The sequence below is a fragment of the Tiliqua scincoides genome, chromosome 3, assembly GCF_035046505.1.
Source record: "Tiliqua scincoides isolate rTilSci1 chromosome 3, rTilSci1.hap2, whole genome shotgun sequence".
Lineage (NCBI taxonomy): Eukaryota > Metazoa > Chordata > Lepidosauria > Squamata > Scincidae > Tiliqua > Tiliqua scincoides.
In genome coordinates, this window is record NC_089823.1 from 211,767,420 (window position 1) to 211,881,084 (window position 113,665).

Genomic DNA, 113,665 nt, shown 5'->3' on the forward strand with positions numbered 1-113,665 from the left:
ATGTCTAAGGGCACAATCTTAACTTGCTCTGGAACAGGCAGGCCAGCTGGCCTGCACTGCATCCAGTACAGGTTTGGTGCAGGCTGGGGCATAGGTTGGAGTAAGGGGAATCATTCCCCCTTACCCTGAGCAACATACCAGGCAGCCCTATGGGGATATTCGGATCTGCGCCAACTAAATTGGTGGCATAGATTGAGCAGCTCATGTAATGCCAGGCTGCTTGGGAGCAGGGTTAGGATCCAGCCCAAGTGCCAGATCCTGGTCCCACCCCCTGCCTGGGCCTGGTCCGCCCTCTGACCCACCCACTGTCTGCCTTCCCCCACCCTAGAACACCCCCGGAACACCCTCTTCATACCCTCCCCAAACTTCTGCACTGGTGGTACATTGCCAGGCAAATATACCCCACCCCAGCACAACTCCGGTGCACGTCCATGTGCCAGCCTTGCCTCCTCCCAAGTTGGCACAAAAGTCCTTTATGGAGCAAACGTGCTTATGGCTGGGGGGAGGGTGTTAGGATTGCACTGTAAGTGAATACTCTGCATTGCTTTTTATTTTTAATTTCCTCTCCTTGTTATTGTATTATTATCCCCATAATAAAAGTTTTTTGTTGCACCTTTGTCTTCACTTTCTACTTTTTTTTTTTTTGCCTAATGATTGAGTTATGTCATTGGCCACTGCACTTGATCACTGCACATGTAACTAATTTCCCCCATGTGCACATTACACGTGTTCTAAAAAGCATCCCTGATAACAGGCCACAATGACCAAACATCCCTTACTTGGACCACAGTCCCAAGCAAATTGCTGAAATGAGCCAATGAAATGAATCAAGCCACAAAATGAACCAAATCAGTGAAATCTACAGTGATTTTTAAAAACACCCCTACAAACAACCTATAAAGGGTTCTACACAGAAGTGTGTGTGTGTGGGGGGGGGGGGTTGTTTCTGTTTTTGCTCCAGAGTCCTCCTCACACTTTCTTCCTTTAAGACTCCCAACTGCTGTGGAGTGTTAGATCTGGTTTGTCTGTTCAAGGTGTCTCAGAAACAGAGCAAAGCCAGAAGGAACAAATCTGACTTGGACATGAAAAAAGGATGAAGGATGAAATATGCAGTTTGACAAGCAAAGATGAGCAGGAGAAGGAACAGAGAGAATTCAGAGAGATCAGAGGAGGAAAGATCAGTCGAGGCTGGAGAATAAGTAACCGAATCTTAAACTGAATGTGAAGGTGAAAAGGGTGAAGCAGATTATATCAGTATGCAGGGGAAAAATACAGGCAAAAGAGAAACAAGAGCTTTTAGTGGGCATAACTAAGACTCACTAAAACATGTCCAGCTGGGACAAAATAAAAGAATGAAGCAACATATGGGTAGAATCCAATGAATGAATGAAGAATTTTAGTGACATTTGTGAGCTGCCAAAGGTAGGACTTGATGATGAAATCTGAGATGAAAAATAAAAATGACACAAAGAACTGAAGCAGGAGAAGAAATATGTTTCAAATTTGTTGCTGCTAATTATTTTACAACATATACCTAGATCAAGGGCCTAAAATCACTACACAAAATGAAGAGTTAAAAAGTGAAATGGGTCTTTGATCGTTTCAGTCAAAATTCCAAATGAAGTGATTCATTACACTTGCTTTTGGCCAGACCGTATCATTTTTAAAATGAATGGAAAAGAAAATGAATGCCTCCATTCATTTTCGTTCATTTTAATTTTCCAGTGATTTCAGTGACAGACTTAACCAGTCTTCCACAGACTCCGCTCTTTTCCAATCAAATATCATAAAATTCACTGACACCTCCTTCAAGGCATTACACCAGCTTTCAGAAAAATTCCCTTAGGCATGCAGAAGTCTAAGAATTCCATTGTTTTCAGTGGGAGAACTGGCAGCTTTTCTGTTGCTTGTAGCTTCTATGCATTCCATCTTATCAGCATGAACTCAGCTCTCCCAGCATTCCTACCTCTGGTGACGCCAATAGATTCTTCATCCAAAGAAGTCTGAATGTCTGTATTGCAAAATGGTTTGAAGAGCACATGGCAGGATTATTTTCTGCAAATCTCTAAACTCTTGAGCTTGCAAACAACATAGGAACCAAAACTTAATTTGTCACTGGATAAGTCATATGGAAAATCTTTGCTTTATATAAATTCTTTTATTAACTATAATATATGTTTATGATATGTTATAATATAACATACCATTATAATGTATGGTATGTTAATATAATATATGTTTATCACATAGTAAGAAAACTATTTAATATATAACAAATAGATTTGGTGTCAGAACAAGCTGGTCTCATCTACTAACTTTCCAACCCTATGCAATTGGTCTACTGCCAGAACTGGCATATCCACATGCATCCAGGCCACTACTGCAGATGGTGGGGAGGACCTTGCCTGCAGTGATGGTGGGGGAGAGGCTCTACTGGCATTGGTAAGTTGACATAGTGGGTAGAGGGTGGGTGGATAAGGGGATGGAATGGGGTATTTTGGAGGTGGGAGGGGTTGTCACCCAGCACAAGTGACTTGCACCGGATACTATTCCTCCTGGAGCTCTTTCCCAACCTCTCCCCTTTGTCTCATTGGACTTGCCCCAGCAAAAGAGCTGGCACGGGTCCAAGGAAACTCATTGGCAATGAAGGGGCTTATGAAAGGGTTCCCTTGCCTCTCCCAGACTTCCCAATCAACCCCCCATAGAATACAGTGCCACCTGTTTTGACATAGCTACATGCTATGGAGGGGGAAAGGGTAGGAAAAGGGTAGGATAATTTACAGAAATAACTGTACAATTGGCACCTAACTATAAAAATGCTTATGATACTATGATGAAAGACATTAAGTTTTTCCTTTGCACACTAAAGTGTACATCTATGGATACTCAAATCCGCAGGTGCCAAGCCCACAAATAAGGAGGGCCCACTGTATAGACAAACTTCATACGCTCAGAGATCTTGCTAGATCCATTAAGGGACCCCAGTTCTAGAGAGCCTGGAGCTGATTCTCTGGACTTTCAGCTATATCAGTTGAAAAATAGATATACAGACTATTTCTGCAACTTTCAATTAGCAGCCTAATCCAGAGAGTCTCAAACAGGAGCATCGTGACTCCCCAATCTGATTATCTCTGGCCTTGCCCATTTGGGGGGGGGGGGAGGGAGGAATACAGCAACATGATCCCCAGGATTGTGCCACTGTCAGGGGCTTACTTTTACTTACCGGAAGCAGCGGTTTATGATCACGAAACCAGAAGTGAGTCACAATAATTATTTTTACATTCTCCACAGCTTGGGGAACCCTGCAGAGGCTTCCGCAGGGCTCCCCACACCACCAGGAGGCTGCGGCTGCTTCCAGTAAGTAAAAGAAAACTGGTGGAGCCCCTGGCAGCAATATGATCCTGGGGATCGCGTTGCTGCATGTCCCCCTCCCCTGCAAAGACTTACAGCCCAATCCTGAGATGCCCAGAGCTGCAGGACCCGGTGGCTCCACAGAGGGCTCCCGCCGGATCCAGCGCCTCCTGCGCTACCATGGGACGCTTCTCAGGAGAAGGGGACGTTCATTCCCTTCCCCCGAGTAAGGGAAGCAGCTCCGCAATGGGGCTAGTCACTTTAGCGTCGACTGTTTGGTTGCCACTAAAGTGAAGGCACTTGTGTAGGGCGAGCAGCCCTGCCCGAGCGCCCTGGATCCTGCGGAGGAGGATCCGCCTGTCCGCGGATCTGCCTCTCCCACGCCCCTGACACACCTCCCCCATGCCCCCGACCATGCCTCCCCCTGCCCAGAACGCCTCCCCTACACCCCCAACCACGCCCCATTTCCCGTTCCACAGCCCAGTGGTCACAGAGACTGCCGAGCCGCAGAACCCGGGTGCTCGCCATGTGCTGGCTCAGTGCCAGCTGGAGCTCAGCCAGCTCTGGCAGAAGCCTAGCGGTAAGCCCCGCAAACGTGCCTTACAGCACGTTTGTGACTTGGTCTGCACCGTGGAGGCGCGAGGCAGACCACAGGATCAGGCTCTTACTGTGGATCCCGAACTCCGCGAGAGCAAAACTATATATCCTTTACGCTTACTGCTAAACAGGAACTTTTGCATACATACCAATAGCTCAATTTAAAGGCTGGAAAATTTTTCCATTGCTGGAGCTTCTGCACCAGCAGAAGAGGTGCACTCTGTGTGTGTGCGCGTGTGCGTGTGTGTGTGTAAAACTTCTAAAAGAAAAAATTTTTTCCAGTGATTGATGTGACAAAGGAATGAGATGGTTCCTTGTCCCAAAGAGACTCATCATCTTAAAAAGAGCCACTAGGAGAGCACAGGAGAATGGGAAAAGAGTGGAAGCAAGGATGACAGAGAATATGGCATGCAGTTATTCCATCTTCATGAATTTAAGTTTGGTCATAGTATGATGTGAGGACTTTCTGAACAGTCATTTGTCTCACAGGAAAGGACTAGCTGGAGCTGACCTTCTTCTTCTCCAATGTCACTAGCTGCTCCTGCCTCACAATAGCAGATTTTCCCCAGCACAGCTGGCTCGATTGGATTTTGAACTTTCCCACCCCTGATAAGAATGTCACTGGTTTGTTAACAGTAGGATTTGTATTACAGCAGCAGCTGCTCGATTCACTGATTGACCTGTCAAATTTCACTTAAGGAAATGGAATTTTATTCTTTGCTTTTGAACAAAAAGGATTTCAACACGATGTGACATGCACTGTGGGTGCAGATAACATTCTGTGCTCTGGGTGTAATAACTGATAGTATTTGCAGTTGAAATTATCATCATTCCCACAAACACAGACAGATTGCAATCTCATTCTTTACATTTGTCCCAGTAACAGCAAAACCAGTGCTGTTGGTGTGGCCAGCAGCTATGCCTCCAGGGCCTTGTCCCAGGGCGAAATGACCAATGCAGTGAACACAGGAGAACTGGCCATATCAAAATGGTCCTATTCCTTTAACAACTCCTGCTCAACCATTGCTAAGACAGTAGGCATGTGCAGGGAAGAGGAGAGTAAGCAGGCAGAGCAAGTGCTGGGAAGGATAAATGTCTGTGGTGTCTGTGGTGGCACAGGTGAGGACGGATGAGGGCTCCGACTGAGAGTTCAGGCATATCCTGATGCCCAGGGATATCTAGGGAAGCTATCCTGAGGAAAAGGAGGACTTGGCTGCCGTTTCACTCCCTTCTATTTTCACTTGGAGAGCCTTTCTGCAGAACCAATGGTTGAGCAGCATGAGTGAAGGCCCTGTGTGGCGAAAAGGGCAGCATGGAACTCTCATAATTATTCACAAATCCCCTCTTTCCTCTAATGTAGTAAACCAGTCTGGGAAAAATTGAATTCACAAAAACATTCATTTTAAGGAATTTTAGGCTAAAACAATTTTTTTTTCAAAGCTCTATAAAATAGAGCTATGTTTGACAAACAGTTATGTTTGTCTAATTTAGTAATCCAAGCTGGGAAAAATTTTCACAAACATTTATTTTAAGGAATTTTAGGCTAAAACAGATTTTTAAAATAGAAGAAAAAGAAAAAGAAACTCTGTAAAATAGGATCGGTCATGCTTGTCCAACTTAATCCATTTTTGCCCAGCCTACCATATTTGGTCTCTGTTGCATATATGCATTGCTGGGCAGAAATGGCTTATTAATTTTTTTTTAATCATTTTGGATACATAGATTTTCAGACCTTGAAAAACCTCGTGCTTTTGTAACAACCAATAAATGTTTAGGGTGCAGCATGTTGAGAGCTTCACAGAAGAATATCACCAACTATGACATCATACTGGCATTGCCCAGATTCGATATCAAATTACAGGAAGTTGTTTGAGAAATAAATGCTTGGAAGTGGGGTGTTAGGTATAAATAAAGGACCACTGAGCTCATTTGACAGAGAGAAAGACCAACACAAGAGTGCAGTGGAATGAAAACTGTTTGCCCACATCAAGACGGTTTATAACAATTGCCTGTTTTGTATATCCTTTGCCAAGTCATGTTTCCCAGAAGACAGCTGATACAAGGTATGCCAACTCTTAGTACAAAGGTTCAACACAGGTATCATTACCGGTCTTAAGGCACAGTGTTGTATCACAAGACAAATTGAGTTTTGTTTAATTAAAGGTCTGCCTTCAGTATAAGCCAAGGAAAAGGTTAGCAGTGACTCAACATGATTACCCACCTTCTTGAACTCGATTACCCACCGTCTAATTATTATACTGTGAATGCAGTAAGTCAAAGAGGCCCTTATTGAGGAAAAGGACCCATTATTGACGATTCCATTGGGCAAATCACTGGCATCACATCATACGGTTTGCACCAAACCAGGCTTAGGAGCTGCAGGGCCCAACGGGAAACATCTTTTGCGGGGCACCAGAATCTGTTGCCTTGAACCCACAGTGGCAGCAGTGAGGTTCGTTACTCAGAGTACTACATCCCAGTTTAACACTCTGAGGGAAGGTATAGCAGCTTGTTTATTGCTAGTATCAAAGCAAGGCAGCAAAGAGGCCAGTTGCCTCACATGCACGAGGGTCAGCTGGACGCAGCCAGCCTTTTATACTCAGTTCCAAGCAATATGTTCAACAGGCAAAAAGTCCAGTAAATTTCCATTCCTGCCACACTCAAACACCCCCTTTACCCCTCCTATTGGTTGCTGCTTTAGCAAGATAACACAGACCAGCTCTGTCTGGTCTTCAAGGACTAGGTCACTAGAGAGCCAGGCACTGGGTCAGGGGTGGCTCACAGCTTCTTGCTAACAATCACTTTAGGACCAGAGTCAGGATTGATGTTAAAATGACATTGCTTTGGCCAGAGTTTAGTAAGAGCTCTTTGCTCACAGCATCACTACCAAGGTCTGTGGAAAGAGATATAAATGTAATTTATTGTAGACTATATATCTCCAGGGTAAAATGAAAAGCAATCAAAATGTGCACTTAAAGTTTTCAAGTTAAGAACATAAGAACAGCCCCACTGGATCAGGTCATAGGCCTATCTAGTCCAGCTTCCTGTATCTCACAGTGGCCCACCAAATGCCCCAGGGAGCACACCAGGTAACAAGAGACCTGCATCCTGGTGCCCTAGCTTGCATCTGGCATTCTGACATAGCCCATTTCTAAAATCAGGAGGTTGCGCATACACATCATGGCTTGTACCCCGTAATGGATTTTTCCTCCAGAAACTTGTCCAATCCCCTTTTAAAGGTATGTCTCAATCATGTCCCCCCTCAGGCGTCTCTTTTCTAGGCTGAAGAGGCCCAAACGCCATAGCCTTTCCTCAGCATAAGCAAACACTGTCTTTTTAAGAATTTAGAAGAAAATCTTAAAGTCGGCCCTGGGCTTGCATCTAAGTTTTTGTAAAAACAAAACACAGTCCAGTCAATAAAATACAGAGATTAGTGCCTTACATAGTTTATACAGAACCAGTGGCATACTGTTTATACGTATCTTACTGGCATACTGTAACTAACATATGTTAGTGGCATACTGTTTATTTGTTAAACAGTATGCGTTTTAGAGTTTTAGAAACTCTAGAAACATGGAACTAATTGGAATAAATCCAGTATGTTTTAGAAGTTGGTGTAAATGACTGACAGCCCAGTCCTGACTATCTAGCACCAATGCAGGAATGCAAACAGGTTGAGAGTTGCACACTGCAATGGGGGGGGGCAGTTGCAAAGGCCTCCTCAAAGAAAGAGTTGTTCCCTTTCCCAGAGCTGCACTGCGGCCGCATTGACACTGGAAAGTTGGTTAGGTTTGAGCTGAGAAGATGTCCCAAAAACTTTTAGGCTGTTGAAAGTGCACAGAAGCTTCTAGGGTGGGGAGATAGAAATGTCCACAAATAAAGGCAAAGCAAGGAGGGGGAGGAATTCATCACAACAACTTACATGGCTCGGAATTTAAGGTGACCATCTTAAATTCCACTTGCTACACTTTTACTGCAGCATATTGCACCATGGATTTCAGTTAGCTTATGCTTCATTAAATGTCATCTATACTTTCCTGCTTTTTCCTACAGCTATACTGCAAATGGACATAGTAGGGGGGAAAAGGATAAAAGTAACTAGCTTCAGAGGAGTCAGAAAGGTGCTCAGAAGGTGTTTGTTTTTGCTTGATGCATTTTGGCAAAGCCTTCCTCAAGGGCACTGAAAAATGTACATTGAAAGGTAGATTATGTGAAACCTGAACTAATCTCAATTCATGCAAACACTGTCTTGCTGAAATAGAAGGCTAGAAACACTGACATGATAAATCATCATCATACTGACTTTTAAACTGCTCCAGTAACTGACTAAAATAATCTTGCTTATGTGTGTGTACATAAAGTATCTCAGAATCTGATGTAAGAAGCAGTCTATGCTCACCCACACCCAAACTGTCAAAATATGTTTGGCTGTGTCAGATTTTAAGACAGCAGAGTTAAAACCCAGAGAAACATCAGTAGTCCTGTCCACAAAACAGCACTTTTTTTCCCTGGGCTCTTCCAGATTCGGTCCTGCAGGCCAGATCTGGCACCCTACCATTTCCCTCCCCTGTGTGAAAGGTGCTTACCGTTCCATGGGGGAGCCATCATTCCCTGCTGCCAAACTCCCCCAAACTGAGTTCCAGCACATCACTTCCAGGTTCTGTTGCCCCTGCAGCCACTGTGCCTGGATTCCTGGGCAGGTGCAGCAGGCTGGAGCTCGGTTTGGGGGAAAAAGGCAGTTGGGAAGGACGGCTCCCTGGTAGAACTGTAAGCACTGATTATGCCAGGGATGCCTTTCCCATTGCGCAACAGTCTCCAGTTTGGAGACAACTGTTCTAAAGGAAAAATACTGCTTTAAGAAATGAGACGCAAAATCATGTCATTAAAATGGAATGTTCTCATACAGTTTCATCTGTATGTCATCTCATACAGATGTATGTCAAAATAATGTGCACAGAGAAGACAATTTAGACCTGAACTACTCTACCCCTGCTAAGAATCTCATCAATTTCTTTTAACATTAATATTTGTTTTATAGCAACAGCTAACTGAGAGCCCAATCCTGAGCTCAGCGCTCTGGCTTTCCGCCAGAGCGCACTGTCACAAACGTGCCGTAAGTCACGTCTGGCCAGCGCTGGGCTAGCGCCGGGCAGGTGCCCATCCTCTGCTGCTTGGCAGTTTCACGGAATGCCGAGCCACGGCATGGTAAGCAGGGGCGGGGAGGAGGCGTTCTGGGGAGGGGGGAGGCAGGCAGAGGGTGGAGAGAGGGCAAGTGGGAGGCATGCTAGGGGGAGGGAGCAGGGAGGCAGGTCCAGTGGAGCTTGGTTCCACTGGATCCTGACCGTTCGTGCAGGGTTTTGCGCCCTACACGAACGCCTTTACTTTACCACCGACCTTTTGGTTGGTGGTAAAGTGACTAACCCCATTGCGGCGCTGCTTCCCTTACCCAGGGGAAGGGGACAAAGTCCCCTTCTCCCGAGACGCTGCCTGCGGCAGGCTGACGCACACAGGTTGTGGTGGCAGCCGTTCTCAGCGCCACTGTAGCCTTGCACCCAGGGCAGCTCAGGATTGGGTTGTGATTCATTTATTGACATGATGAGTTGTACTTAAGGAAAATGAATCTTTTTCTTTACTTTTCTAGGGCAAAAGAAAGACCCTTAACAGCATGGGAAAGTGAGGATCATATCCCATGGTCTTCTGTGGTCATAACAACGTTCCGGTTTGGATTATACTTACCCCCTCTGATTGTGTCCATGGATTTAATGATGTGCACACACACCCTTCCTTTGCTTCCTCTGCTTACCTTACATTTTCCTGATTTCAGGGATCGCTGAATCGCTCTCCTACACATGCTGCTAAACCTAGTCTGAATCATCCCCTGCATATGATTGAGGAGATTTAAGGGCAGAGTGGAGGAAATGAAAGGAGTGGTCAGGACATGCACACACTGTGAGTGCTGACATCATAGGCAGCCCAGTGCTATCCAGTTTTTCAGCAGCTGTGTCAGTATGTGCTACATCCAGAAGTGGTGGAACAGTCACAGAGGCCCCTCACGGTAAGATAATATTTGTTTCCTTACCTTGGGACTGCATTACAGCTATATCAGAACTAGAAAGTTGGATAGGATTGGGCCCGGAGTGTGTGAGGATAATCAGAAGGTATAATTCCCATCTGAACTGACCTGATAATAAATAGAGTCATGGAATGATTAGAATCTCATTATAATCTCATTATAAAAAATAATAGAATCATTATAGAATCTAATTATAAAAATATTTTTTTAATCATTCTTTCCCCCAATTTAGTAACTCAAGATGAGAAAAACAGTGATTAAGAAATTCTAACTTAAGAATGATTTAGGAGAACACGTCAGTTTTCAATGGATACATATTGAAAAGTATGCTTCGTTAGTATGCTTCGTTATCCTACAATAAGTAGGACCATTTTTATTTGTTCATCTTAAAAAGAAATACAAACCTAATTGCATGGCCTAATTGCAACCATGAATAAATATACAGGGGAGGGTTTATTGAGTGCTTCCTAAGAGGATATCACAAACCATGACATCATTACACTGGCATTGCTAAAACTTGATATCAAATTAAAGGAAGATATTTGAGGAGTAAATGCTTGGGCATGGCGCATGTACTGAGCACTTTGAAAGGAAGAAAGACCCAACAGAAAAGTGCAATGGAGTAAAAACCGATCTGCCTGAGTTAAGAGTTTATAACAATTGTGTGTTTTGTGTTGCCCTTGCAACTCACATTTCCCAGAAGAAAGCCAATACCGTACACTGGCTGGGTGTGCCAACATTCAGTACAAAGGATTATTGCAGGTGTTACTGCAGGTCTTAAGGCACAGTGCTGCATCACAAGATATTTGCTGGTGTTTTGTAAAGAAGAGTTACTTGCCTTATAAGGCAAGAAAAAAGGCTAGCAATAAATCATCATGATTACCAGTGTTCAGACTATTGCATTGTGAATGCAGTAGGCCTTACTTAGGGACTGGGAGCAATTATTGACCCAATTCAATTTAGGCATCACATCACTGTTTGCATCTGACAATTACCTTTCTGCAAATACAAAGTGCTGTCAGTTTTGTAAGATACAGAGGCTACATGCCTTTCTTAAACTTGTGGTTGCCCATTACTTGCAAGACTGCTGGACCCCATCTATTAGGGTCCTATGCTGATGGAATGCATGCTCTGTCAGTGAAAGCCTCTCTGACAGCGCATGGCCAGGGCCACCAATAGAAAGGACTGGTGGCCCCAACATACACCCACAACCTCTGGAGCCCCTATCAGACCAGGTATGTCAGTGGAGAGGGCATTCTAGGGAAGGATTGGGACAGGGATTGAAAGGTCCTGCACTTCTGAGTTTGGGCAGAACATACAACTGCGCATAGTAAAGAACCAGATGATTTGCTTTCCACTTGCTCTATGCTTGAGACCTAATTAGGTGTGCATGGTCCACTTGTTTGCTTTGCTTCCAAGACTTAATGGGTGCCTTGTGTCTGGATAAAAACCTGAAAGCATCTTAACCCAGTCAAGCTGCCTCTGTTGAAGAGCTACTGCTCTTTTGCTCTCTAAACCAATACCCTAGTCTTGCTTAACAAGCAACAAAGCTCTGGAAACATGGCTCCACCTCAGTCAAGTTCTTTGTGCCCAGAAAAACAAAACCAATAATTCAGCAGCAGCTATTCCAGCCTGAGTACACTTCTGTACTGCAGCGAGTCATGGACTCTTCACTCACAACAGGAGAAGAAACTGAGCGCTTTCCACATGCACTGCCTCCGACGCATCCTTGGTATCACCTGGCAGGACAAAGTTCCAAACAACACAGTCCTGGAACGTGCTGGAATCCCTAGCATGTATGCACTGCTGAAACAGAGACACCTGCATTGGCTCGGTCATGTTGTGAGAATGGATGATGGCCGGATCCCAAAGGATCTCCTCTATTGAGAACTTGTGCAAGGAAAGTGCCCTACAGGTAGACCACAGCTGTGATACAAGGACATCTGCAAGAGGGATCTGAAGGCCTTAGGAGTGGACCTCAACAGATGGGAAAACTTGACCACTTAATGACAGGGATACATTCATGAGATTAGGTCATAAAGGGTGCAATCCTAACCCCTTATGTCAGTACTTTCCAGCACTGGCATAGTGGTGCCAATGGGACATATGCTGCACCCTGCAGTTGGGTGTCACTCATGGAGACCTCCTCAAAGTAAGGGAATATTTGTTCCCTTACCTCAGAATTGCATTGCCCTTATGTCAGTGCTAGAAAGCACTGTGCTAGAAAGCACTGACATAAGGGGCTAGGATTGTGCCCTAAGAGAACATTCAACCCAGTCTATTGCCTTTGTTGTGTAAACAGACACTCCCTGCCAGACACTTGCTGGCTGCACAGGTTACTGGAGACTGATTGCCTCTTCTTTACATTGAGAGCCTTTTTGTTGTGTAAATAGACACTGTGTTGCAGGTTATGGGAGACCTGACTGGCTCATTAAGAGCCTCTTTGTTGTGCCTTGACCACCGTCATATATTTGGTCCATTGTTAAGTAAATGGTTGTTAAGCGGCACACGCCATTATATTGCCTGTGGGGGAAGGGGCACAAAACAGGTTCATTCTTTTCAGGCCAAAGAAATAAAGCATAATAACAGAAAACGGCCCTGTCAGAGAAGATAGTGCAGAAAACATTTGAAGAGTTAGCCCGTTTCAATGAGAAACAAACCACCAGAAGCAACTTGTGAGCCATGACAGAAGCCACATAGGCCTGGCAAGGTTTCACTGCTAAAGGAATGTCTTATTCCAAAGTTATTCTCCGACTTGGCTTTGTACTTTCCAGCCTGTCCCTTAAAAACAAATATTCCTTAGCAGGTAGCATGAGAAGGACACACAGCATGCAAAACAACCGTGACATGCTGAGCAGAATGAAAACGTGTTGCATCGGTTCAGGCCTGTGGCAAAGTATGCCCCCCCTCAGGTCAGACCTTTTTCTGGGTACCCCCATTGTATTTGCATGCACATGTGAGTACATGCATGTGGGCACACACACACTCCCCTCCCCCTGGAATGATAAATCCCCTGGAGGTGCTGAGGGAATGGCAATCTCTAAGATCACTCCGCTTTCTTTCCTGATCCATCTAGGTCCAGGAAAGGAAGTGCAGCAATTGGAGGATGGTCCCTCCTAAGTGTCACCATGGCACTGGCATAGGGGCTTCAAAGCAGCCTTTCACCTTCCTGATTGAGATGATGGCTTGTGGTAGATGGAGAAGACCAGAGAAGAGGAGACAGAGGAAGAAGATCCAGTTGCTCTAGTTTCTCTCTGAAGCCTACTCTGGTAACTATTCATCACTCTGCCATTTTTCTATGTCCCCAGTGGTCTACGCCATCCTCTTTTCACATTCCTGCTGAGTTTGCACTATCCACACAACTTCATATTCATCAGGCTATATGATGTGCATAGATTTTGGTGCTCATTCACAGTACAATTAGATCTTACTATTGTGCTCATGTTAAGCAGCCTGGGATTCCCTGGAACTGTCCACAGGGGCACTACTGGATCCATTGTGAGGGAGTCCTTGGGTGGGGCAGCTATTCCAAGAAGTGAAGCCATCGCTGGACCCTTCTGACTTTTCCAAAGCACTGTTGGTTTGGTCCTTTTCTCCCAATTGATGTTGCATTTTGTTGTCATTTTTCCACAGGGAGAAAGCATTTTAAAGACTTTTAAAATATAGAGATGTGGGTCAAAGTGACCAGGAATAGGATGTGGTTTTAGCTGCTGCTAAGCAAGCGTACCATGCCTGCAACCCACAGATACCTCCATTGGTACTCCACCCATTTTAGAACAATTGCATCATCCTTTCATGCATATTGGCCAAGGCATGTCATAAAAGATAAATGGAGTTCCCGAAAAGCAAGTGGAGTTAATAACAGACAGTCTAGCAGTGTACAAGGAAAAAGAAAATCATGTCTCCCCTGCAAAGATGTCCAACCATACTCTTCTGCTCTGAAAATACAGGGAGTGGCCCTTGGCCAGCTGTTAACCATGTAGCCTGTCCCTGAATGTGATGTGATATGTTCCTTATAGGTCTCCTTCTTGTTTATCCCTTCACTTCTGGGTTGCTTTTTGAGGAATCTAGTACAGTATCTCTATAACAATAGTAAAACAAAAGAACAGCAATTAAAATGATGTTAAGATCACATACAAATGGAAAGGAAGTTTTGAAACAACATTAAAAACAGTGGTCAGATAATTCAATCACTTTCCCAAGTGAAAAGGGGTAGGCAAATAAAACGAGGGTAACAAATCCTCCTAAATAACACATAGAGCTTGGCACCAGATAGGCAACCCCGGGGAGGGCTGTTTTGCCAGATTCCCAATCCAAGCTTAATTTAGAGAATTTATGCCCACTCTAAGCTAATCAGTTCCCCTTCAATCCCCAACAATGGCCCTAGTTCTGCCCTGCAGCACTGCTGGACCCCACCACCAGGGTAGCTCGGCTGTTCAACATGCAGAGGTCCTCCTTCCTCCCCTCTCCAGCCAGCAGCTTCTCCAGCCACTAAAGCAACACCTTGGTCTTCAGCAGGTCTACTACCCACATCCCTTTTCCTTCCTGCAGGTGCTGCTTTTAACCCTGAAGCCATTTTTTGCCTCCAAGTGGCTGCAGCTGTGCAGCACACTCACAGCAATCTAAGGCCCTGGTGTTAACCCCATGCTTGCCTGTGAGAGCAAGGGGCAACTGTTGACACCACACCCTATCTCCTCAAGGGATCTTGCACATTTCCATTACAAGAGCTCTCTAAAGTCAATGCCCACAACAGAGGAGAGTCACTCAGGATCCAATCCTATCATCAAAAACATGCCATAAGGCACGTTTATGGCCCTCAGCACTGGCGGAGCAGTGGAGCTCCGCTGCTTGGTGGTCACATGGACTGCTGGGCAGCAGCGAGGTAGGTGGGGGCATGGAGGGAAGCACAGAAGAGGCATCTGGGGCAGGGGGGAGGGCAGTGAGGAGGCATGACGGGGAAAGGAGTGGGGTAGAATGGAGGTGGAATGTCCACCAGATCCTGAGCCTCCATGTTGAGCCACCCACCTGACACGGAGACTCTAAATTCTACACAGACTCTTGGGTTGCTGTAGAATTGAGTAGCCCTGTTGCAGGACTACTCACATTACCTGGGGGGAGGGGGCAAAAGTCCCCTTCTCCTGAGGAGGCAGCAGCATCTGCCTGGAGCACGCTGGATGCATCGGCAGTCATTTTTGGTGCCACTGTGGCCTCGCGTGCTGGGCAACTCAGGATTGGGCTGCCTGTCACCAGCTGCTTCACCTCGGTATGCAGTAGTAACTGATCTTCCCAGGTGATCTTAAGAGAATGAACAAGTTCATACAAGAGCAGGTGGTCCTATTGATACCCTGGTCTTAACCTGTAAAGGGCTTTATAGAGTAATGACTTGTTTCCAAGTCAGTGATGTAGCATTAAATTGATGGGCTGTATTCCAAAATATTCAATTTTAGTCTAGTTACTGTTATCTGAACCAGCTGAAGATTCTGGGGCATCTTCAAAGATCAAAGCATCTTCAAACATGGCTCCACCTGCCACACATTAAAATCAAGACTGGGTGCATGGCTGCCCAAGGCCAGGCTCCTCCCTGGGCTCAAAGAGACTGGCCACTTGGGAAACCGGCAGAGATGGAAATAGAAAAGGAAAAATAGGGGAGGAAAAGGATGGAGTAAACCAAAAGGTGAACACTTAAAGTATATAATTGTAAATGACACATGGGCATGGACATTTGGATTTCTGATTTATTGTTACTGACAAGTTATATCTGCATCACTGTAATTGGGGGGGATTACCACCGTTTATTTCTGCACAAAGACCATAATGGATTTTCAAGCTGAATTCTGGTTTTCTCATGGTTCTAATTGTAACTTTGATCTTAGCAGCAATATATAATAAATGCACTATGGACTGCATTTGGTTTGGTTTGATGAGTTTTCCATCATGTTATACTTTTAAAGGTTTCTGATTTCTTTTTCAACAGGGCTTCAGAGCCCAATCCTATCCAACTTTCCAGGGCTAATGTAGCCACAACACAGCCCAAGGTAAGGAGACAAGCATTCTCTTACTATGAGGAGGCCTCTACGACGGTTCCTCCTCCACAAGATGCATGCCTCCCTGTTGGCATGGCTGCATTAGTGCTGGAAAGTTGGATAGGACTGGACTCCAAGTTGCTACCTTGATTTTTATAGTGAGATCTGCATATACTCTTATGGACTGTTTTCTTCATGTTTGACAATGAGATGAAGGCCTTAGGAGTGGACCTCAACAGGTGGGAAACCCTGGCCTCTGAGCAGCACGCTTGGAGGCAGGCTGTGCGGCATGGCCTTTCCCAGTTTGAAGAGACACTTGGCCAACAGGAAGGCCCATAGCCAGGGAGACAGACCAGGGACAGACTGCACTTGCTCCCAGTGTGGAAGGGATTGTCACTTCTGAATTGGCCTTTTCAGCCACACTAGACGCTGTTCCAGAACCACCATTCAGAGGGCGATATAGTCTTTCGAGACTGAAGGTTGCCAACTACCTATTGTTCACAGAGCTGTGGGGAAAAAAATTTTTCGCAATAAAGCTGAGCTACACAATGCTTTTTTATGTACTACAAAACAAGTGAAATACGAGCTCGTAACTTGTTGTGGCTGCTCAGAAAGATACGTAAGACTGCCATCAGCACAGGAAAATAAATTAATGAAAAGTCTATTCAAAATAGGAGAGAGCAACCCACAAGTCTTGAAACTAGGGTGGGAACAGCTCCCCCCACCATTAGGGACAAACATATATACCCATGACCACTACTATTGTACAGCTTGCATGCTGTCACTCTTCCAACACTTTTAAGGAGTGTTTTATTAATTGGCATCTTTCTGGGAAAAGGAGTTCACTTGCTCAGCTGCTGCTCCAATGCTTAAACAGTATCTCAGCTCAATCCTGACTAAGTAGCGCACCAATGGAATGCATGCTCTGCTGGTGCACCAGACTTTCACACTGGTGCAAAAGTGCCATAAAGCACTTTGTAACAGCTCAAAGGGCAGGTGCATCAGCAGGAAGACCAGAGCCTTCCCACTGGCACCAGCGGCCACACAGATGCCTGCCAGAGCAGTTAAGTCTGGTACAGGGGTGGGGGAAGGTGGGGAGGGGTGGAATGGGACAGGTGTGGGCAGCTTGAGCCTGAGTGGGGGACAGGAATGGCTGCAGCAGTGAGACCATATTCTATCCCCCATCCCTGACAGGATTCAAATTGACCCATTGTGGGTCCTGTGGCTTACTCAGGGCAAGGGGTCAAATTGACCCCAAACAGACCTTACCCTGAGCAGCTGAAATTCCCCTACTGGATGCAGCAAAACCCATGCTGGGGCTTCTGGGAATTTAGTTAGGATTGGGCTGTCTATCTACCAGAACATGGTGAGAGTTTATATTTTTGTTAAGAGGGGTTGAGGGAATGGATGGATGTTGAAGTATTTGATGGGATACACTATTTATTTATTTATTTTTATTTATTTTTATTTTCCACATTTTTATACCCTTGGTGTACACAGCTGCTCCCCTCCATTTGTCCTCACAACAACCCTGTGAGGTAGGTGAGGTTGAGTGAAAGTGTCTGGCCCAAGGTCACCCAGGAAGCTTCGTGTCTGAGGGGGGATTTGAACCTGGATCCTCCAGATCTAAGACCACCTCCCAAACCACTCCACCACCCTGGCTCTCAATATTCATCACATGACCCCTTTAGAAGTGAATGGACTAGTTACCATTTCTCTCTCTCTCTCTCTCTCTCTCTCTCTCTCTCTCTCTCTCTCTGATGCTGGCTGCCATGGATTTAGCACAGATAGATGTGTGCTAAATGAAGAGAATGTGATCTGACAAGTGAAGTGAGAAATAAAGATGAGAAAGGGGAAAAGTGGAGGAAGAACTTGTCTAGAAGTCTCTGTGTCATTACAGGGTGCAGGAAGGGAAGGTCTGTCTATAGCTCCAAACAGAATGACAGGTACTAGGAACTTAGGGGGACAGGAAACCTATTAAATAATATGTATAAAGTTCCCCATAGGTTTATGAAGACTCCTGCTGTTTTGCTTTCCAGATGGTTTGGCAGAAGGATGGATTTGAGAAGCATGTCTTGGAGCTTCTCCAGCTTTTGGTTGGCGTATGCTACGGACAAACCTTCCTCTCAAGCTGGCAAACTTCAGATCCAAGACAGAGCAAAACAAGGACAGTCTAACAGGAGCAGGAGACAGTGGGGCTGAATCGCTGTGCTTTCCCTTCTTTGCAAAGGCTCTGCTGCTGCATCAGGTTGTGGCCAGTGATGCAAACCAGATGTACTCCAGAGCACAGCTTCCCAGGCAACATTTTTCCACCACAAGGCAGAATGACCTAATCTTATTCCTTGCCTTGATCCCTCCCAGAATGGTAGAATATTATGAAGGCATTCAGGCTGCTTTTGAAGTGGTCACAGTGGTAGCAATATGAAAAGGGAGAGAAGACTTCAGCATGTAAGATTTATTTACAAATCCAGACTGCAGCGTTGTTATCTGTCATAATATGGCTGGGTGTTTCAGCCTCTTTGACATGCAGCCTGTCACATTCACTTGAAGCCAGAACTTCCTAATTCTTTTGCTTTGTATCAGTAGCTTAACAAGGGGGTGGGGTGGGGTGGTCTGCCCTGCATGCCAGCCATAATGGGGTGCTAACACAGGCAGCCCCTCAAGAAGAAGGTTGCCCGTGTCAATTTCCTGTTGGTCCATCCTTTTACAGATGCATATTTTACTGCAATGAAGGAAGAACCAACAGGCAAGTGACATGAACAGTCCCCTCCCAGTAAACTATACAGATACAGGTAAATCTGTAGATGCAGGGGATATGCCCACAGTCCCCCCCCCCCAGCAGATACCAAAACTATGGATTTAAGAAAACCAAATACCTACTCTGATTCATTGTTTCTCATGTCTCTTCCTTTGTAGCCCTTCCTGTTACAGCATGCAAGAGAAGCAGAATGCAAGAAGCAGTCAGAATGCTACTGGAGGGAGACTAAGGCCTATCCAATTTTCCAGGGCCAGTGCAACTATATCAATGGGGTGTGCACTGTATCCTGTGGTGGGGGGACAGTCACATAGCCCTCCTCAAGGCATGGGAGCATTTGTTCTTTTACTTCAGGGCTGCATTGCGGCTGCACCGGAGCTGGAAAGTTGGATAGGATTGGGCCCTAAGGGTGCAATCTTATGCACATGTGCCTGGGATCAAACCTCATTGGTCACAGTGAAACTTACTTCTGAGTAGACATGCTGTAAGAGAATGCTAACAGGAAGCAGGAAATTTCCTGCTTCCTTTTAGTGTTCTGGTTGTCTCCTTCCTCTGGCATTGTGGCTTATTGCTTCTCTGTGTTCCTCCTCTAGCATTATGTCACAGAAAGGACTATGGAGTGGAGCTTGCCAGTGCAATCCAGAACAAGCTGTGAACACAGAGTAGCTTCTAGGCTTACAGTAACCATACAATGGAGCACAGCATGCAGGTATCAAATCAACACCATAGCCCTTTGTAGATATTATTTTAGTGTTTTTTCTTTGTTCTGTTTTCCAAAGGGGTGGTTTTTTAATAAAGATAGTTCTTCTGCATTAATTCAGTCCTAGCAATACTCAATGCTGTGCTATTCCAGTAGATCACAGGCTAATGTTTGGAATAGCCTCATTAAACAAGGAGTACTTTCAACATGTAGAACTGGGAAGGTAACCTAAGTTTCATAATTTGCATAGGTGCAGCACAAATCTCATCAAAAGAGCCCAGTCATTCAGTAGTATTTGCATTTATGGAACCTGCCCAGAGTGGCAAACCCACCATGGCTATGGTGCTTTGCAATTTGTAAACACTAAAATGGAAAATATGAAAATGACTGAAATGAAGGAAAAATTTGTTCAAGATCTATTCATTGCTGCTGAATTGGATAATATGGTTAGGCAAGGGCTAGGATTCATAAAGCCAAGAGGTTGTTTCTGCATGTCACCAGAATTTCTTGCTCTTCCTCAATAAAGGAGCCTCTCATCCAGGCTATAAGAACATAAGAACAACAGGATCAGGCCATAGGCCCATCTAGTTCAGCTTCCTGTATCTCACATTGGCCCACCAAATGCCCCAGGGAGCACACCAGATAACAGGAGACCTGCATCCTGGTGCCCTCCCTTGCATCTGACATAGCCCATTTCTAAAACCAGGAGGTTGCACATACACATCATGGCTTGTAACCTATAATTGATTTTTCCTCCAGAAACTTGTCCAAACCCTTTTAAAGGCATCTAGGCCAGATACTGTCACCACATCCTGCGGTAAGGAGTTCCACAGACCCACTGAAAAGGTACTCATGATGCTTGAGGACTATGTGGAGAAGTAGCTAGAAGTCAAAACCAGAAAAGTTATATGCACCTATGAAACAGATTTAGGGCCCAATCCTGAGCTCAGCCAGCGCTGGCGCTGAGCCCTTATGATGGCACTGGCTGCTGTAAACATGCCGTAATGCTCTGCTCTGCCATATACTGAATTATGTGTCAGGCTGGATGGTTCAACACAGTGTCTCTCAAGTCTGCACCAGCAAAATAGGTGGCGTAGACTAGAGAAGCCCCATTGCAGGGCATGGGGCTTTCCTTGGAAGGATGGGGCCTTTCATCCCCTTCCCCTGAGGAGACCTCCAACTGCTTCCTGGTGCCCGCTGGATATAGCGGTAGCTGCTTTGGCACTGCTGCTCCAGTGGGCACCAGGAAGTTCAGGATTGAGCTGCGTGGCACGCTCACAGGTTTCTTTGCATTCCAGCCATGATACTAACATTTCTCAGATGAAGCTATAACAGAGATACAGAGGCAGAACAGGGATATAAAAATGGCTGCTCAATATTTTCCAGACTTGTTGCTTCTGCAATACAAATATTAATAATCAACTTGTGCATAACTGAATTGTAAAAATTCATCAGTACTCTATTACAATCATTTATAGCTTACCCTTGAACAATGCTTCTCTTGAAAAGATGGGTTTTGTTCAGTCATCATACTGGCAATTAATGTCATGTTCCCCACCTACTGTCATATCACATTTCTCCTATAGATTACATGATTCGCCACTGAGAGACAATATAATGGCCAGTGCTTTCCCCCCCATTGTATGACGACTCTCACAGTCATCAGGAAGCAGGATTATCTGATACTAGCTTATCTGGAACCCCAAAAATCCCATGCCTCCAGCTGTCAGCAAATTAAATTTTTTCAGCTTTTGCAAAATGGTGGCTGCAAAATGCAACCACCCAACCAACCAAACAAAAAATCTGCCCCCAAGTATGAATAAAGAATGCAAAACATTTAACTGACAAACACACAATTCTCATTCTTTAAAAGCTAGTACTCTGCTTCCAAAACAGAGACCAAACACTATATACTGTATATTTAAAAGCAGACACAATAAAATCCCTTCTTAATTTAAGACTTTTTTATTTTTCATAAGACTTAAAAAATATGTGCATCTTAGCACCTCAGGTTCCATGGTTTCAGCATTTTTTCAAGTGTCACCTTTAAATTATAAACAGTAGGCACAGCAGGAATTAAACTGATCCCTTTTTTTTAAAAAAAAGACAAGTCAAAACCTGCAAATTTTAGAAGAGAAAAGAACTTCCACTTTTTGATTTCCTGATAAAAAATTCAAGTAAATAAGAGTAGGAGATTTGATTTCCAAGGTTCTCAAGGACTTGAATTGCCAGCACTGAACTGGTGCAAAAAAGTATTTTCAGAATAGCTCAGTTTGACAAAAGGACACTTGGGAATAGTTGCTTGGAATAGTTCTTTTTAAAGGCATTTTATACTTCCTGAATACACCATACACATTTTTTTGCTTTATCCATTAATTTGCTTTATCCATAATGCATTTCTTTCTTAGAAGAATATGCACAGATATTGGTAGAGGTGTTTGAAAGAGGTGTTATTTATTTTACTCAGAAGTAAGCCCATTGTGTTCAGTAAAACTTCAGCTGTAATCCTATCTTACTCACTGGAGACAAACACTTCTAGATGTTGGATATGATTTTCTTTAACCAAGATACATGCAAAGCGCACCTTGGTATTTCACAATGTTATGGATAGAATACCCATACAGAACGCTTTATTGATTGTCTGAATCAAAGAATCCTCCCCCCTTAAGATGGCAAGGGAAAGAAATTGGAAACATTTTGTATGTTGTGACTGAAGGCTCAGAGCAGATGCTTGAAGATTTTCATCCCCCCTTCCCCCCCTTTTTTGCAGCTGTGTAGGAGAAGCTTCTTTTGTCACCATCTTCTGGGAGAAGAATTATAAATAAGAGTTTCTCATCAAATGCCAAATGTTGTCTTTGAGAGGTCACAAAATAAGATTAGGGGTCAATAAATGATACTGCAATGTATCTTGTTCCTTTCAAAATAGGAAGTCCTTCATGTAGATGAGTAAGTCTTCCTGGATGCATGAAACTCCATCCTTTCCTGGGTGATTCAATTGAGCAGTTGTACCTCAGGAATTTACATCCACCTCCCTATGAGAGAACCAGAAATAAATTTTTATATTTCAGTCTTCTTCAAGTTGTACCAAGGAACTTGGGTGAGTTTTCCAGCAGAAGGAAGATCATAACAGTAATTCGGAAACAAGTGTTGTCATACTGGAGTTGGACAACATCCCACGATATCAAGCCTACCTTTCCTGTTCAGATACTGGCTCTTCTTCTGGTGTGCAATGTCTCTTTCAAGTTCATCTAGCCTAGCCATCAGCAACTGTTCACCCTTGGGCCAAACTCAGCCACTTACCCTCAGTTGCCAGCCTAAATATAAAAGAAGTTTGTACTCAAAGTGGTTTAAGTGGCAACAAGGCTTATGAGAAAGCCACTTTGAGAGACAGAGGCTGGGAGCTTTACAGCCCAATCCTGAGCTGCCCAGGTTGCGGGCTGCAGTGGCGCTGAAAATGGCTGCCCCCACATCCTGCATGCTCTGGGCAGCCACTGGCAGTTCCTCGGGAGAACGGAACTTTCGTCCCCTTCCCCCAGGTAAAGCAAGTAGCCCCACAATAAGGCTACTCGATTCACCAGCAACAAAAAGGTCAGCTGTGAACCAAAAGCCTCTGTGTATGGCAGCAAGCCCAACACAGAGGCTTTGGATCAGGTGGAGCTTTGCTCCACGGGTCCCACATCCTTCCCACCCTGCTCCCTCCCCCTGGAATGTCTCCTCCCTGCCTCCCCCCTCCCCACCTTCTCCCCATCCTCTGCCCGCCTCTCCCCTCCCTGGAACACTTCCTCCCCACCTCCCCCCACACCTCAACTTACCTCTCCACTGCTTGGCGGTCCGTGCGACCGCCAAGCGAGAGAGCTTTGATAGTCACCCGGCAGTAGCCAGCGCTGGGTTACCACCTACCCACCTGGTGCTACCTACCACCTGGTGCTAGGGCCCACAAACAGGCCCACAAGTGCACAGCAGCGGTAAGCCAGTACGTACTGTTCAGGATTGGGCCCTAAGTTATCTATCCTGTATGCGAAGTGACTCTTCAAGAAATCAGGGGTGTCAAGCATAAGGCCTGAAGGCTGGGTGCAGCCAGTGGAAGTTCTTTATCCAGCACATGTGATAACTGGGCTCTCCCATTTCTTGAAAACAATCAAGATTTGTGTATTTTCTCTCATGTCATTTGAGGCTAATGAGTCCCTAGGTTAAAATGAAGTGTTTATTTCTGGACATCACTGGTTTAATGATGTCACTTCCTGCTTAATGACATTTCCAGCCCTCAGCATGTGCCAGGAATACTTAACAAACAAGTTTGACATCCCTGATCTAGATGCAGGCAAGGGTCCTCATCTCCTTTCCCATTAATCCACTCTTTAGTGGACACAATAACAAATCAGGAAGGGGAAAAGCTTTTTATTAAGCAGCATGTTTTCGTCAACATATCTTGGAGGATTCCTTTTGTTTTGTTCCAACATTGATATTTTCTTGTCTTTTCTCCTCCCATTAGCCTACCAGTCTTGCAGCCTAATATTATAACTTGTTTCCACACTAAATAGAGCTTTCAGTGTTTATAGCACCACTGCAGCATCATATGAGTTATACCAGCCCTGCAAATAATACAATTCTAATGCTTGTACTGCGTTCTATTATTGTGAAATATTCACATTACGGTGCCAATTTCATGTTCTAAGAATACATGTGAGAAATATTTTAGAGGAAACAGATTCAAGAGATGGAAACAAGTGCAATGTTAATCAACTGGATATGTTCCAAACTTACTTGAAAATCTTCTCCAACTTTGTTGAGAGCAATGTTGATAGTAAATGTAGATGAATCATGATGAGGTCTGAGGGAACGTTGTCTGTCAGGAGAGTATTTCACTACAAAATTTAGCAAAGCATAGCCCTGGAAAGAAATAATGTGAGAAGACATGGATTAATTCATCAAGTATCTTAAAGGAGTAAAATATGCATGCTTCAGACTCATGGATCCATTCCCCCATGTCCTATTCAAGTAAAGCATGAGAAGCTTGCAGAAGCTGGATGGAAATAGGGGATACATACAAAGACTGTCTGACCTTTTCAGTATCCTCATGTGCTGCCTATACATGTGCCCATTCACTTGTATTGACAAGGGTAACACACAGAGAACTGTGGGTCTCTTGTGCATGGGTGCTACATTCCTGCTAGATCGAATCAAGATTTTGAAGTTTTACATTTTAACAGCAGTTGTAAGTTACCTTTGTATAGTAGCCAGCAAACACTTTTAGTGTTACGGGTGCTATGAATTCTCTGATGAAATGCAGCCACACACTGTCCAGCCCAACTTGTTTCATGTGAATATCATCAGTCGGAACATTTTCATATCCTCCAGAAATGCGGCTGTCCTAAGGTGGAGAGGGGGGAAGAGCGTATTTTATGTCTGAAGTGTCTTTTATGTTTCATTACACTGGTTAGGTATAAGAGTATGCTTTAAAATCTCACAGAACACTTTGAAAAGTAGTCTGGGCCTGTGTAACTCTTAGATTTCTATATTGTATCTTCCAGCAGGTCATCACAGACCAAAAGATCATTCCTTATTTCTTATAAAGTCTGGAAGCAAATGACAATCACTACTTATACAAACCTATTTTATTTATAATTCCTTATTATGGTAATGCACAAGAATGAAAATAGTTTTAAAAATAAGGGAATGCAATCCAAGTCTTAGAACAGCTGATTAAAATTAACTCTCAGAATGGTATCCAGTGGCCCATGCTGAGTGAGCTGGAGAAGGATGGTGTCTACAATTTTGTCAATCAATGAACATCAATATACACCTAATGAGATATTAAAGGAAAAAAAAAACCCAGATTGTTTTAAAAATAACCATTATCAAAATATGCTTACATGGTGTTTTCCACCTGACCATTGTCCAAAATGTTCCATTTCCTGCACCAGTTCATCACAGGCTGTTTCAGAAAAGATGGGGAACCAAAATACATCTGGGCATGGCTGAAAGTAAGAAACAAACACACACCAGTGCATTAGGCTGCACAGAACTTTTGCTTCCAACCTCAGAATGCAGACAAATCTACAGAGAAGGAATTCTGATCCATAACTAGGAACCAGGCTCAGTCCTATAACTTTTTAAAAAAATACAACTTGCTGCCTTTCAGCATGTGAACTTCCTCTAATAAAAAAAAGAATTGATTATTCTGGAGAATGCATTTGGCCAACTATATAAAAGGAAGTCATGTGAACTCTAATTATCTGAAAGAAAAAGACTTTTCAGTGGCTGCTTGGGTCAGTTGCTGTGAAGTAGTTTCCTCTCATATGCCTGTAATTGCCCTCGCTAGCTTGCCTATGTACTGCTGGTACTGAAATTTCCAGTATTTTCATGTCTGTGAAAAACCACATTTACTTTTCCAGAATTCTGGTTTCTCCAAGCAGGACTGGCACTGTGATTTGGGCAACTCAAGCAGTAATTAAATGTCCCAGAAGCTTGACAAACCTGGGACAGATCCCCAGTTTTCTGTTTTCTGACTAAGATATCAGAGCTTAGCTGCTGTTCATTACTGTACCCTACAGTCTCTTACAATAGGGGCAGGAGGTCTGGACTAGAGGGTAGAGCCTCCATTAGCCTGAAGATAACATCAGAAGGTCACCAGTTTGAGGCCACTGACAGCTCCCTGAACAGCGAGACCTTGAAGCAGCTGACAAGTCGAGCGGAGTTATTCCACCTGCTCTTTGCTGTGAGCGAAGAAGCATCCTGACTGCCCTCTATGTGAGAGATGAAGGAGCTGCTTGTCAGCCTGCGTGGGAGGCAACTGGAGGCCAGAAGGTGAGATCAGACCAGGAAGATCCATCTGAAATGTTGTGTGGTTCTTGAAAGAGAGAACCTTCTATGATTTAGGGCGCAATCCTAACCTGCACTGGAACATGCAAGCCAAGAGGCTTGCGCTGCATCCAACGCGGGATTGCAGTGAGCAGCAGCTCAGCCAGGGGCAAGGGGAAGCTCTTCCCCTTACCCCTGGGTAAGGGCTGCGCGCCCCTATGGGTCTCCTCAGATTCGCACCACCTCCGGAGGTGGCGCAAGTCTGAGGAGAGCGGAGCGGCTTGAAGCCGCTCTGCTCGCCCCAGGGACGGGGGTTGGGATTTGGCATAACTGCTGGCTCCCAGCCCTCCCCCCGGCTCCCTGCACAGCTGCCCTCCCCCTCCCCAGTAACACCCCCTTCTGCCCCCCTCCCCATGCCTACCTTTGCCGCTTGTGCTGGCGTGCTTGCGCCAGCACAAGCGACGGTGTAGGAGTCGCGGCGGGGGCTTTTGCCTCTGTCCACGTGTCGGCGCATCTGGATGCGCCAATGCAGCTCCTGTCTAAGGAGGTGCAAACATGCTTTACGGCACGTTTGCGACTCCTCCGGAGCACCTATACCGGCATAAGTGCTGGTTAGGATTGCTCCCTTAGAAACGCATGCCTATGTAAACCACCTTGAAGAAAGGTGGTAGAGTAATACCTAGTTATTATTATTAATATGGAGATATCTTGGACTAGCATGGCACCAGAAGCCATCTTAGGAAGCCAATTTAGTAAATAAATCTGGTCTGTGGAAGAAAGGAATGACTTTTTCAGAGTCAAAGAAGGTTACAGAAGAGACATACTGGGTCACTTCTGGTAGGCTTCTATAATTAGTAGTGATGCTTCAAAATTATTTATTTCTTTTTCCAGAAACTACAACTCTCTCCAGTTCAGAAAACCAGACTGGAAATGGGTTCATAAATAAGCCTGGTTCCCCACTTTTTCCCACTCCCCCAAAACTTCCATTGCACCAGCAATATGCATGGGAGGGTACCAGGATGCAGGTCTTTTGTCTTGTGCGCTCCCTGCAGCATCTGTTGGGCCACAGTGAGATACAGGAAGCCAAACCAGATAGGCCTTTGGCCTGATCCAGTGGGGTTCTTCTTATGTTCTTAATATGGGACTTTATCAAGAACTTTCATTAGGTCTAAAAATTTTAGCAACAGGAAGCTGGTAACCTCACATAACTGAGGCCTAAGGAAAGCCTGAGAAGCAGGCTTCATCTTCATTCCTTCCCCCATCATTAATGTTGGAAGAGAATATCAGAGAAAGGAGATGAGGCTGGAAGGACAATGGGAAGCAATACAAGGGAGCAAGCAAGGTTTTCCTCCTCCTTTTCTCTTGCAAAGTTGGTTTGTGAAATAGTGGACAGAGAAGAACTAACTTAAGGAAAGGCTGGGGACAACAGAGGACGAGCAGAAAAATATGTTGAAGAATCCCATAACAAAATGTTGGAGTATGTGCTTCTCCTTATGATTGTTGAGAATTAAAGAGCACGGAACCGCTAACTTTTACACACTTTCTCTCTCAAATCCTTTGAAGATCCGATGGGAGCAAAAATTTAACATTTCTAATGACTAATTCCTTATTATTCTGTCTCTGTGAACTTACTAGCATTGGGTCCTTCCCACATAAGTACCAGGTATGGAGAGGATTGAGCATGCTCAGGTAAAGGCATGGGTGGTATCAGGGTCAGCCAAGTTGGGTAAAGACTGAGGGGTCATCCCTCCCTGCCTGACCCCTGCCTGATCACTCCATACCAGTGGTGAATGTAGCACCCAAAGCGCCATCAGCAGGCAGGCAGTACAGGGTTTTGCCACATGGCTCACAGAAACCTAGTACTGGGTGAAGAAGAAAGAAAGCACAGCTGCAGAACTTCACAGAAGGGGAGTCAGAGGTGGCAGAAGTAGTAGCTTTAAGGTTATCAGGATCATTAGGGGTAACACTGAAGCAGTTATACTCAGTGCAGTAGTTACAACAAAACCAGAGGTCAGGAATTGGACTAAAGGATCACATGTTCTCCCAAACCCACAGTCTTGCACATGAATTTCCTTCACCTCCTCTACTCTGTTTGGTATTACTTTCAGCCATTACTAACCTGTATTAAAATAAGCCTCAACACGATCCTAAACACCCCTAGAAAATAGTATTATAATATCTTAGATACTGAAGACAACCTCCACGTACCTGTTCTACTATACTTTCAGTGAAGATTTTTGAATAGTTGGGGTTTATGTAGGTTTCTTTCCAGTCCTAAGAAGAATAATTTGAAGAAAAATGTTCTTAGATTTCAAAAACACACTGAATTGCTTAGACTAGCACAGAATATTCTTTCGAGTCAGCAGGGAAATGATGACAGGGAAATTAATTTTGGAAAATAAACGGTGGATTCCTAACATTTAAGAACATTTTTTTGTGAACTGCTTGCATACAAGCGAAAGTTTATTTTTTCTAATATATCTCCTGTCAATTTTATTTCATACTTGAATACATACCACAGGATTTTCAAAGATCTGCCAGAGGTCATTGTTGTAGTGGGAAGTATTGTAGTTGGCAGTCGATAAAAGTCGGCCAAATTCATGTCTGTTTGTGATGTAGAGAAAGACACCCTACCACCAGACAAAAATAACCATGTGTTATTACATTTTACATTTAGAAATACAGGAGAAATTGCATTATTCATTGTTGAGTCATTCAAGGTTCACTGTTATACAAATTCACTTTTGAACATTCCTATTACCCAGAAGCCATGTTATTGGACACACTGCATTACTGTGACATCATGGATATGTCAGTTTCTTTAGGGGATTTGGGGAAAGGTAACTTTCCTATGTAGCTTGTTCATGCACTAGAAGAGCCCGACTGCATATAGGACATTCTCAACTCATGGAAGAGAGGGGAGGGGACACATTGCTTTCCAAACTCCTACAAGCGAATTGGGAGCACAGGAAGTATGTGCCAAGGGAGGGGGAAGGGAACAGCATGATCCCCAGGATTGTGCTGCTGCGAGAGGTGGGAGGGGGGGTTTTCATTTTCCTGCTGCCAGCGCTGCAGTCCTGGGGGATTTGGGGAGCCGTCTGCAGGGCTCCCCTTGTCTGCAAAAGTCTTTCAAAAAGAAAAAAAAGGCACTTCCTGTTTCATCGTGAAACCAGAAATGCCTTTTTTTTTTCTTTAGACTTACAGAGGCTTGGGGAGCCCTGCAGAGGACTACCTAGACCCCCCAGGACCGCAGTGGTGGCTGCAGGTAAGTGAAAACTCCCCTCCCATTTCTGGCAGTAGCACGATCCTGGGGATCATGTTGCTGCTTTCCCCTCCTCCCCGCCCCTTAAAGGGGTAGGGACAAGTGCTTTCCTGGCTGCTGAGTCACAACCCACCAGTTGGGAACCACCGCTCTAGCATGTTAAGTTCCATGTTTGTATGAGACCTGCATACAGAGTTCTCAATTCTATAAAATAATGAGGTTAATTAATGCAAAACAAATTCCAGAATGCACATAGGGAAAACTTTACTATATTTTGTCCAGGATTTTTGTACATGTCTCCTAACCTAAACCTCCTAGAAATACTTTTTAAAAAAATTTCATATTATAACACAGAAAGAAAAAGAGATCTGAATACCATAGACTGATTCCACCTATTTTCTATAAGACCCTTTGGCGTGTGATCAAACGTTTAGCTCAGAATGGTAATTTTTATGAATAAGATGACCACAATCCTCAGTGTAACACTTGAACAGGATGAAGACAAAAATGATTAGCACTATCGCAAAAACTACACCATCTCAGTGAGGCTCTCTTGCTTCACATTACTAAATATTTGAAAAAGAAACGTATTTTCTTTTAGTTTAACATTTTCCACACCCATAGAATGCAAATATTTCTAAATGTCCCAGGATTAATTTCCATCATGACTCAATCCTATGGCTTCCTGTACAATGAAAAAGGGGTTTCAAGAAATCTACTCTCTCTAGCATCACAGTGGTTTTCTGGGTGACTGGAACACTGATATGTCAGCATACTGTCTCCCCAGAAGCCAGATTACCTCGAGTTCAAGCATACTGGTATGGCTGAAGTCACTCAGAAAGCAGATGCTTGAAAGTGCCCCAAGAGCTTACAACAGGATATGCCAATTGCTGTTTCAGAATATGTCCCATGACCATTGAAAGCAAATACGTTAGGTCAACTACTTAAAGATAGAGTGTGCACCTTCATTTTTGGTCTAGAAAAGCATTACGGTGTAATCTTTCTAATATATATGTTAAACATGTACTCAATCCATGACTCTTTATATATATATATATATATGTAAAGATATATATAAAGCTCAGATTTTAAAAGCGCTGTAAAAAAATTGCAACAGAAGTTTACACAATACTTCTTCTCTTTGCAACAAAAAAATACATAATACCACTATCTAGTTCTATGCTTCATTACTCCTAAGTTGCATCAATATAGCAGTGGTAAAATTCAGTGATAAGTCATGCTTCCAACAGTGAGCGTATTTAAAATGGTCACTGCTGTAGAGATGGGTAGCCCAATACTAAGAGCTCAATCTTATGCCTGTCTACTCAGAAGCAAGTCCCATTGTAGTGAGCGTGGCTTACTTCCAGGAAAGTGTGAACAGTAAATCCTTACGCAGTGATGTCGTGGCGCCAGAATGGGCATCCCACAGGGTATTTTCAGAAACTGGAAGTCTCCTCAGAATAAGGGGACATTTGTCCCTGTACCCAGCGGTAAGCCCCAGCAGCAACTATGGGTCAACTCAGACATGCGCCAGCACTATTGCTGGTGCAACTCTGAGATGATCTGTGCAAATGGATCAGACCCAGGAAGGGGGATTTGGCATACACCACTGCTGCCAAACCCACCTCCTTCCCGAGCCTGATCCACCCATCCTGCCCCATCTTTTCCCCGTTCTGCTCTCTCCACCCCACCAGCTCCACTTTTGTTCCCCTCTCCCCCAATAGAGATAGAATAACTTCTGTAGTGCCAGGAGAGCATTAAGCATGCTCAGTATGCATTAGGTTGTTTTAGGAGGGGGAAGGGGTGGTTCTTTCACCTAGCATACCTTTGCATATCTTTTTTTCACTACCTTCTCTGAGTGTCATCCCATTTTGCATACAGACCAACACACACACAGTCCCCTGACTTCACTATTACTACAGAGATATTATTCACTTTGGCGATAAATTACAGTACTTTTTAATCACTTTTGCATATACAGAGACACAGAACATTGTTTCTTTTAGGTTTCTCACTGGGGAGCAAGGAGTCATATTACAAGAACAATTCATTTTAAGAAGGATGGGGAAAGTCAGCCTGCAGTAATGATAACACCACAAATATGGTTGTACATTCTGGGTCTCATCTACGCAAATGAAACAGAATTTGTATGCTGTACTTTTCTGCATTTTTATACTCTTTTCTGTATGTTGACGTTGAGGTCTACATTTTCAACAATTCTTGAAACGTTTACTTTGGGTTGGAACGTTCGTTACAGGTTGGATGCAAAGGTGTCCTTCCTGCATGGAATGTGTCTTCCACTCAAAGAAGGACATGCTCGCATGACAGTGTTGCACGACAAAATGAACCTAAGAGCCAAGTCAGACATAACATGAACTGTGTCGCTTGGCCTGGTGGTTTGGTTTTGTTTGCTTAAAGAGCTGGTGGGGGTGTCCAAAAGGAACCTGAACCAACACAGGGGGGTGGGGGGAGCTTAAGGATATTCCCCTTGCCCCAGGTTCTCTCATACTTTACTCTCACTATTTGAAAGAGGAAAAAAATTTCCACTGAAAGCACAAGCATTTGTAGAATAACAGATGCAGCTATTTTCCTTCTGCTCATGACCTTTTGAGTCTAACCCTATATTTTCACATGGCTGCTGAAAAGCAACTCAGAGCCCAATCCTATCCTTCCTCCTCTTTGATGGTACAACTGTGCCAAAAATGAGTGTGCTGTATCCAGTGGGGATGGGGGGGGGGAGATTGGGAGGCTTGGCAGGAAAAGGGGATTTAAATCCCTTACTCCTTCATAAGCCTTCTGATCTGCAATGGGTCTCCTTGGACCTGAGCTAGCGATTTCTCAGTCCAAGGAGAGAAAGAAGGAAGGGAGGCTACTGCTGGAAGAGGTAGGTTCCAGTGGGCCTTTGGCGCCAGATCCACCCCTCCACAGCCTTCCTATCCTAGTCACATCCCCTCCCTGTCCTGTTTTGCCCCCACCACTGCCTTACCTGCTCTATGAGGGGTATAGGCAGCTCTGGTAATGGACACAGAGTGCTACTGCCTTGTACAGCAGCACTTCCAAAATGGACACCGATGGAGCACTATGCGCTCTGTTGGCAGCCATTTTGCAACAGCGGAAATGTGTTCTGCTATCACAAAGGGTTCAATGCACTGGATCAATCCTCAATAGGATTGGGCTGTCAATTTTGTTAAAGCCATGTACATGGGACTAAAGTCCAAGACAGAAGTTAACAATCAGTTTTTACTAGCATAAAGGAAGAAGACGGGAGAATCTACTTCAGAGAAAAGAGTACCAATTTGTGATAAATGAATAACTAATGAATAATAAAAAGAGAGAGTAACACCTTTGGGGGTCTGAGCATATGGAATGCTTCCGCAGAAGGGGAGTCTTTTTCCCTTTGTAAAGTCTAAAAATGAATGAAAAGCACCACATCAGTTGAGCTTTCCTTGCTCTCTTTCACAGTTAGAGTTTAGTTTTTGCTGCCATGTTAGATAAACAGCATCCTTTAATCAAAAGCTGGTATTCTGACAAACAGCATGCAGCTCCAAGCAAAGCTTCTTACATATTGGTTAAAATCATGAGCTGACAGCCCCTTAATTGCTGCCAAAAAAAAAACAAAAAAAAAAAAACACCAAGCTTGTACCAGACTGCTTCACAGCATGAAAATGAGAAATTTTTTTTCCTGATGAGCCATGAGGTCAGATTAGTTGAGCACAAGGTAAGCACAATTTGCAGTCATGGATGCCATTGATGAAGGTGGAGAACAAGAGAGTGTGGATTGAGACATTCTTTAGGAATGAGTACAAACAGAATGAATCATGCCTTGTTAAAGGAGGGAATAAACTTAATACTTGCCAACTTTTCTTGTTCAATTCAGCAAAATTATTTTTCAATGCTACATTGTCTGGAAATAGCTGTCATTTGTTTCTGCTCTGAAACTAATGTAAATATCAGTACAAATACAGATTTACACTTGTATTGCAATGATATTCATATATGTTCTCATAATGCTAACATTCATAAAACAATGTTTTATGACATAAGGGTTGACATAAACAAAGATTAACACTGTTTATGTAATGACAAGGAGCATCACTCCTGTTTATAGCACATTTAATCTGCTTTGAAATAATAAAATCAATTAACCATACCCTTGAAATAGACAAATTCTAAAATGAAATACAAAAGTGACAGCAATACTACTTCACCTTTCATACAATAACCAGCATTTCCAATCTTTTACTAACTCAAGGTAACACCAAAATTTAGAAAAAACTGAAAAATTGGTGTGGAGTTTATAATTACTATATTAAATTAAAATCAGTACATTCACATAATAAAAAGAAACTTTGCACTTAGAACAAGGCAGTGTGATACATTTCTGAATTTTTATTATAAAGTCTAGAATTTGAACTGTGAACTAGTTACACTTCTGCCATTGTAACCGTGCAGATAGAAATGTCAAACACAAAAATAATGACTAACTCATAAAAATTGGCTAGTACTTTTAATTTTTAAAAAGCGATAATTGACGTGTAGCAAGACATTTTCAAAGCAGCTGCAACACATGCATCTTACCATTTCCCTGGCATTCCTGCAGAGGGCCATATCAGGATCCAATCTATCACGTGAAAAATAGTTTCTCTCTTTCATCTCAGATCTGAGGGTCTCTCCTTTGATCAAGTATATATTAGCCACATATGGGACATTCCACACACCTCTGTGAAAGAAGTACTGGTAAAGTTGGACTGATGTTTATAGTGTCATTCAAGTGTCATATATTTTGCAAATTTGCAAAGCATAAACAAGGTTTCAGATGTTAAATCAGCTAACTCTGCAGTTGGACCTTACAAAAGTAAATAGCTCACATTTCCTTGCTACAGTATTGTTCCACCTGTGGACAGGGTTAAAAGTAATATGGGAGCAGAATCATTTTTATAATTTGCACTCTGTTACAGCAATACAAAACCAAAAAGTAACCAAGCAATTGATTATGAAATATTTGGTATTGCAACCACATGAATAAAGGCAAATTGTGGCTTTTTTTTTTTTTTAGGGCAGTACCAAAGATGGTTTGGTGTTAACATGCCTAGCCTTGGCTTGTACACATTCACTTCCTCCAACAGCATGTGTCAATTTCCTCTTTCCTGTCCTGGTTTGAGGCAAACCATAGTTTGCTGTTTTATCTAAAGCAGCAAACTAGGGTTTGTGCTTGCCTTGCAAACCTGAACTGGAAACTGTGACCAAAAGGAGGGTGGAACACAAGAACCTAATTAGGTTCCTTGAAAATTGTTCACACAGTGCCAAACCAAACCATGGTATGTCTGAAGCAGCCATTAAACACTCAAAAAAATGACTTTTGGAAACCCAGCTGTGGCTTCTTGCATGGCCCAGACCTTTTTAAACCGCTACACATGGATGCAACAGAGGTTTATGATACTGGGCAAACCAAATGACAAGCCAAAACACACACACACACACACACACACACACACACACACCACAGTAGGTAATTCTTAACTTCCTGTTTCTTAGGGACCGGACATAAAAGATGTTTAAATGACATTCACTCCTAACTGAACATCAGATATCTATACCAGGATATAATGATTCACTAGTAGAACGTTTTTGGAAGGTTTTTATTTAGTTGAAACCATACCGGTGGAATGAAAAAATACCATCTTGAATATATTGCAAGTCCAAAGTTCCACAGCGAGAATTTATTTATTTAGAAGATTTCTACACTGCCTTTCCCCAGGCTACAATCCAGGGACATAATTAAAATAAAAATTAAATCAATTACAAACAAACCATGCCAGGAACTATTAATAAAGCATGCATTGCATTTACTTGCTGACAAGGATGCTTCAAATGAAGCACTTGAGAAGAACTGGGAGAGTGGAGCAAATTATTTTATTTAATTAATTTAATTGAAAGTTTTATATACTTTTTTTTTCCTGAAGCCCAATGCTTCAGAATTCCCTTACTTTGAGGAGGTTTCCGTGAGTGCCGCGCAACTGCAGGATGCAGCACACGCCCTACTGGCACAACTATGCCAGTACTGGAAAGTTGGTTAGGATTTAGGCTACAGACAGTGCTAGCAGTTCAGAAATGAGGGACATATCATCAAGAACTTCACACCTAACAAGCTCTTCCAGTATGATCATCTTAACTGAAGGAAAGCTTAATACATGTAAACCAATTCAACGAATGCTTAGCAGGTTGATTCTGTAAAAAAAGAAACAACTCTAATGACTGATACCTTGATTATTCATCTATGTTGGTTAAGAAAAAAAAAAAGAATTATCAGCTCATATTGATCTGCACATTCACAAAACAGCTAAGATTAACTCACATTCTGTTTCCTTGAACGATATCCACATAGTCTTCAGACCGAGCATAATATCCATCAGCACTCAGTGCACCCCAAAAATTAGACCACAGCTTGCCATGACGTGTTACAAGAGGAGCAATCATCTTTCTGTTAACAGACATGGTTAAGTGAGAGCTTAATAGCAAGCATGAATATATTTGATTTTTAAGGGAGTGAAATGGAAAGTTAAACTTAGCAAATAAAGACAAGCAGCTCCACAGCTGGAGAATAACAGGGAAAGGAAGAAAATCTAAACAGTACTTTTTAGATCTCTAACACTGCTTCTGCTCAGTGCCTTGTGAAATGCCCAGTGTAAATTAACAGCCCATCCTATGCAGGATTGGGTTGTACTACAAAACATTTTGCCACAGTGAAAGATACTTCCACTGTCAAAAAAATGCCTGCTGCAAGAGGTGGCAGAATGCCCCAGACATCGCTGGACCACGTCATACCCAATGGAGCAGCTAATGCAATGGTGAAATAGGGCAGGGAGGGGGCAAAATGGGGCACGGGGTGGGGAGGAATGGGGCAGAGAGACTTCAGGAGAGAGTGGATCTGGCTGTGATAGCATGCAGCCTCCCTGCCCCCCCTCTCTCCTTGGATTTGTGCCAGCTACAAAGCTGTTCTGATGAGAGCCACTGTGAAGCGGGAGGCTTACAGAGGGGTAAGGGGATTTAAATCTTCTTTCCCCTCCAAAGCCTCCTGACCCCCACCACTGAATACAGTACACTCTTTTTTGGTCCAGCTGCACCAGTAGAGGGTGGGGGGAGGGAGGATAGGACTCGGCTCCAATAATCCTGGATTTTACCCAGGCATGTGCAAAAGTTTTGTTTGTGTTTCTGCAGTCATTGATAACATTTTCAGGTTTATAACTTTCACTTAGCTAGTAAGTAAAAGGAGATATTTCCAGCTGCAACCACACTGCGAAATGCAGGAGCCATAGCTCAGTGGTGGTGCGCATGCTTTTGTACGTATAAGGTCTCAGACGCCATCCTTGACTGTTCCACTTAAAATTCTCTGCTCAGAGCTCTTCCCAAGTTCTTGGAGAACATCTGCCAATCAAAAGAGATAGTACTTGGCAAGAGGGATCAACTGTGTGACTTGAAAGGGAATTCCTTTTCACATAGTGAAACTAATCCCTTCACTTGCAGACACATTGTCTTCAAACACAGAAAAATATCTTAACTTGTAAGGAAAGATTTAAAAAGAACTAGTTATGCCAAGATGCACAAACAATGTAGACATTGTCATACTACACGTTCATAATAGTGGCACAAATGAGGTAGAGTATAGCACATGGTAACAGAAGCACTCGAAGTCACTGTGACAGCATTCACAAACAGAAGTGCATCAATATACTGTATTGCCAATGTCTTTTTTTCTATTGCCCTTTCCAGTCATTTGCAAGGGCTTCTCCAGAATGTGCCGATGACACATGCATTAGCCTGTCCAGCCATTCGAATGATTGCCACTTGTCTGCAGTGACAAATGCTGATCACAGTGAAACTTTCTCCCTGTAGATATCAGCATGGAAACAAATGACGATCTTGGGAAGAGCATATGCCAAAGCTATTTCTAGAAATGATGGAAAGAATTGGATGGAGTCACTGAAACAAAACAAAACAAAGGGCACAATCCTAACCAACTTTCCAGCATCGACATAAGGGCAACGCAGCACCGAGGTACGGGAACAAACATTCCGTTACTTTGAGGAGGCCAATGTTAGTGCCACCCAACTGTGGGATGCAGCACACGTCCCACTGGCACTGCTATGCCACTGCTGGAAAGTTGGTTAGGATTTGGGCCAAAAACATTCAAACTGAGAAGTCCCCCATCCCCTTTAAACTTACCTATTTTGTTCTATCAAGAGTCCTAAAGTCTTTGGATTTGTTAAAACAACATCTGCATCTAGGCTGAAATAATAGTCACATTCTTTACTCTGTCGACAGACATCCCTTGAAGGAGAAAAGTAACACAAGTCATTAACACTTGTAAATGTGTCAAAATTCAAACTGCACATGCTAGTTTTAAGCAGAAGAGTGACAGAGAATACAAAATATGGAAATTTTGAACTCATTTTTATGATATCTGCATATGATATTGGTACTATATATAATATTGGCACTATATCTATATACATAAAATAATTTATTTAAAATATTGATATCCTGCCTTTCCCTTCCCAATGGAAGGCACTAAAAGTAGTGATTACAATATAGGTATTATTCCAGTCAATGTGTATTATGTGTAAACCCAGCTTGCCTTCTGCATGCAGAGCTTTGTTCCTGAGTGCCACTGGAAATTTCTTTCTTCCAGTGCGGGGATGCACAGAACATGTGAAAAGGAGTTCCACACAAATATAGCTCATTGCATTTCCAGACTTTTCTTGTGATTCGAGTTGGTTGGACTATATGTGTATTAAATTATAGCTTTCTATCTCTGTTGTAAGTGCCTTTAAGACCAACCAGTGAGAAAAAAAACAATAAAATCCAAGTGTTCTAACATAATGACTTGCTTCTTTCCTTCAGACAGAAGTATGTTGTTTTTTCCCCCTAAAATCAGTGCAATTGTATTTGGGATTTTCAAACATTTGTGGGGAAATCATGGTTGGCCCTCTGGATGGTGAGGGAGGGAAAGGGGAGATAAAAGGAGACTTAGAGATGGCAGAGAAATTAAATGAGTTCTTTGCATCTGTCTTCACGGCAGAAGACCTCGGGCAGATACCGCTGCCCGAACGGCCCCTCCTGACCGAGGAGTTAAAGAGAAGATGTTTCAGACCTCATTGATAAATTAAAGATCAATAAGTCACCGGGCCCTGATGGCATCCACCCAAGAGTTATTAAAGAATTGAAGAATGAAGTTGCAGATCTCTTGACTAAAATATGCAACTTGTCCCTCAAAACGGCCACGGTGCCAGAGGATTGGAGGATAGCAAATGTCACGCCTATTTTTAAAAAGGGAAAGAGGGGGGACCCGGGAAACTATAGGCCGGTCAGCCTAACATCCATACCGGGTAAGATGGTGGAATGCCTCATCAAAGATAGGATCTCAAAACACATAGACAAACAGGCCTTGCTGAGGGAGAGTCAGCATGGCTTCTGTAAGGGTAAGTCTTGCCTCGCGAACCTTATAGAATTCTTTGAAAAGGTCAACAGGCATGTGGAGAACCCGTGGACATTATATATCTGGACTTTCAGAAGGCGTTTGACACGGTCCCTCACCAAAGGCTACTGCAAAAACTCCACAGTCAGGGAATTAGAGGACAGGTCCTCTCGTGGATTGAGAACTAGTTGGAGGCCAGGAAGCAGAGAGTGGGTGTCAATGGGCAATTTTCACAATGGAGAGAGGTGAAAAGCAGTGTGCCCCAAGGATCTGTCCTGGGACCGGTGCTTTTCAACCTCTTCATAAATGACCTGAAGACAGGGTTGAGCAGTGAAGTGGCTAAGTTTGCAGACGACACCAAACATTTCCGAGTGGTGAAGACCAGAAGTGATTGTGAGGAGCTCCAGAAGGATCTCTCCAGACTGGCAGAATGGGAAGCAAAATGGCAGATGCGCTTCAATGTCAGTAAGTGTAAAGTCATGCACATTGGGGCAAAAAATCGAAACTTCACATATAGGCTGATGGGTTCTGAGCTGTCTGTGACAGATCAGGAGAGAGATCTTGGGGTGGTGGTGGACAGGTCGATGAAAGTATCGACCCAATGTGCAGCGGCAGTGAAGAAGGCCAATTCTATGCTTGGGATCATTAGGAAGGGTATTGAGAACAAAACGACTAATATTATAATGCCGTTGTACAAATCGATGGTAAGGCCACACCTGGAGTATTGTGTCCAGTTCTGGTCGCCACATCTCAAAAAGGACATAGTGGAAATGGAAAAGGTGCAAAAGAGAGAGACTAAGATGATTACGGGGCTGGGGCACCTTCCTTATGAGGAAAGGCTACGGTGTTTGGGCCTCTTCAGCCTAGAAAAGAGACGCCTGAGGGGGGACATGATTGAGCCATACAAAATTATGCAGGGGATGGACAGAGTGGATAGGGAGATGCTCTTTACACTCTCACATAATACCAGAACCAGGGGACATCCACTAAAATTGAGTGTTGGGCGGGTTAGGACAGACAAAAGAAAATATTTCTTTACTCAGCGTGTGGTCGGTCTGTGGAACTCCTTGCCACAGGATGTGGTGCTGGCGTCTAGCCTAGACGCCTTTAAAAGGGGACTGGACAAGTTTCTGGAGGAAAAATCCATTATGGGGTACAAGCCATGATGTGTATGCGCAACCTCCTGATTTTAGAAATGGGTTATGTCAGAATGCCAGATGCAAGGGAGGGCACCAGGATGAGGACTCTTGTTATCTGGTGTGCTCCCTGGGGCATTTGGTGGGCCGCTGTGAGATACAGGAAGCTGGACTAGATGGGCCTATGGCCTGATCCAGTGGGGCTGTTCTTATGAAAACGGGTATCTTATAATAGCTCAATTTCCTCAGACAGCCTTATGCATTGGCAGACCTTCCGTTCACTCTATGGGAAAATGCCCCTAGCGCAGAGCCTCACATGCCTTTAGGGCCCCGCAGAAGCCTCTCTGAAGGGTTTCCGGAAGCACAGTTTAAATCGTCAGGGAATTATCAGGAGGCTTCCCTGACATATCCTGGAGTACCGCAAGGTACTGTGCGCTCTAGGTTGGGGGGTATTTGCACATGGGGGTGGCAGCATCCCATGGAGGTGCCATCGCGAACCTTTGCCTTGGGGCGTGGGACTGGGGAGGTCCGCCACTGGCCTTACTATCAAGTTTCAAAAATCAAAATCTGTGTCAAAATACATTCACTAAAGTTAGCTTTCCCTCCTGGAAATAAAAATCAATTATAGAAGAAGTTTAAAGTCAATTTCAAAAACAAAATGTTGGGAGTCTGTATGCTGCATTCTATGGTGAAGGGGCAGTCACTGGGGCCTTCTCAAGGTATGGGAACATTTGTTACCTTACAACAGGGTGGCTTCATCAGAGCTGGTAGTGGGATAGGATTAGACCCTAAATTAGTAGCTTTTCATTGTCAGGTGAGGGCAATTTTATTCTGCTAAGCTTTCAATAAATCTGGTAAAAAAATTACTATTCATATAATTTCTCTGGAGATTTGTTTTTTGCATATTTTACTGACCTATTATTAATTTTAGTGTAGGTTTGTGATTTGAAAGGGTTCATTGTTTTAAAACTATTGCTATGTGTTGAGATTTGAAAGAAAAGTGAGCTAGAAGTGTTTAAAATAAAATGAAATAATGAGCTGAATGAAGTACATCTGCTCTACTTCAGCACAACCTGTTACCCTCTGCACTCTGGAAACATGCCTTGAAAATCCAAATGATGGATCATTAAATCCTAGCCAAGAAAAAATTCAAATAAACAACACAAATCCCTCAAGGCTACAATACACAGCTGAGGCACTTCATAAAAATTGCCTTTGTTACTTGTTAAGTAGATAGCTTCCACCCAAAAAAAAAATAAAAAAAAAATCTATGCACTGCCTTGGTGTTAATTTATACTCTTGGATGATAAATGATTTAAAAAATAGATTACATTCCCATGTTCCTGGCATCAGCTTGACTCAAATTCTCTTCAGGTCCAACAATTTTTATATTTTTGATAAGTTTATTGGCTTTTTCCCAAAATTTCTTGATGTGCTTTTCATGGTAAACTTCCTGGAAATGTTAACACAGAGAATTAATGGGAAATCAGTATTACTGTATAAAAATATTGAACATGCAATAAAACAGTTGAGTGTTAAGTATACAAGAAGGCAAGCAGGCAATATATGTCACAACTATCAAGGCTTGAATGGACTATGCACACATTTCCCCCCTTATTTTTTGCTCCAGAGTGCCCCTGAAACTTTCATCTTCCAACACCAGATTTGGCTCTGAGACAAACCAGATTTCACACTTTGTAGCAGCTACAAAGTGTGAAATCTGATTTGTCTCAGAGCCAAATCTGGTTTGGGTCACAGAGCAAAACCAGGAGAAAAAAATATGACCTGGACATGCACAACCATGAAACCAGATCCAATGCCTAATCCTATCAAACTCCCCACACAGCAATGCAGCGGTGCCAGCACAGCTGCCACTGCAGAGATGTTTTGGTTGCTGGAGGTCTCCTGAACACTTGCCCCAGGGGAAGCCCCAGAAGCTACTATGGAGCAACTCGGACATGTACCAGCTTAATCACTGGCTCCTGGGCTTGATCCACCTTCCTTCCTGCCCTATCTCTGCCCCGTTCTACACACCTCTCTCCCACCCTGTTCAACCCTCTCCCTGCCTCCCTCCAACCTCCTGTGTTGGCTTACATCCTCCGGTGGGTCTCCATAGAGACATAGACAGACTAGCCTTCCTGCTAGCACCCTGGAAGCACATGCAGCCAGAGCATTTTTTTATGACTGCTTTACAGCAGCCAGCACCAGTGGAATGTGGATTCCACTAGTGTAGCAGCCCAATAGGACTGGGCTGAAACTATTTCTCCCCAAAGATGTCATGAAGCAACAAAGGAATAAGATAGTACGTGGTATTTGTCAAGTGCCTAATACACTATGTGCTATAGAAAGCACCTATAAAGGTGCATACTGCCCAGTAGGCTTAGAACTAATGCAGACAGAGAAACATATATACAATTAAAGTATCTACTCCCCCTAAAAAAAAAAAAAATCTGGAGAAGATCAGAACTATTAAAAGTAAAAAGTTAGCTAGAATGAACGAGTCTTAAGGATTTTTTTTTTCTTATTAAGTATATGCAGTGGAGAATTGCTTAAATTAATATTGACTTCCAAAGTATTCCAAAGAAAAGGAGCCAAAAGAGAAAAAGCACAAAGATGCAGAATAAAAGGAGAAATACAGGGGCTGACAAGAAAAACACAACTAGAAAGATATGGTCAGTCATGCAGGGTTGGGATGGGGGGAATCATAAGTTAAAGATAGGCAGTAGCTACAGAATTAAAACATATGAATGTAATAGACAGAATCTTAAATTGAATGCAAAAATACAGGGTAATCAAATAAACCAGGAAAGAACTGTTCTATTGGAGTTGGGGGGGGGGGGAATAAGACAAGGAGCACATTGAAAACAGAAACCAGAGGCTTAAAAGATAGAAATAAGGGAGACTAATAAAAAGAGCATGATAGTAATAGGGACAAAATAAATGACAAAATAAAAGAAATAAAAAAAGTGGTTGGACAAAATACAACCAAAGTACAAGCATAACCAAAAGGGGGGGAACCCCAGTAACAGTAGGACTCTTGTCTGAAATCTAAGAACAAGATACAGTTATGATCATCTCTAACATATGGTTCATGCAGTACCTGAGTTTATGTATGACATGCACTGGATATTTTGCAGCATATTGTGTGCTTCTTCTGTTCTGCTGCACCATGTGGCACTTTCCAATATCTGCTTGCATGTGGTGGTACTGCAGTGTGTCAAACACCATGGTAGGGATTTGTGAGGTGCACATGTCTATATGCAACTTGTAACTTAACTCACAATCTCTCTGCTTTTTGCTGTATGATTGAATTCATAATTCTTCTCTTAAACTGAAGTTCTTATACTAGAATAAACACTTACAGCCCAGACCTAAGCAATTTTGCAGTGCCAATGCAACTGTGCCAGTAGGATGAACATTGGAGACAGTGCTACTAACAAGCAGAACAAATATAAAGCAGATATAAACTGAAAAATAAACACTTTCTTAAAAGGGATCAGAAATGAAGCCAATAATAAACAATACTGTTATATAAATATATGGTGCAGCCACATTTGAAATACTGTGTATAGTTCTGGTTGCACCATTTTAAAAAGAGGGAAACCAAAATGATCAGACAGTTAAGGCTACAATTCTGGGGGCTTTTTAATTTAGAAAAAAGTCAACTAAGAGGGGATCTATAATAATGATTACAACAGGGAGCAATGGCAGGAGGAGGTGTTACTCCTTTTGGACATTTAAAAGGCATCTGGTTGGCCACAGTGGAAACGGAATGCTGCACTACATGGGTCATTAAGCTTGATCATGCAAAGATGTTATTAGCTTAACTCATTTACTAATTTACAAAAATAACTATACAATTAGCACCTGGTTATAATAGTACTTACATTATTATGAAAGAACAGGCTAAGTTTTTCCTTTGGATATTCCAGAGTCAACAATCTGTCTAAAAACTTAGGCAGGAAAGGAGTTGGTTGTTCAATAAAAATACCAATTGTTACTTTTGGATTCTCCTAAAATAATGCATAGACAAAAAAAGAAAAACCACACATTTATTTCAAAAACGAACACACTATGAACAGTCATGCGTTAACCCCAATAATCTTGGGAAAAAAAACTGCAAACCTGTGGGTACATAACATACAATTTTCATTTTATGCAAGTTATAACTCTGAGTAGGAGTTTTTAATTGCTGAGTTGAGACAATTCTGAGTGCAAACTTTGGTACAATCACTTAAATATGAAAAGACTCCAAACTGTCTCTTGAAATCACAATCTCTCTGCAAATCCATATTTGAAAAAGTCAGCTGCCCAATCCTATACATGTTTACGCTGAAGTAGGTCCCACTGTATTCAGTGCATTTATTTCTAGGTAACTATGTACAGGATTGACCCTAAATCGTACTACACAGGAATAGGTAATTTTATAAAATAGATTTCATAAAATTTGGTTGTCGCCATCTTGCATAATGCAAAATCTAATGAGATCCAATTTGGCAGTGCCTGGGAGAGCAGGCAGGAAGGGCCACCGGGGACATCCCACAGAGCCCTATAAGTGTGCCATGGTGCCCAAAAGCACTATGGTGCACAGTTTGGGAATGAATGGCTTAAACATTTCTTGATTTCCAAAATCAGACACCATATAATTCTGTGCCATTCATGAAAAATTTGTAAATCTGTTCATTCTTCAACAGCTATCTGGATAAAAACAACCCAGGTTTGCCAAAACTTTTCTAGTGGGTGGATCCCCTCATTTCTATTCGAAATCCTAGCTGTTCCATGAGGTTGTTGAACCCAGTACAAAGTCTGTGCAACCACGGTAACAAGCTCTTTCTATGTTACAGTTGCATTGTGCATACGAGGAATGCATCTACATGCATTTTAGAACTGGGCTGCACTGAGACCCTATCACCTGATCCTATGAACCAAGGGTGATAGTCTTAAAATGTGAACATACTATATATCTAAAGTCCATCACAACCTCTTAGTACAAAACAGAGGAAGGCAGGATCTAAATTGTATTACAGATGGTACAGATTACAATTGCAAAATTGCTTTGTTTGTTGAGGTTGAATTTAATATATACATATAGTTGTATATACAGCTATACATATGACTGCATGCAACACTGACTTACTTTTAGCGTGGCAAGGTCTATCAGATCTCTGTCACAGGCACCACATCCAGTTTCACGGGTCCAGACATTCGGAATATAATTTCCAAAATAATTGAGACTAATCTAGATTGTTTAAAAACACACACAAATCGGTTCAACAGGATAATACACCATAGTTTTGTAGCTATCTAATGTAATGATCTAAACTACAGGGGTCTCTTGTAGCACAAACTCAATTTAAATAAATAGAAACTGGGCTAGGATTAGTAAGCAGTGCACTGAGCCCTACTGTCACTGTTAATTAATATTTATTTGACTACTAACTAGATTTTCACAGCATATTTATTTCGATATCTTCACATTAATAAGTCTTAACTGGAGATGCCATCACTTACTTTAGTTGGGCCATTTCCATGAAGGGTGACTGGCAAAGTGTCATACACAGAATTTCTAGCTCTGGTTCTTCCTTCATCAAATTTCAGATGAACTTCATCTGCAGCCCACAAGCAAGTTAATAACATGTCAGTTGTAGATTATTCAAAAAGGGACATCACAACTTTCTTTATATTTGAGTGAACTATTGCATTCATAATATTCTCTTTTGTACTAATTCCTGAATTTCCTCCCATTTTAACCAACAATCCTCAAGCCACTTGTTCCAGAGTTCAGCAAGGATGTGTAGAATAAAAATTTAGTATCAAGATCTTTTAAAAATAATTTTGTTTATCTCAGGGCCTTTAAAAAAAAAAAAAGTCACGACAAGCCACTTGCTTTATCAGAATTTTGAGAATAGGGTGTCTGTTTCCTCAGCACAATCTTGGAAAGTTAGGGTCTGCACAGATGTTATCTTTCCCTTTGGGAATGGTCCTGGAAAGAGATCTAGTTTGCTCTCACCTCTTCACCCCTCCTCTCATCATAGGAGGAAGTAAACAATAAACTGGGAGATACGTACAGGGGCTCTAATTTCTTAGATCACCAAAGTTTCCAAGTTCAGATAATTGCAAGATCTCCAGTTTGGTTTATATAATTCTCTCAGTGGTGAGGAGAAGGAGGTTTCAAAGGAGTGCACATGTTCAGTGCTTGCCACAAATCAGCACAATCCCAGTGAAATCACATACAAATGAATCCTTGGGTATATTTGATAAGAGGTACAGCAGCATTAGTAAGGGGCAACACTGATATTTTCCAAATGCTCACCATTCAGTAGAAGTATTTGCATACATACCAAGGGCTCCATTTAAAGCCTGGAAAATTCTGCACTTGTGATCCAAGGTAATATTAATCTGTTCCTAAAAGCGTAAGAACAGTAAATATACCAACATGAGGTATCATAAATCTAGGACAAATGAATAAACCGAATTCAAACTTAAGTGAAACAGAATTAGTGTTAAAGGTATAAAATAAAACATAACTGCAGGTTGCACTTTATACTTCTACATTGATTCTTCAATTTTCAGTTACGTGGTCAAAAACCCTGGTTTTCCTCTATTTTTTCCTGTTTTTCATATGTTTGTGAACTTTCTATGACCTTAGAGGCTTCTGTGATGCCTCAGCATCCCAAAGGACTACTGAGTTATTCAAAGACACTAGCAGTATTATCCCTATTGTGCTGTTTATTGTTTGAGCATTTTCTTTTTCCCAACTAAACCACGGCCCTAGCACTTACACACTGGACCATAAAACTCAACCACTTTCCAGCAGCTCAAGTGACTCAGGTGACCCACATCTAATCCTGCAAGTGAAACCTGGGTAACATCCACAGGTTATAGGTTAGCGTATTTGCACCCACCCTTTGCTCCAACATTAGGAGCATCCAATACCCTATGGTGGTTCCTTGCCAACCTCTGCCACCAGTCCCCAGCCCTTCTGTAAGATCACTAGTGTCTTGTTTTACCTCTCCCATTGTCTACTTTCTAAATAAACTTCTTGCCTTTTTTATGGTTTCTCCTGCCTAGTCACCAGAGGGGGAAGAGTTTGCCACATCTCCTGGACCATTACATTCTGCTACAGTTTGGTTTTAATGGAAGCTCTAGGTTGGCTCTGCTGGGAGATTTTTTCCCCCACAGTCGGCCACCTTCTGTCTGGCAGCTCAGTCTATGTTGCTGGCAGCAATTTATCAGTTATTCCCTATTTGTTTAGAGGGAAGCAGGTACCAGTGATTTTCAACCAGCGTGCCGTGAATGGTCTGCAGGTGTGCTGTGGGAGTTTAGGGAAGGGTTAGTCATTCATTGGAGGATGCAAGTTTTGCAAGTTTCTCACTGGTAGTTTGTTTTGCCTTGTCAATTGTCAGAAAACGGATGGTGTACCATGACAATTTTAGCAACTTGTCATATGAAAAAGGATGGAAATTGATGCTCTAGCTGATAGGTATTGCACCCAATCTGCCCTCCATCTTCCCTTACAAGCCAGATTTTTCTTAAAATTTCACAACTCTTTAATAATTCAGAGTGTCACAGAGATACATCCCACATTGAGAACATATGATTCACCAGGAAACGGTTTATATTACCATGACACAAAAGACTGGCTTTCTGTTTTATAAGCTAAGCAAATGGAGTTCACGACTTCTCAAGTATGATGTTTTGGCAGTATATAGTACAAGACTCTGCCAAAAATCACTAATAGATAAGCAACTAATAAAAAAGTAGTTGAAAATATACCATGATACATATAGAAAGTCATCACTGACTTCCATAAGAACCTGCCAGTCCTTAGGTTGGCCTCTCAGGGGCTCTGTTCCCTGGGCCCATATTCTCTGATAATTGTTCTGTGGGTGCCAGAGAAAGGGCTTATTCAGCAGCAACAGCAAAACTCTGGAAATGTCTTCACTGGGATACACATCAATCTCCCTTCTTGCCCAATTTTAAGTGGCTATTCAAAATATTTTTATTTCTCCAGACATTTTTGGAGAACTTTATGGGTTGAGTTTGCTGCTAGTTTCTAAAGGTTCTTCTTTTAAACTTGTCTTTATATTTGGTTTAATATTTATATATACATTTGGTGGCTGACTTGATTGTACAAGAAAGAAAGACTCTCTCTCTCTCTCTCTCTCTCTCTCTCACACACACACACACACACACACACACTCTTATATTTATATTTGTGTGCGAGAATCACTGCTGTACACTGCTGCTTTCAAAAAGCTCATTAGAGGGGACACCCTAGTCATTACTAGAGGTGGTGGCATGGGAATTAAGCAGCAAGAACTTCCTCTCTTGTACACCACCACTGCTATCCTCTTCCTGTGAGTTTTGTGCTATTAGAAAAAAAACAGAGAGTAGGGAAAGAAGGGTGGAAGTAGGAACATGAATTGCTCTAGGTCACCAGTCTCTCCACTTCGCTTCTTTCCTCCCTCCCTTCCCTCCTGCTTCTTGAAATGGCAGCAGGGTGGAGAGGAGAATGGTAGCAGGAGGGAAGTGAGATGATGAGGGAGTGATCTGGGGGCTAGTCATGGTGGAACAGGGGCAGCACCAGACCTTGGTCTCATGCATTGGGACTCAGGCTGCAGCTATTCATCCAACTTGCTAACAAAACACAGTTCTTTAAATGTGGGCATCCTATATTGGGCATACTTCTATAGCACTATATTGGTATGCTTTGCTGAATCAGAAAACCTATGCAAAGCCTATTTTTTTTCAAGTTGGCCACAACAAACAGTAATGATTTTGCAATAGCCTTTTCCCCTTCTATTGTTTTAGTTTCTCATATGCATAAAAAGTAGAACCAGACAACATTGTCAGATGTTTTAAAATATACTAACACAGAAAAGTTGCCACATTATTATCCTTCAAAAACTTTAAAAAGGTTTTGGAGAAAGATCAAATGCAAAAACTGGATCAAATCCTACATAGGAAGAAACTTAATTTAGCAAGAAAATTGTAGTTATTAGTTCTGCTTCATTTAACATTACTTGCTAGCTTCAGTTGCAAAACTAAGAATGAACCTGCAAGAATTCAATTATACTCCTGGAGCATATGTGTAGTAAGTTTATCATCAGAATGCCTAAAGCTGTAATCCCCCTGAACACACTGAGACACACTTCTGAGTAAACATGCATAAGATTTGCTACAAATCTTATTCCTAGTTGTTCCAGCTGTTGGAAGAGTGACACCATATGAGCAGATCCATTCAGTACATAGTCAATGGGTGTAAGTATACAGGTCCAGCCTTGTTATACATTGATTTTTTATAAACGGATCTGATTCAACACAAATTGCCCCTGCAAATGAGAAGGAATGTGTTGATCCTTGGAGAAGGGGAAAAATGCACCCCTTTAAAATCATAGTTTAAAAAAACTGCTTTTTACTGTTGCAGTGAGTCAGTCATACAAGTGATTACAGGTATAACCTAATTATCCACAGATTTTTCTATCTCAAAGCTGATGAGAAGGGACCTTTAAATTAAAGGGAAACAGTCATTTAATAATGCCAGAGAGGGTAGCTGGCTGACAATCCATCAATCACTGCAGGTTTCATTCCTCCCTTCCCCCTGAGCATGTGAAAGAAGGCTAAATGGCAGTGACTCTCACCTTCTCCATTCTTTCCCCCTTGCTGGGGCTCCTGGTGAAGGAAGGGATTGCTGCCTCCTAGTGAAGCCTAAGCTCCTGGAGAGAGACTGATTGACTCTGTGTGCATTTCAAAAGGTCAGCAAGGCTGTTTTTAAATCACCAGAGCAAATAAACTTTGTTTTTTAAATTGATTTGCTATAGTGCATTTTTTGCCATCCACATGAGTTCTTGGAGCGGAACTCTCAGAGCGGAATAATGAGACTCAACCTGTATATGGTAATCCCCACCATTAGGGGGAGCTATAACTGATCATGTTACTACTTGATGGACTGGGATGCTCTCTCCTACTTTAACTAGAACTTTAATTGGTTTATTTTTTTCCCATCTTCTTGTTCTGCCTATGTAACAATGGCTGCAGGTCTTTCACTGTAGCTGTAAAGTTCTTAACAAAACTCAGTTCTGCTGAGTGTGTGTGTGGGGGGGGGGTCTGATTCCTTCAGCTCTGCTTGCACCAAGTGTGTGGGGGGGGGGCTCCCTTTTTAAAAAGCTGAAAACTTGTGGATCAGTTATTTTGCAGAGGATGTGAAATGAATCCAGTTTCTTACTTCCCCTGCTTAACTGTTTTGGAGTAGGATTCTATTTCAGACATCCAGTGAGCTTTTCAGAGCTGTGAACATCTCCACACCTATTTTGTGGATTAGTTATTGAAATGAGACCTAGCTCATCTTGAAAAGCTTCACATTCTGTAGTGATTCATTTCCATCATGTTCAAAAGTCCATACAACAGTCCTACCAGTCCAGAAAACTTGGAACCATGACATTTAAAATAGTTTCTCAAGAGAAGATGCAGTCATGCCTTTCTGAATTTTCCAACTGACCCAAATGAGCCCAGATTTTTAGCTTGGTCATGCACTTTCCTTTCTAACAATTGTTTGTCACAGAAATGTAAGAATTATTATTGATAACGGTCTACGTACTCTCTTTAGCTGGTCAATATAGATTTTCGTGTAAAAAAGCTGATCATCATCATTGTCTTGGAGGTTCCACTGCTGCAAAATACTATTTACATTTGGAGAATAACCAATAAATCCTAAAAGAAACCATATATTGAAATAAATAAATAGGGAAATCATGATTTCCACTTGAACACAGTTTTCTATCTGTTCCAGTATGCCTAAAATAGAACTCTCAGTGTCCTGTAGGAGAAGCAGTGCAAACATTTCTCATGAATTTCCATCAAGATTTTTTTATTTTTTTTTTTCCAGTTTTAGCACTCCCAAATCCCTGCACTTCCTTTAGATTTCCTTTGTATGACTCCAAACACTATTCCAGGTGTGGGTCTTGCTCAGTGAATTTCTCCTAAGAGGGAAATCAGATGATGACGGAATGTATGAAATCCTCCGTCTGGATTTTTTGACCTGTCATTACAGGAAGGAAAGAATTAATCTTCATCAATCTTCATCCCACAACAGCAGGATAAAGAACACACAATAGTGTAAGAAATTCAGGACGCATGAAGCATACAAATTCAGGACGCATGAAGCATACAGATATCTTCTGTATCCTAAATCCTTTAGAATCCTAAAGATATCAGTGCAGGATTCCAACAAACAGTGCAGGATTCCAAGGCTGCAGTCCTACCCACACTTATCCAGGAGTATGTCCCATTTACTGTTATTGTTAAAAGCATCTATATCAACAGAATAGCCTGTTAAAAAGTACAGATGTTTAACATTTCACATGCCATGGTAGCATCAAGTCTAGTATATTAAAAATTAAATATTGAAATGAATGTGGATCCACCTGAAATTGGCTCACAACCCACCTAGTGGGTCCCGACCCACAGTTTGAAAAACACTGCTAGTTGAAAGTTTTGAAGGAGGGGGTGATACCATGCTTTGAGATGCTTACTAATTGTTTGGTTTGTAAAAGTCCAACCGTGTTATACAAGGATTTTTTATACATGAATTTGACTCAACACGAATGGCCACTGCAAATGAGAAGGAATGTGCTGATCCCTGGAGAAGGGGAAAAAATCCATCCCTTTAAAATAACAGTTTAAAAAACTGCTTTTCTTACTGTTGTAGAGAGAGACAGTCATGCAAGCAATCATTCCATTCTTCAGTTGAGCCAGGCAAAGGCAGGGGATCCTTTGCATTTCTAATTGCTGACTGCTTCTCTATAACATTAAGGAAAGCTGTTTTTAAACCATAATTGTAAAGGGACACACTTTTTTATTTTTTTAAACTTTTATTTAACACATTTTATGGTATCAGCAGGGAGTCCCAAAATCAAACCCCTGTGGATGTTGAGACAAGACCTTATTGCATTAGGAACAATGGAGGGGCAAGAAATCTGGAAGTGGGTCTTTAAATTTATTTTTTCACCTTTTTTTATCCACTGATTTTTTTTAATTCACTAGGGGTTCCAGAACAGCACCCCAGTGGATAACGAGGGATGAACTGTATTATACCTTTGAAAATGCTTCAATAAACTTGGAATGATTTTTAAAAACTTATTTATACACAACATACGACAATGACAGGTTAATCCAGCAGCAGTTGCTGGTAACCTTTCAGTTTTTAGAAACGTTCCTTACCTCCAGCATTAAGGAATCGTTTTCCACTGCGAACAACAGGGTACTTGTCTGATAGTCTTTTATCCGGCCATATCAACCCATCTGCTGCAAATATGACCTTGTGATGTGCTTGCTGGAATTTCTGTAGCAACTCTTCAGGGCCCCCAGCAAATATAACATCATAGCTGAAGATAAGCAGAAAAAAAGGCATTTCCAAGGTTATAAGGAACACAAGCATTCAAATCAGGCAGAACTAGGGGCTAATCTGCTTCTTGTAGCACAAGAATTTAGAAGTTAGTTAAGTATTCAAAAGAGATTTCACAGTTAGATCTTACATTTAAAAGTAGGACTCTTTGTGGAACTCCCAGATAGGAACACACAATTATCTTTTTCTTAAATGGCGTCTAGTCAATTGTCATATTGTCCATTACCCCCTTGCAGCAGTATCCTTTGATTTAGCTTCAATAAACCCAGTGGTTCCCAAACTGTGTGCCACAGGATGTCCCTGGCAGCCCCTTCTTACCAACTCTCTCAGGTACCATCACCTCGAGTCACATGAGGTCTTGCACAATTCAAGATTATGGTCCATGGGAGAGCCAGGTGATGGAGCCACTGCAGCAAGGCACCATGACTGCAGGGTGACATGATCCTGGCAAGTTTGGGAACCACTGAATAAACATATTCACTTGCATGTCAGTCACAGCCCCTCTCTAACTAGCAATGCCCACGCACTTCTAGCAAAAGGCCAGCTCAATGGAGAGGAGCTACCTCTCTTTGCTTCCATGGGGAATGGGGAGGACAGGAGAAGTGTCCTGTACACCTGAGATGCTGTGCACCAACCCTGTACATCTGAGACGCTCAAAGCATGATGGATGTGTTCCTGGAGATTTGCAGTTCAAGTCACAAAGTAACTCTTTTTGCAGTGATGGCATTTGTGGCATTCTTTGGGGCTTTCCTGACAGGAAAGCTTTTGCTCTCTTGTGGCTGAGATACAAGCTACCAGGCTTGACAGTGAAATGATTTTTATTTTTCATAAGGCATTTACCCATAGCTGACCCAGCCATGAAGTAGACAACAGGTCCACTTTGATCAACAGTTTATGGATAATAGATTTGAGGTGCCCTTCACCCCAAGTCTGCCATCACCACCTCCAGGCTGTCACAGACGGAGCTTCTCTGATCTTGTTCCCTACTCCTTTGCCTCATTCCTTCCTCATGCAAACCTTTCCAACAAAACAGGAAGTGCAGGACACACTGTCAACTCCCAGCAAATCCCACATTTCCTGTTTTGTTTCAAAGGTCCATGGGATGAAAGGGCAACTTGGTTCTGAGCAGGAGAACAATCGCACAATGAAGAACATATTCAATTTTTTTGATAATAACGCCTTGTAAATCTAGAACAGGGGTGCCCAAACCCCGGCCCCGGGGCCACTTGCGGCCTTTGAGGACTCCCAATGCGGCCCTCTGAGAGCCCCCAGTCTCCAAGAAGCCTCTGGCCCTCCAGAAATTTGTTGGAGCCCGCACTGGCCCGATGCAATTGCTCTCAGCATGAGGGCGACTGCTTGACCTCTCCTGTGAGCTGTGGGATGAGGGCTCCCTCCACTGCTTGCTGCTTCACATCTGTGATGCAGCAATGGCAGTGAAGGAAAGGCCAGACTTGGTTTGTTCATGAACTTTTATAGGCCTTGAGTTATTGGAAGACCTTCATTCATTCATATAAGTTCATCTTTAATATATTCATTTATGTAAACTTATGTAAATTTATTCAAATTTTAAATATAAATTAATTCTTCTTTTCCCTGGCCCCCAACGCAGTATCAGAGGGATGATGTGGCCCTCCTGCCAAAAACTTTAGACACCCCTGATCTAGAAGATAGTTGCAGACAGCTGGAACAATTCAGGAGCAGCATTCCTGTGTTCTTTTGAAGAACAATTACTCCTTTAAGAATTGAGATGGAAAATCATTCTAATGGAATGTTCTCACACAACCATTTTCATCTCAGGAGTCCCCATAATGCTTGCCAGCAAGACAGTTTAGCCTTGAACTTTTCTACCATTATTAAACATGTCATAGATTTGTAAACATTACAGCTTGTCTTAAAGCAATAGTTGGTTCATTTATCAATGTGTTCATTTTTACTTAAGGAAACAGAATTGTAGAGAGAAAAAGATTCTAATGGTAGAGTGTACACTGAGGATCGCATCCTGTGGTCTTGATGTAATCCTCCTTCTCCTCCACACAAATACTGACAGATTACGATGTTACACCCCAATCCTACCCAAATCCCTTCCGACCAATGCAACTGCATCAATGGAACATGAGCTATATCCGTGGGAGAGAGGGTAATTGAAAAGAACTCTTTGGGGTAAGTGAATGTTTGCTCACGTATCCCAGGGAAAGCCTCCACCATTGTCATGGGACTCCTTGGATCTTTGCCTGCTGTTTAGCAGGCATAAATCCAAGGTGTGTCCAACGTTAGCAGTAAGGGAGACAGACAAGGTTAAGATATTGGCAGATGAAAATGCCACTGATGCCTTCCTCGCCACCCTTTTCCACCCATTCCCCACTTCGTTCTGCCCCCACCTATGTCACACCTACCTTTTTAGGTCTGGCGGTGGACCTCCAGCACTGCTACAGGTTGCACAGCACACCTAAAATGGCCATGCTACAAGTCGTTTCACGACAGTGAAACTGTGTTCCACTGTTGTAAAGCCCTATGCATTATTCATTTGTGCATTCATATATGCATTCTATATGTAAAGCCCTAGCCATTATTCTCCATACTTAAAAAAACCCACTCATTCCCCCAATTTAGTACCCAAGAAGAGAAAAACCGATTTCACAACAAACAGTACTCTAGTTAATACAGCTTAAAACAAAATAAAACTAAGTTTCCAGATATAATATACAGTACACATATCACAAGAATTTTTTTCCTTACAATAAAATAGGGCCAGTTCACCTGAATAAAAATAGATTGTTAGAGATCTATAGATTTTCAGAGTTTGACAGTACAAGCCTTAATGCATTTACAACAGCAAAGTAATTTGGGGCATATTGAGTATTTTATAGGAGAATGTCACAAATGGTGGTATACTGGCTTCAGCAAGATTTGATAGCAAATTGCAGGAAGACATTTGAGAAATTAATGTTTGAGAATGGAGCAACAGGCATACATAAAAAAGTACCAATTACTCGACAGAGAAAGATTAACTCAAAAGTGCGATGGAGTGGACAATGTTTTGCATCACACCTGTTTTAACAATTGCTTGTTGTGTACTTCCTTTGCTAGTTCATGTTTCCCAGAAGACAGCTGATATGTTGGATTAGGTATGCCAACTCTCAGTACAAATCACAGGTGTTATTATAGATCTTAAGGCACAGTGCTATATCACAAGACATATTTTCTGTATCACAAGACAGATCATAAGACACCCTCACTGAATAACATCTAGTGTGTGGACTTGCTGTGGTCATATCTGCAGGGGTGATGAGGGCATGCCACCCAGCTCCCTAAAATTCTGGCCAGAGCAGGGGTGGGGGAGGCAGGAGTGAGAAACCTTGGCCTGTTTATCACTTCTGCAGTAGGGTGGGGGAGAGCTCCCCTAAGGGTTGAAGCTTGGTTGTAGTCTGTTGTGATTGAGGAAGGGACCAGGGGGTATACTTTTAGTTTGGTGTCTCCTCTTTCCTCCCCCTGCAGGTACTATGTGTTTGGAAAAGTTAGGGGGTGGTGCCGTAACTTATATGTTGATGGACAATGGAAGACATGCAGGGGGGGGATGGAGTAGAATTCCCTGTGAAGGAGTAGGTCCGCAGCCTGAGAGTCCTCCTGGACCCACAGCTGACCTTAGACGGCCAGGTGGCATCTATGACCAAAGAAACTTTCACCCAGCTTAGGCTAGTGCATTAGCTGAGGCCATAACTGAATCAGACTGATCAGGCCATGGTGGTCTATGCCCTAGTGACATCTCGCCTAGACTACTGTAATGAACTCTACATAGGGTGACCCTTGAAGACAATTCAGAAGCTGCAGATAGTGCAGAACACAGCAGCTTGGTTGGTCGCTGGGGCTCAATGGGCTGATTCTGCCATGCTGTTGCTCCCATTCCACTGGCTGCCCTTTCCATTCCAAGCCCAAATCAAGGTGTTGGTGATGATCTTTAAAGTCCAAAAGACATAGAGCTGGGATATCTCAAGGACTGCCTTCCCCCATGGCGGGGTTCCCTCCTCCCACAGGTCCCCAGCTTACCCAAGGAGAAGACTTCTGGGCCAGAGGATCAGGGAGGAAGCCAGTGGAACATGGGGCCACCTCCCCATACACTGCCTGAGCACTCTTGTGGGCGGCAAAGCACAGCGGAGGAACACTGCGTGCCAAACCCCCTGCTTCCCACTCCACCTTGGAGGAGGAAGGGGGGACACAGAATGCAGGCCATTCTGCTGCTGGGCAGCCACCCCTCCCCCGCCTCAGGGGAGAAGAGGAGCACTCCCCTGCCCAGCCAGCCGGGACCTGCCTTGCCAGGCAGGGCACCTGGCTATGACATCAGGAGCCCACAGCTGAACCTCCCGACGTCATCTGCAGAGCTACAGGACCCAGGGGGGCAGGGCCAGTCCACCCCCCAAAGGCAGAGACCAGAGCAGAGGCAGCAGCCTCCCCAGCCATCTCAGGAACAACCCTGGCAGCTGCAGGTGAGAGGAGGTGGGAGGGAGGGAGAGAGAGGAAGGGGAGGAGCTGTGGTAATCCCAGGGGAACGCAGTCCCAGTGACACGCCCTTTTTGTACCATCCCGGGGAGGGGCCTGCCCTACATAAACCTGGAGGCCAGGGATGACAAGGCAGTTGGGTGAACGGGCAGGAGGATCTGCTGATAGCAGCCCCTGTTCCTGACTCTGGCAAATGCTGCCAACCCAAAGAGAGGGAGCTGGGTGACACAACCCCCCTTTCTTCTGGTGAACTAGTTTGAGACCTCCACCAGGGGGTCCCCCTCGGAAAGGCCGGGCGGGCCAGACCCCTCCCCCCACAGGGAGGCCTCACACCCCATATAATCCTGCACATCCCCTTCAGACAAGGTCTTGCTTAGAATACCACCAACATCTGAAGCCAAAGGGATGGCAACAAGGTACAGTGACACCTTGTTTTTGGAACCAACTTCCAGAAAACCTGAGAACAGCCCCTTCTATATATTGTTTCCAGAAGGTTTAAAAACTTTTTTAATTTTGCTTGGTTTTTGAGAGGAACTTTCTACGGACCGCTTTTAATTTAACATCTATAGCAGGGGTCTCCAAACCCTGGCCCTGGGGCCAGATGTGGCCTGCCAAGTGCCTCTATCCAGCCCGCAGCCAGCCTCTGATTCCCTGAGAGCCTCTGGCCCAGTTGACCAAACACAACCAGAGTTGTGCTTTTGGGGTGGGAGAATGGGGGTCCATTTAAGCATGTGCTTTATTTCTTGGGCTGTGTTGGTGCTTGGAGAAATCCTGGACATTTGAGCCCAATCATTCATTCATTTTAGTCATTCATCTAAGTTCCATCTGTAATGTATTTATTTAAATTGTATATTTAATTTTTTTTTCTGGCCCTCGACACCATGCCAGATATTTGATGTGGCCCTTGGGCCGAAAAGTTTAGAGACCCCTGATCTATAGCAATGTTTCTCAATGTTTGTCCCCCCCCCCCCACTGTACCACTTCACACAGTCCACCTATTGGAAGTACCACTGGAAGTAACTGGTGATGATTGGGAGGCAACGTGACAAACACCGATAAAACACTCAGAGAGAATGGGAGGGCTTATTTGAGCACGCAAGAAGCACACCCTGGAGGTTTGCCTGCCAACAAGAAATACTGAATTCTTGTTGAAAAGAAAGTTTATTTTCCTTATAATCTGAAAAAGAGGCTAGCAATAAAACAACATGATCACCCATCTTTGAATTATTACTCTGTGAAGTCCTGTTGTCTGTCCATTGCTTGCAGGGCTGTTGAATAATATTTTAAACAGCAGATATTTTAGTAGCCTCTGGAAAGTCTATACAAATACAATTTGCTCCTTTGGATTAAAGCCAGGGTTTTACAACTGGGTGCATGTGACTGAGTCAGCATTTTCTTGTTGCAGCTCTTCACATTTGGTTTTGCTTCTGATTGTCCCTAATTATCCTTTTGCAACCCTTCAGATATTTTTCTGCTTATTCACATCCATACTAGGGTATAAAGAGGATTTAAATTTTCTCCCATTTCCCCTGCCCCCACCGCTAGTATGCCAGACTATGCTGAAATCTTTGGCAGTCTCCACTCCTCCCTCCCCTGTCTCCACCATCTCCAGTCATTCTCTACAATCTCCCTAAGACAGCTACCACTACACAGACTAAAGCAGAATCCTCAATGCACACAGGGGAATAGGAAAATAATTTTTTGTCGGTTTTGTAATCATGAATGCACTCAAAATACAGTTGTGCACAGGGGATAGAAGACACATTCTTCTTTTTCCCTTTCATTCCTCACTCGTTAGACCACATTTGCTTGCGGTCATCGCCCCAGTTGGATGGTGCATCTTACCTTATTCTGTACTTTTTTCTTCCCCACTTTTCCTACTTTCATCAATACAGACCCCCAACTGGAATATTGGCAGTCAATCTCATTAGAACTCAGAATGCTTCAGGGAGGAGCCTGATTATTGGCATCCATGCCCTGGGAACACCATATCTTGAATTCAATCTGTTGCAAGTGAAGCTTTCTTTGAAGATACCTGGAGCCTTCTGCAAGTTCAGATCATAGTAGTTAGACTAAAATGGACAGATATCTCAGAACATATCTCATCAGTTTAAAACTATCTCACTGGCTTGAAAATGAGTTTCCACTAACTTCTCCTGGGCAGCTGCAACTTGACCAGGAGCATTCCCAAGCCGTAAGCCTGATTCTTTGCAGGGAGGGCAACCCAATCTAGCATGGCTGCACACCCAATCTCAACTTGGCTTTCCTACAATGGCACCTCTGACTTGCCTGGTTTCGGTTTCCATTTATTAAGCCACATCTATTCCTTCACCGCAGTCAGGCACAGATTCAAAACATCAGAACTGTACTATGAACCAGGACCAAAACCTATGCACAGTTTAAAGGCTGCTGAATATTGGTCATGTTGCAAATGCAAACTCAGCAGAAATATGGAAAAACTCAAAAGAAGATGGAGAAGAACCCTGGAAACAAAGAATAAGGGTGGGAAACTTTAGAATAAGCTAAAGTGAAGTATGTGAAACTGAAGAGTCTCCCAGAAGACAGTAGTGACATCACAAGCGGCAAAGACCACCACAGAGAAGACCAAAGAGGTCAGTGTGCCCTGACAAGAAAAATTGTTGAAAATTGCTGCTCTAACAGGTTAAACAATTGTCCAGTCTAGAAGAAGAAAACTTACTGCACAATCCTATACATGTCTACATAGAAGTGAGTATCCTTTTGTTCAAAGAAACTAGCTGCCAAGAAAGAGAGTATAGGATTGCAACCTGAGAGCCCAATCCTGAGCTCTGTGCGCCGGCTTATTGCCAGCACTCATTGTTGCAAATGTGCCACAAGGCATGTGCCACCCCAGCACTACAGCTACCCAGTGCGAGCTCGCACTGGGCTAGCACCAGTGGAAACCCGGTGCTCCATCGCTTCATGGTTGCCCGAACAGTGGGGTGGGGGAGAGGTAGGTGGGAGCGTGAGGGGGAGGTGGAGAGGAGGCATTCCAGGGTGGGAGGTGGTGGGGGGAGGTCAGGGAGAAGGCAGGGACAAGGCGTGCCAGAGGAGGGAGCGGGGCGGGATGAGGGTGGGACCTGTGGAGCTCAGCTCCACTGTATCCTGAGCTTCATGACATGGAACTCTTTGATTCTGCAGCAGCTCCAGAGTGCCAGAGCTGCCGCAGAATCAAGTAGCCCCACTGCAGTGCTACTTTCCTTACTGGGGAGAAAGGGACAAACGTCCCCTTCCCCCGAGGAGCCGCTGGTGGTTGCCTGGTTGTGCTCAGGATGCCACAGCAGTCATTTTCAACGACACAGCAGCCCCACACTCTGGGCAGCTCAGGATTGGGCTGTAAGCCATCTATTTCCTGGGGGTTAGTGGGAATGTAATGCAAAATAGGTTCACTTTTACCAGACATATAAGAACTGAAAAGAGCCTTGTCAGAGAAGGAGGTGAAGAAAGAGTTAAACAGCCTGAATGAAAAACAAACCACCAGAAGCAACTCCTTAGTAAGTGAGCCATTACAGAAGCCACACAGGCATGGCAAAAGTCCACTGCCAGAGAAATGCCTTGCACAAAGATTATTCTGAGACTTGGCTTTGCACTTTCTCACCTGTCCATTTTTTTAAAAAAAACAGTTCCTTAGCACTGTGATATTCAACCTTTTTCATCTCACAGAACACTGACAAGGTTTTTCAAGACACACCATCAGGTTTTTTTTTATCAGTGCCAACTTAGAAGGCACACGGTGATGCCAGTGTAAAACTCACATCCCCAAAGGCCCTACTCATAAATTACCCTCCCCCAAATTCCAGTGGTACATCTGAGGACCATTCATGGCACACTAATGTGCTGCAGCACACCCGCTGAAAACTGCTTCCTTAACAGGGAGTGCAAGAAGGAAACACAGCTTGCAAAACAATCTTGATGTGACAAGTAGAAAGAAATCATGGTTCTGCTTCTATTTGCAATGAATGGCATCCCTTGTTTCTGTTCATCGGTTAAAACGGATAGTTTAAGAAACACAGGTTTAAGTACCACAAAACTATTTAAAGCAAGAGGCAGACTCACACTACCCTGTCTCATTTGGATAAAATGGTTATAGCTAATTTAAGAAGAGGCCGGTGGTGGGTGGGGCACTCTTAAATAGGTCCACTCTGCCACCTCCGATTGGTCCAACAGCCAGCATCAGGATTGACTTTGCCATGCAGCAACATGTAAAGGTTGGACGGAGTAGCACCCTTGGAGGGGCAGCAAATGCATGAGCCCTAAGCCCATCTGTCCGCTTCCCTCTCCAGCCAGCCACTCCACTGGAAGTTCTGATCCTCTTACAACTTTCTAAGAGCAAGTTGGAAGAGGATCACAGCAGCAGCAGCAGCAGCCTCCTGCTCCCTCTAGCACTGCTGTATGAAGAAGTGGGGGGGGGGGAGCTGTTGCAGTTCCAGATTGATTCTCCCCACCTGTTTGGTGCTTTAAAAGGACCAGGTAGGCAGGGAAGGTGACTTGGAGCCCAGCCACGTTCTCCTTCCCCACAGAGTACAACTGGCAGCATTTATGCTCCACACTGCTTCCAGTTACAATGAACATCCTCCCCTGTTCTTGTTCAGTTTAAAGAGAAGTGGTGGCATTTGGGTTAGGATTCAGACGGCGTGGGGTGCGGGCATGTGCCACCCCTGGCCAGCAGTGGACCTCCCCAGCCCCGTGCCCGAGGCAAAGGTCTGCTGCGATGGCACCCCCCCCCACGGGCTATCACTCCCCCCTGTCACTTGAAAAGCTGCCCCCCCCCCACTCACCTGAGGCTCATGGAGCCTCACGCAACCTCCAGCTACATCGGGGAAAACCTCTGTGAGGTTCCCTGACGCATTAAACTGTGCTTCCCGAAAACCGAAAGCACAGTTTCCGCCCCTGCCGTGAGCCTCAGAGAGGCTTCCACGGGGTCCTAGCGGCCAGTGCCTGGGGCTTTTGCCCCATCTCGTCTATGGGAGGTCCACTGCTGCCCCTGGCTAACATGACACTGCTGCATGCTGTCATCATGTACCTCCTCTCTTTATCATGTACCACCATCATGTACCACTATCATGTACCACCTCTCTTCCAAGGCTTCTAACATCTTCTAACACCAGCATCCAAAAGGAGCCAAAGAGAAAGGGCAGCTTTGCATTGAGTTTCCCAAACTGATGGAGTCGTAGCCATCTTCAGATATTCACAGAGAGCATGATGAATGCATAGGGAGAGGGGGAGAATCAGCCTCATAGCAGCAGGTTCCTCTTCCAACTAAAATTCATTCCGTTTAACATCATGTGTATACAGGCTTTTACACATGCCAACGCATGTGGCAAGGGCTGTCAACACACAGTAAAGTGTGAGGATCTGGGAGATTGCCACGCTGATACTCTCCCTCATGTGTATTCAATTTATTCCATCTTCAAACATTTGAAGAGGTCTTTTGTGAATTGCTCAATGTGTGTCCAGATGGCCTCCCAACACATTTCCAAAAGCTGTAAAAAGAGGGCTGATGCAGGACAACTACAGTGGTGACCTTGGACACTACTACTTTCATAACATATGCATGCTATTTATCTAAGCAAGGATGCTGATGTTCTAACAATCAAGTGCACAGCTTCAGCTGGATAGCATGCTCCAGTCTTAGGGTCTCAATGTATGTATTATTCATGAGAAAAATCAGTATGATAGCTATGAAACACATACAGTTAGGGTACTCGATTTATTTCTTGCTCTTATTTTCATGCCTTTTCTTAAAGGCAATGCCTTTAATGCCATTGGTATAGGAAAATAGCACAGAGAGCTACAGGTTTACAAGAGAAAAGTGAAGGACTCTCTACCACTCTAAGCAGTTTAACAGGTATTTAGGAACTCTGGGGGAAATGAAGCCTATTCAATAATATGTATGAAGTTACCTCGTGGGTTTATGAAGACTCCCACTGTTTTGCTTTCTCCAAGGCTTGGCAAAAGGATGAATGTGAGAAGCGTGTCTTGGAGTCTTTCCAACTTAAACAAAAAAGTGGTTGGCTTATGCTACAGACAACCCTCCTTCCAAGCTGGCTAAGTTTGTGTTAGAGACAGTGCAAAACAAGGACAGCCTAACAGGAACAGGAGAAAGCGGGGCCGAATAGCTGTGTACTTTCCCTCTTTGCAAAGGCTCGACTGCAGCAGCAAGTTTTGACCAGTGATGGGAACCAGATGCACTCCAGAGCACAGCTTCTCAGACAACATTTTTCCACCGCAAGTCAGAATGACCTCATGTTATTCCTTAACTTGACCCCTCCCAGAAGGCATTCAGAAGGCATTTGAGCTACTTTTGGAATAGTCACAGCAGTAGAAAAAGCAAAGGAAGTCTTAAGCACTTCCAATTTGTTTACAAATTCAAACATCATATTGCTTCCTGAATGCCAGCTTTTTTGTCTCTCTGTACTGCATGTCACATTTGCTCAAGCCATAACTTCCTTGTTTATTGGCTTGCTTCTTTTAGCACCCCAGCTAATTTCCTGAGAATTTCTTAAACAGTTACAGTGCAGGTACGGTGAACAAGTTACGCGCTACCTCCTGCACTTCTGAATACCTCCCTGATGCGACTGGAACGCACTTCCAGTTGCGACTGGGAGATCCTTGAGGCCCTCCAGATGCAGTCTCAGGACCCTCACTGAGTCAAATCCACTGCACAGGAAAGGGGCAGGTGGTCGGCAGGCTTCAAATTGCCTGCCCTGCCTACTTGATTGGCAACCTTCAGTCTCAAAAGACTATGGTATAAGCCTACAGCACCCGGTATTCCCAGGCAGGTACTTCGTAAGCACCAAGCTGGCAGGGAGAAGCAATTTGGAGTTGCAGCAGATTTTTTCTGTAATCCTTCCTCCACAGTACTGGAGGGAGAAGGAGGCTACCATGCTCAGCAAGTCAGAAGATTGGAGCACCCAGTGCAGCACTGGATTGGAGAAGGTGGTAAGCAGACATGTTGGGGGCTTCAAGCCCCAGGCTGTCCACTTACTGCCCCTCTAAGGTTGTCATTCAACATGAACATTTCAGGTGGCCTCATGGATGGGATAGCCCTGCCAGTAGAGACAGTCATTTCATGTGCATTTCATGGGGAAGGGGTCATGTGCATTTCATGGGGACCCTGTGGTCATGCCTGCCAGTTCTGTGTATTCTCTGCACCTAATCTTTGTATACTGAAGCTGTATAGAAGCCTCGTCATGTACCCCAGCAGGCTAGGTAAATATAACCTGTATCTTTGAAAAGCGGAAGATATGGACTGCATGTTTTAAGCCTACCCATATTAGTCTGCACACTATATTGCAAATGCTCCTTCCAACGCGTTGAGGTATGGTGTGGTGAATGAATGAGGTCCCCGGCCACTGCAGGTAGAACGACCATTTATACCGGCTTAAACAGGCTAGCAGAGGAGCATTAGACTTTACTTTGACAAATATCACATAAATGCTTGTGTGAATTACACAATAACTCTGGTCCTATACTAAAGGGTAACCAATCACCATCAAGTAATCCCAAATACTCGTCCTAAGTGACTTACAGATCACCAGAGCTCAGTCCTGTCATTGTATTCAATGACAATATCTGGAACACAAACAGTAAATGAAGAAGATCTCAGGTATGTCCACTGGACACTACTGAGACATCATAGCTAAATTTCCACAAGCAAAGACTGATGGAAAAGGCTTTCACTCCAAAAAATACATAATTATCAGTCCCCACATCTGAACTGAAATGCAGCACTGCTTCAGTTTAGAATGACCTTCGCACCTCTTTGGCTGTTCACTGTCTATTCCTTATAGGGACACTTTCTATTTCAGACTCAACTGAACAATGCCTTTATCCATTTATACCTGACAGGAATACGTAACTCATAATACAAGAGTGTCTGTTTTAGAACAGAGTGTCCTGGCTTATCAAGCCTAGAAACATTTCTCTCCTCACTACCACTACCCACCCAAGGAACAGAGCAGTCCTGACCCAGTGTCAGCTTTCGCATCTGCAAATCCATTCTACAAACACAGTCTCCTCCATGACATCCTAGCCTAACCTCTTTCTCAGTAGAAATCAGGCAATAACTTTCCTCAATTTAACATTAGGGTAGAGGAAAATATCTGTATGGTAAACAGCAACATGTCACAACAAAGGTGACACAGACAGGTTTCCCGTAGACTGAAGTATGAAAACCAAAAGAAAGAAGTTATCCTACCTGTTAACATACATAATCACTAAGTCCTCCTGGTCAGCATATGACTCAAGTGCAGATTTCAGCAGGCGGACTTTCTGGCCTCCTCCAATAGAGTTTAACCCATCTCCGCCTTTCCATGTTTCACCCATACCAAGGACCTGGAATGAGAAGAAAGTGTTTCAAGAACCACCAAAAACAGTAGAAGAGCCCTACTGGATCATAGCAAAGATCCATCTAGCCCAGCACTCTTTTTATGTCACCTCTAAATCTAGGATTTGTCCACCCATCAATTGGCTGGTCAAGCACTGTCCAAGTTGACCAGTCAACTGACTACCTTTTATTTGATTATAGTCAAATAGCCGCATGAAACCAATGAAGACAGCAACATAAGTTGTAGGTAGCATAACTTTGTACGTAACAACATAACTTGTTCTATTTTATCATGCTATCATTTGTTAGCAAAGGCAAGAATAAGAGTTGCTTACTCAACACACCCCTCCCCCCCCAGCCCAAATAAGCATTAGTTGGGGCAAACTTAGCAGGATTGTGAAACTTCCCTACTGGTCACTTGATATAATTTCCAGGTAGAATGAAGAACACAAAGAGTTTTCAATGGCAAAAATCATTGCTTAGGATTACTCATGACTATATTCTGCTTGCTATAGGACAGGGGTCTCCAAACCCCGGTCCAGGGGCCAGATGCAGCCCGCAGCGAGCCTCTATCCGGCCTGCGGCCAGCCTCTTGTCCCCTGAAAGCCTCTGGCCCACTTGACTGAACATAAGAACGTAAGAACAGCCCCACTGGATCAGGCCATAGGCCCATCTAGTCCAGCTTCCTTTATCTCACAGCGGCCCACCAAATGCCCCAGGGAGCACACCAGATAACAAGAGACCTCATCCTGGTGCCCTCCCCTGCATCTGGCATTCTGACATAACCCATTTCTAAAATCAGGAGGTTGCACATACACATCATGGCTTGTACCCCATAATGGATTTTTCCTCCAGAAACTTGTCCAATCCCCTTTTAAAGGCGCCTAGGCTAGACGCCAGCACCACATCCTGTGGCAAGGAGTTCCACAGACCAACCACACGCTGAGTAAAGAAATATTTTCTTTTGTCTGTCCTAACCCACCCAACACTCAATTTTAGTGGATGTCCCCTGGTTCTGGTATTATGTGAGAGTGTAAAGAGCATCTCCCTATCCACTCTGTCCATCCCCTGCATAATTTTGTATGTCTCAATCATGTTCCCCCTACAGGCGACTCTTTTCTAGGCTGAAGAGGCCCAAACGCCGTAGCCTTTCCTCATAACATGACCAGAGCTGCGCTCTGATTGCATCTGGAGGGTGTTCTGAGGGCCGGAGAGGCTGAGTGAATGAGCCCACTCATTCATTTATTCATTTATCTAAGTTCTATCTCTAATTTATTTATTTAAATTTTATATTTAACTTTTTTCCCGGCCCTCAGCACTGCACCAGATATTTCATGCGGACCTCTGGCCAAAAAGTTTGGAGACCCCTGCTATAGGAGATATCCTTTCTTCATGTGATGGCCTGCCTGATCTTTAAAATTCCCATATGGGATTTGTCTCTGATCTGGGGGGGAAACAACAACATCTGTTGAAAGAACTAAAAGCAGTGGTTGGTGTCAATGACAGCAACAGGTTGGTTGCCCCTTGCAGTACCTTGCAATACCGCTGCCATTGGTGCTGAAGATTCAGGGGTTGGTCTAGTCAGGTAGGCTCTCTGGCATGAATGCTCAGGCAGCCTACCAGGAAGTAAGTAGAAAATATTTTTACGTACCTCCTACAGACTATCCAAGTGCCCCACCACAAGATGCAGTGTGTGCCTTTTTGGTGGTGCATGCATTGACACTTGTGGTGATGGGGATAAGATTGGGGCATTAGTGTATCACCTTTGTTTATTAAAAGCAATTTAAAACAAAAACAAACACACACATTTGGATATCATGTCCTCCAACAGTGAATGCCTATTAAACCAACAATTCAGCATCCATAAATGTTCATGTCCCAAGCAGTACTGAACATAGTGACATCACTTCAGAAATATGAGTTCCTAACCACTTCAGTTCCTAACCAAATACTAATCCAGCAATTACTCTCCTGCACACAAGTTATTCACAGCACTGCCTTCCTGAGAAACAATTCTTAAAGCAAATGAGACCTAGCAATATAATATTTTAATGGTGGAAAAACAGTGGAATGGAAATAGAACAATGCCCATGGGAAATGACAAAGGTTATATGTGAAGTAGGGGTATTGCTATTTTGTCTTACCACTTGTAGCTATTATTTCTTTGCTTGATTGTGGGGTAAAATCATATGGTTCACATCAAATTTCTGAAGATCACAATGATATTTAATTTCATATGTAGAGATGTTTGCGAACAGAGTTATTTATTTTACCCAGAAGTAAGCTCATTGTGTTCAGTAAGACTTACAACGCAATCCTAACTTATGCTGGAACAGGCAGGCCAATAGGCCTGCGCTGTATCCAGCGCAGGTTTTGGGCTGGCTGAGGCTCAGCCCGAGGCATGTGGAGAGCCACAGCAGCTCCAATGGGTCTACTCAGATCTGTACCACCTAACGAGGTGGCACATATCCAAGCAAAATGGGGCAGCCAGGAGACTCTGCCCGGGAACAGGGCTATTGCCTGGTGCTAGCCCCACCTCCTGCTCCCCACTCGCCCAACCACAGGACTGCTGCCCACCCTCTACTTGCCTCAAAACGCTTTCTCCCCGCCTTCCCCATGCCCCCTCTACACCTCTGTTCATATGACATATATTATATACAATGTTCTTTTGCTTGCTTCTATTAATTTTGCAACTTCAAATGGAGATGAAGAGTCCTCAGCAAGGTGTGGGCTGGGGATTTTTTTGACATGCTTTTCAAATGAAAGCATCCTGAAACCATTGCGACCCTCCTCAAAATAGCCAAACTGCTTTCAATACAATCTGTCGCTTGTAAGGAACAGGACTGCTGTTAACCACAAAGGGCACAAAAATCCATGTGAGGAATTCTGCGGAGCTGAGGTAGTAAAAAAGATCAGAGAGTTTAGGGAGGCTTTTTTGGGTTGCCAAAAAAACATTCCACACTGCTGGTTTTCTGTTACTGGCCATTGCAACAGGATAAACATTCATGCTGTCACAGCTAAGGCACTTTTATAGCACTGAGATGCCAGAATAGCTGGTTTAGGTTGGACCAGTGTGTGTTTAATTGGTTGACTAATTGGCAAATAAGCAATCGGTATTTAGTGCTTACTTGAGATCTTTGCACACAGTCGGAATCTGGAGATAGCAAGTGGGGAGGAACTGCATCTATGTTGCCTACTGATCCTGCTTTCAATCTTCATGCATTCAGTTTCCCTTTGTGAACCAGAGCCTAAGCACTTGTACAGCCTATATACAACTTGTATGCACACAACACATGGGGACTTCTTGACTGTACAGAGAGATTGTGCATACATAACTTGAACATGTGTGGGCTCTCTTCATAAAGGGATGCTGAATGTATGGAGGCTGAAAGCAGAGACAGTTAGTATCATCTCATTGCTCCTCTACAGTATCACCTGATACCAACCATGTGAAAAAGGCATTTGTCTTGCATTCAGGTCCTGGAGAATCTAGAAAGTGAACACCTTTATTAGATCTCCATCGCCCATGAAACTCTGTGATTCCCGAGATGAGGATCACACAAATCAATGAACAAAAAATCCTTTACAAGGGGCAAGACCAAAAACAAAGTTAAGAAAATGCCAGGAGATTGAGACATTGGTCCCATTAAATCTGAAGTCACAGAGTAAAACAGAATCATAGCCAAATGCTTGAAATGGTTATTAGAAGCAAGGAAAGTGGAATGGAGACAAGTAATATTTACACAGACTGTGAATTAAATGTTTCCAACACTCAAATCTGTGGAAGACTCTCCTGAGATAAGTGCAAGCCAAGACTGCCATCTGGAATATTAAGCACTAGGCAAAGCAAAATGAAAGCAAACTGATGGTAGGGAATAATTCAGAAATTGTGAGGATATACACCAAGTGCCCTCAGAAATATTTTCCATGAATTCATCCTAAATTTTACTTTAACACAGCACAGCTTAGCACATGGGGGTGTGCACATATACACAGAGGCACAGGTGAAATTCCTCCAGGGAGCACACCATACCTTCACTGAGTAGTTGAAGTGCTGTGCTGATTGCATGAATCGGTGAAAGCCATCCGTCTCCTTCGTTGCTACTGTGAGAACTAATAGTTTCTCTGGTAAGAGGGGAAAAGAAAAAAGAAAGAGAGAGAGAGAGAGGCATTAACTTATTTATAACTGAAATAAGTAATATTTTTAAACATTGTGGTGGCAAAGAGACTGAGGTTTACTTCACCAACAGTTAAACCTTTTTGAAAATAACTATTGTTAACTAACTAGGCCCTTGACAACGTCTGGATTTTTTTAATAAAATTTTTTAAAAATCTTTTTATTTACTACATACATCATATATTCATTACTGTCCAGGTTTGTGAGCACAACCCCAAAATCACTAGCCAAAGCAGAATTCCTAGCCCACTTGTCCACATACAGAAGGTCATCAGAAGGGGCCCTGTTGGTTGTGCCATCATTGAGAGTGGTGAAGGGAATGGTGGCCAGAAACAGGGCCTTTTCGGTGGTGGCACCTGCACTATGGAATTCCCTCCCCTTTGAATTGAGAGCAGCTCCCTCATTATTAGCGTTCCGGCGGGGCCTGAAGACTTTTTTATTCAGGAAAGTCTTTGAGGCACCATAAGGTCTGTTTTTATTATAACTTATGTCTTTTACTGCATGCTTTCAGTCTGCTGCTATGTATTTTATCTCGTTTTAATTGTTTTTAAGTGTTTTGTATTTTTAATGTTTATCTGTATTTTTTAACTTGATTGTTAGCCACCTTGGGTTAAGGCGGAATACAAATCCAATAAATAAATAAATAAATACACCTTTGTCAGTCAATAATTAATCTGCTCATGTTCAGAGTGTGATGCTGATAATTCCAAAGCTACAGGATTGAATCCCAAATGGGCTATCCCAGGCTAGACCAGGGCCCCATGGTTCTGCCTTTCGAGGAACGTCTTTAGCTCAGTGGTGGAGCTCTTGTTTAAAAATATGTAAGAACCCAGGTTCAGGTCCTGCTTCTCTGCTTGGCAATGCTAGGAAACCTCTGCCAAAGATAGCATCTACTGACTGTAGAGGCATCTACTATTGCTACTTCCATATGTAGCAATTCAGTGTTGTGTAGAGATTAGAAGGTAAGACAAGGCCTGGAAGAGCAGGGTGTACATTTTCACTTGGTTGTGAAGCAACCTGGAACTCTGGGTGGTGACTATCTTTCAATCTAACTGATTTCAAAGGGCTGTTGTGAGAATAATATAGAAAAAGAATCACATACAGTACATTGCCCTGGGTTTTTTGGAGGAACGAAGGAATAAAAATATGATAAATACATCCATTTGTTGCTCACTGGAGGACTGAAAGAAGCATTTTTTTAACCCTTCTTGGCCACCTAAATGCAATTATTCCAACAGACAACCAAATAAGTGGCACTTTACAAGACTATTCTATTTTCCATTGCTAATTTATAAGAAAACAAAACTTGGGGGGGGGGGCAAAAGGAGCAGCAGAAGCTGCCCATGGCAGCCAGGAAAAAGAGGAAAAGAGACTTTTTGACATCTGGCTACTAGTCCTCTATCGTGGTTGAGACTAAGCAGAGGTGGGCTGTTGGCCAGACTGGGCACTAGCCAGGTGCCCACACCCCTCAGGAAGTACACATTATGCGGCCACACTCTGACCCCTCTGAACAAGTTGCAGCAGTACTCCCTGCTATACTGGGGGGGGGGGGGGGGAGTTGCAGGCCTGTAGATGACTTTGCCCCAAGGATCTCAGCAATCTTGTGGCAGAATTGTGGCTAAGTGAGGCAGACCAATCAAGGGTCAGGATATTTTCTTATTGATTTTCTTGTTTGATTATATTTTTGTCCTACTTGTTGAATGCTTTAAGAACTCTCTGAGTGGGAAGCAAACACTAAAAACAAAACTGTTGTTTTTCAAACAACAGATCAAAACTGATGTTGATCTTTCTTTGAGGAGCTCAAAGCAGAGCATCTGACCTCATGATAACAACAACCCTGTGAAGTAGGTTAGGTTAGGAGAGAACGGCAGCCATTCAGAGTATTTGAAAGCTAAATGGGAATCTGAAAATGAATTTCCCACAGCCAGGCCCAGCACTCCAGCCATTACACAACATGCTGGCTCTTTCTTACAGTTATGTCCTTGTTTATTCATGGAAAACGAAACTCTACATTGCATATCAAAATCTCTCTCTCTCTCTCTCTCTCTCTCTCTCTCACACACACACACACACACACACACACACCCCTCATGAATAAAATTTACTTTAAATACTAAAAAGCACATGTCAAACCCACAAGGCATCCAGAAATTCAGAAAGCTGGTTTATGAAAAATGTCTGAAATTAATCTCTGTGTCATATTAATCTCTGTGTCATATTAGGCAAGGCATGACAAGTTCAGGCCAAATCGCTACTTGGCATCCTCTATATATAATGGGTGATCTAAAGGCTTGGAAATTCACTATTTCTCAATAATAGCCTTACAAGTTTTTGAATATCAGTGCAAGCAAGGATGAAGCCATTTGGAGGGCCTTCAAACTCATAGAGTATAATGGGTTTTCAATATGCTTGGCTTTTATAGGACAAAAGGGGGAAAACATTTGAGCAATAGAAGTTTGTTGTTTCAGGTTATTATGTCATCAGTTTGAACATTATTGGAAATTAGTCAGATGAGAATCCATTCCAGGCTCAAAGTCTTATTTTAAAACAGGTTTACTGCTGGCAGTGGGTGTAGCAATACTAAACCAAATGGGTCATTTAAAACAAAAGTAACAAGTAAGCACAACTCCTAAACAAATGCACACAGGCAGCCCAATCCTATTGTACCAATTCTACCACTGTAAATTGCCTTATGGCAGTTACAAAAAGCACTCTGGCAGCGCATGGGGTTGCGTGCTGCCGGAGAGCCAGTGGGGAGGCTGGAGATTCCTCATGATATCTCTGGTGCAGGCCCAAGTTGACCCACTGAGCTGGCAGGGGCTAACCTCAGGGGAGGAGAACAAATATTCCCTTCCCCTAACACAGGTCTCCCAAGGCCAAAACTTCTGCAGGATTCAGAAGGTGCTCCACTGGCACTGCTCCACTGCTGTATGGGATGTTTGGTGGGATTGGGTCATAAGTCCCCTATTTATGTAGGGTCTAGATTCTGGGGGTCTGTATGTAATTCAAAACTAGTGTAGGTCAGAACAGCTGGTTCTTGCCAGCCCAGCAGTGCTATTGAACAAGTGCAAAAGCACCAGCAAAGGACTACTGTGCCTGCACAAAAGCACCAATGCAGCCATCCATGCCTTGAACATCCATAAATTGAACATCCATAACTTGGGACTCACTAAGCTCACCTGCACTGAGCAAAGGGTTGGACTAGATGAATTAAAAGGGATTGGATAAGTTTCTGGAGGAAAAATCCATTACGGGTACAAGCCATGATGTGTATGCGCAACCTCCTGATTTTAGAAATGGGTTATGTCAGAATGCCAGATGCAAGGGAGGGCACCAGGATGAGGTCTCTTGTCTGATGTGCTCCCCTGGGCATTTGGTGGGCCGCTGTGAGATAAAGGAAGCTGGACTAGATGGGCCTATGGCCTGATCCAGTGGGGCTGTTCTTATGACTTTCAAGGTACCTTCCAACTCTTAACTCCCTTTGGTCTGGCTCTGTTTGCCCCCCCAGTGGTATCCTTCTGCCACCTGATGAAGGCATTTTTTTTTATTCAAGCTTTTGGTTGATCTCCCCACTTTTGTTTATATAGTTTGCCTTTTTTATTGTGTATTATTTGTTTTTGTGCTTTTAATGTATTGTTTTATAATGTTTTGGTTATATTTTCATTTAACAGAAAATGAAATGCCCTGTGGGGGCCTCTTAGGGGGTGAAAAAGCAGCATACAAATCCCCTGAAAATCTTCCCTGTTTTTCCTTTGTCTTCCCACAAGATCTATGAGAAAATGCAAAGGGCAGAAGAAAGTTATTCTGCTGGAAAGACAGCCAGTTAGCTATCTTTCGTCCTTCCTCTGGTGTGTGGAGAAATAATGAGGAGGTTTTTGAAACAGATCCTGTACAGAACTATACAGCACACTGGAAAATATGACTGACTAAGCCAAATTACTACCTTAGTTTTCCCAGGCAAACTAGTGTACATTTGGCAGCAGTTGCACAAATTGATTTGGGAAGAGGAATGTACACCAGTCCTTTCTGGTGGGAAAGAGAATATCAAGGGTTTGAGCAATGAGCGCCTTTACTAAACAAAATGCTGCAAGTGTGAGTTTAGTTGGAACAAATATGAAGATAATTCCTTGAGCTAATTGCCCAAAAACAATCAGAGAAATGTTTGCATTGACAGGAAAGCATTATCCAACTGCACTAATGAAAAGTTATCACTATGTCAGTATTCAGCACAAGTGGAATTAGTCGACAGAAGGGATTCCTGAATAACTTCATAATGCCTGTATTAGTAGTTTACCTCAGGATAGTTTACCTCATGAGTTTACCTCAAGAAGTCATAACATCCCTCAGCACAAGATCTATGAAGTATTCCAATGAAGTATGGCACTTGTCTTTAAAGCAGCTCTGTGTGTGTGTGTGTGTGTGTGTGTGTGTGTGTGTGTGTGTGTGTGTGTTGGTTTGGCACAATTATATCCAGCCATTCAAAGGAGTTCAGACTACAAAAGTGAGTTTTCTTTTATTTGCACAACAATCCAGCAAGGTAGGTTAGACCAAGATTTAAAAGGCAAGCAGCTTTAAAACTACACGTTTAAAGGTTGATCTAAAAATTAGATTTAAACGTGCACCAATCACATCCAAGTCCCACATTCTAGTCAATCAATCACAGTTCAGGTGATTTCCCCCCCCCCAAAAAAAAAAACCCAGCCCCATACTTTAGCGATATGAATGCCCACCACATGTGCATGCCCTGGACTGTACTCTTTGCTTCCACTGCTTTCATTTTAAATCTTATTGTGAGAGGGGAGGCATGGGGTGCAGAGCCTGTTCTTCGTGAGGTATATTTTGAATGATCGATGACCTCTATTGTAGGACAATTAATTTTCTAGTACATCTTTGTTGACACTGACTGAGGTCTGGTTATTGTAGAGTAAATGAATACTGCAACTCAATGGTGGTTCCAGTTTTGCCTTAACTGTGGTTAAGCTTATGTCTGAACCGAGAATCCTGGCAAAACCCTGCCTTGTTTCAGTGGCTCTACTCACAACAGACGTGAAACTGTTCTTTTGTGTCTGTGAATCCCAACACACACACACACACACACACACACACACACACCCTTTTGTCTCAAGACCAATGGGAGTGGTCTAGCCCATGACACAAAAACTGAGGAGAACTAAGAATTCGGGCATTGCTTTGGCCAATTCATTGGAGGAATGGAGAAGAACCCAAAGAAATGAGCATCAGCCAGAAAAAGTCTGAACAATTTGTGATTGTGCATGGAATCAATTGTAACTTGTTAACATACCATAATTAAAGTAAGCTATTGATCTGTGTTACATCTGACCCATCCCAAAGGCCTTTACAAGCATAGACCCCACATGACATGAGCAGTGAGGAAAGTGCACTATACCAGCACCAGGTTGCTGGGGGTCCGAAGGGAAAACCCTGCATTGGGTCTCTCTCCTCCAACCCAAGCTCATTGGCAGTGAGTGGTAAAGATGGTTGCTTCTCTTCCCACCCTCCCCACTGGTGAATGAAGGAGGAATACAACCAGTGCCTCAGAGAGGGTGTGTAGTGGGTACATCATACCTTGGCCCACGGTCAAAAAGTGAGACCAGGAGCCAAAGGAAGCAAAAAAGGGGGCCTGGTTGCTGAATTCACATTTGAAGGGACAGGGCTAAAAAAAACAAAACACGTTGTAGCCCCTGATAAAATTCCCCTCAGTGACCCTGAATACAACTGACCAATGCTGGGGGATTGGGCCAGCCAGGTGGGCCCTCTACCAGTATCTGAGCTGTCCGATGCATAAAGTTGCCCCTGAATGTGTACAAGCTCACTCCCTTGCCTGAACACAAGTACAACCTGCAAGCCGGGGATATGATGTGGACAAGATCTGAGTTCAATTCTCTCCACCACACCCCCTTCTTCTTTCAGCAAAATCAGTACTAACTAATGATATACAAAATAGGTCAGAATTCACCATTTCATGATTAGGGAAAGGTCACAGCAATTCAAAACTAAAGGAGGTCATTTTGTACAAACCAGATTTGCATGAAAGTTATTATCTCTTGATAGGTCCATTTCAGCTTCCAGGCCTATATAATACGAATAGTACATCAATTGTCACTGCCCAGCTCTTAAGAAGCAGACGAGATCCATTAAGAATACAGGCTTCTAAAAGACTGAAGAAATTATTGTGGTGGCACTCATAAGTTGTATGCGCTTACAGAAATGCTCACTTCGAGCCAATTTAGAACAGACAGAATATGCCGTCATCCTGTCTTATTATGTGTCTGGAATTTCACTGCAATAACGCATTAAATTGCAGTTACATTCTCTATCCCAGAGCATATTACTAACCCTCCGAATGAGAACTGTTCCTTCTCTAATAAGGCACTGGAAAAATACTTCATTTGCACAATATCATAGGCTTCGTTCCAATTTTTTAATACGGGCCTGATGATGCACTGTCATTATTTCTAGGTTCCCTTTTTCTTCCAAGGATCATGCATGGTTTGTTTCCCACCCCATCACACCTGTGAGATAGGCTGAACAAACTCCATCATTACAAGAGAGCTAATGGTGATGATGCAACCAGGCAATGTGGAGCAAACTATTCTGAAAGTCACAGATTCACAAAATGCCTCATCTCTTTGCCAAACAAATCAATAGCATGTTGACAGACCACACAGGAAAGGCTGGCACTGCAGCTGCACTGAAATCAAAAAAATTACCACTGATCAGGTTGCCAAAGTCAAAAGGGCGACATGGGAAACAGTGGAGTACAATGGCTTGGCAGCAACAGAGTCTGGTTTCCACAAAATGACTAGCCAACTTTCCAGCACTGGTGCAGCCATGGCAATGGGGCATGCTCTGCATCCTGTGGTGGGAGGCAGACACGGAGGCCTCTTCAAGGTAAGAGATAATTTGTTCCCTTACCTTGGAGCTACAGTGCAGCTGCATCAGCGCTGGAAATCTGGCTAGGACTGGGCCCTAAGACTGCAATCCTATACAGTATACACACTTTCCTGGAAGTAAGCCCCATTAAACATGAGGGGACTTCTGTGTAAACATGTGCTATAAGTGAATGTTCTTAAGCAAATGGCTAGTGTAGAAACATGCATCAAGTATGCTATCACAGGAGCAGGTACATTTCATCATCACGATAGCCCAATGCAAGTTTTAGATATCTCATGGATGCTCTACCCAGGCACAGTGGCCATGTGAGCATGCCTAAAAGCCCCACCCTGTTCTTTCAAATACTATTCCCCTCCCACCATGAGCAGGTCTGCAGCAATTAACACTATACTCAGGGAAACATCCTCCCCTCCCTTCCGGGATACCAAATTTCTTCATCAAGGGTTCTCTCAGAGAACAGCATTTGTTTCTGCAGACAAATGTTCTTCTCATGATGAGTGGGATGGGGCTACATTTGAGAGCTTGGCAGCATGGGATAGAGGTTTCAAGTACAATATCATGGTGCCACATATTTGGGTACAGCATCTACATGAGATCTAACACCTGATTAAGGCTTAGATGTTACTGCAATACAAAACACAGGAACTCCTATAGCTATATTGAACTTGCTACCAAAGCAATGCTTTATGAACATTAGATGCTCTGGGACCACCGTAAGAGCCTTAGCACAGTGTAGCAGTGGAGACTGCCCCCACCCCATCTTCCTTGCACTCAGTTGTGTAGGCCTCTTGCATCACACATGACCTTCCCTCTGCATTATAAAATAGTTGTGAATAATGAATAGCAACTACTGCTCCAGCCAGAGTAAAGGAACACGGGCCCAGCTTTCAGGGTTTTATAGTCCTTGGCTCAGTATTGGTGGGGCAGGCTCTAAACTGGTGGGATTCTCTCATAATGAAATACATATGAACTAAGTTACCAGCAAAGCACTCTAGCTGCAATTCAGACAAGCCACATTATTACAGAGACATTCTATTCAAATGCAGGGAATGGGCCATCACCAGCCGTGTCATATTTCCGATTCAGTAACTTGAAGTTTTCTTAATGTCTAAAGAACTGTTGGTGATTCAACTCCAAGGCTTTCCAAAGCTACTGCTCCCTATTCGGACTACGAGGATTGTGTTTGTTCATTAAAGTAAGGGATATTTTACCCTGAAATCTGAACAATTTGAACATTATATCATGTCAGGCCTCAAAAAGAATAAGACACCAGTACTTTAATTCTTTTAACGCTGCTTTATTTGGCTGGTTGATGAAATGCATTAAAATATATATCTTGAATAAAGGATGCAAAATGGGAATACCTGGATAATGTGCTTGTAAGGGGGGGGGACAGATCCTTGGGGCACACCGCTTTTCACTTCTCACCATTGTGAAAATCGCCCATTGACAAATGGTTGGTTGGCAACCTTCAGTCTCGCTCTCTGTTTCCTGGTCTTCAACCAGGTCTCAATCCAGGAGAGGATCTGCCCTCTAATTCCCTGACTGTGGAATTTCATTTCAGTGGGCACCCATCTCCCACCAATCTTCTTGCTGTCCTTGGCTACAGCACTCTGTCTGATTTTACTCTTGACATGCTGCTGTCTGCCACACCTCTCCTTCCAGGTAGCTGGGGGGGGGGGGGAAATAACATAGTAGCAACATACATGGACTGTCTTTCAGCTGGCAGAAAAAAGAGAGGAGCTGTTCACTTACTGGGCTTTTGAATGTGGTTCCCATGCTGGAAATTTTGAGGTAGATCCCAATTCTTACCAAGTAGAAGACTACTGCTCTAATCAAGCCCAAGTTTCTTAAATGGTATAAGCATGCATGGTGGACCGTTTATTCAGAATTCTAATGTATTACACCACAAGGGTATCTCTGTTCAACCGAATGGTCTTTGGAACACTTTGCGACACTACTTTATTTTCCATCCATTACACTGTGTAACAAGATTTGAACATATGAATATTTTGATGTTTATTAATTTTGATTCGAGAATTTCAAAAATGCCACTATTTTTGACACTGCATTGTTTAGCCACAATTTATGCTATGCAGTTGTATAATACGATGTGTATTACAATGCATTTGGTCAGCCGTTCTCCAATTCCCAGGGGTTTGAGAACTAAGGTAAGCGTGTGCAGGGGAAGGCAGTGACAGTACCAGAAGTTGGCTCTGGTCTGGAGTGACTTTTACAAGATAATGCATGTATATTTGTAAACCTAAACTGAGAACAAGTTCCACTTATATGCTTAGAGGAGAATCAAAGCATTTCAGATGAACCAATAAATCTCTTGTACTCAATCAAGAGCCAATACAAAGAGCTTCTAAGCCAGGACTGCTGTGAGCACAGTCCCCAAGTCAGCACTACATGTTTTGCCTAGATAACCTTCAATGTTACGTGCAGACCAACACAAATATCCATTCTTCTAGCATAGAACCCATATCGTTACAGGAGGCCTAAAGTAGATACTTTTTTTACTCCTTCAGGAAAAAGTCTACTGTAAAGTTAGTTGTCTTCTTGGAAATTGTGTGGATATGATCAATTGCTGTTGATTTGATCATTATCCTAGGTACGATTTTAATGCCAACTCGAGTATTATGTTTTAGTATTACGTTCAGTCTCAAACTGTGGGTAGGGACCCACTACGTGGGTTGAGAGCCAATTTCAGGTGGGTCACCATTCATTTCAATATTTTATTTTTAATATATTAGACTTAATGCTATCATGGTATGTGGCTGCATTTGGAGAAATGTTACAGACCTGTACTTTTAACAAACTACAATGTATATTCTTTTAACAACAGTAGTAAATGGGACTTACTCCTGGGTAAGTGTGGATAGGATTGCAGCGTAGGATTGTTAAAAATGTTCCTGCCTGATGATGTCACTTCCAGTCATGACATCACTTCCTATGGGTCCTGATAGATTCTCATTCTAAAAAGTGGGTCCCTCCCAGTGCTAAATGTGTGAGAACCACTGTTCTAGGTGAATAGTGAAAACTCCAACGATCAGCAGTCTCACGAACATAGGATTCATTTTGCTTGGTGAATGTCCTAAAGATGAAGTACATGGTCAACATTAGAAACAATCGGATGCCATCCTCTACATTACAAAGTTTCTCAAGCTGTGTATCGGGACCCACTAAGTGGGTTGCAAGCAAATTTCAGTAGGGTCCCCATTCATTTAATGTGTATTTTATTTTTAATATATTGATTCTACCATGGTATTTGATTGCATTTAGGGAAGTGCTACAGATCTGTACTGCACTTTTAAAGGCTACTATGTATATGCTTTTAACAATGATAGTCAATGGGGCTTACTCCTGGGTAAGTGCAGATAGGATCGCAGCCTTTGGGATGTTTGGGAATTTTTTTTTAACTGATCAGCAATTGCTTGGGAGAGTTAGGAGGGTTTTTCTTTATTTCAAAAGTTTTTAAACTTATAGTTATTGTAAACTTTTAATTTACTTGATTGATTGATTGATTGATTGATTGATTGATTGATTGATTGAGTCATATGGGGGCGCTAAAAATTTTGCTGCTTGATGTCGGTATTTGTGGCCATGACATCATTTTCAGGTTAATGACATCACTTCTGGTGGGTCCTGACAAACTGTCATTCTAAAAAGAGGGTCTGGGTGCTATAAAGTTTGAGAATCACTGGCCTACAAGGCGTGGAATGCTTTGCAAGTCAGACCATCTCTTACTTTCCCTACTTACACAGGCCGAAGTCATGGGGCTGAGATAAAGCAAATAAGCTTCAGCTCACACAACATGGCAATTACTTCCACACTGGCAATTTAGATCCCACATAAATTGCATCATAAGCACTGCATAGGCTCTGTCTGCAGGAAACTGAATAAATCCATGTCCGCAAAAGCCAAATGGGTGTTTTCATAACCTTTTGTGCTTTCTAAAGCCACATGTATAACGTCACACAAAAAGTCTCAACATATGAAGCTACCTTACATTGAGTCAGCCACTGGTCTATCTAGCTATTTACTGTGGCTGGCAGCAATGTTTCAAGGACTCAGGAGCTCTGCTAATAGTGATCCATTTTAACTGAAGATAGCAGGGATTGAACTGGGCCCTTCTGCAGAGGAATACTGTATTGTGTTCTACCACTAAGCTATGTGCTCTTCCCACAATTCCTGCTTCAAAGCTAAAGATGAATCCCATTCTTTCAATGGCATTTCCACAATACTAAAAAAAAAGAAAACCATAACTTGGTCTGTTTTTTCAGAAGCAAAGAGGGAGGATGGAAACCATCCTTATGGGGTTCAAGAACTATTGGAAAGATAGCTGATTCGTGTCCCTAGGAGGTTACTCTTCCCTCCTCAAAAGCCAAGCAAAATAAATATGTTTCTAGACCCCTCTGGAAAGAATATAATGAGGGGTTTGTATTCAAATCTTCTGGTAACTGGTTCCAAAGACAGGGTGCCACAGCAGAAAAAGGCCTTGTACCTTGCAGCCAACCGCTTGGCTTCAGACAGCAACGTTATCCTAAGCATGGCCCTATCTGATATGGGAGAAGGTGGTCCTTGAGATATCCTGATCCTATGCCATAAAATTTTCGACCATATTTAACAGTTCACTGTTAAAGGTTTATATTTATGCCCATATTTAGAAGGTTCACTCTGATTTAAACAAGGATAGAATAGGTTTGCAAATTACAAATTGCAGCCGCATAGCACAGCAGGGTGTTTGTTTCATGCACAGAATTTAACTTTGGCTACAAAAGCACAGAGTTCAATACAACAGCAGCAGGACCAGCCTCCCAGGACCGGGCTGCCCAAATAACCAACCAACTGCCCAACTCTTGTATGGATCACTAAAGGGCTTTGATTCAACTAAAGGTAGTTATGGTTAACAGCACAATCCTGTGCCCATTTCCTCAGAAGTAAATCACACAGACTTCAATAGGACTTACTCCCAAGTAAGGGCCCAATCCTATCCAACTTTCCAGCACCAATGGAGCAGTGTAAATGGCATGCATGCTGCATCCTGTGGAGGGGGCAGTCATGAAGGCCTCCGCAATATAAGGAAACTGCATTGCAGCTGCATTGCTGCTGGAAAGTTGGATAGGAGCGGGCCCTTTGATGCTAAGATCTACACAGCCCAAATCTTCTGAAATCACTGCTTTCAACAGAACACAGCCATAAGCAATTTTGAATTGGATCTCAACCAGGACATTTGTAAAATATTCCAAACTTTTCTCTGTTGTAGGATCAACTCAAACTATCTTTCAAGATGTATAGTGCCATCACAGTCTGCGATAAATAGGAATGCTATTACTTATTTTGACTTCTTTCGGCTTGCAACCAACTCTTATTTCAGGAAAGTAATAAATACAGGAAACATGGTTGAATTTGACCAGTGATGGCATACCATTATGCACTTTTAAAAAAAATCCATTTATTATATTACATAATTGTGAAGTATGCAATTGCAGAATTTTTAATATAATGTGCCAATTTAAAAAAAAAAAAGATTTGTGACCACATTTCAGTTAATGCTGAGCAAGCGGCCTCCATTTTACAAAGTGAGAAAAGTTTATTGGGAGCAAAAGCTTCTTGCCCACAAGCTATTTTTTTTTTAACAAGGCCAGCTGTTCAAACAACTGCTGTCAAATATGTGATCCCCAGAGCATCCAAAATCACTCTTTTATTACCCAGTTCATTGACCTTTCAACCAGGGCCTTCCTGTGCTTTTCTAGGATCCTGAAACCCCTTTTTTGCTCTCTTTCCCTTACTTTACAATCACACAATACATATGAGCCAAAGGGCACAATCCTAACCAGGTCTACTCAGAAGTTAAGTCCTATTTTGTTCAATGGGGCTTACTCTCAGGAAAGTGTGGTTAGGATTGCAGCCAAAATGTATTAAAAGTGTGAATAATTTGGTCAAACTATACTACAATACCTCAGAGCTGTAACTGAAATAAGTCAATAGGAAGCAACTGCAAAACACACAGACTCTTTGGAAGGGACAGAGCTCACATGGTGCCCATGGGAAAAACTTAATGGAAGGATCACATACACAGACCACCGAGTAAGAGTTCTACCACTAGTTCAAAAGGACAAAATTCAGTTCCTTATAGTGGCATTGAAAACAACTCTAACATTATTCTAGCAATGAATGCCATTCTCCAATCTCTTTCTTCAGCAAACTATTCTGTGTCATGCTCTTAGGAGGCAGAGCTGAGGCTATCTATCAATGATCCCACAAATGAGTCCAACGGATCAAAGAATGAATGATATTAAGTCAGACTATTGTCCATTGAGCTTGGTATGAAACTTTCCAAAATCTCAGGCACAGTATTTTCCCATCACCCACAACCTGAACCTTTAGAATAGAGGTACAGAGTTCAAAGCTGGTATTGGTTCCACCTACAGTGTCACATTATTTACACCTTCATGCAAATGCACAGCATGGAACAGCATCATGCACAAGTGAAAGCTTGTATGAAGAAGACCTTAGAGTTCCTTGTAAACTTGAGCAGCACCCCAGCACAAACAAGGTCCTTTTGGGATGATTATGGAAGCCTGAAGAAAGAGGAATCCACAGCTGGGGAAATGTCCATCAGAACATTTAATTAAAGAATCACAGTTCTATATACTATCATTTGAACTGAAATGGCTATTCTCCATGTTCTGTGCCACATTAAGTTAAAAATAAAAACAAAACATTTTTAGCCTTATTAAAATGTCTGAAAAATGATGAAGTTTTGAGGATTTGGTACTAAGTAAATGACCTAACAAACTATTTCCCCTGGGGGCTGGGATAAGAATAGGCCCTCAGTTTGGCTGTACTTGTCATAAGAGGCGACTAAACACCCACCAGGTAGATGGGACTCGTTAGCCTGGGAAGGCAGCTCATCTGAGAGAAGGAAAACTCTGATCCCAAACCTCCACTGCCTTGTGGCTACATCCAGTTATGGAAAAAGCTTCAGGAGTCAACCTCGAGGCAAAATCCAGAGCCGGAGTCCCTGAGGCAGTTCATGGCTGAACACAGTCACGTTCTGGCAACTCCTGCGACGCCAACTGCATTGGCTTCTGCCTTTCCATTGGACCATTTCAGTGACATGGAGAGGGGGGATTTGCTGCATGGGTAACAGCCTATCCTCCATATCTACTTTACCCAGGCTTCGCGCACTGGAGAGGACACTCTGTTCCAGAACACTATTCAGAGCGCAATAGTATACCATAGTCTTCCGAGACTGAAGGATGCCAACAACAAACTATACTTTTGAATTCTGAAAAAGACATTCCAAAAGCACTCTGCATTTTTTCCAGCTCCCCCATGAACACTCAAAACATTGTTTAAATTCATGGCTTGCAGGACGCAAGAGTTACTACCTTACAAGTAGCTACCAAAATTTTTCAGCAAACTGGCCTGATGCTAATCAGCTTTGATTTAAATACAGGCACTTCAAGGGGGGAAAAAAACTGGTTTGTAGATCAGCTTGCCCTTTGTGTAAGCATTTGCTTTAGAGAATTACCGAATAGATGACAGATATTTGACTATTTAAGGGGGGAAAACTGCAAAGCCAAAAACCACACAAGCTTTTCCAATTCCACAGAATATTGGTCATATTAACATCCAGAGGGTTACATTTAGTAGTTTTATCACTATCCACAGATCTGCAGCTTGCAAAAAAGCATGTTACATTTTTGCTCAATTTCTGGGTTGTGTCAAGAGCAATGTGCCTTTTTTAAAAAATGGAACTAGCTTTGTTAAAATCAATCTCAATAATGCTTTTGCCCTATTAATTAATGCAACTGCTACGTGTCATGCATCTCTTTTTACTGCATAACAAATTTACTTTAGATTGTCAATCAGACATGAGCCATACAGGCTCATTTGTGATTAATTCCTAGGGGATGAGAGAGAAAAACCATCCAGTTATAAGAACCCATTTTGACGGAAGACTGGATTGCAAGAGTTACAGTGACACTGGGCTACCCAGTTAATGTTAATCCTGGTCTTTACCTGAATAAGTCCCATTCAAGTCAGTCAGGTTTCTGCACCAAAAGTTTCTTTTAGGGTATGATGGGGTGTATTACCTTAAACATATAGGTTTTCCCTGCATTTTTAGTTTTTGAATAAAAGCCACAGGAGGAGCCAATCACAACTCATAGTATGTGTGTGTGTGTGGGGGGGGGGGGTTTAACCCTTCTGTGTGCTGCACAGCAATTCCAGTGAAAACTGTCTTCCAGGCTTCCTTCCCAGGTTAAATAGTAGACCAGGACACCCTGGTGCCAATCCCCTCAAAAGGAAAGAGCAAGGAAAACACTGCATGACATTGCGTTAAATGTCACATTTAATAAATAAATGCATATTTTCCTCCTGCCTTAAATCACAGTTACAAGTGAAGTTTAGGCAATCACTGCTTCTCTGCTCTATCATTTCATCAATATGTGCCCTGAATCTATTTTATATACTATTTATAACACTTTAAATTATGTGATACCTGACAGAGGTGCATCAATGGTCAATTTCGTTCAATTTTGAAACATTTAGTAGAAGGCAAGTATGCATATGCAGAACAACTCATCAGGGATTTCAGTTGGAGTCTGATGTTAACCAACCCATCAGTACCTGGGATCCAAGCCTCAGAGAAGTTTGTAAAAGATGCAGTCTGCTATACATCAGTGAAGTTTTTCTTCATGGGTAAGTTTACCAGAATCCACTCTTTTAAAAAAACTTTTTTAAAGAATCCGCAACATTGAATTGACTGACAATATTTCAAAAGACGATTGATTTTCTCATCAGGATAGCATAAGGACTGGTTGCTATTCAACACAGATTTACAAACAATGGGTAAGGGACCCATTTTTATTATATTATTACAGTGCAATCTAATCATGTCTACTCAGAAGTAAATCCCACTGTGTTCAATGGGGCTTCCTTCCAAAAAAAAAAAGCATGCTTGGGAGTGCAGCCTTAGTCCATCAACATTTGGCATTGAGTAACAAGGCGTTTCAAGACCATGAAACTAACTCAGTAACTTCATCAATGCATAGACTAGACCTGGGGTGCACGAACAAGTTTTAAGTTCATGCACATCTCCCTACCCCAACTACAATTAGTCTCATAGATGTGCACACTCACTCTTGCAATGCAACTGCTTAAAAAAGAAGATGTGATAAATCATGTTGTTGGACATGTCTGGATAGACGTACATACAAATCCAGTCACACATAATACTCTACAACTGTGTGCATGCATGGGTCTGAGTTGCATACAAACTCAGGACTCACTCCTGTACTCCACCATGTGTAAAGTCTTCCTGCACATGCGATTGTGTACACCGGCCTACGGCCTCTCTCTATAAGTTACATTTTTGTTTGAAGAAAATATGCTATGTGAGTTTATTATATTATTTATTGTTGCTATTGTAATATAAAGATACATGACCCATCACATAACACAGAAGTGTCATTTTAAAAATACCACAACATGTGTGAATGTTGGAGTGATACTCCTTTAACCTACTGAGCACTAACCAATAGGTGCTTGTGGAGCTGCACACCCATGCAGGGGCTAGCAGTGGCTGGAGCAGTAGCTTGGGTGAGGTGGCAAATTGCAAGTAAGCAAGATGATAGGGTGGAGCAACTTATAGAGACACTGAAGGAGGAAACAAGGGTTGGTTTCCAAGGAGGGCCATCAGCAAAGGAATTGCTGTGTCCTGTGCTGTCCCATTCTCCTGCCTCCTCTGCCACACAGGTCTCCTTCAAAACAGACCAGGAGCAGAACCTTGGGAGAAGAACCTCTTCTACTCCCAGGAGACTGTCAACCCAACCAGTTTTGAACAGGTGGCAAGGAGGTAAGGGGGGGGGGGGCTGGGCTCCTTAGCACTCATATTGGAAGAGGAGGATTTGGCATGTTTCAGTTGCTGTTCCCAATTCATCTGAGCTTGACCCACACCAGGTTACATACAGTCAGCTCAGTAGCAAAAGAGGCATGAGCTGAGAGAGATCTATTCCCCCAGCAACACTGACCTCCTGTTGGTGACTTGGGTAGCCTGTACTGGATATGTAATCTGAAGTCAAGATGTCTGTATCTCCCAACATCAGAGACCAGGAGGGGGCATAGTTTCTCAAATAAAAGAACCATCTGCACAAACCCTAATTCTTTAAAACTCTGGGTCACATTAGAGATGACTTTCAACAAGTGACTCGGGCTACAAAGCTTATTTGGAACTTCCACCCATCAAGGCAAATAGCAGCTACAGCCCTCCCCCCCATCTGAATCATGACTGTGTTTGGAAAGATGGTTGAAGCTTTTCTCCTTGCCACACCACAGCCCAAATTAATAACAGGGCTAAATTGGTCTGCTTTTTACTAAATGAACAAGCACGCTAGTCCAATCATGTGCTTAAACCCACATCTAGCTTGATTCTGATGCCTCAACCAACTTCAGGAACATCTCTTTTTAATGCAAGTTTTGTTACCTTATGATGCAAGCCAGCTGTGAGCACAGGCATGGCATATATGGCACAGACATGATGTAAATGGAATTTATGAGCCTGACAAATGTGTCAATTACTGTTTACACTATCAGGCTAGGTTTTTCCCACCAGCAGCCGTTAGCATCAAATAAGACACTTTAAAAGGCTTTACATTCCAAGCAGAAATTTCCCTCCTACATTTGTAAAGTCAGCTGTTTATTACCACAAAGGTGTGAATCAAGACACCTTTAAAATCAAGACACTTTAAAAGGCTTTACATTCCAAGCAGAAATTTCCCTCCTACATTTGTAAAGTCAGCTGTTTATTACCACAAAGGTGTGAATCAAGACATTGAGCTCTTTTTTTATAACTACCTCAGATGATTTTGTTTTTTAAACTTTTCTGGCCAAATGCAAGGAAGGGCATGGAACAGAAACAAACACATGCTTCAGTTCAGAACACATGGAAGAAATACATAAAGCAAAGTAAAACAATGTGTGTTTTACACTAAATGACTCTTTTGAGTGAAGCACTAAAACAGGTTTTGGGCACTGTCTTTTGGTTTCATCCATGCTGTCTTCCTTCTTTTTTATACAGTGAGGATTGAATTTCTTACTCCTCTCCAGCTCCCTGGAACAAACACACTACAGGATCCAAGGACCAGAATGCAAACAGCCCAGGGAAGGAAGCTTATCCCAATGTGAGAAAATAGCCGGGGGGGGGGGGGATAGCAAAAATAACAGGTCTTAAGTATGAGCCACTATTACATGGAAGCTTGTGTTTTCCCATATGCCAAATATCAGGACTAAGAGATTGGAATGGAAGAGTAGTTACAGAAGAGATACCAAAAGAAAAGGAATAAATTTCCCTGCCTGTGAAAAATAAGGGATTTTATCCTGCTTGATATTTACTATAATATTTAAGTTACCTGATGCAAAATATATAGCAATCGCCTATGTGAAACTCACAGTGCAACTCTTCCTCCACCTCTCAAAGACAGTTCCAAGCTCTCAATGCTGTGTTAAACTTTTTGCATGCAGTGATCCTATCCACATATTGTTTGTGGCATGGACATCTGGAGTACATGCAGTAAACTGTGTAGAGATATCACATCCCTATGTGGACATGGAAGCTTCACTCACTGTTCTACAGGAAGAGGCTGCCACTGTAAAAAAGAGTCAAGAATTTCAGAACAACTTGACTCTGAGCATTCAAAGTCTTTCCAATGTCATCTCAATAAAATGTGTTTTAGAGGGCCTGTTCTTCAGTGTGAATTACTTCTGCTTGATATAACTTGTCTGGGTATGCTGTTCAGACAAGGAGGCACTTGCCAAATGTTTTGTGTTACATACTAAAGTTACAAGGAAAGTGACAGAGAGGAAATAAGAGGAGAAAACATGTATAGCAAAATTCATCCAACTAGGAAGCACCAAACCAACCAGAACTGTTTGCAAACTGGGGAAATCACCACCTACAACAAGACTTTTGTCTCCCGTTTGGAAGGGGATCTGAATGAGTGGGTTATGAGTACAACTAAGGGCCCAATCCTATTCAACTTTCCAGCACTGGTGTAGCCACACTGCAGCCCCAGGTAAGGGAACAAATGTTTCCATACCTTGAAGAGGCCTCTGACAGCCCAATCCTATGCATGTCTACTCAGAAGTAAGTCTCATTAGAATCAATGAGACTTACTCCCAGGTAAGTGTGGATAGGATTGGGCTGTGAGACTGCCTCCCCACCACAGGATGCAGTGCATGCCCCATTGGCATAGCAGCACTGGAAGACTGGATAGGATTGGGCCCCCACTCACTCACTCACTGGTAGAAAGAAGACATTTGATACATTTTTCTTGCAGTTAAAGACTCCTAATGTTCCATGGGGAATATCAGTCTCTCCCTTAACCAGCCTGAACTAAAGGAAACTCAGATTAAACTACACAAGATAAAAATCCTATCCTGTCTTCTACACAAATGGTGGCAAGGAATGGAATAAATCCCCCTTCCTCTCTCCCCTTGGTCAGCACCCTGACCGCCCCTCCATTGATTCATTCCACTATAATGTGCATATAATCCAGCTGCACTTCTAGCAGCCACGTTTCAGGGTGGGGAAGAGAAGGGAAAGTGATGGATTTTTGAGATGAGGAATGCTGAAATGCGCACACACAGCCCAGCACTCTCTTTTCTTAGAAACTGGCCTCCCTCTCTGAAATCAACTGCTACTGTCAAGCACTCTGCACATGATCAGCGGCACTCTGGTCTTCCCAACATGTAGGATATACTGAGATGAAATTTGCAAATAGGTTTCGAGGTGGAGGTCTGGCTCAAATTAAGTCTGAGCCATTGTCTCTGCCTGTCTGTGTGTGTGTGAGAGAGAAAGAGGATTACCTGAGGGGATGGGCGATGTCTCGATCCCAGACTGGGCAGGGTGGATGGGCTGTAAGAGATGGATGGCTAAGCCCAAGAGGAGAGCCAGCGGTCCAGCGGTGCTCATCGCCATGTTCGGGGCTCCAGCCAGGTCCGTAGGTTAGCAAAGCAGCCAGAAGGATTGGCTCTCTCCCTCCCTCCCACCCTCCCACCCACGCGTGAAGGGCGCCTTGCCAGATGCTCTGAAGGGTCGCCTCCGTCTCCCTTCCGCTGCCCCCAACCCAAAGCACAAGGAGGCTGCCGGGGACCTCCAGAAGGCAGCGTGGAAGCACCAAACACAGAGCGCTGGAAGGACAAAAGGAGCCCGGGCGATCCACGCGCGATCTCCTTGCGAGGGGGCGCCAGCAGGGATGCGACGGCGGTCCTCCGCGTTCTCGCCCTCGGTTACGGGCAGCAGGCAAAGGGCATCCTCGGGGCGCGCTGGAGCTTTTATAAGGCGGGCGCGGGAGTGGGAGGGGATGGCCGGCAGGCAGCCCCGAGCGGGGCGAAACCGGAGCTTCTGCAGGATTCCAGTCGCAGCATTGGCCCTGGGACAGGCGGGGAGGGGGGAAAGGGGGAGGGCTGCCTCTCCTCCGGTAGCCAGCCAGCCACCCCCCTCCTTGCGCTTCCCACTGCCGCGCCTGGACCCTGCTGGTACGAGCACATCGTCCAGCGAATGAGCATGTGTACAAACCGCTCGCACATGCTCGGTGGAGAAGTGAAGCCCCTGCCCGAGCCCGGAGCTCCCAGAGCAGCGCAGCGCTGCTCTTCTGCTGCTGCCCAACCTGCTGGTCCCCGAGTGGTGTCTGATGATGCTCCTAAGAACATCAGAAGAGCCCTGCTGGATCAGGCCACAGGCCCATCTAGTCCAGCTTCCTGTATCTCACAGCGGCCACCAAATGCCCCAGGGAGCGCACCAGATAACAAGAGACCTCATCCTGGTGCCCTCCCTTGCATCTGGCATTCTGACATAGCCCATTTCTGAAATCAGGAGGTTGCACATACACATCATGGCTTGTAACCCGTAATGGATTTTTCCTCCAGAAATTTGTCCAATTCCTTTTTAAGGCCCAATGCCATCACCACATCCTGTGGTAAGGAGTTCCACAGCCCAACTACACGCTGAGTGAAGGAATATTGTCTTTTGTCTGTCCTAGCTCTCCCAACATTCAATTTTAGTGAATGTCCCCTGGTTCTGGTGTTGTGTGAGAGGGAAAAGAGCATTTCTCTATCCATTCTGTCCTTCCCATGCATAATTTTGTATGTCTCACTCATGTCCCCCCGCAGGCGCCTCTTTACTAGATTAAGAGGCCTGCTGGATCAGGCCCAGGGCCCATGGAGTCCAGCCTCCTGTATCTCACAGTGGCTCACCAGATGCCTCAGGGAGCACACACAAGACCACAAGATACTTGCATCTCACTGCCACCTCCCTGCATCTAGCATTCTATTTGTGCTCACATCCCCCAGCGAAGACACCAGATTGAAATTAGGTTGGACTTGTGCTACTTTATTAAACACAAGTGACCAATTTTAACACATGAAATCTGCTGAACACACCTTCCCTCCCTCACCAGTCTGCGGTAGGCGAAAAAACTGCCATCCATGACCAGTTCAGATGACAGAAAAAAATTCCTCCCTGGCCCTCATAATGAGCGACCAGCTAATCTCAGACTGTACATACATAAGAACATAACAACAGCCCCACTGGATCAGGCCATAGGCCCATCTAGTCCAGCTTCCTGTATCTCACAGCAGCCCACCAAATGCCCCAGGGAGCACACCAGATAACAAGAGACCTCATCCTGGTGCCCTCCCTTGCATCTGGCATTCTGACATAACCCATTTCTAAAATCAGGAGGTTGCGCATACACATCATGGCTTGTACCCCATAATGGATTTTTCCTCCAGAAACTTGTCCAATCCCCTTTTAAAGGTGTCTAGGCTAGACGCCAGCACCACATCCTGTGGCAAGGAGTTCCACAGACCAACCACACGCTGAGTAAAGAAATATTTTCTTTTGTCTGTCCTAACCCGCCCAACACTCAATTTTAGTGGATGTCCCCTGGTTCTGGTATTATGTGAGAGTGTAAAGAGCATCTCCCTATCCACTCTGTCCATCCCCTGCATAATTTTGTATGTCTCAATCATGTCCCCCCTCAAGCGTCTCTTTTCTAGGCTGAAGAGGCCCAAACGCCGTAGCCTTTCCTCATAAGGAAGGTGCCCCAGCCCCGTAATCATCTTAGTCGCTCTCTTTTGCACCTTTTTCATTTCCACTATGTCTTTTTTAGATGCAGTGACCAGAACTGGACACAATACTCCAGGTGTGGCCTTACCATCGATTTGTACAACGGCATTATAATACTAGCCGTTTTGTTTTCAATACCCTTCCTAATGATCCCAAGCATAGAATTGGCCTTCTTCACTGCCGCCGCACATTGGGTCGACACTTTCATCAACCTGTCCACCACCACCCCAAGATCTCTCTCCTGTTCTGTCACAGACAGCTCAGAACCCATCAGCCTATATCTAAAGTTTTGATTTTTTGCCCCAATGTGCATGACTTTACACTTACTTACATTGAAGCGCATCTGCCATTTTGCTGCCCATTCTGCCAGTCTGGAGAGATCCTTCTGGAGCTCCTCACAATCACTTCTGGTCTTTACCACTCGGAAACGTTTGGTGTCGTCTGCAAACTTAGCCACCTCACTGCTCAACCCTGTCTCCAGGTCATTTATGAAGAGGTTGAAAAGCACCGGTCCCAGGACAGATCCTTGAGGCACACTGCTTTTCACCTCTCTCCATTGTGAAAATTGCCCATTGACACCCACTCTCTGCTTCCTGGCCTCCAACCAGTTCTCAATCCACGAGAGGACCTGTCCTCTAATTCCCTGACTGTGGAGTTTTTTCAGTAGCCTTTGGTGAGGGACCGTGTCAAACGCCTTCTGAAAGTCCAGATATATAATGTTCACGGGTTCTCCCGCATCCACATGCCTGTTGACCTTTTCAAAGAATTCTAAAAGGTTTGTGAGGCAAAACTTACCCTTACAGAAGCCATGCTGACTCTCCCTCAGCAAGGCCTGTTCGTCTATGTGTTTTGAGATTCTATCTTTGATGAGGCATTCCACCATCTTACCCGGTATGGATGTTAGGCTGACCGGCCTATAGTTTCCCGGGTCCCCCCTCTTTCCCTTTTTAAAAATAGGCGTGACATTTGCTATCCTCCAATCTTCTGGCACCATGGCCGTTTTGAGGGACAAGTTGCATACCTTAGTCAAAAGATCTGCAACTTCATTCTTCAATTCCTTAATAACTCTTGGGTGGATGCCATCAGGGCCCGGTGACTTATTGATCTTTAATTTATCAATGAGGTCTGAAACATCTTCTCTTTTAACCTCTATCTGACTTAACTCCTCGGTCAGGAGGGGCCGTTCGGGCAGCGGTATCTGCCCGAGGTCTTCTGCCGTGAAGACAGATGCAAAGAACTCATTTAATTTCTCTGCCATCTCTAAGTCTCCCTTTATCTCCCCTTTCCCTCCCTCACCATCCAGAGGGCCAACCGCTTCTCTGGCGGGTTTCCTGCTTCTAACATATTTGAAGAAGCTTTTATTATTCCCCTTAATGTTGCTGGCCATTCGTTCCTCATAGTCTCGCTTGGCCTCCTGTATCACCTTCTTACATTTCTTTTGCCACAATTTATGTTCCCTTTTATTCTCCTCATTAGGGCAAGCTTCCTTGCCCTTCACAGCCTCTCTAACCTGGCTGGTTAGCCATGCGGGCACCCTCCTGGATTTAGTGGAACACTTCTTTCTTTGCGGTATACACCTCTGCTGGGCCTCTATTACTGTTGTTTTAAGCAGCCTCCATGCACTCTGGAGAGATTGGACTCTTTTTACCCTCCCTTTCAACCTCCTCCTAACCAGCCTCCTCATTTGAGGGAAGTCCGCCCGTCGGAAGTCAAGGGTTTTTGTTAGAGATTTGCCTGGTATTCTTCCCCCAACGTGCACGTCAAAACGGATCGCAGCATGATCACTGTTCCCCAATGGCTCAGTAACGTTTACATCTCTAACCAGGTCCTGCGTACCGCACAATATTAAATCCAGAGTCACCTGTCCTCTGGTGGGCTCCGTGACTAGCTGATCTAAGCCACAGTCATTTAGCACGTCAAGAAATCCAGTTTCCTTATCGTGACAAATTGACCCAGTCAATATGAGGATAATTGAAGTCCCCCATGATTACAACCCTGTCCCTCCTTGTCACCTCCCTGATCTGTTTCCTCATTTCAAGGTCCCCATCCGATTTCTGGTCTGGAGGACGATAGCACGCCCCCAGTATTACATCGCTGCACAAGCCTGGTAATTTAACCCACAGAGATTCTACGGTGGAGTTGGACCCACCTTCAATCTCTACTTTGCTGGATTCTATCCCTTCCTTAACATAAACGGCCACCCCACCTCCAACACGCCCCTGCCTGTCTCTCCTGTAGAGTTTATTGCCCGGGATTGCGGTATCCCACTGATTCTCCGCATTCCACCAGGTTTCCGTTATGCCCACTATGTCAATATTTTTCCTTGTCACCAGACATTCCAGTTCTCCCACCTTTGCTCGTAGACTTTGGGCATTCGCATAAAAGCATTTGTACATGGAATGCCCCAGGATGCGCTGCTTATTCGCTCCTTTGTCCCCACATCCTCTCATTGTGCCAAACCGTCTATCACATCCCATCACGCTACCTTTCCCAATTTCTTCTCCTACTCTGCCTTTGTCTTATTGTTCTCTAACCTCCCATCCTCATCCCATAGGGATGAGGAGTCCCGAACCGGATGCCCCTCGTCTCCTGTCGGCCTTCCCCCAGGCCTGCGGCCTTCCCCCCATACACGTCATGGCTTATAACCTGTGATGGAGTTTTCCTCCAGAATCTATCCAATCCCCTTTTAAAGGCGTCTAGGCTGGATTCCATCACCACATCCTGTGGCAATGAGTTCCACAGACTAATTACACAATGGTTAAAGAAATATTTCCTTTTGTCTGTTCTAACTCTCCCGACACTCAATTTGGTTCTGGTGTTTGTAAGAGGGAAACGAGCATCCCTCTATCAATCCCCGGGTTACTCTGTCATTAAGAAAAAAAGACCCAGGGCTTAGCTGTAGCCTTTTTTGGCTATTGCAATCACTCTCAGCCTGGAAAATGAAGTGGAGGTCAATTTAGGGTGTTACAGGTTTATAATGCAGATATGAGTTACACACTGGCCAGAATTTGCACTGGATTTTAAACTGGTTTCCCTCTTCCACTTTGATCACATTCTTACAATTTCTGTATGACGCCAAACAGAGTACAATGGTTCCCAAACTGATTTTTTGTGGGTCCCATAGCAGCTGAGCAGAGCCTCCAATGTAAACACAGGTGATGGCAGGATCAGATTGCCTCAAGCCCTGAGGCTTTTCAAAAATCAGAATTGCCCTACAAAGAGCTCCTGCAATTTGCAAGCATGTGAAATATAGAGAGATAAATGTTGGAGCATCTCTGTTTTTGGTTGTTATTATTACATTTAAATAAGTAAAAATATTATTTCTTTTCACCTGGGTTTACAAGACTTAAAAATAATCTAGAAAGAATCATTTTTAAAAAGTGGGTCAAAAGTTTAGGAAGCACTGCAGTAGTGCATCTGAACCATGCATGAAGTTAGGAACTCTCAAGAAGTTTGAATCTATTTAGGACAACTGTTTTTTCTCTTAACAGATATGAATTAACTCAAGGTGGAATCAGGGCCAGTCCAAGACACCCAATGCATGAGACAGCATCCAAAAACTGCCTTCCCCACCTGGTGATGAGACTCACCTCTACTTCTCCTCTTCCCACACTCATGAATTGTAAAAGGAGGAGGGAGATGGAGTAGAAGCCTAGAGGAAAAAAACAGTTGTAGGTTAGAATGGCTGCATATGTTTTTCAGCTAGCAGGAAGTGACATCACTAGCATGCCTCTAGCAAGCTTCTATTTCAATTCATTAACGTATGACAAAACGTATGACAAAATTAACGTATGACTTCATTAGATGCCGCCATGGAGCATGGAGGCCGCCATGTTTCTACCAGTAGAACTCAAATGCATGGGGGCTGCCATCATGTTTAATAGCTTCAAGCTCAAAGGAAAGATTGCTAGCATGGTGAGCTTGCTACAGGTTGAAAAACATATGTGACTAGAGCATCCTGGGAGAAAATCTACATACACCTCTCCAATGCTACTAGCATTGCTAACTTGAAGACATATGCAGCCAATATTGGAACCTCTCCTTCACACTTCCTCTTCCATTCTGCCCTCTCTTTCCTAGGGTACAGGAAGAGGAGCAGTAGAGATGAGTGAGCAGGTGGAGGTGGGTGCCCCTGTTGCCTGAGGTAATCATCTCAGTCAGCCTTATGGATGGGACAACTCTAGGTGCAATCCAATGATTAAGTAAGAAAGCAAGCAAGAAGTGCATCTTGTGATACATCAGAGCAGTGGCATAACTTGGGTGGAGCCTGAGGGGCATGTAAGGGTGACCAGATAGAATGGAGGACAGTGTCTGTACATTTAGCCATTGTATAAAAGAGGGAATTTTGGCATTTGCAGCTTTTTAAACCTTTCATGTTCAGCTGCTAAACACGTGACTGCTGTTAATGAGAGATAGAAAACAGGTACCAGATCAATTGTACAATCTAGTCAAGGGGGCTTTTTAAGGTTTGAATTATAGACCTGTTTGGATAAAGCAATTTAAACTTCACATATGAAAACTTTCTCACACTTCTCACAGATATTACGACAGCACACTTCTATGCATATTTACTCAGAAATATGTTCTATGTGTACTTGCTTATAGGAAAGCATGGATAGCATCCTTAGAGGCCTAAATAGTGCTGATCTCTCAACATTTGCACAGAAGCTATGCAAGCCAGAAAGGTGATTCTTAGCATGGATTCTCACTTCATTGTGTGCTTGCCACAGCTCAGAGCTATATCTTTTATTTCAAGGCAAAAGTTTAGTGATTCAAAACATATACAAAAAAAACAGTTTTCCCACCAGATAGAAGAAGTGTTGTGGCATCCTTTAAATCCAGTGCAAATCAGGGCTTAAAAAAAATATAAAAAACCATGTAGTCTTTAAATCTGAATTCACATGTTTCTCGTTAGCTTCCATCTGCATTTCATTGTGACACAAAAAGTGTGTCAACTAATTTGTGCTTACTTCTGCATACTATATGGCGATAGAGCATAACATCATACTTATTTAACTGATTGAAAAAGGCTGTTGAGGACTTCATTTGGTCTTTTTCTCCCTCAAGCAACCATTGGTTTAAGCAGAGGGGAACAGAGTGGTAGAGTGCAGACAGAAGGTCCCAGCATGAGTACGGGTCAGCATCCCCAGGTAAAGCAGGTCAAAAAAATTGTGAAGAGTGACCGCCAATCATTGTCCACAATGTGGAGCCTGTTGGCCCAATGGTCTGACTTGGTTCATGCCAGACTTCTGTGCCTAATAGACTGTAGTAGCATTGTGCACAGTGTGTGGTTCTCATCTTGGTTTTTTTTTTAAAGGAAATCACAGTGTTTGCTCTTTCTTATCACTTCCCAGATACTTGACCTTCCAAAATATAAACCACTGCAGGATTTGGCTGATAAGCAAGGAGAAAAAAACAGAGTCAGAGAGTAGGAAGGGGTCTCCAAGACCATCTAGTCTGAACCCCTGCTAGAAGCAAGAATGCAGGAACATCAGTTATATGCAAAGAATCAAAAATAGTCTGTTTTGCAGAATAGTAGGAGAACTGTAACACGCACACATGTGCTTAAAATACACATTATGTAGTGTTCTTGTCCTAGTGCCATGGACCCAGGTATGGTGTGGTTCCTTGGCATGCGTATACAGTACAATATTTGTTATTTACTTTGCACTGTCATTACCCATTGATGCATTTTACAGTAGGAAAAAAGACAGGTCCCTGCCTTGAGGAGCTTACAGTGTAAAAATAAACACTAGGGAGAAATAAGAGACAAGAGTGGTACCAGGATATATGGGAACAGTATATGTGGTTATATCAGGTATGTGTGTACTCAGGCTTAGTTGCTAATTTGGCCAAGGGACATTTGTCACTGTACACAGTAGCAAACATAGTGTTTCTATCATATGCATCTCTCAGAATAGGAAAGGTCTATCAACAGTTACGACCATAGTAGCTCAATGCAACTTTTATGTTCAGAGGCAGTTAACCTCTCTGAATACCAAGTGCTGAGGAACAAACAATGGGGGGGTGTGTGCTACTACTGCATTCAAGTCCCATCTGTGGGTTTCTTGGAGGCATCTAGTCAGCCGCTATTATAAACAGGATGTTGGACCAGATGCCGCAGAATTCACCATAAGTTCTCTTATGGTCTTATTTGAACAGGGGATTGTATAAGCGTGACTGGATGGATGACTTTTGATGCTGAAAAATGCAATAGAGTTTCTGTTGTTGTCTAGAGAGTTCATCTGTTTCTTTTCCAAGTGTTCATACCAGACATATCCACCCATACAAGCAGGTTTCCTCTCCTGCCCTTGAAATATGCCACAGCTCAAAGATTGTGGCAATTCTAGGCTAGCCACTGAAATTCCTCACATCTCCTGGAAACTTTGTCACTAATCTAGGTGGTGAGTCCACTCCAAGCTGGCATTGCACTCTTATATGTAGTGGGGGAGACCCTCTGCCCCTGGAATATCTTTTCACCTCCTTGACCATTTAATGGTACTGGGGAGCCTCCACATTATCCTTTTTTGCCAGTATTGTCACAGTCATGATTTACTGCACTGACGCACTGGTGTTGAAATGTGCAGATCCCCAATTGTACAAAGCAAAGCTAAAATCCCTCTTTCTCTCCTGGGAGCAGCAGAGACAGCTGCACAGAAAGGAGGTGAACAGGTAATGTTTCCCAATCTTCCCCTATCACTTTGCTGTTTGGAGCTGGAGAGAAACAGAGTGAAGTGACACCAGGTTCGGGAACAGGAGGTGGCAGCCAGGCTGGTGTGAGAGTCCCCTTCATCCACCAGCCTGACTCCAGGAATGCTCATTGGGCCCTTGTTGGTCTGGCATGTCCTTCATTTCCCACACAGAACACTTCTTGCCAGATTTTGTTTTCTGAATGCTGTCAAGGGGAGGACAACTGTGGTTAGGGATGTAGCTCTTCTTCCTACTCTGGTTGTTTCATGCCTGGTTTGCAACATCCCTTGCTCTACAACAGGGGTGCCCAAACCCTGGCCCTGGGGCCACTTGCAGCCCTCGAGGAGCCTCTGGCCGTCCGGAGACTTGCTGGAGCCCACACTGGCGTGACACAACTGCTCTCAGTGTGAGGGAGACTGTTTGACCTCTCATGTGAGCTGTGGGATGAGGGTTCCCTCCACTGCTTGCTGTTTCACGTCTCTGATGCAGCAGTGGCAGCAAAGGAAAGGCCAGCCTTGCTTTGTGCAAGGCCTTTTATAGGCCTTGAGCTATTGCAAGACCTTCATTCATTCATATAAGTTCCATCTCTAACATATTCATTTATGTACAAATTTATTCAAATTTTAAATGCAAATTAATTCTTTTTTTCCCCGGCCCCCGACACAGTGTCAGAGAGATGATGTGGCCCTCCTGCCAAAAACTTTGGACACCCCTGCTCTACAACATGCAGCTGCCCCCAGGGATTTGCTCCTCTGTTGTCTCCTCTCTCCCCTCCCCAAACAATTTCACAGTGAAGTGAGGCTCCACCAGCTATGTAGGTGGGGCATGGTTTGCTTCTGGATATCTTTATTAAATTTCTGCCCAGCATTGCATATACACAACAGGGTTCAACTGTGTATACCTGTGAGCTGGACAGAAATGGGTTAATATGTGAGGACTAGATAAAGTGTAATTACCACAGAATAGGCTAGCAATAGGATGCTAATTCCCCTTCTGCTCCAACAGTAACTTTTTGGTTGTTGCCATCTGTGAACATTCCTCAAATCTCAAGAATGAAGAGCACGAAAGATACAATAGCCATAGAAAGCCTCTGGTTTTGCAACTCATGCGGTCTGTGGTAAGCAGAACCACGTAGGTTATGGCAGGCTTATTTTGAGTCTGCTGCATTTGCTGTCACTCAAAGCAGGAAAATGACTGTGGAAGGAAGATTTCATTTTGTGCTCAATGACCAAGGGGACAAGAATGATATTTCGTAAATAGTGGGTACCATCATTGAACCAGTTTGTTCTGAATGGACATCTTGACAGCCTAAGCCTTAGTAGGTTTACTCTAAAGAACATTGTGATGAGTTCAGTGGAACTTCCTACAAAGTGGGTTTAGAATTGCAACCCCAGATGAGAAAAGGCTGAATCAGCCTACAGAAACTGGAAGTCAGGATTTTAAGGAAGTGTTGAGGCTCTGTAATTGATGTTTAGACCACCAAAGAAGCTTACAGGAAGTTAGCAGTTTTGATTACTCCTGGAAGATTAAGTGTTGTATATAGTATGTGGAACTGTACTGCACTCGCTGTACTGCAGCGAGTCATGGACTCTTCGCTCACAACAGGAGAGGAAACTGAACGCTTTCCACATGCGCTGCCTCCGACGCATTCTCAGCATCACCTGGCAGGACAAAGTTCCAAACAACACAGTCCTGGAACATGCTGGAATCCCTAGCATGTATGCACTGCTGAAACAGAGACACCTGTGTTGGCTCGGTCATGTCGTGAGAATGGATGATGGCCAGATCCCAAAGGATCTCCTCTATGGAGAACTCGTGCAAGGAAAGCGCCCTACAGGTAGACCACAGCTGCGATACAAGAACATCCGCAAGAGGGATCTGAAGGCCTTAGGAGTGGACCTCAACAAGTGGGAAACCCTGGCCTCTGAGCGGCCCGCTTGGAGGCAGGCTGTGCAGCATGGCCTTTCCCAGTTTGAAGAGACACTTGGCCAACAGTCTGAGACTAAGAGGCAAAGAAGGAAGGCCCATAGCCAGGGAGACAGACCAGGGACAGACTGCACTTGCTCCTGGTGTGGAAGGGATTGTCACTCCCGAATTGGCCTTTTCAGCCACACTAGATGCTGTTCCAGAACCACCATTCAGAGCGCAATACCATAGTCTCTCGAGACTAAAGGTTGTCAACAACCAACTGCACAATTCAAACATGACAATGCCAGGAGCAGTTCCCACATCAATCCCATGAGAAAAATCCCAAATTTGAACCTGTTTCTGTATATCTTTCGATGCTTGCCACTTTGATCAAGTGAGGAAAGCCCCCACTCCCTGCCACCACCACCTTTTTTGCTGTAGTTCTTACCATGCTGCTATACTTCCTCTTCTGTGGATTTGGAATGGCCTCTATGAACCAGAATGCCAACTTACCTACTACCTAAGAAGAAATTAATTTGTGAGAAACCTCAGGAAAGGTTGATTTATATGACATTCCACAACAGTTGTGCTTCTACTAGAACTTCTACTGTATGAAACACTCGTATTGCCCACAGGCACTCCCCGCCATCCACAGATCCTTTATTCACTGTTTCACTTATCCACGGTTAATAAATCCTCCCCTTTGTGCACAAATTATCTGGTCTCTGATTGCAGCCCTCTTGTTGCTGTCTCCTGTGTCTGGCTGTTTCTGTGCTGTCTGCAAATGCTAAGAGGAAGCTCTAACAGCAAGTAGGTTGGAGGGCTGAAAATAACATGATGCTTACCAAAGAGTTCATAGAGCTTAAGCATCATGTTGTAGGGTTCACTGCTATCTTTGGTTTTGAGCCGCAGTGGCAACTGGAACCTATCCCCTGTGGATAAGGGGAGGGGGAGGTGGCTGTATTGCCATTGGTGAAATCAGGGTAAAGACTAGCATTGGGGAGGACTCCCCCAGTCAGGCACGGTACTAGCCTTGAACAAAGCAAACTATTTTTCAAAAATCTCTGAAAGTAGCCTGCTTTATTCCAAGCCAAGTTGGACCCTGTCATGCCACAATGATGTTTTGGGTGTGCACAAGGACTGGATCCTTCTTCCCCCAATCACCCCTGCAAATGCCAACCCCAGCTACATCTCATGTAGATGGGATCCAATCTAATCATCAGCTAAGATGATTACGGAGCTGGGGCACCTTCCTTATGAGGAAAGGCTACGGCATTTGGGCCTTTTCAGCCTAGAAAAGAGATGCCTGAGGGGGGACATGATTGAGACATACAAAATCATGCAGGGGATGGACAGAGTGGATAGGGAGATGCTCTTTACACTCTCACATAACACCAGAACCAGGGGACATCCACTAAAATTGAGTGTTGGGAGAGTTAGAACAGACAAAAGAAAATATTTCTTTACTCAGCGTGTGGTTGGTCTGTGGAACTGTTTGCCACAGGACGTGGTGATGGCGACTGGCCTGGACGCCTTTAAAAAGGAATTGGACAAGTTTCTGGAGGAAAAATCCATTACAGGTTACAAGCCATGATGTGTATGTGCAACCTCCTGATTTTAGAAATGGCTATGTCAGAATGCCAGATGCAAGGGAGGGCACCAGTATGAGGTCTATTGTTATCTGGTGTGCTCCCTGGGGCATTTGGTGGGCTGCTGTGAGATACAGGAAGCTGGACTAGATGGGCCTATGGCCTGATGCAGTAGGGCTGTTCTTATGTTCTTAGAGCTAATTGGCTCTATAAAAGAGGCAAAGAGGAAGTGGAATATCCTACTAAAATGTGTATTGTAACCTAAAGGTCATGAAGCAGAAGCTACAGAATGTTGCGTTTCTGCAGCAAGTGGTAGAATGCATAAAGAAACTCCAAAACACACCAAAATCTCAATTTATTCACGCATTCTTCCATTTATCCCACAATTCACAATATCCTGAGAATACAGCACATCAGTGAACAAAACAGAATCAGTTAATATAAGACTCTGTTTTCTGAGCAAAATGTACTTCTGGAAGATACACAGACTTGGACTTGTCATGCTTCCAAACAAAGTTTGGCTTTCCAAACAAGCCATGATGTGTATGTGCAACCTCCTGATTTTAGAAATGGGCTATGTCAGAATGCCAATGCAAGGGGAGGGCACCAGGATGAGGTCTCTTGTTATCTGGTGTGCTCCCTGGGGCATTTGGTGGGCCGCTGTGAGATACAGGAAGCTGGACTAGATGGGCCTATGGCCTGATCCAGTGGGGCTGTCCTTATGTTCTTAGGTTATGTTGTTATGCCCTCACACTGTGCTGATGGTTGCTTCTCCCACCCCCACCCGTCTCCCTGCACCAAAATCTAAAGTTACAAATTCCCCATCTTCATTCTCTGTTGACTGCCACCAGTGGCTGCATCATGAATATGTACAGTTTAGGCCTAGTAGCATGTAAAGCCTGAACCAAGCTAAACCAGTAACAAAGAAGTGGCTTGCAGTTCCTAGCTGCAAGGAATTTACAACTCAATGGATGGTGATAATGTTGCACCTAAGCAGACAGAGAGGCGCCCATGAATCTCCAGTGGGGAGGGGAAGAACTAAGAGGACTAGCATCCAGCTCCCTTCAGGAAGATTCTGGCCCCAAGGGTCACTGATTGGACAGTTTAAATGAGTACAAAGTCACCTCAGACATGTTAGCCTGAGAAGTATAAGAACAAAGCCCAAAGGGTGTGTCTTTGTCTTTTTGGTGGAAAAGGTTGTGGATGCAACATCCCGAAGGGGAGAGTGTCTGTTCCACCAGGGCCATGTGGCCTCTTAGGTAACCTGGCTGAAAGAGCTACAAAGGAAAGCTGACCCAGGTGAGAGTTACAGAATAATAGAGATAGCCCGTTAGCTTTGTTATTTTAATGCTGATATGTTTCCTAGAAGTTTTATGCCTCTAGCATTTGCTGCCTTTTGTAACTTTATGTAACCCTATGTATTTAATAAAGTAAAAATCCTTTTACTAAGTTGTTGCATTGTCTGTTGGGGGACAAAGGTTCAGAATCCTGCCTAGCTGTTCAACAAGCTGCCAAGTACTCATTGACTAGTAACTTGAGGACTGAGGCTTTAATTAAAGAAAGTGCGCAGTGCCTGCAAGGGATAGAACTAAGCCTAGAGGGTCTCAGTGTCCCTGGACTGAGACACTGGCACATACAGGGTGGTGGCAGTACTACCGAACAGGGGTCCTTGAGGGCTCTAGGGTTCGAGAACCAAGAACTCTGAGCACCCCAAAACCCTGGGAGTGTACAAAGTTTACAACAGGCTGCCAGTTATTTCACCCACCATTGTCCTGTTGTCAGGTGGGACTTCTGATGTACGTGGACACTTTTCCAGTACCCAACCTGGCAGACCACTGTCCCAGTGCTTTCCCAGCTTGTGAGCTTTATAGGTGGAGATACCAGTCTTGAAACCAGGGATCTTTTATATTGAAAACATGTGTTCCACCACCACTGGTGTGTCACAGACTGAGACGTCTAAAAGCTATATAACCAAGGAGCGGAGTGACAGGGTGGCTTATCTCAAATTAATCTCTTCACAATTGCATACATTAGAATTAATTAACATATATAAAGAAGCACTACCAGCTTTTCTCCCACCTCAAGCTGGGTGGTCAACTATGGAATGCTGCATCAAGGGTCAACAGGAAAACAGTCTTGAAGGAAAAAAGGTCAGTTCTGGAAATTTTGTTACAGAGCCCAAAGTAAAATTTGGGAGGACAGACGTGTGGGAAGAGAATAAACTATGCACAGCCATGTACGTTACTGTTGGTTATAATTGCAAGATTACTGTCAAAAAGGTGTGTCTTTTTTGGTTATTATGCAATCACCAAACTATATTCACTCTTTGTTCCTATTACACAGGCCTACACATTTTAGGGTCAGAAAAGTTTTTCCCAAACTTTATAATGGTTTGATATGAACTTGGGGTGCCGATTCCAAAAATGGCATCCATTTTACCCTATCACGTCTAGTTTTGGAGACATGGCATAGCCTCTTTAGTGAATGGTTCAAGCAGCTTCCTCATGATGAAGCCTACACCATGGCTTCCTCATGAGGAAGCTGCTTGAACCATTCACTAAAGAGGCTATGCCATGTCTCCAAAACTAGATGTGATAGGGTAAAATGGATGCCATTTTTGGAATCGGCACCCCAAATATACCCAGGAATTGGTGTAACGTTTAAGGAAACAAAATGTGTGTTGGCCTGTGTTATTGTCAGAAGACTTACAGATCGCCTTCATCAATTCTTAAAAAGAAACAGAAACAAAAAATAAATTACCTAAAAAAGTTGTTGCAAGGCCACAAGGCTATCACAACCAAAATCTAATCCAGAAAGTTCTTCCTACTTCTGTAATGCGTAATTTTGCATATTTTTAATTGCTGCTACTCAATTTAATTACCAATTTATTATAGGAGCATAAATTAAAGTGTATTTGAATGAAACCATTGTCCTGTTGTGCAAACCTAGTTTCTTTGTTTTTATATGATGCACACATGTGTCACAGCAAGCACCACCTTAGAAGAGGCATAAGGGAGAAAAGGGACTGCATTTTCTAAGATGCAGAAGTTGTATCTTCTTCCACCTAACACCTCCTATTAACTACAGGTTTTGTAACTACTTGTTACAATATAAAAATATTGTCTTTTTGAAAAAAAATGTCTGATTACTTGAAAGCATCTTTTTAATAGAAAGGCAGCCCATCCCTAACTAGCTTTCTGCACTGCAATCCAGTGACACCAAAACAGCCTCTGCTGTATCCAGTGCAGTGGTGTTGCTAGGGAGGTGTGGGAGCTGCAGGCTGCACAGGGTGACACACACAGGGGCGATGACACCACTATTGGTCAAAATTTTTTAAATCTTGGCATTTTTGAATATCATCATGTCATATATCAATCGATGTGTAATTTCATGCAGAATGCCATGAAACAAACTGCGTTGAAATATCTCTAGAAGCCAAAAAAAAAACCCAGTGAGGCAGGGCAATGGTGCATCACCACACCCACCATCCAGGGCTTTGCTCTGCTCACTGCATGGGAGGAGGTTGACTCCTGTACCAGGTGACACAAATCCTAGTGATGCCACTGTTCCAGCATAGAAAGAGAGGCTGCTGGAGGTCAAAACAAGGTAAGGGGATATTCATCCCCTTCCCCTGCAGTACCATGGCAGCCACTATGGGGCTACTTGGGTTTTCACCAGGAACGTTGCTGATGCAAGTCCAAGCAACTCCATGTTGGGAAATCAGGCCCAGGAAGGAGGATAGGATATGGTGGTAGCCCCTGCCGCAGATCACGCCCCTTCCCTTCCATTCCACCCATTCCCTGCCAACCCCCTACCACCTGGGGTTCCTCTCCAACCCCTGACCGCCCAGTGGGAACTCACCTGCTCTGTCGGGTGTGCCACTGGGATATAGTGCTGGCAGGCCAGCACAGGTCTTAGCACTAGCTCCAGGAGCTTATGTTTTGTACAAACGTAGACACTGTTCAGTGAATGCTCAAAATCAAGTGAATGTGCAAAGATCAGCAGTTAGGTTTTGCTGTCTTTTCTTCTCCTCCCATGCACATTAATTTTGCATATGTTTGTCATGTGAACAGTATTCATAAGAAAGGAACCTAAAATACTGAAGACACTAAAACAGCAGGCAAGTTCTGAAAAGGTTCTCTAATAATGTTTCACTAGTAGGAAGATGAGAGAGAAAGAGAGAGAACATGCAGAACCACAGAGAACAGCTCCCACAATGGCACACTACATCACCTTAATGCTATGAAGATTCTTTGAACAGATGGGAAATCTGACATGTCTGGTAAAAGTCAACAGGTCCTTGGGGTCTGGCCTGAATAATACATATTCAATAAAGTGATGATGAGAGGCTTTTATGGAATGACATATTTCATTCTTTTCATTCTACAAATCATCCCAAGTTCTTTGGGGTGGTTTTCCCAGAACCATAAAAAGTGTTCTTCCCTAAGTATTCTAACACCCAATCCTAACCAACATTCCAGCACTGATATAGCTGCGCCAATGAGGTATGTGCCTGCATCCTGCACTTGGGGGACAGTCACAGAGGCCTCCTCAAGGTAAGGGAATGTTTGTTCCCTTACCTCGAAGCTGCAATGCCCCCAGTGCTGGAAAGTTGGTTACGATTGAGCCCTAAAAGTTAATACCATGATCTCATTGACTGACCCAACTGAAAGTTTAGAACAGTGATTTTCAACCTTTTCCATCTCATGGCACACTGAGAAGGCATTAAAATGGTCAAGGCACACCATCAGGTTTTTGACAATTGACAAGGCTGCCAGTGGGGACTCACATCTCCCATTGGCCCTATTAATAAATGACCTTCCCCCAAATTCCTGTGGAACACCTGTGGACCACTCACGGCACACCAGTGTGCCATGGCACAGTGGTTGAAAATGGTTGGTCTAGAATAATGTAGGTGCAAATGCAGTTACCTCAGTAACCTAGTTAAAAAAAAAAATTAGTATGACCAGAGAGACGTTTATTGCAGGATATGTATTTGAACTACTGCTTGAAGTAGCCATGCTTTCAGTATGCCGTGCATACTATCTCAGTTAACAGAACATTTCCTCAGTGCCATAACCGAAAATAATGTTCACCCAATTTAAAACTAGAAATGGATTTCTCATATGAAAAGGCTGACATTGGTGAGAACATCATTGGGAGTACTGCCATTGATTTCAGTGGGATGTGGATTGCACCCATTATGACTCAGACTGCAAATGTCTCTCATTCAGAATCGAGCAAAGAAAAAAATGAAATAATGGAAATTTCAGAGCTTTCCTTGTTTTCCCTGTCCTGTGGAAACAAACTAAACTGTTATTCAAAAATATTTCATTATGGTGCTTTTCACCTTCACGTCGGCATGCCTTGGAAACGCATTATTAATGTGTCTGGTAATAAAAATATTTTTACTTTTTGTTCTGTACCCAGACAACAAATGAAAAGATCTTTCGGAAAGAACAAAGCTTAAAGAACTTCACCGCGATTTAACAAGCTCTGTGACTATGTAGCATGGAGCCTCTAATAAACTAGACTTAAGCAATGAACACGACTGCCTGAACAATGGGATCCTTGACTGCTCTTTTCAAAATTCTGATTATAACTGTTGCCGTAATTGTAACCTTGCTGTCTGAAAATAGGTTTGTTTTTGTTATCTTCCTTTAATCTTAAATGTCAGCAGGACATTTTCTCTTAATTGCTATTTAGAAATGTTATTATGGGAATCTTTTTTTTCTAGCTAAGCATACGTGGATGGTGTTCAGTGTCTCTCATTGGCTCCTGCTGACATCAGTTCCTTCCAACTTCTCCTGTGCAGATTGAAGGTTCTAATCATGAACAGGAGGCCTTTATATGATGGTTCACACTTCAGTCTGTTGCACTTACTATTTACACCAGAAAGCATTCGTAAACAATTGTAAACGGACACTGTAAGTGAGACTATTTGGCTTTTTCCATTAATTTTTGAATGTGTGTTTTGGCAGCATTGAGCTTCTCTGAATTTTTTTCTAAAGCATTTCCTTTGAGGCTGATGCACAGCCAAGTTAAATCTAAACAGTTCAAATCCAAATAATGGCTAAATTAGGTTGTGATGGGGAGATTTGATTTCTCAATGTCATTTATGTACTCTCAGGTATAATAAGTGCTCAAAGAACAAAAGATTAATGGTGTTTGTTATCAAGCAGTGCTTAAATTCGATCTTAGCATAAAAGTGGCTTCTGAAATGACAATGGAAGGTATTTTCCTTCCCTCGTTCCAGAGCCTATGTAACACAATGCTGAGACTTAAAAGGCAGCATGAGATTTTTCTTGCTAATCTTTTTTTGGAACGTGTTACAGAGTTTACTCTCTCCTCCTTAAAAGTCTAAAACTAAGCTCACTGAAAGCATTTTATTTACACTTTATTATGTAAACTGCTTTGTGAACTACTTTTGATGAAGAGCCATGCAGGCATCCCCCCACATCCATATCCATAGTTTCGCTTATCCACAGTTCTCTGCACCTCCTGCGCCATTACCTTCATTTTCATTCTTACCAGTAGTGCCAAGAATGAACATCTCTTGCTTTTACAGGTTGCTATAAGCATGAAGCAGCTGACAAGCTGAGCCGAGCTATTCCATCTGCTCTGAGCGTGGGAGGATGGAGGCCAGAATGTGAAGCCAGATCGGAATGAAATACCTGAATGTAGTGGTTCTTGAAAGAAAGAACCTTCTTTCAAATTGTAAAAATCCCTATTTAATAAGGCATTTAAATAAAGCCTGCCTATGTAAACCGCCTTGAATAAAGTCTTGAATAAAGACCAAGAAAGGTGGTATATAAATACCTGTTTATATTATATTATATATGAAGCTTATAGATAACAAGTAGGGAGGCAGGCCTGCATGCTGGGGGACACAGGCAGGAAATAGGAAGCTTCTTACTTGCTGTTAACATTCTCTGAGTCATTCCCTCTAGCATGCCAGCTGCCTGCCTGCTTGTCATCTATAAGCTTCATGCTTATAGCATCCTGGGTGTGGAAGGCATAAAGGATGCAGAGATAGGGTTCCCCTGTATTCATGGTTTCTGTATCTGCGGGGAGAGGACCTGGAATGTATCCCACCTGTGGATATGGGTGAACACCTGTATATAATCATCATTGTCATCCAGACAATTAAAAATGGGAAGAGAACATGCCAGATATAACTGTGGGCTGAGAAGAAAGAAGTGATGATTTATTGATGTGGCCATTCCAGGAGAGAATTGAATCAAGAAGAAATAATTGGAAAATCCAAAGACCTGTAATTTGAAAAAAACAGCATCTTTGGGGAAAGAAAACAACAGCCACTCCTATTGTCATTGGTTCACAAGGCCCTTAAGAAATAACTGGCCAATGTAGACACAGACAAGATAACAGTTGAACTGCCATGAGCCACACTACTAGGAACATCAAACATTATACAGCGATATCTCACCAGTTCTTAAACTCTTTGGTAGAGTTCAAATTAGTTAGCATCCAAAAATCCCAGTCCAAACATCTGGCAGGCTGTAACACTCTGTTAATAATAATAATAATAATAACATGGAATTTTCCATAGACCTGAGTAGACTTGATGTACCTTCTGGGGAGAGGGATCAACAGTAGGATTTGTAATGTGTATGAGAGCTTATGACCCAAATCCTAACTCACTTTCTAGCACTGGCATAACAGTGCCCTTGAGACGGTGCTGCATCCTGTAGTTGAGTGGTACTCAGAGAGGTCTCCTTAAAGTAAGGGAATATTTGTTCCCTTACCTCGGAGCTGCATTACCCTTATGTTAGTGTTGGAAAGTGGGTTAGGATTGCACCCTTTGTGTTTGCATTAAGCCAAGAGAGATGGTTGGTTGGTTCAATAGGCAATATAAATACCCACAATATAACCACTGTATGTTGGATATGCTTTGGGGTCTACAGAACTTTGAGTAAGCCTCATAATAGCCTGACTGGACATAATACAATAATATTTGAAAGCTTTATGTAAGAAACAGCAGGAAGTAGAAAGGGCTAGTCTATCCTTACCTTATTTCTCTGTCTGTGAGTCCTATGTGGTGACTTTCCTCAAAACAACATCATGGTTTCCATTCCAGTGCAAGATATCTCTGGAGGCATGGAGGTTCAGTGTTCAATGGAATAACTAAATGGAAAAGAATGTTAAATATTTCAAGGAAAGTCGCCCTGTGAAAGGTCCCTGCGCAAGTGCACAAATCAACCTTATTACACTGATCAAATATTTGCAGTGAGTGAGAGAGGTTGACAGACTTGTGAGAAAAAGAAAGTGTGAAATGAGAGAAGCAGCAGAGCCTCAAGTATAAAATGGAGTATTCCCTATTGAGCATGAGAAAATTCCCTTTATACAATTACAAGGGTCCTACACAAGTTTTTACTCGTAATATTAATTTATCAGTCTTCTATTTATAGTTTTGCAAAAACCCACTGGGTCTGCTGTGTTGCTCCACACAGGAATATCTTTCAGTTCTAATAGTTGAGAGGCATGATGAATGGAGGTTCACAATGAAGTGTGAAGCTGGCATTTGAATTGTTGCTTAATTTGGGAAATGTCCCCTACCTCATAGCAGTATGAATGGACAATCTCTCTCTCTCTCTCTCTCTCTCTCTCTCTCTCTCTCTCTGTGTGTGTGTGTGTGTGTGTGTGTGTGTGTGTGTGTGTGTGTAAATGCAGATGTAAAGAAGATGAGGCATTGCAAATGTGGCCAGTCTCAAGAGAATGGATTTAAACCTCCTCACTATATAGCTATGTACTTGCGCTCTTGCATGTGCCACCAAGTTTTATAGCTTAATTCTGTGCCATGGTGCTGACAGTGTAATGATTCATTATTTGCAATTAAGTGAAACTATGAGCATTTGTAAAATGGTATGTAATTTAATTTTTCTGTAACTGGTTGGACACTATCTCCCGATCTTGTCTGATCTCGGAAGCGAAGCAGGGTCAGGCCTGGTTAGTACTTGGATGGGAGACCGCCTGGGAATACCGGGTGCTGTAGGCTTATACCATAGTCTTTCGAGACTGAAGGTTGCCAACCAATTTGGAATTTTCACTCTCATTTTTCAAGGCACTCTTTTACTGTTCTGAAAGATATTTCCTAAGCTGATGTGGAAAATTACAGACCACTTATAATCTCAGGCGCACGTGGTAGCTATTTTGCATAAATCAGCATTTTTTTTACCTTTCTCAGTTCTGTACATATGGAAGAATTGATGCTTCAGATAAGAAAACTATTTTTTTTTTCAGTCTGCATTTCATTTTTCCAGGCAGGCAGCCAAAGCAGTCTGAGAGATTTGTCATTATGCTGTTATCTGTGGCCAGATACATACATACAAGGCCAGATACCTTAAGAGGAAGACAAAGAAACCAAGTATCCCAGAAGCATTTAAAACGATGTTGTAAACCAATGACAGCCCAATCCAAAAGCTTCCTGGTGCCCACTAGAGCAGTGGTGCTAAAATGGCTACCGCTGCATCCAGCAGGTGCCAGGAAGCAGCTGCAGGTAAAAAGGAAACTTTTGTTCCTTCCCCTGGTGAAAGCCCCAGGCCCCGCAATGGGGCTTCTCAAGTCTGCACCGGTAATAGCCAGTGCAAAGTTAAGAACTCCATGTCGGGTTGGAAGGCCCATCCTCGTGCACACCTCCTCCTTCCCCAGAACATCCCCCCCCCCGTCCTGACAAACTTCACCACCGCCTGGAGCTCCTTCTGTTCTGGGCCATGTGCGGCTGGCAGTGGATTGGCACCAGCACTCACCTGGTGCTAAGTGTCATGGACATGACTTACGGCACATTTTTGACACCCAGCTCTGCTGGTACACTGGCACAAGTGGGCTCTGAGTGTGCCCAGACCCCCAAGAACATCTGGTTGTAAATAATGTATCTGGAAGTGGAAGAAATAGGACCTATGATGGCTCCTAGCAGGCATAAGTTGATAACTCATTGGTCTCACTTAATAAGGAAGCATATTTTAATGGTCCACTGTGGGAAAGCACTTTAACTAACCAGGCAATATTTTAAAAAATGTGTGCCAGAGGTACAGTCATGCTTTTTGGTCTTGGGAGCAGAATATAATCTTCCTTAAACAACAACAGTGCACATGAATTCTGCTGCACATAGGCCATCCATACACTTTTTCCATGTTGACTGTTTTTCCTTCAGCTACTTAGAGCTGTCTGTTTTGAGTTGACTCAGCTTAAGATTACAGTGCTTCATATCACATTCAGAAAATGCTGTGGTTTACAAGCTTGTGATTTTCAGACAAGCTTCTGAAAATCAGAAGCCTTAAATGGCTTTCATTCAATTCCTCCCCTCCCCCCTGACACCAACTCAAGCCCAACCTATATTTGAACCAGGAGTTTAGTCTCCATGCTATTGAATGAATGTGTGGCTGAATGTACAGCTCCTGCTCCTGTGGGAACAAAGTGCTGATAGGGATTTTGTTCATGACAGTACAATCCTACCCCATAACTGATGATGATGATGATGATGCAGTTGTGCGGACAGAGTGTGCACTGTATCTAATGGAGGGGGGCAGAAGGCCAACCAGAGGTAAGTAAAAAACATTTCATCACCCATTCCTATCATGGTGCAAAGCCGGTGCCCCAGTCACTGCACAATCACTAGCCATTGCAAATGTGTCATAAAGCATGTTTGTGATGACTCACAAGCAGGGAGCACTGACAGGAAGTTGTCCCACTAGTGCTGAATCTAACTTGGCAGCTGCTGGTAAGTACCGCACTGAGTGGTGCAGGGTGGGGGGAGGGTGGAACAGAGGTAGAAGGGGTGTTTGGGAGCAGGGGAGGGCAAGGAGGGGGTGGTTCAGGCCTAAAAGAGGGTGGAGATGTTGCCATATCCTAAGCCCCTTCCTAGACCTAGAGGCCCTATACAGGGTTTCTCAGACAAGCACCAGTGATTTTGCTGGTGCAGATCTGAGTAGCCCTATTGGGCGGGCTGGGGCTCAAGGGAATCTCTGGCATGGTAAGGGAATCTCTGGCCTGCTGAATTTCAGCCCTAGATATGGAGTGGGCTGTAAGGCCCCACTGAGCTAGAGATGAATAGGATTCGGCTGTCAGTCTTTATTTTGTATTTGCAATCAGTTGATTTGCTGAAAGAATCTGTCTGTCCCAAAAAAAACCTTGCGGCTATCTCCATATGGCATTCTATTCAGGTGAATATTTGAAAAGAGCACGCTCCCCCTACAAAGAGTTGGTACTTTAATTAACTGAATATTATTCCATGTAAAATTTCACCTACTTTTTGATAACGTTGAATTACAGACCTAATGTGAACTCTTGTTTATGTTAGTCACTGTCTTGAAGGCAGTATTGGATTAAAAAACATGTTTTGCATTAGCTCACAGCTCCCCTTGTCTCTTCCCAGTTGACTCAGTGGAAAAGGCATGCAGGGCACAGTAAGTTCTTGTCTGTGTTCAACAGCCTTGCTAGTATTTCTTTTTCCACGTTGGCAGCTAGGAGAGTAGGAATAATATTAATGTGGTGTTTGATGATGTTGTCTAAAGGTACGGGGTAGCCCAGATTTCCAAGAGTCCATGTATTTTGTACACTTTGGGCTTGAAAAGCTATTTTTTGACGTGGTTGAAAAATTTGTCCTGTCTGGTTAATACCGTAGTTATTTATATTTCAACAGACTGAATGCACTGACCTGAAATCTCCTCTTGATCTTTTCAAAGTTCCTCTTTAACTATAGCATCAGCAAACCTTGTAGAAGCTGTACGGCACATAGGGAAGTACTTCCCATGGCTGTGGGGACACTTTTACTGCCAAATACTGTGCATAACTTCCCAGAAGTAAG

At 43.4% G+C, this 113,665-nt stretch overlaps 1 protein-coding gene across 1 annotated transcript; it reads right to left on the bottom strand.

Annotated features, from left to right (window-relative positions):
• Nucleotides 1–21,456: 21,456 nt before the first annotated feature.
• PLOD2 (procollagen-lysine,2-oxoglutarate 5-dioxygenase 2) lies at nt 21,457–89,885 on the bottom strand. The gene is made up of 20 exons (XM_066619007.1): nt 89,392–89,885; nt 69,454–69,545; nt 65,292–65,428; nt 52,396–52,559; nt 50,774–50,886; nt 46,515–46,578; nt 45,685–45,782; nt 45,311–45,412; nt 44,061–44,186; nt 41,505–41,626; nt 37,786–37,890; nt 35,918–36,043; nt 34,141–34,282; nt 32,906–32,968; nt 28,817–28,930; nt 28,509–28,574; nt 25,373–25,477; nt 24,724–24,870; nt 24,264–24,389; nt 21,457–22,531 (listed from the first exon to the last, which is right to left on the bottom strand). Exons 1-20 carry the CDS (start codon nt 89,501–89,503, stop codon nt 22,376–22,378), a joined length of 2,280 nt encoding a protein of 759 aa, XP_066475104.1. The 5' UTR covers nt 89,504–89,885; the 3' UTR covers nt 21,457–22,375.
• Nucleotides 89,886–113,665: the final 23,780 nt, after the last annotated feature.

What these genes read in the sequence shown, in the direction of transcription:
- PLOD2 (XM_066619007.1), bottom strand. Translation starts at nt 89,503, where the DNA reads ATGGCGATGAGCACCGCTGGACCGCTGGCTCTCCTCTTGGGCTTAGCC. An exon ending in GGCTTTAAATGGAGCCCTTG is followed by an intron (nt 45,783 to 46,514) that starts GTATGTATGCAA and finishes TGTGGGCTGCAG; the next exon opens with ATGAAGTTCATCTGAAATTT. An exon ending in AAGTTGGAGAAGATTTTCAA is followed by an intron (nt 22,532 to 24,263) that starts GTAAGTTTGGAA and finishes GTTCTCTCATAG; the next exon opens with GGAGGTGGATGTAAATTCCT.